This window comes from Vipera berus (assembly GCF_964194415.1).
Source record: "Vipera berus genome assembly, chromosome: 8".
NCBI classification, from domain to species: Eukaryota; Metazoa; Chordata; class Lepidosauria; order Squamata; family Viperidae; genus Vipera; species Vipera berus.
This window is the reverse complement of record NC_138211.1, coordinates 11,352,825-11,497,003: the sequence shown is the minus strand read 5'-3', so window position 1 is coordinate 11,497,003 and position 144,179 is coordinate 11,352,825. Positions and strand designations below refer to the sequence as shown.

Here is a 144,179-nt window from a genome sequence, read left to right as displayed (position 1 = left end):
AAGCTGATAACTGGCTTAACTCTGCCTCCCCCAGCTCTTCCTGCTCTTTCCTATAGCTTAAGGCTGAACGAGATTTCACAAGTCTCCAAGTTTCTAGCCTGGAGCCTTTAACCACTATGCCAAACTGATTCTGAAAATTATTGAGAGTTGAATTTAACATTCCATTCGGGGTTCAGACTCTTAAACATTCCTCTGGCCACTCATTGCCCAAATGCAGAAGTCTAGATTTAGCTAGTTTTCCTTGCCAATGAGCAGTGTGATTCCCCTCAAAAGAGGCATATCAAGAACAGTTAATCCCTATCATTTTGATGCTAATTTCCTGTTGGCAAATATAGAGTGGTTGGGCAATATTTCCAAAATATACACCAGCCAGTAGATATTTCTGTTTTGGTGCAATCTAATCAACCAGAACAAACAAACCACCCTGGTGATGCCCTCTCAGATGCCCAGCGCAACCTGTCCACCACAAAATGATGCCTGTCATAGAATATATTGAAGGAGAATTAATTTTATATTTTACCCAGATACATGATGGATGCATTTGGCCTGCTTCCCTATTACATAAGCAAGCAAATGCTGTCCTTGATTCTAATTCAGGATGAAAACTGCAGAGCCCATTTAGAACTTATACATGATATTTATAGGCCATTAGTGGAGGTGGTACTGTAGACAGGAGGTTAACTGGCATTGTAAGCTAATTCCATATTTAACGGTAAATGGTTTACAGGGTACTGCTGGAATTAACCTTCTCAGTGAATGTTCTTCTGTCATGGGGCACTTCTGAATTTCACAATAATTGTTCACTTTAGTAGGCAATTGAAAAGAGAAGATGCACATCGCTTAATAGACCAAGCTAGCAGGGAAAAATAATGGAAGTCTCAAGTAATTCTGGGAGGAAAAATCATTCCATTGTTATCTTGAGTTCCGTAGAAACAATAGTTCCAGAGGAAGAAGTAATTGATCTCATATTAACAGATGCCAGGTTATTAATAGACTTGAAGTAGTTGCTAACTGTTTTCCAAGCGCAATTAAGGAAACTAGTTTTAACTTATCAAACCCACAATGCCTATTTATGGCATCTCTTAATGCATCATGATAGCAAGGCATTAAAAGTCCAGAGTCAGGGTAGAGCTAGGCAGTCTATAAATAATGTAATTGATTTCTTAGTTTATGAATTAATAAGCTCTGCTAGAGTGGCTGTTTCAAAGCCAAAGATCCAAAGCATGCCCCATCAACATACAGCTGAAGGATTTGCCTTCTGTGGCCATCAGTCTATAGTGGGGTTAAAGAAGAGCATTCTATAGCCCAAGGGTAGTATCAAATTTTGGCAACTTTAGGATTTGTGGACTTCAGCTCCCAGAATTCCCCAGCCAGCATGACTGCCTAGGAATTCTAGAAGTTGAAGTCTTCCGGTCTTATAGTTGCCAAGATTGGACACCCCTGCTACAGCTTGAAAGTCATGGAGAACAAGACCTTAGGCTGTGTGTACACCAGGGGATCTCACTTTCTTGTATATCTTGATTTTCTATCCCAAGGGAATGCTATCTAGATTTGCTTCCTGTTCCCTTTCCACATATTCTCTGTTGCCATCTAAGCTTGTTCAGAAATTCCCACTTTGAGTGCCAGCTGCTCTGATACTAGAGGTCTGTAGAGAAGACTCCTGTAATGCCAAGAGTGTTTAAAGATGGGATATCAGAAGCTGTTCTCCAGCCAAGATTTTGGAAATGACCCTGTTGTAATGCTTTGGAATGCATAGTTTGCACACCATGTAAGTGGGAGAGGAAACAGTGCTTGTAGCAAGTTGAATGAAGGAAGACACCTGAACGAAAAGATACACTTTTCACAGACATCTAAAAACAACATTGTTTGCACTATCAAAAATGGGGCTACCACTAAGAAGGCTTCATCAGACTAAAGGAAGATACATAGTGGTTCACATGCTGTGCTGAAACATAGCTTATGTTAACCGTGAGTGAATAAGCTACATTGACTGGGTTCAATAGCATACTAAACCCAAATCAAACAAGCCACACACATAGCTGTGTGCATCCAGTCACAATCACCTGTCCACATCCCATATGACAAAGGAGGGGTGTACCATCTCTACGCCAGCGTGACCTTCGTTGGATAATAGAGATACAGCGATTTTTCCAATGGGAAGAGTAGAACATGTGAATAGTGACAAGGAATCCCAATTGGATTGTGGGAAGATTCCTCCATGGACTGATTCCATGGTCTGAATGTGTTTTACAGCTCAAGGCCTGTCTCCCTATTGTAGAAAGGTGGTTGTCAAATTACTTTGAGGTGGAAAGGGAGAGCTTGCAAAGAGGACCTAGTTTCCATGGCAACCTGGCTCAGCTACTAATTTCTCAAATCTAAAATTAAAAGGCTCTTTCTCCCTGCCCACCTACCCCTTTTATACTTCAAGTGGGTAATTTGCAGTAATGACAGGGGTGGTGGAGAATGGGCCATTGGGCTCCCTGGGAGCCAGTGGCCCAGAAAACCTAAATGCAGGATTTGCTGTAGAATTCCTCCATTTAAAAGAGTGTTAGATGCCACTTGCTTAGTTGGAAAAAGAAGTCAAATTCAAAGCAGCAGCTTCTGGTCCCTCCTTTCTCCAAGAAAGATTCTCTCTTCCCACCCCATCAACTGCATCTGGCCCTCAAAGAGATTATGACATGGCAACCCAGCATGTGAAGTTCAAGATCTCTAGACGCGAGGAAGACCCATAAGATACAAAGGGGAAATAAGGGCCACAGAGAATAGGGCCACATCTCACGTGAAGAGAGGGCTGAGATTTCCCCCCCTCCCTTTTTAAAAATCATTGTTTTGATGAGACAAGTATTTTCTGCGTTGTTTTTTTAAAGGCAAACCATCCTAGAACTTTTACTTTCGTGTATTTTAAGAGTCCAATTGATTGTGGCTGGATGTAAATGCAATGAATTACAAGTGACATCCTTCATGATCCAGAAGGGTGCGGAGGGCAAAGGACAGAGGGACTTTGGGGCCTTACGCTGTTTGAGGTTGCAGAGTGTTTTCTCTACTTCTATAACAGGAAAAGAACACAGAGCAAGTGCCAATTTAGTTGTAGCATCAGTTGGTACACTGGCTGGAACAGGGCAAGGCTCCCTGTAATTAAGTGGATGGAAAAACAGCTCCTTTCTCTGAAGCATTTAATTTTGTCTCCCAGACACCCTTTTTTTCTGCTGCGTAGCTAATGCAGCTGATGGAAGTGGGTATAATGCTTTGGGGATAAATTAGCGACCAAGCTGAGATTTAATGCACCTCTGAACTCTAAACAGGGATAAGAAGAGGGGGGGGAGCATCCCTTGCAGTTGGATTTAATGGGAGTATATTTCCCTTGAGAGCACTGCATCCATCCAGCCGTCCACACGGATTTCTTTCACTTCTGTTTCCAACTGTGGGCAGCTTCTCTGATACCCACAGTGAGGGCTGTGCAAGTCCCAGCTTAATTTCCTTGTCCCATACTTTCGTAACTAAGATTGGTCAAGTAATCCGCAAACGGCTGGGTTTGCAGAACAGATCCATAAAAGGCAGACAGAAAGCTCCTTGTGGGCTGGATTTGCAAAGATGCTGAGTCAGAACTAAGGAAGCAACATTGTGGCTTGTGGTAATGGGGGAATCGAGGCATTGTTGGACCCCAGGAGAACATTGTGCACTGATGCTGAAAGACGCAGGGCATCACCGCACAATGCTACAGGTACAAAGTTCACCGTGGCTGTGATTGCACATGGGATAATTTGAACTATTGTCATGATGAAATCTCTTTCCATTACTTGGGATTCTCCTTTCCCTGTGGAAGCAATGCAGTTTCCCATCTCCTTCCCAGGGTGTTTGAGATTTGTTTGTTTATTTATTTATTAAAAAAAGCTTACATTATTAGTGTTTTGAACTTAGTTGGAAGTGGTAGGAGGGACTTTGACACTGTTGTGTCCTGGTCCTAATTCTCTTCAGTGCTCACAGTTGAGTGAATGTGAAGTACAGTGAACTTCCAGCTGTTAAGATATAATCATGTCTTAAGTGTTCTTTGTAATGCCACAATTGAGTGTTCTTTCCCCCCACACTCAAGATCATCCTAGAAGTTGTCAGCTCAATGAATGGAGATGATGATTAGAATGAATGAGGTCTTGTGTAATGAAGATCTTTGTCCATGTGGAGAAACAATTGAGCCTCTGCCCTTTCAATGGGAGCCTGGCTCTATATTTTTCTCATCAACGCCCCACCAGAAGAAAATGAGAGAAGAGGGGACAGCAATTGCCAAGATGAAGTCTCTGCTTTGGCTCTGATTTCTTATCATCACTTTGATGAAATTGCTTGGCATCCCTTAGTACGGATACACAAATGTTCTCTCTCAAGTAAAATGAATCTTGCAACGTGATACTTGGCAAAGTGATTGTGACATCTTGAAAGCTTCCTTCCTTTTTTCTTTTTTCTTTTTTTTTTCTTTTCATGGCCTGCACAGAGATTTCAGGCACATTTAATGCATATTTGCATTAAAGCAAATAATAATGGAGGAAGCACACCAAGGACTGAACAAAACTATTTATCAAGAAAATTTATATGGCCTCCCAACTCATTCACGGTGACTCCAGCTGGTTTACAGAAATAAAACTCCCAATACAAAACCCAAGAAAGTCACACCTCTGGTGACAACAATCAAACCAACCACTTTATGGGCTTCATATCACTTTGGACTCCCAGGCCCGTTGGCAAAATTATGTCTTCAGGGTGGCAAAATTATGTCTTGAGGGTCTTTTGAAAGCATATCAAAGTGGGTGCCAATCTTATTTCTGCAGGGATGATGTCCCACGGGGAAAGCGCCACCACAGAAAAGCCCCTTCTTGGTCCCACCAGATCCACTTTAAGAGAGGGGACTCCTAACATACCCCATCTCCCTGCTCTGTTGGGTCAGGTAAGTATAAATGGGATAAGATAGTCCTTCAAAGAATCTGGCCACAGGCGATGCATCCATTTATCTAAACAAATGTATTCTTCAAAGAAGAAAAAGATTTTATTAAAACCTCTTATGTTTCAGAAGCTTTAGGTTCAAAGGAGGATTGTCCTGAGTAATAAAAATAAATTCTTCTTCCTTAGGTAAAGTTTGAACCATAGGGACTTCACGGACATATCCCTTAACAATATGAAGATGGTTTGTCACTTCCTTTTTCTGAGATTTGTTTTTTTTATTTCCCTGTATTGCCTACAATCCTAGGAGTTTTACTGGTCTTCCATCCAAAAACTAACCAGATCTGCCTAGGTTTCTGAAATTAGGCAAGATATGTAAATACTTGCAATAATAAAGAGTTGGGTCAAAAGATAGATAAAATACAATGGGCATGGGCGGTGCTACTTATCTGCCAACAGTGGCCATTTACAAAACAGTTGTCTGGCTGCCACACAGGCACTCTTGCCCTGGTTAGCTATTTAGCTCATATGGTACGATACAAGCTCCCTTTCGTTTTGTCTGATCCTACTTAGTTTTCTGAATGGCATCCTTTGTCATTCTTTTCCAGGCATAGTCATTTGAGGTGAGTTATTAAGTACCCAAAGGAGTTCAAGCATTCCCCTGCTATTTTTGGTTACTGCCAGCTCTGATGTCAAATGTATTCCCATTTAGTCTGTTACATGAAGATTGACCAGACTACCTTAGGTATAAGGTAATGATGGCATGGATCATATTGGAAAATGATCCTGTCCACTGGTATTATGGGAAGGTTTACCAAGTCCTGTAAGATACAGAAACAGTGCTGGTTTCTGGATCCATCATGGGCTTTGTTTACTGTTGGAATAGAATTAGAATTAGAATTAGAATTAGATGAATAGAATAGAATAGAATAGAATAGAATAGAATAGAATAGAATAGAATAGAATAGAATAGAATAGAATAGAATAGAATAGAATATAGTAGTAGCTAGAATAGAATAGAATAGAATAGAGCAGAACTTAGAATAGAATAGGAATAGAATAGAATAGAATAGAATAGAATAGAATAGAATATAGTAGTAGCTAGAATAGAATAGAATAGAATAGAATAGAGCAGAACTAAGAATAGAATAGAATAGAATAGGAATAGGAATAGAATAGAATAGAATAGAATATAGTAGTAGCTAGAATAGAATAGAATAGAATAGAATAGAATAGAATAGAATAGAATAGAATAGAATAGAATAGAATAGAATAGAGCAGAACTAAGAATAGAATAGAATAGGAATAGAATAGAATAGAATAGAATAGAATAGAATAGAATAGAATATAGTAGTAGCTAGAATAGAATAGAATAGAATAGAATAGAGCAGAACTAAGAATAGAATAGGAATAGAATAGAATAGAATAGAATAGAATAGAATAGAATAGAATATAGTAGTAGCTAGAATAGAATAGAATAGAGCAGAACTAAGAATAGATTAGAATAGGAATAGAATAGAATAGAATAGAATAGAATAGAATAGAATAGAATAGAATAGAATATAGTAGTAGCTAGAATAGAATAGAATAGAGCAGAACTAAGACTAGATTAGAATAGGAATAGAATAGAATAGAATAGAATAGAATAGAATAGAATAGAATAGAATATAGTAGTAGCTAGAATAGAATAGAATAGAGCAGAACTAAGAATTGAATAGAATAGGAATAGAATAGAATATAGTAGTAGCTAGAATAGAATAGAATAGAATAGAGCAGAACTAAGAATAGAATAGAATAGGAATAGAATAGAATAGAATAGAATAGAATAGAATAGAATAGAATAGAATATAGTAGTAGCTAGAATAGAATAGAATAGAATAGAATAGAGCAGAACTAAGAATGGAATAGGAATAGGAATAGGAATAGAATAGAATAGAATAGAATAGAATAGAATAGAATAGAATAGAATAGAATAGAATAGAATAGAGCTGGAAGGGAGCTTGGAGGTCTTCTAGTCCAGCCCCCAACTCAAGCAGGAGAATCTATACCATTTCAGACAAATGACTGTCTACTCTCTTCTTAAAAATCTCCAGGGATGGAGCGCCCACAATTTCTGAAGGCAAGCTGTTCCACTGTCCTCACTATTAGGAAGTTTCTCCTGAATTCCAGTTGCTTCTCTCTTTGGTCAGTTTCCAACCATTGTTTCTTTTCTTACCCTCTGGTGCTTTGGAGAATAGTTTGACGCCCTCTTCTTTGTGGCAGCCCCTCAAATACTGGAATACTGCGATCATGTCGCCTCTATTTCTTCACGGTGATATGCATGGTATATAAACACTGAGCAAGCATAGGACCAATCTGGTGGCAATGTAGCCCGCTTAATTTTGACAAGGGTTTACCGAATGAGGTAATTTTTTTTAATCCCATTTATATCCCACCCTTCTCCGAAGACTCAGGGCGGCTTACAATCTAAGCACAAATCAATGTGCTTAGCAATAGCTTTCATTCTATGTATATGCCTGCTTATTAGGGCTTTCGCCCCCCCCCCCAGCGGCATTATTACAAAGTCAGCTTATTGCCCCCAACAATCTGGGTCCTCATTTTACCTACCTCGGAAGGATGGAAGGCTGAGTCAACCTTGAGCCTGGTGGGACTCGAACCTGCAATAATTGCAGGCAGCTGGTGTTACTTAAGGAGGCATTAGCCCACTGCGCCACCAAGGCTCTTTGAATAGGTGTGTTGAAGTGCCCCTGGAAATAAGGAATAAGGGAAAAGCTTTTTTTTCTAGATACAGGTAGTCCTCGAGTTATGATCACAGTTGAGCCCAAAATTGAAGTTGCTAACTGAAACGTTTGTTCAGTGAGTTTGTCCCATTTTAAGACTTTTCTCACCACCGTTGTTAAGTGAATCTGGCTTCCTTCCCCATTGACTTTGCTTGTCAGAAGGTTGCAAAAGGGGATCACATAACCCTGGGACCCGGTAACAGTTATAAATATAGATCAGTTGCCAAGCATTCAAATTTTGATCATGTGATCCCGGGGATGCGGCAACGGTCGTAAGTGTGAAAAATGGTCATTGGTTGCTTTTTTCAATGTTGGTCACTAAATGAACTGTGTTAAGTCGAGAACTACATATACCATACAGGCAACCTTGAAGTGCCCAGGATGAGGATCTGATTCATAGTTTTCCTCGATCTTAATTCAGTAGCTGAAGCAACACATAGTCAAAGCCATGAAAACACCACGAAGATCGTGGTGTCCACAGCATCACAACTTTTCTGAGTCTTCAAGCCCACTAGAAATTTCTTGCTCTGAGAAGAGGTCCCCAACTCTTGACTCTCTTTATCTCTTTGTTGTTTCTTTCTGTTTTCCCCCTTTCTTGGTCCTTGAGCAACAGCAGTAACCTTGAGAGAGAGAAAATGCCAGCCTGAAACTGACTTTGCCTGTTTTCTGGACAAAGGCGAGCACACTGGACAGAAAGAGAGAGGGAGAGATTGGCAGGAAAGGCTTCCGTCGGGGGCAAAAATTGAGTTCTTTCACTGGACAGAAGGAGGGCGCACTGGACAGAGGGAGCTTTCTGGACAGAAGGAAAGATATACTGGCAGGAAGAGATCGGTTGGAAACAAAAATGGGTCCTTTTATTTTGAAGCCTTCTAAGCCCACTCATTACCCCGTTGCTGGAGCCAGAGGGAAAATGAACTCTCTTCGAAATGTTCCCACTCAGTCATCTACCTTTAATAGCTTGCATTTCGTGGTTTTGCATCTTCTCCCTTTGAGATGCTAATGGGTGTTACTTCATTAACTTCAAAATGTGATATAAGCTGATTCTCCAAGCGAGCTGAATCCTCTGAGTCATTCTGCTGAGTGGGACCCAGGACATCTGCCCTGAAATTCTAGCCTAGATGTGCCACTCCCCCCTCCCTCCCCGCCGCCCTTATAAATGGGTCCCAGCATCCAGTCGTGAAGTGATCGGCATTCTGGCATTCGTGATGCTGCACAAAAATGAGCAGCGGGGCTTCCAGGGACCTTTTAACAAGCCCCTGGTATGTCCCCATTATCCTCTTCCCCTCCAACTTTGATTAATTTAGTTAACAGGCTCTTGAGTATCTCGTTAAGGCCCCTCCAGCTGGAGGCAAAGGCAGTTCTCGCCTTGAAACCCAGAGAATGGGAACCCGGCTTTGCCCTTTTGTAATAACTGGCTCGCTCCACTGCCAGGTGCTTTCCTGGTATTAATGCCTCTCGAGTTGCAGGAATCCCATATGCTAACAGCTAGCCTGTGTTTGCCTGCCGGGCAAGGGAAAAACGCTTGCAAATCTGGGCGTTGTTTGTCCCCCTGGGGCAGGCGTTTTCCCCCTTTTGCATTCTAATAACTGGGCTGCGTCCCACTTCCTTTACCCTTTATCCTTCTTGAGATTCTGGACCACTCTTGAAGGTCAGTATTCCACCAACACCACCTGGAGATTGGCCAGTCCCCCCTCAAGCAGATGGCACAAAACAACCAGCCACTTGCTTCCCACTCCGGTTAATTGAATTTAATCCCGCCAGTTGGGCCAAGCCATGTTGTGTAATGTTTAAAATCCACGACTATGAAAAAAATAAGACTAGAGGGAAAAGAACCATATCTGTTCTGGAGTAGAAAGACTACATGGTCATCGTGGCACAGTGGGTAGAAGGCAGTATTGCAGGCTAACTGCCAACTGCCAGCAGTTCGATTCTCACCGGCTCAAGGTTATCTCAGCCTTCCAGCCTTCCGAGGTCAGTAAAAAGAGGAGCCAGATGGTTGGGGGTGGGTGGGAATAGGCTGACTCTGTAAACTGCTTAGAGAGGGCTTTAAAGCACTGTGAAGCGGTATATAAGTCTAAGTGCTATTGCTATAGTTGAGTGGAGAATTGTATGTAGTTGAGAGAATTGATTTAAAAAAAGTTCACACTTTGGCATCTCTAGCTTAAAAGATCAGAAAGCTCAGGGTCTGGCAGATTACACCAAGGTTATATGTGTTATTCTGCTTAGAGAGGGCTGTAAAACACTATGAAGTGGTATATAAGTGTAAGTGCTATTGCTGTGGTTTGTGGAACCAGCATAGACCATTTCCATGGTAGGAAAGATAAAACTGCATATGGGGAGGGTGGGGTGTCTTTTGAAAGGCAGCACATGTTGAATAGTAGTCCTTGAATTTCAACCATTTGTTTAGCAAACATTCAAAGTTAACAATGGCATTGAAAAAGTAAGTTGCAACCAGTCCTCACATTTACAACCGTCGCAGCCTGCACGTGGTCATGTGGTCAAAATTAGGACATTTGGCAACTGGCATGCATTTTTATGAGGGTTGCATCCTCCCAGGGTCATGTGATTGGCGTTTGCAGTTTTCCCAGCCAGCTTCTGACAAGCAAAGTCAAAGGGGGTGGGAGGTGGGCGGAGGCTGGATTTGCATAATAGCTGCGTGATTCACCTGACAATTGCAGTGATTCACCAACAGACATGACAAAGGTGGTTGTAAAATTGGCCATGATTCACTTAGCAACTGCCTTACTTAAGCAATGGAAATCCTCATCCCAATTGTGGTCATAAATAAAGGACTCCCTTTACACCACGCTGCATTTTGCTCATTTTGTATGTAGGCATCTCTGTTTCATTTCTATGCTGGGCTTCTTTGAAAAGCATAAAATCTTAAGATCTATTCACGCAGTTTAAGAAACAAAATGTAAAACACCTCCAAATAAAAGGAAGCCTATCAACCTTGAAAGCCGATAGCCAGTATTATTATGAGATGCCAGGTGTTGAGATAAAGACACAAATGCTTTCAGCCTAACTGAAGCGGCCTCTTAATGGAGCGATGCATAAATCTTGTATAAATATTGCTAGGTGTGCATTTTGATGCAATGAAGCATTTATAAAAGTTTGGTGTACTAAAACGTCTATAAATGGATGGCTGACTAAATTTCCATTGCTTTTTCAACATCCCCAAAGGAAGAATTACCCAGTCCAACATTCCAGCTGAATTTCCTTCTCCGTCCAGCTCAAAAATATGTCCATCCATTCCAAATTCCCTCCATGCTTTTATTCAGCTGAAACCCCAACAGATCTAGCCTTCCTTTCTTGATCTTGCAATCGTGGTGAGGTCTCATTCAGGAATGGAGAGAGAAGCCCAGTGGGTGCTTGCTAGACCAGCGGCCCCCAACCCCCAGTCCATGGACCGGTACTGGACCACAGCATGCCAGCAACCAGACCGCACAATCAAGCAAAGCTCCATCCACAGGATGCAGGCAACACACAAAACCACACATTCCGGTCCACAGAAAAAGGTCTCTCCACAGAACCGGTCCCTGGTGCCCAAAAGGTTGGGGACCTCTCTTCTAGGCCATTCATTGCCTGCATGTATTTGTAGTCTTCATAGAGCATTTGGTGGCTTGGAAGATTAAAGGGAACTATCTGTTAGAATCCTCTAATGGGAAGCAGGGAAAAGCAGAACAGAGGCTTGGGTTGGGTTGGAAGCTGAAAATCTGTCTTCACAAGTGGGCGAGCAGAATCTGTGCCCTACCATTTCCTCTACACACTGTTATTTCTGCCATCAGTCGCAGCCACCCTTTTCCTTCAAGTCTCCGTGCAATCTTTGTTCTCTCCCACGCAGACCTCTGCAGCTGCTTGGCTGGAAAATGTTTGTTTTCAAACTGGGGGTGGATGAAGGCATGGAAGAGGAGGAGGAGGCGGCAGCTCAAATTTTCTACCTGCACTTATCTCATTGGAACTTGAATGTTGCTTCTGTGGAGTAAGCAGGTCAAGCATCCACTAGGAATATAGGACCCCCAGCCTCTCCATCTCCATCTCCATGGCCAGCAAAAACCAAGGAACTTAAATTGTTGGTTTTACCGGCCCATTAGTGATCCATCGCCCTGTAACGGTAACATCAGTTCCACATTTCTAAGTATGCATCAGGAAAAGTATGTTCCTCTATTTCTAGGCCAAGACACATTGGAATTGGAAGGAACACTTTATCTTTCTCACTCCAAGGAAATAAGATTACCTGCTCTTCAAGCATTTTCTGAGCTATGATGATGATAATAATAACATACTGTGTGCATTCCATACCACTTATGTTCGAGACTGCTACTCCAGACCTTGTTTCTAATTAGGTCCCACTTCAGTAGCTCTGTTGAGATAGGTCAAAAAAGTGCAGGAAAATACAGGGGAGGCAAGGGGATTGTTAACTTGGGTCAGCCCAGCTTATGAGATCTACTGAAACCAAAAATTCAGCTGGGGAAAATTGTTTTTGCCGGAGGGAAAGGGTTCAACACCCCATCACCCACTGACAACTACCTGATCATTATCAGCCCCACCCAATAGCTGATGTTTGCATTTTTAAAAAATTGCATGTTAATTGCAAAATAGGTTAATGTTGTATCTACCTGATCCTTGGGTTGACACCCCTCCCCCCCGCCTTCATCTAGTCTGTCAGTATCATGAGTTATCTGCCTTGCATAACTTTTGCATCCTATGTCGTGTGAACTCACAAATCTGCCTCATGATCAGTGCCAGCCCCACACACAGTTTACTGTGTAGATTGAAGGATATATTGCCCATCACCAGCTCATTGCATTTATAGAGGCCATGTGAATCCTTCATATGCAGCATCCTTGGTCACGCTGAAGGATGGAAGTGTAGTTTGAGTGGCAGAAAGGAATGGCCAAGGGTGGCTATCTGTGGTGGAATCTCCAGCTAGACTGGAGGGGGGAGGCTATTACTACTATTACTACTGCTGCTGCTATTATTATTATTATTATTATTATTATTATTATTATTATTATTATTTCTTTTATTCATGAAACATGAAATTCAGTCAAGTGAACACTCAAATCCTGTTGGACAGCAATTTGTCTGATATGGTACAGGGTTTCCTGCCTGAGCAGGGGTTGGACTAGATGACCTCCAAGGTCCTTTCCAACATCATCATCATCATCATCATCATCATCATCATCATGATGTAACTTTTATTCATTAAACATGAAACTCAGTCAACTGAACACTCAAATTGATTGGCACTAATGGTTGACGCGGGTTGCTGCCAGCATCCTAGGTATCAACCAGGTATCTCCTTAAAATGTAAGATGTTCTGAGTACCACAGTTTTTTGTAGCTTTGCTGGAGTTATTGCAGGAAGTTGCAATTTCTTGATGTATTTTGCAAAGTTTTTGGACATAGTTCCCAGTGCCCCGATGACAATGGGTATCACTGTTACACGTTTCATCCGTAATCGCGCAGTTTCGATGGCCAGGTTGCAGTATTTTGTAATTTTTTCCATCATCATCATCATCATCATCATTATTATTATTATTATTATTATTATTATTATTATTATTATTATTATTATCTGTCTTTCATTTATTCTCATGTTCTTCTTCTCATCCGCTCAGGGTTGCTGCTTTTCAGCACAGTAAGGCTTTGGCTATGACCACACCACCCTTGCCTCCCAGCAGTCTGGACAGCCTGGTGGAAAACAGTCCTTGGGTGGTCTTTCTTGGACACTCCCTCTACTTCTCCATTCAAGGATATCATCATGGGAAGTGTCAGTAGCCTCATCTCCGGACACAGCTTCCACAGTAAACATTGTCGGGCCTCTCAGTACAAGCTGCGTAAGTCATCCCAACTGAAGAAGCTGAACAGGTACTCCGATGGTCTGCTGAAGTTCAGCTTCTCCCAAGAAGCTGGCCACAACAAGTCCAGCTCCAAGGGCAACAAGAACGAGGACTTCTTTTACATCAAAGTGAACCAGAAGGCACACCGAACAGACTATGCTCCCCTCTCGGGTGGCGAGCTGGAAGGTCAGGCTGGGACAAGCAGCGTGGATTATGGTACCCCAACACCCCCCAAACTGAAGCCAGGCTCCAACCAACTGGAACTAGTGAGTTGAGCTAAACTTGGCTATTAGAGTTCAGGGGTAGGAGAAGGGTAGCCCCAGACTTAACCTAGAATTCTTGGGTCCCCACTTCTGTAGACTTCAGAGTCCTTGTTAATCAGGATGGTTGAAAACCGAAAAGCCAATTTCTAACTATTTTGACGTAAGGCCATATGGAAACTGTATAACCTAAAGTGGCCATATCAACATTTAAAAAAACCAAGAAAACCACCCAAATTTTGCAGACCTTATTCTCCAAACTATATTAAGGGCAGCCTCTGTGTAGAAGAACTCTTTGGGGTTTTTGGAATCAAATGAATAAGTAATGTGGAATATACTCAGATTTATCCTGTGGGTCGGTCAGTCATTCAGACAACACAAGCTGACTTATTGGATTAGCCAATTTTCTGGATTTGCACAGCGTGTTGTGTAAATACAACGGCTTCATTTGGGAAGCCTACAAACAGGATTGTAAATATAAAGAGGGGGGGGACTTCCAAAAATGTAAGGGTGAAAAAATTAAAAACGAAAACATCAATGTCTCCCCATCCTCATTCAATTAAAATCAAGTGCCTGCCCATCATGGTCATAATTCGTGATGGCCATAAATCAGATCACCCATGTGACCCAACCTAATTTTAGGACCTTTTTTGTGACAGCTGATAAAGCAAACACCATTGAGTGAACTAATGGTTCACTATAGGCTGGTTTTTTTCCCAAACGTGGTCATAAATGCAGTCCAGTTGACCAACACCCAACATTTTTTTTTATTTTAATTCCATTTACATCCCGCCCTTCTCCGAAGACTCAGGGCGGCTTACAAGCTTAGCAGTAGCCTTCATTCAATGTATATGCCTGCTTATTAGGGCTTTCACACACACCCCAGTGGCATTATTACAAAGTCAGCTTAATTGCCCCCAACAATCTGGGTCCTCATTTTACCTACCTCGGAAGGATGGAAGGCTGAGTCAACCTTGAGCCTGGTGGGACTCGAACCTGCACTAATTGCAGGCAGCTGGTGTTACTTAAGGAGGCATTAGCCCACTGCTCCACCAAGGCTTCTATGCAGTTATGTGACTCTGGGGTGGGCAGGGCTGACAATTGTAGCTTCAAAATTGGGTCACAAGTACTTTTAGGAAAGGCCATTGTAACTTCAAATAATTGCTAAACGACTGCTCATAAGCGGAGGACTATCCCTAGCTATAGAGGGAACCGCATTAACTAATCTTTCCTTCTCCCCAGGCTACAGAGAAGACTGTGGCAAGGCCCACTGCTTTTAAACCAGTTCTCCCTCGCTCAAACACGGTTCTCCATTCTTCTCCTGATCACGGCAATGCTGCTCAACAGCTCCCATCCCAAGACAAAGCCAAGGATCTGGAGAGCAAGCCCGGTCTTTGTTCTGGAGGACTTTCAGATTCAGGGAGAAACTCTATGTCCAGCCTGCCCACTCACAGTACAGCCAGCAGCTACCAGCTGGACCCCTTGATCACTCCTGTTGGCCCCATCAGCCGATTTGGAGGCTCTGCTCACAACATCACCCAGTGTGCCATCCTGCAGGAGAGTAACATGATGAGCTTGAAAGCTCTGTCTTTCTCCGATGGGGGCACCAAGATCCTCAACCCGGGCAAGTCTTCCACTCATCCCCATATGACTGAGAACAGTGTTTGTGTTCGCTCACCCATCTCCATGGAGGAGTCCGCCATTCAGGAGCTGGAGCAGAAGCTGATGGAGCGGGAGAGTGAGCTGCAGGAGCTCCAGTGCAGCTTTGAAGAGAAAGAGATCGCCTCCTGCCAAAACTACGAGGAGAAGCAACGGCGTTGCCGGGAGGAGATGGAAGGGTTGAAGCAGAAATGCAACAACAAACTGAAGCAGACCTCGCAGAAGAACCAGCGGACGCAACAACTCTTGCAACTGCAGGTGTTCCAGCTGCAGCAGGAGAAGAAGCAGCTGCGGGAGGAGCTGTCCAACTTGATGAAGGAGCAGGACCTTCTGGAGAACAAGCTGAGGACCTACGAGAAAGAGAAAACCACCTTTGCTCCTGCTCTAGAAGAAACACAGTGGGAGGTAAGACTACTCCACCTTTGTATGAATGAATGAACCTTTATTGTCAAAGTACAACCATGTATACATTGAGATTGGCTGAGCCAATCTCAAAGGGGAAAGGGGAAACTTCTTCAGTCTTCTGTATTGCCTGGTCAAAATTAAAGGTAAAAGTAAAGATTTCCCCTGTCCGGTTGTGTCCAACTCCAGGGGGTGGTGCTCATCTCAGTTTCTTAGCCGAGGGAGCCAGCATTGTCCAAAGACATTTCCGTGGTCATGTGATCAACATGGCTGCCAAGGTATATATAGTATATGGAACACTGTTACCTTCCCACCAAAGTTGTAGCTATTTATCTACTCGCATTTGCATGCTTTCTAACTGCTAGATGGGCAGGAGCTGGAGCAAGGAACAGGAACTCACTCCGTCATGCAGCATTCAGGTCTCAAACCCAGGCTGTCAGCTTTAACCTCTGAGCTATCATGCTTCCTTAATCAAAAGTAACACTGGTCTAAAAATGTTTTTAGTACAAAGCCAGGAGATATGATGATGATGATGATGATGATGCTAAATGGAATTCCCAAAGCAGAGCTGTCACAGCCTGCTAATTAGCATACATTCCCTGCAATGGTATTTTAGATAAAAATGAAAGTTCCCTTTGGATGATTTTGTCCAGCATGAGCAATCTATGCTCGTCTCTCTGATTTTAGAGACCTTCTCAAGCAATGAACTTGTTCACCAGCTCCCTGCAAAGAGAGAAAAGGGGCTTTTATCTTTCACTGGGGCTCTGCCTTCTTCTTCTAGCTTCACCTTCATAGCTGATCCCTGAAGAGATGCAATCTTTGACCTGAAATAAAGCTACTCCATACTTAGCACCACCCATTTTCCTGGAGTGCTGCAGACTGAATTGCAATACAATCTAGATTTCTGGAGGTGGCCCTGATTCTGATATTATGTGTTCCTACAGGTTTGTCAGAAATCTGGTGAGATCTCTCTCCTGAAACAGCAACTGAAAGAATCCCAGACAGAGCTCAACAGCAAGGCCAACGAGGTCCTCAATCTGAAGGCTCAGCTGAAGGACGTCCGGGCCAAGATGGAACTGTTGGAGATGAAAATCCAGGATTTGGAAGATTCGTTGCGTGCCAAAGCCATGGAACTAGAGGTATGTGAGAATGAACTCCAGCGCAAGAAGAACGAGTCAGAACTACTAAGGGAGAAAGTGAACTTGCTGGAGCAGGAGATTGCAGAGTTGAGAACTGAACTGACCATCCTCCGGGAGGAGATGAAATGTGGGGTGGCTTCCATGGGTCTTGAGGAAAGCATGGTGGAGGATGCCCAAGCCCTGTGGAGGGAAATAGAGAAGCTAAAGAAAGAACTGCAAGAGGAACAGGACAGCAACAAGCAGATCACGGTCAGCTTTCAGCAGGAGCGGCAAATCTGGAAGGAGGAGAAAGAGAAAGTGATCCAGTACCAGAAGCAGCTGCAGCAAAGCTACCTTCACATGTACAAAAGAAACCAAAACCTGGAGCAGATGCTTCAGCAGCTGGCTGCTGGCGAGGATGGTAAAGACCCCATAGATCTTGATCTCCATGGAACCGATGTCCCTTATGAGGACATAATTGCCACTGAAATCTGAATCTGAAGGGTGCCTGTGTTTTCCTGCCCACTGGAGAAAGATCTCACTTGGGGTCGTATGTAAAATTTCACAGAGCACTTTTAACGGAGGTCTTTTGTCTTGGCCAAAACAAGTCACCATCCGTTGTCCGTGCATCCGCCTACCCCACCCCCAAACTTCTTTATTCGGATGTATCTGACTGCTCTTGCAGGGCATCCCACTGAGAAAAGGGAAGGGAAGAATTCCCAACCGACTTTTTCTGTCCACGGCATGATCCAACCTAGGAGCAGCTTTTACAAGAACCTCTGAGCCATAAGTAATATGAGATAAGACTTGCTTGTACTCTAAAGACCTTCTGAATTCCCCTGTGAGAGGACTTGGGGTGGGGGGAAGCACACCCATTGAACTTAAGGAAGAGGGACTTGCACATCCGGCAAGAGTTGGTTAAGGATAACCAGTCATTCCATCTTTGCAGAACATGGTGCATTCTCCTGGAATATATAAGCAGCGCATGGAACAGATAGTAGCATTGTTCCATAATTACGGTCTGTGAAGGACCTGCCTCCTTCAGAAATGAGGGGCTAATATTCTAGAATCCCGGAAGCCATAATTTGTCAGTCTGCCACTGGATCTTCCTCATCCTTTACTCTTCTTTTAGCATTTGCCTCCTTTCTGAACCAACTGAAGTTTGGGAGGCGCGTATTTTTTATTTATTGTGTGAGTGCATGTGTCTGTAATTGAGATGGAAATTGGATGCCCTCGTGTTCTTGAACAGGAATGTTCAGAGTTGTTTATTTAAAATGTGAATATTTGTATGTACTGTATGCATTATTATTTTGCCAATACCTGGCATTTATTTTTCCACATTTCCTATTTTGGCCTGGAGGAAAGGCATCTTTGGGTCTTCTGAGCCCAGTGCGTCTATAGATAAAAAGGTAAAGGTTCCCCCACACATGCGTGCTAGTCGTTTCCAACTCTAGGGGCCGGTGCTCATCTCCGTTTCAAAGCTGAAGAGCCAGCGCTTGTCCGAGGACGTCTCCGCGGTCATGTGGCCGGCATGGCTAGACGCCAAAGGCGCACGGAACGCTGTTACCTTCCCACCGTAGTGGTCCCTATTTTTCTACTTGCATTTTTACGTGCTTTCCAACTGCTAGGTTGGCAGAAGCTGGGACGAGTAACAGATATGACTGGAAATATAGGTTTGCCTAAAAGCGATGCCTTCCTTAAGAAAAACATGCTAGCTTCCATTCCATGTTTTAAAAATTAAAAGCTTTAAGGAAGTAAAGGAGGTCAAGCAAAGAGCTTGGAGGGAACCAAGGGATATACTGTTTTGACAGGCATATAACATTATTTACTTAAAACATACATCTTTCAAAAAAAAAAACACCAACACCAGTTCAAAGCAGCCAACAACAACAGTAAAACCATTAATAAACAATTTTTACATATTAATTCCTACTATATTAAGGAATTAAGAGAACTGTAGAGAAATGATTAAAAGAAGAAACATCAATAAAAATCGTTATAATAACAGTAAAACAATAATACATGAATAGACTGCCTTACTAAAAAAAAAGGTTTCTTTCTTACTTCCAGAAGTTTTAAAGAGGGGACAAGGAACAAGGTCCTGTTCCCTATCAATTTTGAGACTGCCACCATACATGGTAAACCATAATAAACAAGTATTTATTTGATTCTGTGTTCAGTATTTTTGGATCCATAAACTTCCTCCTTCGCTTCCGGCACCAAAACAAAATAGCCCGGAAGAGAATATTGATAAATAATTTTCTTGACACTTGATTTCTGTTTAAGTAGTTTTGACTTTCTCCTTCCCACCGAAGAGAAATGTTCCTTGTAGAGTTAAGTATTTGGTCTGAAAGAGATTGAAAACATGGCTGCCATCATGTGCCTTGCCAATGACAGCTTAAGAAAGCAGAACAGCAAAGCACTCCTGTCAAAGTAGCCACTAAAGGGCAGCCAAATTATTTTGCCACCTGAGACAAAAAAAAGAACCTTCTTAGTATTATACTAATAATACAAAGAAACCCAAAGTGTAACCATTTTAGATGCCTAGTGTGACGTCAGAAATGGAGCGCCACAATACCACGTCATGCTGTTCCACAACCGCATTCCTCGTGACCTTTAGTGCAACCTGCCGTGAAGCATCGTGTACAATAAAATGCCACATCAAAAAATAGAAATGCAAAAAAGGGGAAAGAAAAATCTGGCTTCAAACCAAGAGAAATTAATACGAGTTTCGAAGCTTTTTGAACTTAGCAATTGCCTTTTACTGCCACCTGAAAGGATGTGTATTGAAGTTCTTGGATTCAGAAAAATTCTCAATTTCAAAGGTTATAATTCATTGGCAAGAACAGATGCTTTTCCTGCAGAAGAGTTTCAAACTTCAAATTCGGTCCCTGGTATCTTACGGTAGGACTTAAAAGACATCTCTTTGAAATGCGGTCCTTGAGAGAAATGCTGAATTTTGTGGGGCACTGGGTTAGCTTGGTGCATCTAACGTGCTATGTCTGTATAGTGAGGAAATCCAATAAGCGTCCTTTTGTAGTGATTTCAAAACATTGGTTCCGTATCTACTTCTTTTCTACTGTTCCTGTGAAATAGGAGAACTTTATGTGACGCAAGCAGCAGCACCCAAATCCTATCCATACTCAGGAGATCCTCACATTCTCAAAATCTTGCCTTAACTAACATTGTATTGGGTGAACAAGGCCTAAAGCATTGGCCCTCGACACCATTTGGACTTTTAAGATGCTCTTAACTGCCATGTGAGAATTCCAGGATATAAAATAAACTTTGAGCCAACGTGTTCAACTAACTTGACATCAGCCTGAGGCTAAATCCAGGGGATGCAAGCTGTTGTCCACTACATTTTCTCTGCTAGATATTTGCACTGAGTAATAAATTTCCTGAAGAGATTTAATATTCTTCATTTAAAGATTGTTGGGGAAGGAGATAGCTTAGTCTGCTCCTAGAAAAATCAACTTCCAAAATGTCAGAATGTATGACTTTCTTCCATTCAAAGAGAATACATCTCCTCCTCCTCCTCCTCCTCCTCCTCCTCCTCCTCCTCTTTTGCAAATCTATATGCAACCAGCAGTGACTAAGAATCCTGTTTCCCTATGTAGTTACAAACAGCAAAGCGCTCTTGTGTCACTGCATATCAAGTCTACTAGCATTTGCCACCCCCCCCCACCCACCCACCCCCGCCTGCCAATCAGCTAATTGGGTTGGTGCACATATGCTTCTGATTAGCAAAATTTGCATTGTTAATTGCAGTTAAACACCAGCCCGTTCCCTAGCGAAACAACCTATGGTGGCCAGGGAGTTAATTATCTGAATGGGAGGGACTCTGGATCGCAGCGGTTGTTTTCCTGCTGAGCTGATGAAAGTTCCTCTCCTCCATTCTGTTTGCTCTTCCACTCATTTTGCGTTTGGGGCAAGGATCCCAGCTGTTGGCAGGCACAATTGAAACGGAGTTGTTGTGTTTCCCAAAAATAATCTATTGGGTGAAAGGTTTTTTGCCTCCTGTGGTGAATTGTTTGGGGGCAGTGAAGAAAAATTGGATATCACTTTTAATTGTAAGAAGGAGTACCCTGGTGCCCCGCCCACCGTTAACTGTCTGATTTTGTCAGTCAACATATATAAAAGCCCTTAGCACAGATCCACATTTTAGAAAACCTTCATGTAGCCAATAAAATTCACTCCCTTGTCTGTCTTCCAATTCTGTCAACAAGCACAAGTCTGCTTCTCCAGAACCCCAGTCAAACCCCAAGAAATCTCGGCCAACCTGGTACCAAGATTCATTGGAATCTTCTATTGGGGGATCATATTGTCTCTCTTGTTAAGTTGTAAGGCAGGTTATCCATCTTTATTAAGGAAGGGAGTGGGTTATTAAGTGTGTTTGGCAAGAAAAAGGAGTGGTGTGGACTACAGCTATCAACATTTCTATGGTGAATTTTCCTTCTTGTGCAGAATTACTTATCTCTAAACAAGATAGACCTTAATATGTCAGTTTGTATGACCCAATAAATAGTATATATTTGCCTGTCCCATTTTATCCTAGCCTGGTATGTAGACCTAGGCAGTGTCATTATTCACTATAGCAGATTGTGTATTTTCAGTAAATTGGGACAATGGCTTATTTTTGGATTGCTCTTGGGAAGCATTTTAGAGCAGTGTACAAGTTCCACCCAACTCCTTTAAAACAGTTTCAATCTAACACCACTATCAATACATCTAAGACAAAACAAAACAAAACTTGAAACAAGATTCATATGTTCTAAACTGAATAGACAGACCTATAGTTGAGCAATTGTGACCTATAATTCCTTAGGCATGTCTTCAATTCTCATTAGAGAAGATGGGACCAGCCATACATTTTCAGGACTGAGGTCTATCAGAAGAGGTCACCTCTGGCCATCCCGCTACAAACCAATGTTATAAGCAGAACTTCTTCAGCTGGTCTTACTGCATGATGTGGAGGAGTACTTGAGGTCCAAGACAATAAACCATGGATTACCATAGACAAACATGTTAGGCAAATATAACTGATAAGCCTTAGAGCAGGGGTCTTCAAGCTTGGCCCTTTTATGACTTGTGAACTTCAACTCCCAGAATTCCTTAGCCAACGTTGCTGGCTGAGGAATTCTGGGAGTTGTCCACAAGTCATAAAAGGGCCAGGTTTGAAGACCCCTGCCTTAAGAGTATAGACCAGGCATATTAAACTGCCGGCCCGTGGGCTGGATGCATCATACTGAAACCACACCCACCCCATTGCCGGCAATGGGGAAAAAGTCGTGATACGTCACGCGACACCATGTGACATTGCGAGTTTGACATGCCTGGTATAGACATTCAGTTGTCTGGATGATGCACTGGCCCAAAATAAAGTAGGGCCAACCAAACTGTGAGAAATCACACTTATGTTTCCCATCACTGACATGAAATTAGGTCTGTACACCAGACCAGGCAACTGTGTGTATTTTTTCTGCATCAGTTATCATTTTTCTCTAGGAAAAAATCTGGTTCATTAGGTCAGAGCAGTTGTCTCCTCACCTCTTAAATTCTGTAGACTGCTACAAAACAGATGTGTGAACTTACCTTGAGTTTGAAGCATTCTATAATAGCAGGCCATATCTGTGCTAGTTCTCATAGCACAGTAGACACGATTACTGAATTAATCAGTTTACTGGGTTTGTACCATAGATTGGATCATAGCCAAACCAACCAGAAGATTTTAACCGGATTGGGTAAAGATTTAATAGCTGTATTTGCACAGCACAGTATACTGGCTTTAATTTTAAGCCTGGTTTCATGTGTGTGGTGATGGCTTAGCAAACTGAATTTGTCAAATATGATGCCATGAACTGTGCAAAACCTTGAGATATAATGCAACCTGGATTTTGAAAACAGTATCTTAGCAAACCTCGACCTTGAAAGTGGAAAAGAGGGTGCTAATAGACAGCAAAAGGTGACAAGTGAATGAGAATTTCAAGAATTAATGTCTGGTAGAGATTCTAGATTTCTGTATTTCATGGTGCTAATATGGGATGGGAGAATATATAGAATAATATGTACAATCAGCCCCTAAAGACAGATGGACACATTCATGATCTTTTCTTGGCATGATATAGAAGTGATTGGCCAAGTAGAGTAGAATTGCCTTTCAACTTTACTCCATGCCTTTGAGATTTCCATATGACCTCCTAATTCTGATAGGTACTACCTGCTGAGGCCACTTCAAGGAGAACTGAACCCTTTCCTTATTCTCCAATACTCTAAAAATCCCATTCTCTAGTTTCTTTCCATTATTCTTTTCCCATATCTCACACTGGAATTTTGATATTTTTCCACATTTGCATTAGCTTGGCAGATACTAAAACAGATCCACAAACTTGCTGTCAACATGGCAGCAGAGAGAGGCCAAAAAAAGGAGGTAAATCTCTACCTATCCATTGGCTTCTTCCTCTGGATGCATAATGAATAATTACTTAGACAAACATCATCTAGCATATGTTCTGTATCATCCAGTCTTGAAAGGAATAGAATAGAATAGAATACAGCTGGAAGGGACCTTGGAGGTCTTCTAGTCCAGCCCCCTGCTCAGGTAGGAGAACTTATAACATCTCAGACAAGTGACTTCTAGCCTCTTCTTAAAAATCTCCATTGATGGAGCGCCCACGATTTCTGGAGGCAAGCTGTTCCACTAGTTAATTGTCCTCACTGTCAGGAAGTTTCTCCTTAATTCCAGATTGGTTCTCTCTTTGATCAGTTTCCAACCATTGTTTCTTGTCCTGCCCTCTGGTTCTTTGGAGAATAAATAATGTGACCCCCTCTTCTTTGTGGCAGCCCCGCAAATACTGGAATACTGCTATCATGTCTCCCCTATTTCTTCTTTTCTGTAGACTAGCCAAACCCAAGTCCCGCAGCCGTTCTTCATATGTTTTAGTCTCCAGGCCTTTGATCATCTTAGTTGCTCTTCTCTGAATTTTTTCCAAACTGTCAACATCTTTTTTGTGATATGGTTACCAAAATTGGCTGCAATATTCTAGTGGTCTCACTAGGGTTTTATAAAGTGGTAGTAATACTTCTCGTAATCTTGGAGTCAATCAGTTGAGCCTCTTCCTTTGGACATCATATAATGATGTCCGAATCTGGTCAGCAAACCAGTGATCTCATCTCATTACTCCCTTAATTCGATGAAGTGTGAATTTGTACCTTGAACAACTTTTCCTGCTCCACAAATGACAGTATATTAGCTTTGGGACCTATGGATTCGCCTTCAAACATATGAATCTGGATTATTGATTCCTGGCAGTGGAGTAACTTCCGTGTTGCTGTTGTTTTATTTTGGAATCCACATTCCATTCCAGCACTTCTCCTATGAACCACAGTTTCTCTTTCTCTCTTTCTTTAATCTTATCCATCTATTGTCTTTCTATTGTCCCTAACCCTAACTCTGTCTTTCTCAGTCACAAAATAAGCTCCCTGGCTGGATTTCTTCTTATATTTATCCATCTAATCAATTCATTGGCCAAGCTCACACAATTTTGCTAAACCATAATTTATTTTAAACATGCTTTGTTGACTGTCACAAGAGCTGGGTCATATAACACCCTAAGACTAGGATTTGTTGTGTAACCACAGTACTTGGACTTCTGCAATGCAAACAGCGGCTGGATTCATACAACCTATTTGCAAAAAATGGACAAGCCTTGTTGTGGCTTGCTGTGGTCTAGTTCATCTAATTTAGTCAGACTGCTCTGTTTTCAACATGGAAGATGTCAGGAATTGGATCCAACGTTTGCTGGTGAAGCTTATGCTCTTATCTCGGGGGGGGGGTTTGTGTGGTTCTAAGTGGTTCTCCGAAATCTGAGTGTACCTACCTCCCCTTCATCTTCCTTAATTTTACTGTGCCTAGTTGCTTGTTTCTGGCAAGTGGGCAATTCTGACCAATAGGATGGCCAGAAAGCTCCAAAACTGGCCATGGTCCTCCCATAGATCATGGGCTTCATGGGTGTCCAAAGACATTTCCATCTACCCGTACGTTTGCTTCCTTACATGGGAGTTACAGGCTACTAAAAGGCAAATAATTCACCATAATGGTTCTCAAGGAAGCCACTCAGCTTGATGACTTTGTTCCAATCCTCTAAAGCATTAAGGGGCCCATTTCATGAGCCATGTGGCCCCCTCCCCATTTAATGTGACCATGACTGCTGCCTCTGCACAAATATTGTGTTTGATCCGTGAGAGTATGTATCGCCAGCATGTCACTTGCTTGCCTTGTCCCATCGTGTGTGGGAAAAGTCACCATTTCGGCTATACACATTACTGTTCTTCTCATCACACTGTCTTTTCTTCAATATAGCTCTTGCTGGGTTTTCATGTATTAAAGTGTAATTTCTGGTCAGCAATGTAAACGGACTCTTTTATGTTTTTTAATGTAGAAATAAATTTATAAAAATCAGAGTCGGAAAGGTCTTGTGTTCCATCCCCTGAATTGGAATGGACCCCGTGCTTATATGCCAGGATAATCTCTTCCTAATGATCTCATCTACCACGTGACAGCCTGAAGGACAAGGAAGCCATGAAGAAACAGGAACTAATACATTGAGTGTGATCTCCCATGGGAAAGGAAGCCAAACAAGACTTTGGCAAGGGAAAGTACAGTATGAGACTAGCAAATTGTTATAATAAAGCTGAAAGTGACAAGAGCTTTAGATATCTCCTCCTCCTCCTCCTCCTCCTCTTCCTCCTCCTCCTCCTCCTCCTCCTCCCTCTCCCATTCCCTACCCCATCCCATACTTCAGTTGTTCAGATTCCTGATTTATGGCAGATGCTGCCTTGTGCCTACACACACATGGAGACGGCTCCTCCATCTAATTCTTTCTGCCCTGCAGAAACTATCACTCAGCACAAAAAGGAACTTCACACTAAATAAAACCAGAAGCAGCCCATCTGCTACCTGTGAAGTCCTTGTGGGATAGACAAGAGCAAACTCTTGTTTCAAGCATGTTGGAAAACCTTTGCATAAAGATTACTTGCTACCGCATTGGGCTATTACTGCCTTGACCAGGGGTCGGCAACCTCGGCTCTTTTATGACTCGTGGACTTCAACTCCCAGAATTCCTGAGCCAGCATAGCTGGCTCAGGAATCCTGGGAGTTGAAGTCCACGAGTCATAAAAGAGCCGAGGTTGCCGACCCCTGGCCTTGACGATAAGATGAAGGGGGGAAAGCCTGATTTCTTGATTTTTTTGTTTTGTTTTGTTTTGTTTTTCGAAACCAGACTGAAGAATCCTTGGATAAAAGAGGGAACAACAGTATCTGACCTCTGGCCAGTTTACTGGGAAATAAGTCCTGGATGAACCAGAATAATTTCATTATTTAAACAAACCAAACAAACAGAAACCCCAGTATCTCATTAAGGGATCCCATTCAATATCTAAATGGAGATGTGACTCAGATCAATTTCATCCTATTGCTCTTCAGTGTGTTGGAGTTCAGTTCTCACTATTTCTAACCAACATGGCTAAGAAACCAAGCCTTGGGTTTCTTTTCATTGGTGACTAAACACCTAATTTCTTAAGCTACATTTTAATTCATCTGAGTATCAGCCCTTGAGCATCACTAAGTGACTCTAGAATATGGGCGTCAAACTCGCGACTCTTTTTGCACTGCCGGCAATGGGGTGGGCCCAGTTTTGGTATCATGAAACCGGCCCATGGGCCAGCAGTTTGACGCCCCTGCTCTAGAACAAGCAAGAGCTAGAGAAGCTTCTTGGATGAGAAGCAAAAGAAGCTTCAAAGAAAATCAAGAAAGTCCAGTTGCCTCTTGAAAAAGTACCTTTGGGACAGCCATGACCTGGATGACTGAGAATCTCCATAGACATTTAGAACAAGCAAGGCATTATTGCTCTCTCACTAAAGCAGGAGCATGACCTGCATTTACTCCTCCCATTTGGTGGCTGGTGGTTTTTGTTTGGTAGTTTTTTGACATTCATCTTGCACGAGCATAAATGCACCATGTGCCACAGCTGCCTGTCTCTCACACTTGCACGGTGCTCAGCCTCTACTATTCTCTTTCTCCTCAGTCTTAATTACAGGCATCCAATTATTTAGCAGCCTTTATAGAAGTGAGAGGTAAGCCAATTAGACTAGTGGGATCAAAAATAACAGGCCCAGTTTCCTACTGTGAGAGCTCTCTGGTTAGCACTGATTTCTAAATGATGACTTCCGTACTGTAGCCTAGGAGGTGATATAGAAGTGGAGAGGGAGGACAGATCTATACTGTTCTAAAGAAAATCCAGATTCTTGAAAAGCAGCAGTTCCTTTTCCCTCCAATGGCATCATTTCAGCAGACAATAAATCAGGGGTCTTCAAACTTGGCCCTTTTATGACTTGTGGACTTCAACTCCCAGAATTCCTCAGCCAGTCCACAAGTCTTAAAGCTGCCAAGGTTGAGGACCCCTGACTTAACCTATGTCTCAGAAGGCTTGCCTTTACCGCATTTATACTTTCATGGCTTGTCAGTTTCAGAGACAGCAATTGCCTTGAACTGGAAGTTCCATATCCATGGAAACATGACTCTATCAAAGATTGTTCACTTGGAATTTCCTGGTCTTACTAGTTGATAAGCACAGGGCAAAAATCAGGACTTCCCTTGTGCACAGTGCAAAATACTTTTAAGATCGATGCTAGTTTTTTTTTTCTAGCACTGTTTGGAAGGTTTGTTCTCCATCCAGGGTTAAAGCTTTTGCTGACATTGGAGTGATGAGATAAAGGTAACATTGTATGAATTAGCTTAATTGCTTACCCTCTGCTCTTACTGCTGGACTGTAAAAAGGTTAGAAACATGTCCTTCTTTAATTAACAGCCCACAAGGCCAAAAGAGTCCCAAAACAAAGCAACGTTTGGAGAGAGCTAAAAAAGAAAGAAAGAAAAAAAATGTAGCCCCAAGTGATGCCATCCGTGTCAGCTTTTTCTGATGAATCCACAAAAGCAAGCCTTCAGCAAATCCCCAGCTGAATGTAGCATGCACGAAGGCTTACAAATCAGGAAAGGGGGAACTCAGTTATCGCACACTTGCTTGGCATAGTCTTTGCGTGACCATGCAACACTGGAGCGGAATGGGCCATTTCGATCCATTTGTCCTGCACCAATCCAGCTGGAAGCATTCTTTTGCTGGGGAATATGTTGCGAGAGACATAGAATTTTGTCTATCTGGAAAAGAGTCTTCTTCACTGCCCCATCTCAGTGGACCGGGAGACGTCATTTGAGTCCCCAGAAAACCTGGTAGCTTTGCAGGAGCCTGAACTGCCATCCCTAATCCCAAGAAAGCCCCAAGGCTGCTATAGAAAGTGAGCACAAAGGGAGGTCATCCTGATCAGAGGAAAGGGGATGTAACTCTCCTCTTCTACAAATTCCTCTTTGACATGCAAATCCGCCGCTGTCCATCTCCTCCCTCGGCACACTTCTTCCAACAGTGTTCCCTGCCTTGCATCTGCCAGCTCGGCCCCATCGGCCCCCTTGGGGAAGGTGTGGGGCAAGAATAAATGTTTGTTCTGCTCTGTCCCTTTAATGAAGAGCCAGCTGCTCTTCGCCTCTCCAGGGGACTGACATCAGATGGCGGCAGGGCAAACCCGGTGGGCAGTCTTCATTAATTGGTACTTTGGCAAAAAAAAAATAAGACTTAAAGTGGGGAAATGTACCAGGGCAGCAGCTGGGAGGGTTGTGGGTCCCATTTAATGTGTTACCTGCTGCCTCGCCTGGCTGATGTGATAGATTAGGTTGTTTGTTTAACATCCAGCTAAGTGCCCCGTGCATGATGTGCATGTCCATTGAGGCAATCAAAAACATGACGGAACAGGCTCGGACTATTCTGCTTAAGTTTTAGACAGAGGAAAAAGAGAAAGTCTCTGTTTACCCTGGAATGCAATAGTGGCGAATATCTGTAGCTCGGGTGTAGGAACAGGATGAAGGTTTGTTCTCCGAGCTTGTGGGTTGGTTTCCGAACATTTCGTTACCAGGATAGGTAACATCTTCGGTTACTTTTTGTAACGGTTACTTGTAATTGTTACTTATTTGCTTTAAGTCTATTTTACTACATCTTCACATGTAGTAAGAGACGCGGTGGCTCAGTGGGTTAGGACGCTGAGCTTGTCGATCAGAAGGTCGGCAGTTTGGCAGGTCGAATCCCGAGTGCCGCGTAACAGAGTGAGCGCCTGTTACTCGTTCCAGCTTCTGTCAACCTAGCAGTTCAAAAGCACGTAAAAATGCAAGTAGAAAAATAGGGACCACTACGGTGGGAAGGTAACAGCGTTCCGTGAGCCTTTGGCATCTAGTCATGCCGGCCACATGACCACGGAGACGTCCTCGGACAAGCGCTGGCTCTTCGGCTTTGAAACGGAGATGAGCACCGGCCCCTAGAGTTGGAAACAACTAGCATGCATGTGCGAGGAAACCTTTACCTTTACCTTTAACATGTAGTAAAAGAGGACGTTTCGTAGGTCAATGGAATACCTGACTCACATTTAAGTGATTGTCCACTAGGACTCCCAAGATCCCCCTCGCAGTTACTACTAGTGAGCGATTTCAATAGAAAATGTTTTGTCTTCTTGTTATAACCATTTTTCACCTTCTGTTCATTTGTGTCTGATTCTCAGAGTCTGCCTGGATATGTTCCTGCAGTTTTCTTGCAACATTTTCCAGAAATGGTTTGCCATTGCATCCATCTTAGGGCTAAGAGAAACTGAATGGCCCAAGGTCACCCAGCTGGCTATGTGGCTAAGGTGGGACTAGAACCCGGTGTCTCTCAGCCGTTTCTACACTATACCAAACTGGCTCTCAGTTAATACTATACTCTTGAGTAGATAGTTAAACAACACCTCCACTCTGTGGAATAAAAAAGAAATTTCTTCTCTATAATTAAATCTTCAGTCTATTGAAAATCATGTACCGAACTGTATCTGACATGAAATGCACTGTCTAAAGTTCCATATTTTTGTCTCACACACAGTTGCAATTTCTTCACCACATTGTGGGTTAGCAGACTAAGCTTTAGTAAGCTTGGTAAGTGAGTTACCTTTGCCACTATCAAATTCCTTCATTTTAAAAGAAGAAGCTGCTGACTTCTATTTGGCCAAATCTGCCATCAGTTTATTGAGAGATACATAAAGAGCATATGTTAACTTTAAGGGCAGCTCAATTTTTTTAATCTTGGCTATAAAGAAAAAGAAATTAATACAGATCCAAAAACCAGAATGCTCTGACTTCTATTATAAATTTACCATTCCTCCCCACAACCTTTTTTCTTATTATCATATTTAACAATGCCTGGTTATTATGTTGGCTTGCTTTATTTATTTATTTATTTATTTATTTATTTATTTATTTATTTATTTATTTATTTATTTATTTATTTATTTATTTATTTATTTATTTATTTATTTCTAGCAGATCGTGAGTTTTTATTTTTATTTTTTTATTATATTTATATCCTGCCCTTCTCCGAAGACTCAGGGCGGCTTACAAGCTTAGCAGTAGCCTTCATTCTATGTATATGCCTGCTTATTAGGGCTTTCACACACACCCCAAGCGGCATTATTACAAAGTCAGCTTAATTGCCCCCAACAATCTGGGTCCTCATTTTACCTACCTCGGAAGGATGGAAGGCTGAGTCAACCTTGAGCCTGGTGGGATGCAGGCAGCTGGTGTTACTTAAGGAGGCATCAGCCCACTGCTCCACCAAGGCTCTTGGCATGGAGCCAAGAGTTGGCATGAAGCTGGGAATAAAAGACGTATTGCTTTTATCATTCCTCAATTGAATAGACAGGTGAGCTTTGTTGTTTTATACTATTTCAAATATCTATTTATCTGCAGCTAGGTTCATAATAAGAGCCAGTTTGGTATGGTAGTTAAAGCAATGTTTCTCAACCTTGGCAACTTTAAAATGCATGGACTTCAACTCTCAAAATTTCCCAGCCAGCATAAAAAATTGAATAGAATTCAGTGGGCATGAAAATTCTGAAAGTTTAAACCCACATTTTTTTAAGTTGCCAAGGTAGAGAGAAAAAAACGAGGTTAAGGCATCATTCTAGAAAGCAGAAGCCCATTAGCTGCCATCCTTCCTAAGCACAAAGCCAGCTAGGTGACCTTGGACTCATCCAGGCCGTCTCTGAGAAGCCACATGACTGAACAGAAGAAAGAACAATGATTATCAGTGGTTTGTCTATTATTTTTTATGATTTCAGGTTTGGATAAATGTATTATAGAAGATATTTACTTTCTATAACTTCCTGTTGTTTTTAATATTTTAATTTCCCCATTAAGCCAAGAAAAACACCTTGCATTTTGAAGGCTGATCGTAAGGCTGAAACATTGCTGTAATATAAGCTTTATAAAACAATGAAGGAACTATAAAGAGATTAAATGATTTATTATAGGTCTCCAATAGTATTGGTGCCAGTAAGTCTATAGACGTTCTATAACGTTTAATGGGAAATTCATCCAGTTCAAAGAGTTTGCTTGATTTTATTGACTGCAGTGTCGCTGTGATTTCTTGTCATGTCATTGTTTGTATCCATATTTTTTTCTATTCTTAAGCAGTCTACTATATTTCCTGTTCCAGGAAATTAAAATTGTGCGTCTAGTTATGGAAATCTCTAATTGACATAACTGAGTACAAAAATCAAAAAACCTTTGATTAATGGATTCTGTTTCAGTAAATGTGTCCATCATTAGTCTGAATTCTAGATATATAATTTTATGATTTCTGTTTCTTTGAATGGTGGGCCAGTAAATTCTCAGTTTGCCTTCCTGATTCCCAGTGTTTTTGGTTAATATTTTGATTAAAAGTTAATACTTTTCCAAGATATTTAAACTGTCCTGACTGTAAAATCTTCAATATAAACTTTGCTGCTGTAAATACTTCCACCAGATTTCTCTGCGGGATTTCTGACATATAACAAAAGTCAGTCTTAACCAACTGTTCCAGCTTTATAAAATTGGAGTCCCTAAGTCTCTTTTATGCTAAGTCGAAAGCATAAAAAGATCCCTTAATGGATGTTTTAAATGCATTTCAGAGAGTTAATGTGTTAGCTGAACCCTAATTAATTTCTAAAAAAGAAACCAATTTATTTCTCAATACATTCCACACACAAAAAAAGAGTTTAAGGAGAGAAACATTCAAGTACCATCTGGGCTTAGCTGATGTATAGGGTTATATTAGTGCTACATATCAAATGTTTCTTGTTGTTCGTTGTTGCAACTATAGTTGATTGTAAACAAATTACACTTGGCTCAGTTTGCACAATATGTTAAATCATAAGCTATGATTTACAAATTACAGTCAGTAGATCCATACAACCCACTAAATCAAAACCAATCCAACAAGATCGCTTTACTATGACAGGTGAACACTTGTCCTTGTTATCTGATTAGACTTCACCCCAGACCCAAACTCAGAATCTGAAGAACAGATTCAAAGCCTAGATAGAAAGATAGATAGACAGACAGACAGACAGACAGACAGACAGATATAGAGATGATGGATAAATGATAGATAGATAGATAGACAGACAGACAGACAGACAGACAGACAGAGAGAGATAGAGAGATAGAGATAATGGATAGATAGATAGATAGATAGATAGATAGATAGATAGATAGATAGATAGATAGATAGATAGATAGATAGATAGATAGATAGATAGATAGGCAGGCAGGCAGGCAGGCAGGCAGGCAGGCAGGCAGGCAGGCAGGCAGACAAACAGATGGATATGTATACATATACATACACATACTTACAAAAACACAGAGAGAGAGGGAAGGAAGGAGGGATTAGGCTTGAGGTTCAGAATAAAAGAATAAAAGAGTTGGAAGGAACTTTATAGACCCTATTTGATTTCAGACAAATGATCGTCCAGTCTCTTCTTAAAAACCTTCAGTGATGGAGCATCCACAACTTCTGGAGGCAAGCCCTTCCACTGATTAATTGTTCTCACTATCAGGAATTTTCTCCTTAGTTCTAGGTTGCTTCTCTCCTTGATTAGTTTCCATCCGTTGCTTCTTGTCCTGCCTTCTGGTGCTTTGGACAATAGGTTGATCCCGTGTGTGTGTGTGTGTGTGTGTGTGTGCGTGTGTGTGTGTGTCAGCCCCTTCGATATTGCAACCCTGCTGTCATGTCACCTGTAGTCCTTCTTTTCATTAAACTAGACATTTTCAAATTTTATATCTCTTCTTCCCTCCATTGTGTCATCACTGACTAAGAGCCATTCATTTTCCAGAGTGGAATGTGGTTATACTTGCCTGGTCTTACATTGCTTCTGAGGTTGCTAGCTTTTGTTAGATCCCTCCCTTTAGCTCTGGAAGTCCCAGGACTTTTTTTATTCTCTCTTTCCTTATACACCCATCTGAGAAACTCAGATAATCAGCGATCAGATAAGATATCTACTTATTTGTGTTGCTGCTGCTAAGCAACTCTCCTCAAACCAGAACTCCAACCTCAGGTACAGTCAAGGAGGTCAGAAAGAAGAAACCACCATCTCTTCCTGGTCAAACACAGAACAGGTAGTCCTCAACTTACAACAGTTTGTTTAGTGACCATTCAAAGTTACAATGGCACCGGAAAAAAGTGAGTTAGGACCATTTTTCACACGTCTGCCTGTTGTAGCTTCCACGGGTTCACCTGATTTCCATTTGGATGCTTGACAACTGGCTCGCATTTAGGACGGTTTTATTTTATTTATTTTTTTATTTTAATTGCATTTATATCCCGCCCTTCTCCGAAGACTCAGGGCGGCTTACAAGCTTAGCAATAGCCTTCATTCTATGCATATGCCTGCTTATTAGGGCTTTTGCCTCCCCCCAAGCGGCATTATTACAAAGTCAGCTTATTGCCCCCAACAATCTGGGTCCTCATTTTACCTACCTCGGAAGGATGGAAGGCTGAGTCAACCTTGAGCCTGGTGGGACTCGAACCTGCACTAATTGCAGGCAGCTGGTGTTACTTAAGGAGGCATTAGCCCACTGCTCCACCAAGGCGGAGCAGTTGAATCCATTAACAGCGGGGCTCTCATTTCCCCCCAAATTCAGTTTATTCTAACCCTTCGCTAGATCATTATTTATTTTTATTTATTATTTATTATTTTATTTTAATTCCATTTATATCCCGCCCTTCTCCGAAGACTCAGGGCGGCTTACAAGCTTAGCAGTAGCCTTCATTCTATGCATATGCCTGCTTATTAGGGCTTTCGCCCCCCCCAAGCGGCATTATTACAAAGTCAGCTTAATTGCCCCCAACAATCTGGGTCCTCATTTTACCCACCTCGGAAGGATGGAAGGCTGAGTCAACCTTGAGCCTGGTGGGACTCGAACCTGCACTAATTGCAGGCAGCTGGTGTTACTTAAGGAGGCATTAGCCCACTGCTCCACCAAGGCTTGTTTTAATGTCCCGGGGTCATGTGATTCCCCTTTTGTGACCTTCTGACAAGCAAAGTTGATGGGGAAGCCAGATTCGCTTAACAGCCGTATTGCTAATTTAACAACTGCAGCGATTGGCTTCACAAATAGGGCAAGAAAAGTTGTAAAATGGGGGACAAAACTCACTTAACAAATTCCTCACTTAGTAATATAAAGCAACATAAATTCCCGGCTAACTTGTAGTCGTAAGTCAAGGACTACCTGTATACAGGAGCAGAGGTGGAACTCTATCATTTCCACATCTTTGTTAGCTACTCTTCCCACGCCTAAATTACCCTCATCCCTTTCAATTAGAGCAGCATTTTTGAACCTTGGTGACTTGGAGATGGGTGGACTTCAACTCCCAGAATCCCCCAGCCGGCTATGGTGGCTGGGTGATTCTGAGAGTTAAAGTCCACCCTTCTTTAAGTGTTCTGAACCAGCCCTCTTCTGGCCTTGTAATGAGGCAAACCCCTATTCAGAAAGAAGAAACTGGAGAGCGTCCAAGGCTAAAAGGCATCTGCCAAGATTTATTACGCAGTTAACAAAAACACTAGAGCTTGTCTTCTCAAGCGGAAAAGTTGCTTTCAGCAACCAGCCCCTCCCCAAACACTCCTTTTATAGAGAGCTCAGGGCGTGGTCTCCCTGTGCCTCCTCCCGAGGAGTCCCGCAGTCTTTCTTTGTTTGTTCCTGCTCGACTGCCTCCTGCGTCGGGCGTCCTTGAACAGGGCCAGCTGTGGGTCATCTTCCTCCGCACTCTCGGGCTCACGCAGCTGAGAAGAGGTCCCCGGCTGAGGGCTCTGCAAAGCCTCCAAACCATCATCAGCCGGTTCGTTTCCCTCCTCCCCCTCATCTGAGTCATCCGATACATCGGAGCCGGCTGTCGGACCCACAGGCTGGCCCTGAGTCACAACATTAAGTTGCCAAGGTTGAGAAACACCGATTAGAGAGTTCCCCTTCTCTCTTTGGTGTGCTGGATTTGCGTCCTCTTATCCCTGCTTTTCTGGTTAGAGCCCATTATTGCTGCATTGGTTTCAGCTGTCACATGTCCTGGCATCCATGTCTCAAACAGTACAGGCATGAGTGAAACGTGTTAGGGAATCAACTCCACACTAAATGAGGATCGTTCGCTCCAACAGGAAATTATTAGCAAGATAAAGAACCAAGCATACTTGTGAATCGTATTTTTATTAATACGTTAAAATACGTTAAGAAATGCCAGTAGCCCCATGTACAAAATGTGAGTCCAAAGAAATGCAAAAAATTAATTCACTGGTTAATGCAAATTCTCACCCACAAGCTGGAAAACGGTATTGGTTGCAAAGGATATTTTGTGGGTGCTAGTTTTTACAAATCCCTAGATCAAAGATGAAAAATATTAGTTAACAAGAATCTGCTTAATTAACAGTCAGCATTAAATTGGTGCTAGACAAAATGGAAATCAAGAGGGGGTGGACTTGGATCAATTGTGATTCTAAGCTGGATCCTTTCTTGACTCCAGCTTCTTCCTTTGCTTCTTCTGCACCAAAATAACTATCTTCTCCATCTATAAATTTGATTTAAGATATCTTCGTAAAATAAAACAAGATGTTTTCAGGTCCTCCTTTTTGACTTAAACGAATAGGCTTGTTTGACTCTGATGAAGTGCTTACGAACCAATCTGCGAACTCTGCAGATTCAAAAGTGCAAATCTCTGGCCTGCCATCACTTTTGCTGTAGAAAGTGAAATTCTTGAAATTTTCTGGTGTTCTATACAAGTTCATAATATTTTCCTCCTAAAAAAAAGGAAGCCTTCTTTAGCAAAACAAAGTATATTATACCACATGACATCGTGGCTACAAGATTAATGGAGAATGGCTTTGCAGAAGACTTCTTCCCACTTAAGGAGTATCACTGTTTCTGATTTAGAACTTGCAACCACGGGAAGCTTTTAATTACACATGTAGTAGACTCAGCAGTACTCTTTGCTTTTCCATACTGAGAAGTCCAGAACTACAATTTAATTTATTTGTGAAAAGTAAAACACAAAAAAACCCTGTCACTAATTATGTCAGGGGAAACAATGATGGAGAAAGGTAGCATTTATTATAATCTGGCACATGCTTATTTACGAGCAGATTGTGAGTCCTCTTATTTCACAGAGTAGACACAATCCTAATCCTAGTGAAAAAGGAGAACCAGCTATTTTTCTAGGAAAAAGAATTGAGTACAAATGAAATACTCACCATGAGCTTTAATTGAAGCTGTCCATCACCAGACTTTATACAGGACAGAACACGATTATTAGCACCTATAAAGATTGGATTCCTTTTTGAATCTAAGGAGGTATTAGGAACTACATCAAAAGAACTCTCTGGGGGAAAATAATATGAAAGAAACAGAGTCATGCATTTGTGGCAAAACGAAATGGTTTCATTGATTTGGAAATGTTGACTGAGAAACACTGACTGAAGGTTAATAATATGCTTTACCAAAATAAATAGCAGATAATTGTAACTAAGGTGGAGTAGAAGAAGATGGACATGACACAAAGAATCATTGGGAATTCCAAATTATTTAGATCAGTGTAGACTTAGTGGAAATGTTCAGATAATTCTTGCCCCACCCTCTGTTTTTGTGTGTGTGTGTGTGTGTGTGTGTGTGTGTGTGCTGCAATCGGCTGGAAGGCCGATCACAAGAAAACATCAACAAATAGGAATTAGACAGCAGTTAAATTATATGAAAGCAATAAATCTACCACCAGACATTTACAAACATAATGAAAGTAATACTGAAAACTTATGAAAACCTTAAGCTTTTTGGAAAAAATCTGTTCATTTTCTTTTGTTGACAGAGAATGGACCATTCAGAGGTTGTCTTTAAACTATGGTTTTCAGTTTTTTGTAACTCACTGTTGGATAACAAATCCTGATAGCTCCATCATTGTTGTGATGGATCAGTCCGAATCTTGGTGACTATAATAATTACTAACATCAAAGATGTCCCGTCAATAATTTGGCTAATACTAGGACTAAAATATTCCAGCAAAATATAAGAGATTTTATTGTTACCTGGTGAATTTGAATTTTGTGGACTTGCTATCAGCTCGTTGTTCACCACACTGAGAAACTGATTGCTAATATCCCAAAATTTAAACTGCCAGGGTTGTTTCACCTTTTGTGCAGAAGATCCTGAAGAATCTACAGGAATATGCACATATGCATATCAACATATAAAACACAAGCAAAGAGAATGTTCCAAATGCTGAATATTCCAATGAACATTCCAGTGAAAATATTGGAATGTAATACCTTTAAAGTTGCTAATGTCACTGAAAGTTTGGGATCAGCACTGTTTCTTAAGATATAGATGAAGAATCTTGAGATGTTGCAGAAAGAAACAATGGGGAATTTTAAAAAGAAGTAAAAAATAAATTCCATTCCTCTCCTTCTCTTTATTCCTTGGACAACTACAGATTTATGTATTCATAAACCAACTTCCAACAAGATATTCCCAAATATGTGCAAGAATGCACACTTCCTCTATTGCTATGTTTGGCCTCTTTCTCTGTAAAATCTAATGCCTTGAACTGGCTTCCTTACAAAGAGATGAACGAATCCATTTTAAGCAATGTACATTAACAGTAGATGGCTTAAAACTGATTCCAAAGAACTGTATGAACCATCACTCAGTTACAGTCAAGATTACAAATGGGAAAAAATAGATGGTTAATCTGATATCAGAATGTATCCATGCATCATATGGCATCAGTTCTGCACAGGAAGTTTTTGGAATAATTTAGCATCAACCTTCTGTAATCCCTAACCTTAGCTCAGAGTCACCGGAACCCCGAGATGGGTGGCAAATATATTTGATAAATTAAATAAATAAGCATGTCTCATAAAACAGGAAAATACACTTCATTTCTGTATTGACTAAATGATTAAGGATGTAGTCATGGTTTGGAAATATCTCAAGGACAAGAGAAATGAAAAAAAATCACCTGGTGGCTTGAATGCGTTGAATAAATCTTCCATTTGCTTCTCCCATGATATTTTATGTGATTTATTTACCATGTCTCTTCTCTTTTCAAACTGTTTAAATTTCTTTAAGTTTCCTTTATCTTCAGGTTGTGCCACTGTTTTGTTCTTAACAAAGGTAGACATGGAAAGAGCTGCTTGGGGGGGGGGAAAGGATTCCTTTAGCCTTGCTTTTGGGCAAAATGAAAAGTGAAAGCATCAAACATACTCTAAATAACAATTTATTTTTTTATTGTTAACGTTTTAAAAATGTGTTAAAATAGTTAATTTAAAAAGTCACTTTGCAGAGTGAGAGGGTGGCATAGGCAGTAAATTGAATGAATGAAAAAATGAAATAAAATGAAATGAAAACAAAATTCTCACTATGATATTTGGAAAAGAAGGAAAGGTCTCTAAAGAGGATTTGTGCTTTCTGAAGTGATCACATTTATAAAACATGACACACTGGATGGATGGATTGAGTTTTAAACAAATTGCCCATTTAACCTGTGGAACCCTGGGCAACCAAGATAAAAACATAACATATTGTTTTAGATAAATTTTTATTACGAGTTTTGAAAAGAAGATAAAAATTAACAAAGAACTAATATAAACTAAAGAGAAAAAAGGGAAAAAGACAAAGACAAAAAGTACAAAAAGAAGAAAAAATTAAAAGAATTAAAAGAAGTAGCTTCCAATTTTCTTTGCAAAATTACCTCTTACTCTATGATTACAAAAAGAAAAGCTCTCCATTTTCTATTATCTACTTCTTCTAATCCTCAGAGCCAAAAACCATAAGATCTGTTTATACAATAAGTTTATGAGGGGTTTCTAATTAGCAATAAACATATAAAGGGTAAAGGTAAAGGTTCCTCCACACATGCGTGCTACTCGTTTCCAACTCTAGGGGCCGGTGCTCATCTCCGTTTCAAAGCCGAAGAACCAGCGCTTGTCCGAGGACGTCTCCGTGGTCATGTGGCCGGCATGACTAGACGCCAAAGGCGCACGGAGCACTGTTACCTTCCCACCGTCTTGGTCCCTATTTTTTTACTTGCATTTTTACGTGCTTTCCAACTGCTAGGTTGGCAGAAGCTGGGACAAGTAACAGGCGCTCACTCTGTTACGCGGCACTCAGGATTCGACCCGCCAAACTGCTGACCTTCTGATTGACAAGCTCAGCATCCTAGCCCACTGAGCCACCACGTCCCTTCAATAAACATATACATTACCTCTTTTTTTAATCAAGGAGGTCAGTTTGGCCATCTCTGCAAATTCTATCATTTCCACCCACCATTCCTCCATTGTGGCTAGTACCAAATCCTCCAATTTTGAGATAGAATAATCTCACACCACTTATCACACATAACAACAAAATTTCATAGTTCTTTTCCTAGCTGTCTATCCACTAATCCCCAAAAAGAAAAGCCTCTGGTTCCAATTGTATATTACTTTTTACTAATTTTGGATTAGTGTATGTATTTGCCTCCAAATTTTTCTCGCCTTTTTACTACTAAACATGATTTTGTAAAAATTCTCTTTAAGTTTGTAATATGAGGTAAATTTCAACCCTTTCAACCACATATTTATCTCATTGTTCCGTTGTATATTGTAACCAATCTAAAAGCATAATGATAAAAATTAATTAAAAAGAAAAAAATTACAAATTCTTCCAACTTCTTAAGACTTAGTCTATTGTCTATGGAGATTCCCAGTCATCGAGGTCATAGTTGCCCCAAAGATGCTTTCTAATGAGGCAACTGGACTTTCTTGTTTTTCTTTGAAGAAGTTTTGCTTCTCATCTAATAAGCTTTTCAGCTTAATCACCTCTTCACTATGAGTCAGCAAAGTTTGCAGAAACTCAGTTACATGCACTGGGAGTTTTAATCACGTACAGAACGCTTGTGTCTCTAGCAAGCCAAAATGGAGGCATTCTTTTCCATTGTAAGTCATCTTCACTCAAAATGTGGACATTGCCTCAGAGACAACATAGAACAACATCCACTTGCCAAAACTTTTCCCACCTAATTTGTTTATTTATTAAATCTTCCACTTATTATTTGCTCAGATACCAGCACAACAGGTGCAGCATGCAGTTTTAAAAGCCTGTTAACCAGAAGTATTTTCCAGGAAAAGGGACCAAAACATTTTTTTTCCCATTTGGTATGACTGGCTAGGGCTTCATCAGCATGTTCAATTATTCTCAATTTCTGATGCTTAAATATCTCTTGCTACAAGGACACAGAGAGAGAGGACACAGAGAGAGATCACGCTTAAGAGGCAGATTGGCAGAAGAAAGGTTGTATTTTGAAAGACATCTTAATATGAAATTAAAATTACAAAAAAATTGAAGCACACATTTTAATTAATACATTTACTTAAAGATTTTAAAAAATTCAATTTCAATCAAATTCTGACTCCTGAAGTGCTGTTATTGCATGATGAAAGGGGAAAGACAGTTGATTTTTTTTAAAAAAAATTACATGGAAAGGAATACTGTACAGCAGGGGTGTCAAACTGCCAGCCCACGGGCCAGATGCGTCATAGCAAAACTGCACCCAGCCCATTGCCAGCAATGGGGGAAAAAGTCACAATACATTGTGACACGAGTTTGACACCCCTGCTGTACAGTTTCTTGAGTATTTTTCTCTTCTATGAAGCTAACACCAGCCTTCAGGGAATGGGAAATGGGATTTATTTAAAAATTTAGATCCCTTCATGGATAAAAACTCACCTGTTTCTTTCCTGGTGAGATTATCCTTCAACTTGGAGAACAAAGTCGCAGGTATAAATGGCTGTTTTAATGCTCCATGTATCACCAGCAAGATACAAGAAGAAATCAGCTACAAATAGGACTAAACCCAGATATTATCTCAGTAATCTGGCCCTGGAAGAAAATAATTTGTCACAATAAGTCTTCAAAGATACATCAGGAAACAGTACCTCGGTTCTTTGCCTTGGTCTGAAGGCTCATTTCCTGTCATCTCCTCAGAAGATGGTGCGTTTTGTAGCGGCTGAGGAATTCTTGATTGAGACATGTTTTCGTGGAATTTTATCATTGGTTGGTTTCCTGCCTGTTATCTTCTCTCCATCTCAAGCCAATAACAGCTTGCAATGAACCAATCAAGTCTTAGGATGTAGCCACAAGTCTGGGCACCACAACTCTTGTGTTTGTTAGAGATCCCACACAAACACGAAACTAGAATAAAATAAAAGCTGAAGACATCTGTGAGTTAGTCATGGATTCTTCCTCTTGAGTAAGGCTTCATCTGGAAAGGATGAGGCTCTGTCACTTCTTTTCTGCATGATATTATCACAGGTTCGTTTATTTTTCCAACACTGAAGAGTTGCCAAGTTGTCATTCACCATTACGCAAGTGAAGCTTATGTAATGGGTGCCTCAATGGACTTTATTTGATATTAAGAAAAACTCGCTCTGAAAAATGCAGGAGGTGGACCTGAATTAAGTACTGTATCTTCTCATTTGTTATAAAGTTAACACAAATGAAATATGGTTAACATGATTAGTCTCTGTGGGAGTTATTTCTCTTACTAAGCAAAGTTGCAGCAGTTCTGATAACAAGGAACAGAAGGAGCCTTCACAAGAGACTTTCTGCATTGAAAGAGAATATGGAGATTGGCAAGTTTGGCTGCCCTAAATTGTCTCATTATAGGTCCATGAAACATGTAAGGATGAGGGTGAAGGTTCGTTCTTGTGGGTTGGTTTCTGAACATTTCATTACCAGGCTAGGTAACATCTTCAGGAGAGTTTAAGGGATGTCATTATAAGTGTCTCATCTGAAACTAGGGCACTTGCCAGAATTCTTATGTAACATTTCTTCATAATAAATACTCAACAACGAATCTCTTTGATTCTTATTCCTTGGATTAAATGATTACAATCCCGATTATGAGGAAGGACGTATAGCGCTTTCCAGCTAGGTGTTTCCTAATTGCTCCACTGTATTGCAACCCTTGGAATGAAGTCTGCGTTTAAAATAACAGCAACAGAGTAGCTTCCGGCATGTGCAATGTGTGAAATATATTTTCTTCTATCAAATGTATTGTGATTTTCATTCATATATTTTAAGGAGGCTTGGGGAGTTTTCTCTCTTTTTTGCACTGTTAGCTTTTCCTTTAACACTGATCCTTTCTCTCCCTTTTTGATACAATTGTTGTTCTGATGATGCTACAATCAAAGGAACAGGAAATCCTCTGTAAGTCCATGCAATGTCTATAGCAGGGAAAATTAATGGGATGGGATGGGATGGGACGGGGTGGGGTGGGGTGGGATGGGATGGGATGGGATGGGATGGGATGGGATAGGATAGGATAGGATAGGATAGGATAGGATAGGATAGGATAGGATAGGATAGGATAGGATAGGACAAGAGAAGAGAAGAGAAGAGAAGACGAGACGAGACGAGACGAGACATAAAGGGGAAGAAATCTTTACAGGACTATGGATAGGCAAGGAAGCAATAGGGAGCATGCTTTACCCATCTTGGTCGGAAACAGAAAGGGGATACATCATCAGTAAGCGTCATTGATTTAATAGGTGGATCAACTGCAAAATTGCTATAACAGAAAGTAGCAGCTGTCACCCAGCAGAGACTGTCGCAGTATAAAATGGCTGCACAGGACAGGAACCATCTAATAAGGGGAGAGTGAGTGCAGACCCTGCAATCAATCAGAGGTTGTGGCTGCTGCCAGACAAGATCAAAGGCCTGGAGACCATCAGCCCATAAAGGATTGAAGGCACTTCAAGCCAGAAAGCAGCAGTTTTGAATTGAAAAACACTGGCATGGGATGTATTTGCAGTGGGCTGGGCGTGGGAGGAAAAAGGTACCGTCCGTTCTTGCCCTCAGGTAACAATAAATCACACTCTCAGCGATGGGCCAAGGAGAAAGTGGAGAAATGTCCTCCATTTCATCACGCTACAACGGAAGAATAACTAGCAGGTAGTTTAATGATAATGATGGTGATGGTGATGAAGATGGAGACTTTTTCATCAGGAGTACATCAAGCCAAAACTCAATGGGAGTCCTAAGGAATAATTTTTTTCAGGATTTGACCAGAGCATGGAGCAGATTAACCTTCCTCTGTCTTTGTACTGCAGCATCTGTGTTTTGGAGTTGGCTCTCCTGTTAAACTAAATTAAGCTTCCTGAGGATCCATTTGCAATATCTGAATATTGCAAAATAGCTCTCATTATACAATTTATCAAGCACCCTTTCCCACTATGAAAGTCTGGGTCCTCTGCAAATCTTCCATTCACTGAAGAACACGAGTTGTTCTTCTTAAACAATGAAACAGATGGCTGTGGAGAGGATGGATTCTCATAACAGTGTGGAATAACACAGATGTGCCCAACCTTTAAGACTTGTCTGGCTGATTGGCTGAGGAATTCTGGGAGCTGAATAATAATAAAAGGTAAAGGTAAAGGTTCCCCCGCACATGCGTGCTAGTCGTTTCCGACTCTAGGGGCCGGTGCTCATCTCCGTTTCAAAGCCGAAGAGCCAGCGCTTGTCCGAGGACGTCTCCGTGGTCATGTGGCCGGCATGACTAGACGCCAAAGGCGCACGGAACGCTGTTACCTTCCCACCGTAGTGGTCCCTATTTATCTACTTGCATTTTTACGTGCTTTCGAACTGCTAGGTTGGCAGAAGCTGGGACGAGTAACAGGCGCTCACTCTGTTACGCGGCACTCGGGATTCGACCCGCCAAACTGCCGACCTTCTGATCAACAAGCTCAGCGTCCTAACCCACTGAGCCACCGCGTCCCTTGAATAATAATAATAAACCTTTATTGTCAAAGTACAACATGTGTACATTGAGATTAGCTCTCTCCCCCCCAACACACAGTGACAACAAACCCTCCATCCTACCACACCATGTGAACCAACTACATCACACACCGGCCTCCCAAGTCAATTCTGCATAAGATTATGTCCCATTTAAAAGCCTAACAGCCCACAGATAAAAGCTATTTTTCAGCCTGTTGGTACGGCTGGCTATACTCCTATATCTCCTACCGGATGGTAGGAGAGTAGAGAGATACCATCCAGGGTGTGAGTCATCCCTGAGAATTTTCCTCACTCTTCCAAGGCAACGAGCCCTGGCGATGTCATCCAGTGGTGTCAGGGAACAGCCCACAATGTCTTCTGCTGTGCTCACTACCCTCTGTAATACTTTCACAGGTCTTAAAGTTGCCAAGTTTGGGCATCCCTGGAATAACATAAAGTACTGTAACTCTGCCCACAGCCAGAGGTTGCATCCAGATAGAGTGGCAGCAGAAGCCTCTCGACCAAAACCCCTGAGAGGGCTGCACATGGGCAATTGGGTTTGGGCCAGGAACTATGGTCATGAGAATCTGGGGGTTCCTGGTCAAATTACCAAGGCATCCGAACCCCTGTCTTATGAAGTGGGGTTGGAGAGAGGGCGAGTTGTCAGGTGACACATTGATCAGTTCAGGAAACGGTTTCCAGAATGGCCACTAAGTGAGGACTGCGTCATAAGTCCCTCCCAGCCCTCACATGGACTCTCTGGACTTTTCCTTCATAACTGAGGTGGAACCAGAGGGAGAAGTGGGGAGTCCTGGAATGCAACATGGATCCCCTGAAGGAGCAAGCCATCCAAACTTCAGCAACCGCTGCGCCTACTCTGCTGATCAGTGTGACTCTGGGGTGGGCCAACCTGGAGAGGCCAGCCAGAGAGCATCTAATCCCCTTGACTCAGGAGCACAAAGGGACACAAGTCTACCCAGCCCACTGGGTAAGCTGGTAGACCACTAAGTGATTGGAACTCCAAGACATTCCACTAGGGCACACAAGCCTCCTTCATATCTCGCTGATTACATTGTAAAATAAAGAGCTATAATATTGTTGTATTGCTGTTTGCCACTATACTACAGAAATTAGTGCTATGTTGTAACTGTCTAAATTTGCTATCCATGAAGCCTATTCATTCAGACGTTGTTTAATAACATTGTAACCTATATGGGTTGGGTTTCTTCTATTACTTTTATTTTTAGGGTGTTTTGATAATGAGTCTTGATAATTGCATTGAGAATAACTTGTGTTAATATTGTCTGATCTAAGAGGGGAGGGATGTTATGTACTAGTTTCACAGTAATACCACGTGGGTTGCTGGAGCAGCTAACGGCTCTCCAGCAACCCAGACTACAAGTCTCCAGTGCTATAATTGGCTATCCCTAGGCGGCAATGCTTGTTTCAAACCTATTGGCTGCCGCCTAGGGGCTAGACTATATATTGCGGATAGTTGCAGCCATTCGCCAGCACAGTTTCTACACGAAATAAACTATGAGTTTCCCTGTACTCAGTTACCTCATCTTCATTCCTGCGCCAAAGAACCCACAGAGAAGAAGCAGACAGTTCCCATAACAAAGTGAAATTGTTTACATGAGAGGGTGGGGGTTGGGCCAGAGAAATTATGCTTAATTCTATGAACTGGTGTCTGGGAACCTCAGAGTTAGTATTGCCTCAACATTACCATGCCGTGTATTCAATAAACAGGAAGAGTTTGGGGAATGGAATGAACCTGGATTTTTTATTTGGATCCGCGAGCTGGATGTTGACAATTTTGTTCTACAGAAATAAAGACCATACAATCAAGTCCATATCATCCATGAACCTGTATGGTACCTTCCCCCCAAAATACGACATAGTTCTCCTCCCAAAGTTTTTTGATTGCAGAAAGAATACTATCTAAGTCTACTCATCGGCCTAATCGTGCATTCTGGCTCCATTCCAATTCGTATATCCAAGGTCTATCATTGTTTAAGAAGAACAGTATTTCTGGCTCATGATTTTCTTTCAAAATGAAACAGGACATTATGAGGTCCTCCTTTTTGACTCAAGCCAATGGGCTGTTTTGCTTCTGAAGAAGTGCTGAGGAACCAACCCGGGAACTCTGCAGATTCAAAGGAGCAGGTATAAGCGTTGCCATCACTCTTACTATAAAAAGTGAACGCTTTGGCGTTTTTTGGATCCAAGTAAAGTTCCCTAATAGCTTTCTCCTAGGGAAAAAAAGACAGCGACCATGAGAAAAACGTTACGTAGGAACACTAGGACAACCTGGTTGCAAGTTGCACAAACCATTATTAACAGTGCCTTAGAAGATTTCTACGGTCTATCGAGATGGAATTCACATTTTCCCTTTTTACAGAAAGTTTTATAAATCAACACAAGTCAGCCAGTCACGTTTATTTAATGTCTAAGTGTCCAGAAAGAGATTCTATCCAATCAAGTTAAATAAGTAGGCATCGGCTAAAGCTTCTAGAAGTCTTCCTTATATACAGTAATAGTACAGAATATATCACTGAGAATAAAAGGATAAATAAAAAGGACGATTTTCCTAGAGAAAGCAAAATGTGTTTGTAATGCAAGTCAAACACTCACTTTTAACTCTAGCTGATATTGACCATTCCCAGACTTTACACAAGACAAGCAGCTCTTCTTATTTTCAGGGCCCATAAATATGGGTCGTTTTGTATCATCTAGATCTCTATTAGGAAGCACGACCATAAACTGCTCTGGAAAGAATGAAAAACAAGAAATAAGATCAAGGAGTTAAGAAAGAATGGAAAAGGTTTTTTTTACCTGTTGATGGAGATGTTTGGGATGAGGAACCATTTGTATCTGGCTAACAATATGATTTAAAAAGCAAAAGGCCTCTGGGAAAAATATAAGTGGGTTATTGTTTTTTTATTTTTTAATTGTTTTTTTTATTTTCTTTATACTGTGTTTTTATTGTTCATCAGCTGCCTAGACTCACTGCGAGAGAATAGGAGGCTACAGTATATAAATTTTCTAAACAAACAAACAAATAAATAATGGTGTTAAAGGTGATCATCAGCCACAGTGAGTCCTGATATATCCGCCATCAGCTTTTCATCACTCCAAGTAGCCCATCAATAATTTTGACCAAGAGAAGGGCTGCAATTTTCAAGCACAAGATAAGAAGCTTAGTTTGTACCTGGTGAATTAGAAGTTCTCACATCTGCCACTAACATGTTCTTCACCAAAAACAAGTATTTCTGATTAATATCCCAAAATTTATACAATCGAGGATCGGGTTCATGGAAATGGGTCATTTCTGCATCTATGGAAGGAATAGGGATATGCATTAAATACTTCCTATATGCAGTGCTTTTTTTGTAACAGAAAAAGGTGCCGGAACTCACACATGGCATACAAGCCACCTTGCCTACCCTACAAGGTTCCATCCAAAAAAGGTGCCGGAACTCCATTCTGAGCGTTCTATGAGGAAAAAATCCCTGCCTATATGTGTAAACAAAGAGAACATTCTAAAGAAGCAACAATCAGAGAAGATTAGAATGATATATATGTCCCTGAAAAATGAATTACAAATAATTTGCCCCTCTTTCAAGTGATTTGCACAGATCTACCAGTGTCTCTCAAAAGCTGTTGGGTCTTGGTGGATATCATACCAAGAGGCAGGGGAGAATCCTGGATATGACCTTATGGAATGTAAACATGAAAGCAACTGAGATGATACTAAGGGACCCAGGAAGAGACAGGGTGGAGAGTTACAAGTGGATGAGTTTTGGATGAAAAAGCCTAAAATATGGTTAGCAAGCAGTCATATGACCGCCTGTAATTAATGTCAAATATAGGCAAGATGAAAGCAATTATAGCCTAGAGAGTCACCATTAATTCAATCTGTCCTTGCTTCTTCCTTTTTCCTATCTTTCTTCTTCCACATTGTCCTCTTTCCCTTTTATTTCTCTCTCCATTCCTCCTTCCCCTTTTGTGTTCACCTTGCTGATATTCAGTCAATCAGCCAATCAAATCTGGATTTTGATTCAATTATAAACTGGCCTAATGCTGCAATTCAATTTTGAAAGGGAAGGTCTTTTATTTTATTTTTTTTAGAAAAGTCTTTAAAAATAGGATTGTATGTAATTAATGTTTTTTGAGAGGCACTGTAGTAGACCTGAGCAACCTTGGGCTGTAATTGGAGTTTTAAGAAGATCACCATCAATGAAAGCTTAAAAACAGTTTCTTTTAATGGAGAACTTTATGTGTGTGTATGTGTATGTGTGTGAGACAGGGGGGGTTAGAAACCAAATTTGGGGTGACAATGGAAGATATAGAAGACTTTGTAAAGCATAGAAATGGGACAAGGTTGATATATGGCCATTCTCATGTCTAAAATTAACTCTGTGCAAAATAAGATCAGAGTACACAAATGTTATAATCCATGGAACATCTACTTGATATATCAGCTAATGAATAAGATGAACATTTACTGGACAGCTCTATTGCTATGTACACAACACATTTGTTCTGCTATAGGGTAGCTTCCTCCAGACAGTAATATGCAGGGCTTTTTTTGTCATAGAACGCTCAGAACGGAGTTCCGGCACCTTTTTTGGATGGAACCTTGTATGGTAGGCAAGGCGGGTTGTATGACATGTGTGAGTTCCGGCACCTTTTTCTTTTACAAATAAAGCACTGGTAATATGAAGAAAGTCTTGACTGTGAAAAAATTGAAGATTGTATTTTTGTAGGATTGAAAAAAATGAAGCTCGTTTTTACAATGGCCAAATAATTATGGATACGTCCATGACTGGGGCAATGTTTCCAAAGCAGCAAATGAAGAGAACAAGAACTTTCTCACCTGGTGTACGATCAGGAAATAGATCTGCTATTTCTTCATCCCAAGTCTTCTTATGAGGATGACTTGCCATCTCCCCAACCTTTCTACTTATTCAGATTTCTCTGGGATCTTCAGAAGAAGGGAATAGTTTAAATTAAGAATCCTGGAAAACAAAAGGTGGAAAATATCAAAAACATTCTGAACAATGTTGGTTGCCTGATTTTCTCAAATGCAGTGTAATGTAAACCAATGTTGGAGCATCCACAACTTCTGGAGACAAGTCGTTCCACTGATTAGGGAACAGAAGATATCTATCGGTGATCAAGATGGAGATGTGCAGGAATTTAGGAGAAATGTATAGCATTCTTATGGCATTCCAAGCCTACTGAAAAGGACCTACATTTTCTTCAAAATTCCAAATTATCTAGTGCTACAATCTCCCCTCTTGTGAAAGGGGAAAAAAAACAGCCATCACCAACATCCAAACTAGCTATCAAGCAAGAACATCTTGACATGTCCTTGCATGACACTAGCATTATTAATTATTGCTCATTATTTTTTCTTTATAGTATGCTTACAGCAAATGTTTCAGAGTAGTGAATGAGATTGTATTAAGATATAAGCATGACACAGAAAACCTCTAATCCCCGTGACCGAATCAGGTTTGGTGGCTGCAACATTATCCTGGGACAGGTATATTCACCTTCATTCATCATTTTAATAAGTTGCATCCCTGCTTTAATTAAAAAAAAAAACTATTGAACCATAAGAAAAGAAATTAGAATCAGAACAAATACAAACAAGCCCTACAGATGTTTTTTAAAAGTACTAAATAGAAAAGCAAGCTAAATATAGTTAAACCAGTAAATACAAGGGCTTCTCCAAAGTAATTTTCTTAAAAGATCTAGCTGCTATCATCTAGTCCCAAAGTACCGTAAGATCAATGACCTTTGGACAGAAAATGAAAGTGCCTCTGCCCTATGGATAGTTGGCCATGCTGGCTCAGGAATTCTGGGAGTTGAAGTCCACACATCATAAAAGAGCCAAGGTTCCCCACCCCTGTCCTAGGTAGCCTAATCTGATAAATCAGGTGACAATACCTGTGGAGATGTTCCTTCTTGGGCTGAAGATTCCTTCTGTTTGATCATCACAGATTTTATATCTATCAGAGGGAGTTAACTGACATGCCCATCGATGATTTGAGAAATCACCCTCATGACTACTGTAAGAGATATTTTGTCACTACATCCAGCTGTCCAAAACTCCCCATCTCTACAGTATTGCTTATTCACAAAGACTGATGCCTTCTAATCAGGGTTAACGCCCTGACATTGCTTCAACTCATGCATGATGTCACATCCGTCCTGCTCAAATTACTCACAAGAGTTGAGTAAACAACTCAGTGTCTGCTGTACTGCATTTCAAACTGTAATTTGAACATCTTCTGAACAATGGAAGTCCCTTTTGTCCCTTCAGGAGATCAGGAAGGGTCAAGAGTCACAATCCCACCCCCCACCCCCACAAGTTTGATATAATTCAGTTTAGCTCTTATTGTCCAGAAACAATCTTTCATTTTGCACAGAAAGCCTTCATAGAAGGTTTTCCTGTTGTTTGGTTACAAACAATAAATCTGAACAATAATTTGCATGAAGGGTTTAAATAGGATTGAAACTTAGTCTAGAACGGATTAATGTGATGAAAGCATTCAGTCCAAAAGCAATTATTTAATTATAAGTTATACCTACATACCAATGCCTCACTTAGATTATTATAGGACACACAAGGAGTGTATCTTATTATTGTTTTCCATATTTAGGAGTGATTTGAGGGGAAATATTAAGTTTCTCCTTAAAGGACTAAAGCATGGAGCATTGCAAGTTCCATGTGAACTGAACATGATATTCCCTAAAATAAAATGATCCACAAATAAGTAGAAGTCTTCCAGCTGCATTCCTTAATTCATTGACTTTGAGTTTACTGGCCTGAGATCTGTTTTCTTGAGGACTTCAATTTGTGCATGAGATTTTCATCTTAATCTTCTTGTTCATAAATGTCCCTAAATTTCCCCCCTCACTTCAGTTACTAGCAAATCACTCTTTTTTCCTGCCTGCTTTCTGCTTCCATGTGTCCTTATCCTAATAAATCAAACACCTCAAGTGTACTGGAGCAAACCATATCAAGATTCTTAATGGAGAATATCTCCCATGCAAATAGGAAAGTGATGCTTCATATCTGTTCGAGCATCATCCTACAAATTCTGCCAGGTTTTCTCCAAGCTAAAGTTTCATGCCACTCATGGAAAATGCTGCATCTACTCCAGAATATTCTTGCCTTCCTTTCATACTTCCAATGACAATCTAGCAATTAGATGTTCAAGTTAGCCAAGACATGCAAATCAAAGTCAAGTTGGGCATGCCCATTTTTCCTGGTGCTGCAGCCATCGATGGCATGTCTCTTTCAGATGTGTTAGCCAACCACACCTTCTTCCTTCTCCTCCCCAGGTCCTGCTTCTCACCTTGGAGAAGAGAAAGTGGGTGGGGTGCAGCCTAACCAGATCAACAAACCGCACCCATCTTTCCCACAAAGCCTGGTTGTTTTCTCCTTCTTTCACACAAACGCATCTCCAGTAGTGGGAGAATACAGGGATCTGTTGAGGCCACTTGGGAATTGAGCAGGAGAGGATAAAATGGGGAAAAGTCCTAATGGCACTAACATGATGGCAATGAGATGTGAGGGTGGTGCATCCATTCTTGCTCTACTTGATTTCGCAGTGGCTTTTGATTCCATCAGTTATGACATCCTTCCGGAATGGCTTCTGGGATCAGGGACCAAGGGCACTGTGTTGTCCTGGTGCATTTCTTCCTTGAGGCCATTCTCAGTCAATATTGATCAGGGAAGAGAGATCTGACCCCTGGCCTTTGCTTCTTTCTCTGCTACTGTTTAACACCTACATGAAACTGCTGGGGGAGGTCATCCGTTGCCAGGGGGTGAGATATCATCAGTATGTTGATGATACTCAGCTGAACCTCTCTGCTCATGATGAGTTAAGTAATGCTGTGGTTTGCCTTTTCCCAGTGCCTGGAATGCAGTTGAGATCTGGAGGGGGAGCATTATTTTAAAACTGACCCCTGCCAATACAGAGTGGCTCTGCATTAGGGGCTCCTTGGCCCTTGGAGAATTACCATATTTGGGGCATACTGCTCAAAACTGACAGTCTGGAGGCCGATTAACTGTCCTGTCACTTTGTACTGCAACATCTGTGATGGGTTCTCTAAATTAGGCTTCCTAAGGATCCATTTGCAATATCTGAAGTTGTTAAATATCTCTCATTATGCAATTTATTAAGCACCCTTTCCCATTGTGAAAGTCTGGGTCCTCTGCAAAAGCTTCCCTTCACTGCAGAACACAAGTTGTTCTTCTTAAACAATGAACCAGATTGCTGTGGAGAGAACCGATTCTTGTAACAGTGTGGGGTAACACAGTGGTCCCCAACCCTGCAAACTTTAAGTTTTGTCTGGCTGATTGGCTGAGGAATTCTGGGAGTAGAAGTCCACAGGTTTTTAATTTGCCAAGTTTGGACACCTCTGGAATAACATCTTAAAGTACTCTGACTCTGCCCACAGCCAGGAGTTCGATCCTGACAAGCTGAAGCTTGACTCATCCTTCCCTCCTTTTGATGTCAATAAACTGATGAACCAGATTGTTGGGGACAATATGCTGAGTTGGTAAACAACACCCCAAATGTTGTAAAGCGCTATGGGGCAGTAGATACTATATATCTAAGTGCTACTGCTACCAAAAGATCACTCTGCTTACTCTCAGCCAACCAACTTAATTCACATGTGCAAACCTATTATTCAAAAGCATATTTGTCAAGAACGTAACTTTAGCAGCTACGTGCCACTTCGTTTCAACTTGCCATTAGAGTAAGGGGGGAGGTTTTGCTTTAGAATTGGGTAAGATGGAGAAATGAAACTTCTATGGTTCTGCTGAAGACCATGAGAGCCTGAAACCATTCCAAGGACACTGTCAACACTGCTAACATCGAATGTTCTTGCTTGACAAGAGATGAAGAAGCAGCTATTTCATATGTTAAACTTGTGTATTGCTTTAAGAGATTGGATTAAGGTTGGGAGTGGGGAAGAGGAGGATTGTAGCTCAAGGCCATCTGAAATTAAAGAAGATAAGAACTTGGCCGGTTTTCTAATGGAAGGGAAACTGATTCTTTAAATTAATTGGAGAATATGATTAATCACAAAATTAGAAAGGTGGAGAATTGTGCTTTAATATATTGTGCAAGGGGGTGGAGATTTCAGATTCCAGTTTCCTTCGAGCAAGCATTGCCAGTGTATTAGGCTAAATAAAGGACTTTCAAGGTAAACAATGCCTCAGAGTCACTTGAAAAGCCCATATGTTGGAAACTTGACAGACACTGTGGCAGGTGTGGAGAAGAAGCAGACAGTTCCCATAACAAAGTGAAATTGTTTACATGGGCTACGTGAGAGGGTGGGGGTTGGGCCAGAGAAATTATGCTTAATTCTATGAACTGGTGTCTGGGAACCTCAGAGTTAGTATTGCCTCAACATTACCATGCCGTGTATTCAATAAACAGGAAGAGTTTGGGGAATGGAATGAACCTGGATTTTTTATTTGGATCTGCGAGCTGGATGTTGACAATTTTGTTCTACAGAAATAAAGACCATACAATCAAGTCCATATCATCCATGAACCTGTATGGTACCTTCCCCCCCAAAATACGACATAGGTAGTTCTCCTCCCAAAGTTTTTGGATTGGAGAAAGAATACTATCTAAGTCTACTCATCGGCCTAATCGTGCATTCTGGCTCCATTCCAATTCGTATATCCAAGGTCCATCATTGTTTAAGAAGAACAGTATTCCTGGCTCATGATTTTCTTTCAAAATGAAACAGGACATTATGAGGTCCTCCTTTTTGACTCAAGCCAATGGGCTTTTTTGCTTCTGAAGAAGTGCTGAGGAACCAACCCGGGAACTCTGCAGATTCAAAGGAGCAGGTATCAGCGTTGCCATCACTCTTACTATAAAAAGTGAACGCTTTGGCGTTTTTTGGATCCCAGTAAAGATCCGCAATATCTTTCTCCTAGGGGGAAAAAAAGAGAGAGACCATGAGAAAGAAGTTACATAGGAACACTAGGACAACCTGGTTGCAAGTTGCATAAACCATCATTAGCAGCCCCTTAGAAGATTTCTACGGTCTATCTTGATGGAATTCACGTATTTCCCTTTTTGCAGAAAGTTTTTTTAAATTAACACAAGTCAGCCAATGAAGTTTATTTAATGTCTAAGTGTCCAGAAAGAGATTCTATCCAATCAGGTTAACTAAACAGCCATAAAACAGATAGAACACTGGAAGGAAAGGAAAAAACAGCTGCCTCAATACTCTTTGGAGTTTTCATACCAAAGAGAGCAGCACTCAAGTTACATTCTCTTGCAAAACCAAAAATGAACAATGCTTTCATCAATCCTGTCAAGAGAAACCATATATCAAGAAATATATAAGATGTGATCAATCAATAAGTGTGTCGTTAGGATTCTCTATAAAAAGGTAAGCCAATGAAAGGGGACCTGCTGCCGGCGTCAACTTCCCTCCGCCCTGTGCGTTCCCACAGAGAGGGCCTCCTCAGGGTGCCTCCGGTCAGAGAATGTCAGCTGGTGGCCCCCAGGGCGAGGGCCTTCTCTGTGGGTGCTCCGGCTTTATGGAATCAGCTGCCGGTTGAGCTCCGGATGGCATCGGACCTTCGCTCCTTCCGACGCGGTCTGAAGACCCATTTATTTGCACAAGCCGGCCTGGCCTGATGGGGGATATGTTGGGGTTTTAATGGGGATTTTTATATTGTTATTGATTGTTTTAGCTGGGCTACTATTTAATTCTTTTTTAATTTTTGTATTTTGTATTTTTTATATGTGCCCTGTTCACCGCCCTGAGTCCTTCGGGAGAAGGGCGGTATATAAATATAATAAAACTAAACTAAACTAAACCATTGCCAGGTAAATGGTGGCCCCATCTTAGCTTTGTTATTTCACTCCATCAGCTAAAGTCTTCCTTATATACAATAATAGTACAGTATGGAGTAAATTGACATCTCTTAAAATAGAACCCAGACTCCTGGCTTTGATTAAAGCCCTTTACACAAGTACCTGTTTGAGGGTGCGGTATGGGGTAAATGGGGCCCTAACTAACAGGATTCACACAAATAAAGGGATGAGACAAGGGTGTATCCTGGCCCCATTATTAATTAATTTATACATCAATGACTTGCCAGGGTTAATGAAGGATACCATGGTACACATGCCGATGATCCTAAATACTTACTGTAACAGCTTGCTTTATGCTGATGATACGATTTTATCATCATACTCACAAGTAGGATTACGTAGGCTATTAAGAAGATTCAGCTATTATTGCCAGGATAACTCCCTAATCATTAGCAAATCTAAATCAAAAATAATGGTGTTTGGAAGAAACCATCAGAGACATAAGTGGCAATTAGATGGTGAACCAATTGAACAGGTTAACACCTTTGTATATTTGGGCGTAACTTTTTCCAAGACTAGATCTTGGGCCTGTCATCATCAACGGAGTACATTTAGAGCAAAAGCCCATTTGAATTTATTGCTCAAACTAAAGAACCATAGTTACCCAGGGTCCCTAGCCCCATTAATCAAGGTTTATAAGGCTAAGGTTACCACAATGCTCTTGTATGGAGCAGAAATTTGGGGTCTTTACTCAACCACAGTTTTAGAACAAACACAGCCCCAGCATCTGAGATGTATTTTGGGTGTAGATCCAAGAACATCTGCTGCAGCAGTTAGAGATGAATTGGGAATTCATACAATTCAGGCATTATCTAAAATTAGAGCCTATAACTACTGGTGCAAAGTTAATGAAATGGAGACTGATAGACTCCCCAAATTATGCCTACTAGAGCAAATAAAACTACAATCACAAATCTCCTGGATCACCAAACTAACAAATTTTGTAAGAAGCTGTGGCCTTCCTGTCTCTAGTGTAACAGGAGAACAATCTAAAAAAAGAGTTGCCCAAAGAATTAAGGATATAGAAGCACAAACTGATATAGCTATGCTTAGTAAGGTGGGTAACTTGAAATGGCTGAGTAAATACAAATGTACTTTTCAAGTAGACAGTTATTTGAAGTTACAACTCCCAAAACATCTTAGGGAGATATTTACGAGAGTGAGATTCGAACAGCTTGACACAATGGTCAGATATGGGAGATTTCATGCTATACCGTACAATGAGCGTCTCTGCATTTGCGGAGCGGCAGAGGTAGAGGACCTGGCTCACATCCTATTTTACTGTTGTCTGTATAACAGGGTGAGAGACAGGTATCTTGGTCTATATACCAAACGAATGACCCATTGGGATCCCCACATCAAAATAACTTACCTTATGTCCGGCTAGAACTTGAAAATAACATTTAATGTAGCACAGTACTTAAACACAGGGCTTTTTTTCTCATAGAACGCTCAGAACGGAGTTCCGGCACCTTTTTTGGATGGAACCTTGTAGCATAGGCAAGGCGGGTTGTATGACATGTGTGAGTTCCGGCGAAGGTCGGGGGCCATCCGGAGCTCAACCGGCAAGCGGTTCCATAGGTCTGGCGCGCCCACAGAGAACGCCCTTAACAACTGCCATGATTCACTTAACAATGGTGGCCAGAAAGATTGTAAAATTGGGCAAAATTCACTTAAATGTTTTGCTTAGCAACAAAAATGTTAGGCTTAATTGTGGTTGTAGGTCGAGGACTACCTGTATATGTTGTTACTGCAGCTCCCTCTTTCATTCTTTCCTTTCTTCTTCTTTCTTTTCTTCCTTTTATACACACACACACACACACACACACACACAAACACACATACACATCCAAAAAGTTTTAATGTTGGGGTGCACTCAAAAGAGGGTTCCTAACAAATAACAAACATAAGCCCAGGATATCATTCTATTTTTATTGATTAGCAAAGAGTAATATTGATAATAAATCAAATGAAGCAGGCATTGTTTAAGTGCTTTATGATCTGAAAAATTCCAATTTTGCTCAGTCTGCTTAAAAACATCCTCAATTGTGTAAAACTGAAAGTTCTACTTCCTAACAAACTTATACTTCTCACAAAATCTGAAATAGGCATTCGCCTTAAATAATTCTGGTGGTGACTAGTTCCCCTCTTCTCTTCCTCTCCTTGTTTCAAAATAAAAAAGTGTAATATCAGGGCCTCCTCTTTGACCAAGACTGATGGGTTTGTTGGGTTCAAAAGAAGTACTTATGAACCAACCAGGGAACTGGGCAGATTCAAAAGAGCATGTTTCTAAGCTGCCATCCGTCTTGCTGTAGAAACTGAAGTCCAAAAACTTCTGATTTTGATTGTATAGCTCCATAATGTTTCTCTTCTAAGAAAACAGGGAGGGGGGAAAGGTGTTAGAAGCAATATCGGTAAAGGAGAATATTTGTAGCTCAGAGTTGAAATGAGGGGTCCATGGTGCTGTCTGAGCTTGGTTGCTTTCTTGCAAGATGTTTCATTACCCAAACTAGGTAACATCCTTACCAAGTTGACAGAATAGCTGGAAGTCAGTGCAATTAAATCATTGGGCACAGTCTTTACCGGAGAGATAATGGAAATGGATACAGGGAAAAGATGTGAACTTAGCAGTATCTGAATGGGAGTGCAGTAAAAAGGGCAGATATAAGAAGTGAGTGAGGTTCCTAATATTTCTGGCAAAAAGAAAAACTTTATGCCATAAAACAAGGTATCCTGTGCCTAAAGTAGGTCCTCTGCCCCCATTTAAACTTCTATTGCCGCAGTGCATTGTAAGTGCATATATGTGTCAAGTTTCCGACATATAAATGGAATAAAAATAAAAATAAAATAAATAAATAAATAAATATGGGCTTTTCAAGTGACTCTGAGACATTGTTTACCTTAAAAGTCCTTTATTAGCCTAATACACCGAGCAAGCGAAGGAATCTGGAATCTGAAATCTTTGCCCCTTGCACAATATAATTAAACACAATTCTCCACCTTTCTAATTTTGTCATTAATCATATTCTCCAATTAATTTAAAGAATCAGCTTCCCTTCCGTTAGAACCACCAAAGTCTTATCTTCTTTAGAGAGACAAATGGCCTTGAAAGTGCATTCCTCCTCTTCCCTCCCACCAATTTTAAACTAAAACAATACACAAGTCTTAAAGCAATACACAAGTTTAACATATGAAATAGCTACTTCTTCATCTCATGTCAAGCAATAACATTCAATGTTAGCAGCGTTGACAGTATGTATGTGTACATATACATACATGCATGCATATATACATACACATACATACATTATACATATACACAAAGACACACAGACACATACACATATATATATATATATGCATTTTCTTTATATAAAAGAAGATAATTACCTCCAAGATTATTGAAAAATATTACTTGATCCCTACAGGTATTTTTTTTACTTGCATTAGTGCATGACGTTACCTAGTCTGGGTAATGAAACATCTGCAAGAAAACAACCAAGCTCGGAGGACATCAAGGACCCCTCAGAAATAATATTTCAACAATAGATTGGTTGGAATTGACTGCAGGGTTTGAAGTCCTAAGAAAAATAGCCTGGAAGCTAGACCTTTTCCTATCAACATGTCTACTTCCTCCTTGTTCTTCTTGGGATAACAAAAGTCCAAGGAAAGCTGGCCAATTCAGTGTAGTGTTTTCTTTTTCATTTCCTACCACGTTCCAGTGAGAAACTAAAGTTTATGATTAATTACAACGCAGGACTTTTTTTGTCACAGAACGCTCAGAACGGAGTTCCGGCACCTTTTTTGGGTGGAACCTTGTAGGGTAAGCAAGGCGGGTTGTATGACATGTGTGAGTTCTGGCACCTTTTACTTTTACAAAAAAAAAAGGCAATGATTACAAAGGTGGCCAAAGGATCCAGCCTCACAGCAAGTGGTTTGAGACCATGAGGGCTTCAGATTGTGCAGAGCCAGTGGTGGGATTCGAATATGTGAACAACCGGTTCTCTGTATGGATGCAGCTTCCGGAAGTCCATTCTGGGCCTGGGCAAAAAAAAATTAGCTACCAGTTCTACCGAACTGGTGCGAACTGGCTGAATCCTACCACTGTGCATAGCCCATCTTGTCACAAAGAGTCAGGCATAAGGAAGAAGGAACTAAAAAAGTGAACCGGAGCAGGCATCATCTGAAACTCCTACCAGAGAGAAGTCACCCAAGATTACCATAGATTCTTGACTGTGACAACAAAAAGAATTAGCTGGTGAATGGCCTTTCAGAAATCAGTTCTTCCCCAATGGAGATTAAATGAGAACAAACATCTTTAAGAAACATCTTTAAAAAAAAGTCCAGTTGCCTTTTGTAAAAAAGCACCTTTGGGAGAACTAATAAGTATAATCTCTCAAAATGAGAAGCAGATGGATTCAGGAACTGTTCATAACAAATATCTCCACAATAGTAATTTAACATATTGCACTTTCCAACAATAAGGAATATGTAATTAGTGACAGAGTAGCCCTGAAACCAGGTTTTGGGTTTCAATGCTGGACGGCTTAATGCTGTAAGTGGATTCTGTTAAAAACAAAACAAAACAAAAGCATGGAAGGACAATATAAAGAACATAATGTGGTTACCATGTAATCAGATATCCCCCGTTGTGACATTTCCAGAGCTCCACTTTGCTGGGAAGACCAGCCATAATGTATGACAAGAGTTTATGCTGTCTGCTTCTTCTGGGTCTTTCAAATTTAAAGAAAGCCAAACCCACATTTAAGACTTCACAGTAGCCTTCAAAGCTCATTCTATAAGCATATTTTTCAAAAATTAAAATCAAAGAAAAGCTTTCTCCCTAGCTAGCACACTTCAGAAAGGCAAAAGTTTGCCCAATTTCAGCATGTAGGAATCAGTGTTGTGAAAGGGGAGAACAATGTTCCCAAGAAACATTCAGCTTTACAAGCTTCTCCATCTCTTCGAGTCCAGCTTTTCCACTTAGCCACTTCACTTTGTGCAAATATTAGATTTTGTTGATTTAAGGTTAGATTTTTCTGAGGGCTTAACATGCCGAGTGAGCCCAGCCCATTTGATAATTACTTGGCTCGTTACATTGGGAAAACTCTAAACATGACTTAATATAATAAGCAAGTTACTGTATGTGTGTTGCATAAATGCTGCCATTGTACAGAAGAAAAAATGCTGAATTAGGATTACAACTCACCACTAAGTGTAGCTGGGGCTGACCTTCGTTGGACAACGTGCAAGACAGAGTAAGAGATCCATCCCTGAGGCCCATAAAGATGGGTTGGTGTCTTGGATCTAAGGCATTATTGGGGAGCACAGCCATCCACACTGCTGGTGAGGAATGGTGGACAAAAGCTAGGATTAAAGTCAAACCACCTCTTCTGCTGGTCCAGAAAATTGGATGAAAAATCCACTATCCACTAACATAAGGGTCTCACACACACACACACACACACACACACACACACACACACACACACGTGTGTGTGTATATACATACATATACATATATACATATATACACACACACACACATATATATATATATATGTATATGTGTGTGTATATGTGTATAAATAATATGTTAGTTTTTTATAATCACAAGAGCTTAATATATTGTCAGCAACATATTGTCTGGATTTCAATACCTAGTTTACTAATACAGATTAAGTTCCTTTCTCTCTACCTCGTTTTTCTGGCCAATGATAAAAAGTTTCCCATGTTCTAAAATAAACTGAATCTTCTTTCTCTTTCATTTTCAGTGTCAATCTATCCATTTCTGCACACTCTAAGATTTTTTTTAATTAACACTTCCTCCACTGGTAGATCTTTCATTTTTCCAATATTGAGCGAATACAGTTCTTGCTGCAGTTAATATACTGTATGTATATACACTCTTTCTCATAATTTCCTGCAATTATGCCTAACAAAAATAATTCTGGCTTAAACTCTATATGTCTTTTCGTCATTTTCTCTAACCATGTATGTATTCTTAACCAAAATCTTTTAGCTTTCAAGCATGTCCATCAAAGGTGGTAATAAGTGCCTGGTTTCCAAGCATCTGAATTTTGATCACATGACCACGGTGATCCTGCAATGGTCGTAAGTGTGTGAGAAACTTACAACAGTTAATTTAATGACCATTCAGAGTTACAACAGCACTGAAAAAGTGACTTTTGACTGTTTTTCACACTTATGACCAATGCAGCATCCTCTGATCACATGAGGAAATTTTGGATGCTTAGCAACCGACTCATATTCATGACGGTTGCAGTGTCCCAGGGTCATGTGATCACCTTTTGCGGCCTGACAAGCAAACTCAATGGGGTAGCAAGATTCACCTAACTGTGTTGCTAACTGCAGTGATACGCTTAACAACTGTTTCCAGAAAGGTTGTAAGATGGGGCCAAATTCACTTAACACAGGGGTCCTCAACGTTGGCCACTTTAAGACTGGTGGACTTCAGCTCCCAGAATTCCTCAGCCAGTCCACAAGTCTTAAAGTGGCCAAGGTTGAGGACCCCTGGCTTAACCTATGTCTCTCTTAGCAACCTAAATTTCAAGTTCCATTGCGGTCATAAGGACCACCTGTAGTAAGATAATACAGCAGTAACTACATACAAGATCCTAATCCTTGACCCTTCATTAGCCACCATTTAAAAATGTGTCCTTGGACAGCTAATGTTTGCCATGTCTTGTTACCATCCCGTCATGCAGCCACCCAGAAACCCAGACAGATGTTGACTGGGAAGCAGAAAATGAGACCAAGAGCTATTTTCATCTCCACTGGAAGATTTCTTCATAGGAGAAGGAAGAAGAATGCTGCTGAACTGGCACAGGTGTAGTCTTTAAAAAGGGACTTCTGGGAAGAAGGTGAGGCTTTTAGAAGGCAAGGCAGAGGTGCAATGAGCACTGATGAGGTTATCTAGTTTGGGTAATGGAACGTCTGCAGGAGAACGGCCAAGCTCAGAGATCACCAGGAACCCCTCCTTTCAACCCTGAGCTCCAAATATTCTCCTTTATTGGAGGTGTCATGACTGACAACCAAAAGTGTGTCATTCTAGACCAGGGGGTCTTCAACTTGGCCCTTTTATGATTTGTGGACTTCAATTCCCAGAATTCCTCAGCCAGGACATTCAATGTATCATAACTGCAATGGGCTATACCAGGGGTAGGCAACCTCGGCTCTTTTATGACTCATGGACTTCAACTCCCAGAATTCCTGAGCAGGAATTCTGGGAGTTGAAGTCCACGAGACATAAAAGGGCCAAGTTGGAAGACCCCTGTTCTAGACAGCATTGGAAGAGTTTTAGCAAGGAGGAACTGTTGGCTGAAGATTCTGAATTGGACTGAACAGTGATACACTACTGCGAAGAGAGTGGGACAAAACTCTCAGAAGCAGAGCAGGCAGGACACAGAGAGGAGTGCTGGGGGGAGAGAGGAAAATTACGTATATTTTTTCCAATGAAGGAGAGGGAAGGAGAGAGAATGCTTGAGACCTTATCTTAATTCCAAATAAAGGTAGGCAGAGTTTGTTGAAATAGACCAGTATGCATGCATGTTAAATCAATATTAAAGAGTAGATAAAGGAGCCATTTCGAGAATATTTAAGTTGCATAATGTTTGGTAGAGGAAAAGTAAAAGTTCCTTCTACAATTTAATTTTAAAGCCATGGCTTTATTCCTTCCCTTCTGATTATCAGTAAAATGGAACAGCAAAAGCAGGACAATCCAGACTTGGCTTATTTAACTTGCAAACTCTTGCTAAGGGATCAAAAGTAAATCCTCCATCTCCTCCTCCTCCTCTTACCACCACCCCCCCCTCACCAACACAATAGGTATTTTGCCCATCAAATCCCAAGAACTAACAAAAAGCTGATATATATTCTTCCATCAACCATACCGGGACAAGATAACATAAACCCTATCAGGATTTGGTACCTGGTGAATTGAAATCCAGAGGGCTTGCTATGAGCATGCTGTTGACAATAAAGAAGAATTTCTGGCTAATATCCCAAATTCTGAACAAGCGAGGTTCAGGTAATCTTAGAAGCACAGTAGTTTGGTAAGGGTGTTTCAGATGTGACATGTTCAGATCTGGAGAATATGTTATGGAAAAGACAAACTTATGTTTACATAGAGGTTCATTTTGCTTAAAACCACGCAAGCAATAAAAAAAAAAGTATGGCCAGTTGGTTTGTTTTCAACCCTGCATTTAGGAAACGAATCATTTGTCAACTGGCCCATTTAATTCGAGGGTTACAGCTCAATGATGCAAGGCAAGAGTGAGTAGACCCTGAACGTCACTGCTTGACGTGGTCAAAATACACAATGCGGAATGAATGACTGCTTGGAATTGACCTGGTTGTCATATTTATGTGTGTATTATGTATGAATTTATTTTGTTCATTCAAAACTCCTCCCGAAACTCTTTTTTTATTTCTGGCCTAAGGTACCCACCTTCCATTCAAGAGAAGATCAAGAGCCAAAGGAATGCTAGATTCCATACCAAATCACCTAATGTAGAACTCATGTATATAGTAATTAACTTAATTGGATAATTAAATGCAATATTTGTTTTTATTTTCTTGATTACATTGGATAATGATTAAGGCACCAGACTAGAAAGTGGGAAGCCATAAATTCTAGTCCTGCCCTAGGCATAGAAGTCAGATGGGTAATTTGGGGCAAGTCACCAGGAGTTCTAATCCTGCCTTAAGCATAAAAGCCAGATGGGTGACCTTGGGCCAGTCACTCTTGCTCAGCCCAACTCATCTTACAGTACTGCTGTTGTTGGATATGTTTGCCACCTTGAGTTATTTGTAAAAAGAATAAAGAGGGATGCAAAATAAATAAAATGCATAGTATAGATCAGGGGTCTGCAACCTTGACAACTTTAAGACTTGTGGACTTCAGCTCTCAGAATTCCTCAGCCAGCTGGCTGAGGAATTCTGGGAGCTGAAGTTCACAAGTCTTAAAGTTGACAAGGTTGAAGACCCCTGGTATAGACTGTATCGTTTAGACCACGGGTAGGCAACCTTGGCTCTTTTATGACTCGTGGACTTCAACTCCCAGAATTCCTGAGCCAGTCATGCTGGCTCAGGAATTGTGGGAGTTGAAGTCCACGAGTCATAAAAGAGCCAAGGTTGCCTACCCCTGGTTTAGATGAATAATGGGGATGAAAGAGCTATGTCTTTGTCCGCCATTGTATTGATGTGGCAACTGAAAGATTTCTCATTCTAAATCTGATCTTAAAAGTTGAAACTGTCCCCACGTTTGCTGTCTTCAAGACTTTTATTTGGGGTCCATTTGCTTTGGATGTCACACACATACACACACACGCGCGCACACACACTTTCATCCTCTTCCTTTCTTCAGCTTTTTGCTTCCCACAATTTGCTGCCCTGCCCTTGGTAGGGAAGCTGGCAAGGTCAAGCTTGAACTGAACTCCACTGCTGTTGAATTTGTTTGGTTTCAGTCAATTTGACCCAGCTTGCAAAACTGGTTTTTCTAAGAGCCACAGTTGGAGGTCACTTCTCTCCTTGCCTGTAGAGTAAAGGCAACTGTCTTACAGTAATAATCCTGTTTGTGCATACGGAGAAAAAAAATGCTTAAGTCAAGGTTGATTCCTAGTGATTTAGAGGCATATTCTTGTAGTTTTCTTGGCAACGGTATAGAAGCGATCTGCAACTGCTGAGATTTTAATTGATTGATCCCATTTTATTTTATTTTTTTATAAACAAGTCAAGAGGGCAAACATTCCTAAGACTCCTTCCTCCTTCTTCCTCCTCAACCGTGTGAGGGTTGAGAGAGAATGTCACCAGCCTAAGGTGGGACAAGAGCTCCCAGTGGCAGATTTTTTTTAGCTTAGCGCCTTCACACTACACCAAGCTGGCTTTGGATTTCCCAATCTGGCCAACAGTACTGCTATTTCCTGATGGTTCCCATCCAAATACTAACCAAGTCTAATCTACTTAGCATTTCCAGATCAGTCAAGTTCAGCTAGGTGCATATCTGCCACTGGATTTATTGGGAATTTCTTTAGTTTGTGCTATCAGTTAAGATATCAAGTTGGGAGACTGTAAATTTCAGTCCTGCCTTAGGCTCAAAACCAGCTCGGTGACCTTGAGCCAGTTCCTCTGTCTCAACTCTAGAAAGAAAGTAATGGCAAACCACTTCTGAAAAACCTTGCTAAAATAACTGCAGGGACTTGTCCAGGCAGTCTCTGAGAATGAGACATCATTAAGCAGAAGAAAAATGCCTGTTTCATCTTTTCTCTAATTACATCTGATATATTCAATTTTGAGACTATCAGGGGGGAAAGATGTGTGATCACTCTAATTCTTGAAGCCCAACATCAGTACATCAACTACCTTAATCTTATGGTAACATATAGATTTCATAAGTCCATTCTCTTAGTTCTTGGTTTATGGATCATAATTCCGTAAGTATTTAATGATAAATATACTTTACATTATTAAGTTGGAAATATCTCTAGAAAAAACCAACAAACAGAAAAATGAGTCATCTTCACCCTGCTGTCGTCCCAACTCTTGGAATAATTCCTTCATTTCCCCATCCCAGCTCTTCTTCTGGCTTTCATTCTTCTGGGTCTCCATTTCTATTATTTTTCCCAGTTATTCCAGGTTGGTTGCTGCTTTGTGTTCTTGGGGAGCTTTTCCACACTTGATACTGTACTACTGTCCTAAGAGAGCTGTTGGCAAGAAGCAATGGATGGAAACTGATCAAGGAGAGAAGCAATCTAGAACTAAACAGAAATTTGCTGACAATTGTAACAATCAGTGGAACGACTTGCTTCCAGAAGTTGTGGATGCTCTAACACTGGAGGTTTTAAAGAAGAGATTGGACAACCATTTGTCTGAAATGGTATAGGGCAAGGTAGGCAACCTCCATGAGTCATAAAAGAGCCAAGGTTGCCTACCCTTGGTATAGGGTTTCCTGCTTGAGCAGGAGGTTGGACAAGAAGACCTCCAAGATAGCTTCCAAATCTGTTATTCTGCTAGTTGGCTTCATAAAGTGTGGTTCCAGAGGGAAGAGAATGGAGACACCATTCAGTGCATTCTGAACACTCACCAAATAGAAATATCTATGAGGATTCTCAGTCATCCACGTCACTGTTGTCCTAAAGGTGCTTTTTTCAAGAGGCAACTGGACATTTTTTTGTTTTTCTTTGAAGATGTTTCACTTCTCATCCAAGAAGCTTCTGAAAAACTGAAAACCCTCTTGAAAAAAAGCACCTCTAGGACACCAAATAGAAAGAGATTTCTTCTGCTAGAAAGAGAAATGTTGGTGTTTCCAGGCACTAAATAAGCTTTGACGTTTGTGTATCATAATTTTCCCATACTCCCGTGAAATCTCTGCTGCCACGTGTCATGAAAGCCTTAGGTGCCCTTCACATCAAATCTATTCTTCTTGAATCTCTTAAACTCAGATCTTTTCTATCCTTATCATTCATATTATAGTACTTCTAAATCTTCTATTATCTATTGTATTATAGATTACTCTATAATCTCCACAGATTCATCCCCATCTCATCTGATGTTTCTTCATAATGGTTAGAGCAAGAATTCCCTTCTTGATGCAATCTATTATTTTATTGACTGTGAAAAATGTAACAAGTATATTTTCCCCACTTTTGCTGGCTTTTGGTGGCAAAGAACTTTCTTTAGTTTAATTAACCTATTTGATTCATTTGTTAGGAGGGCTTGTTGGGGAAGAATTTGGATGCCATATTCCATACTTCTCACACACTGAAATTGCCTATACCAGTATCTGTCTCTCTTATGCTCTAAAATAAGGAAGACTTATTTTAGAGATTCAAGAGCCACTGTTAGCTGAAGCAGCAATACAGAATGATTGGGTTAGCATCACACACCATGGATCCGTAGGGTGGGATTCTCCAACCAAAAGGCTGGGACTTTTTACAGGGGGCGGGCAGGAAGAAATTTTGGAATTTATTTATTTAAACCATGTTAAATCTCTTGAAGGGCTTTTAATGTTGCTCCCAATTTTCCCCCGCTTCAAAGAAAGGTAAAAGTTTAGTAGCACAGAGAGATGCACAGTTTTTATAATCTGAACAGAAAGCAGAATATCTTATACCAAGATAGGCTTATTCTGAAAAGGAACTGAAGAAAACCAGCTAATAAAGCAAATTGTAAAAAGTAGAGCAAAGATGCATTACTCAATTCTTGAAAAGATAAAGCATCTGAGATTGCATTCCAATTTTGTTCAGAGGGAGAGAAAATATTTAACTCTTTAAGTCTTGATGCAATCAGGGTCTTCTCCTTCTCCTCCTCTTCCTCCTCCTCCCATTTGGGAGATGTGTAAAAATTTCCATATCATTTCCATATCATTTGGGAGACTGTAAGAATTTATACTGTATAATAGGGCTTAATCCACTTCCCCCAAATCCTGCCATCACCCATTCAAGTTTTATTTTTCTATTTTCTAATGAAAGTGGGGAAAGTGAAATTTATTTCCAGAGTAAAACAAATAGTCTTGTAGTGTATTATAGCATTGAGTTTTGTTACAATCTATTTTTCTTTGGGGTTTAATGGAAAAAGATTTGGGGGGGGGATTTGGAACTTTGATGCTCTATATATTGACAGCAGCAAGATTATTTTATGCACAAAAATGGAAGGACACTTCAATTCTCACAATGGGCGAACGGCTGTAGAAATTGATGGAGTTAGCAGAGATAGCTAAACTGACTGCTTGGATTAAAGGAAAAAACACACAATTACTTTAGTTTCTACTTGGACATTGTGCTTGAAGTGAAGCACAAAATCAAATGAAACTTTGATTTTGGGTTTTACCAATTATATAAGTTTGTTGTTATAAAAATGGCTAGTTTATATTATTTTGTAAAAGTAAAAAGCTGAGGTTTAATGTTATTCTACTGCACCAAAGGGAATCAGACGTCAATGCCTTTTCTCTCTTTTTCCCCTTCCCCCCCCCCACACTTTTCCCTCCCCTATCTTATTTTCTTTTATATTTTTTTATCTTATAGTATTGATATGTAAATAAACTAAATTTATTAGAGTTTTGTCATGATCACCTTCATAAATTGATTAGTCTCCTCTGCAAAGGACACCAACTGAGAGCCAGACATACACACAGAGAGGTTTAATAGTAAATTCAATCAAGACCAAACTGACTAAAATCAAGCAGCAGGGTGCAGATTTGATTTGATTTTATTTAAAAAGCAACTCACAAAAGCCACATGAACCCAGTTATTAAAAGCTCAAAAAAACAAATTCATATTCTATTCTAGTCCTCAGATGATCACATTAATAGATGCCAAAATTGGTCAAGAAAGAAGTTAGCACTATGGAATTACTTAGCCCTAGAAACAGACATGGAAGGAATGTCCAAAACTATAATTAAGAAGTTTGTACCTGTCCTGGTGTAACTATTTTTCTTTAGCTGAAGGATCTTTCTCTGTGCCCACCTCCGAGATTTTACGCCATTTATAGTCACTCAGTGACACTGGTGGGTGTGCCTTCTATAGGTGAGTGCAAAATGGGAAATGATCCCACAAACAGTTGGGTGTTAAGCTTTTTCTTCTTTAAAGAATGAATTAGACAATGCAAAATATTTGTTTTGCAAGAATTTCCTCATCTGAAAGCATTAAAGAGTGCTTGACTGTATTTCCTCTTATCGTTTTGGAGAGGAATTGTCATTAGGAGCACTTCAAGCAAAAATAACTGTGTGTTTGTGTCCGTGCATGCATTTCAAGTATGTAGACTCCTAGTTGTGGAAGAACGGGTCTTACAATGGTCAGATTCCACAAATTGTGTGGTTTCTGATATAGACAGCAAAGTCTGCCTTATATCTCTCTGTGCATGACAAAAGTGTTTGAGAGAGAAAATGGATCAGCCCCCTTTCCTGGGAACTATCTCTAGTTGTAATATCACTTGGTTGGTAACAGGTTTGCTGTAAGCTTATTGTACTGTATGAAAAGAATTCGCTTAGAGACAATTTATAAAATTGAAGGCTTTCTCCATTTTCTTTTTCTCCAAGAAAGAAAAATATCAGTCAGGCACTTCACCGTGACAAGGGGTACTCTGTACCTTATTGTTTTGCTCAAAATATTTCTTTCCTAAAAGGTAAAGGTTCCCCCGCACATGCGTGCTAGTCGTTTCCGACTCTAGAGGCCGGTGCTCATCTCCGTTTCAAAACCAAAGAGCCAGCACTTGTCCGAGGATGAATCCGTGGTCATGTGGCTGGCACGACTAGACGCCAAAGGCGCACGGAACGCTGTTTCTTTCCTACTAGGTGCCAATTAAGTATGGGAAGAACAGCCTCGATGCAGCCTTCTGCTTCTTACATGTTTTTTACCTGAATCCAGTGCTTTTTAAAAAAAGAAAAGAAAAAGAAAAGGTGCCAGAACTCACAAACGTCATCCAACCAGCCTTGCCTACCCTACCCTACAAGGTACCATCCAAAAAAGGTGCCAGAACTCCATTCTGGGCGTTCTATGACAAAAAAAAACCCTGCCTGAATCTAAGAGAAGATCTAAGGATAGGTCCCCGCCCCTAGTGACATGGTTGAAACTTGACAACAAAATGCTGAACCTGGTTTTTTATTTCAGGTTTTTATTTTCATTTCTGTTCTTACTGAATCAAAACTAAATGCATCCAGGTTGTGTTACAGACAAAGAATCAGCTTTGGCTCCGCCTCTTCCATCAGCATTGCCATGTTACGTCTTCCATAGCCCTTGGAGGCCAGAAATAAAACAATACTAAGAGGCAATCCGGAATTCACTCACAATTCGATGTTCCATTGCCATTCCTTATTTCATCCTTGCTAAAGCTTTAGAGTGGAAAGAACGTTTTTGAAATAAAACGTAACGATCTTAGGGCCTCCTCGTTTACAAAGACCAAGAGGCTTGTTTGGTTGAATTGAGGTACTCAAGAACCAACCAGGGAAGGCTGCAGATTCAAAGCAGCAATTCATTTTACTGCCATTAGTCTCCACATAGAAAGAATAATCCTTGAATAACCCATTGCTTCTGTAAAGATCCATGATGTTGCTTTCCTGAAAATAAAATAAAATACAAGGCTTGGTTAGGAAAGCCGCAGGATTAGCTACTTCTGTTTTAATCCATACATTAATTTTTCAAAAATATTGAACTGCAAAGAAGTTTTTTAAAAGCATGATGAAACAAACCTTCTACAGGTGTATTTCAGTTTAAAAGAAGCACTGTAAAAAAAGAACATGGAAATTTAAAGTAATATATATATCCTGCCCACTATAGTTGTTATTAGGGACGCGGTGGCTCAGTGGGTTAGGACGCTGAGCTTGTCGATCAGAAGGTCGGCAGTTTGGCGGGTCGAATCCCAAGTGCCACATAACAGAGTGAGTGCCTGTTACTTGTCCCAGCTTCTGCCAACCTAGCAGTTCGAAAGCACGTAAAAATGCAAGTAGAAAAATAGGGACCACTACGGTGGGAAGGTAACAGCGTTCCGTGCGCCTTTGGCATCTAGTCATGCTGGCCAACATGACCACAGAGACGTCCTTGGACAAGCGCTGGCTCTTTGGCTTTGAAACGGAGATGAGCACTGGCCCCTAGAGTCGGAAACGACTAGCATGCATGTGCAGGAGAACCACCTTTATAGTTGTTATTATTACTATCGATCACGCAGTCAGCTATATATTTACACTGGACTTGTCATTTTTGTTCACCTATCAAGTCTTTCCTAAGGACGTGGGATAGGCAGATGTTGTTCTTTATCGGTGTCAAAGGTATCATGGCAGGATGTAAGCTGTTCCATGTAAAGCTAGTGGCACTGCAGATGTTTTGGGATTGCACCCAAGGCACCTATGATTATTGGTACTACCTTTGTTTTCTTTTGCCATAATCAATCAACCTTTCTGTTGGTTTGTTTAATTTAACATGCCACCCATCTCATCAATTTGGCAATGAATACAATTCCATTTGTATTATAACTGCTGGGCACAGTTTGCATATTTGAACTTGGTATCAAACTTTAGTCATTGCTGTTAATTTCTATTTGAGTCCTAAAAGAACACATTCCAGATGTCTAATTCTGCCTTGCTGTGTGATATAATGTATAAGCAGGAACCATTCTTACTTCAATTCAGTTAAAATTCTATTCTGAAAATTTCCCATTGTAGCTTATTCTCCAATTTTACCCTCCCAAGTAGGATTAGCTAAAGCAGTTTACAACAAGCTTATACAGTACTGTTTCCATATTATTTCCTTCTGATGTTAAGAAGGAATTCATTGCTAAATCACTTTGCCAAGGTAAACTAGCCATAACAGAAGCTGAACAAATCAGAAACACTTCATTAAAAAGATATTATAAGAGCCATGGTAGCGCAGTGGTTAGAATAAAGTATTGTAGGCTAATTCTGCCGACTGCCAGTAGTTCAATTCTCACAAGCTCAAGGTTGATTCAGCCTTTCATCCTTCCAAGGTCGGTGAAATGAGGACTCAGACTGTTGGGGGCAATAGGCTGACTCTGTAAACTGCTTAGAGAGGATTGTAAAGCACTGTGAAGCGGTATATAATATAAGTGCTATTGCTATTATCTTCACCACAAACCATTTTTTCATCAGACAGCTAAAGCTACAGCTGCATTTTATTGTGGTAAATATATCCCAATAAACGGGGGGGGGGGAGGTATTGGTTTGATTGGAACAGGCTTATTCTTCCAAAGAAAGGGGTTTATGAGTGCACCATATACTGTAGTAGTTTTAAATGCAGTGTATAGATACGGTACATTAATTATAATAAAATAAGTAGGCAATTCAGAATAAAAGAATAAGAGAGTTGGAAAAGACCTTGGAGGTCATCTAGTCCAACCCCCTGCTTAGGCAGGAAACCCTCTACCAGGGGTGTCAAACTCAATTTCATTGAGGGCTGCATCAGCATTGTGGTTGCCCTCAGGGGGCCGGGTGCGTATGGCCTGGGTGGGGGTGGCCTACTGGGTGGGCGTGGCTAGAGTGCATATGGCCTACTGGGTGGGCGTGGTCAGCTCTACATCATTCGCATCAAGGGTGCCTATGGGTGCCTGGGCAGGAGTGGGACAGATCTGAGGGTCTCTGGCAGAAGGAGGGTCTCAGGGCCAGGGCCAAGGCAGTGGGGGCCGTTCCCTCACTGTTTCCAGGATGGCTTCACGGGCCACATGAAACCACTTTGCGGGCCAGATCCGGCCCCCGGGCCTTGTGTTTGACATGTCTGCCCTATACCATTTCAGACAAAAGGCTGTCCAGTCTCTTCTTAAAAACTTCCAGTGTTGGAGAATCCACAATTTCTGGAGGCGGAAATTGTCATTCCACTGATTAATCGTTCTGACTGTCAGGAAATTTCTCCCTAGTTCTAGGTTGCTTCTCTCCTTGTTTAGTTTCCATCCATTGCTTCTTGGCCTGCCTTCAGGTGCTTTGGAGAATAGATTGACTCCCCTCTTCTTTGTGACTCCTCTCTTTCTTCAGGACTTAAAATATGAAACTCACCAATATCTGTAGTTGAGGTTCACCATTAACTGACAACAGGCAGTTCAAGGCCAGGCATTTACCAGTGAGTCCCAAAAAGATGGGGTATTTTTTGTAGTCTAAGTTGTTGTTGGGGACCACAGCCATCAACTGTTCTGCAGAATAATAACAATATAGATGAGTCAACAAAAACAGAGAAAAGCATCTTTATTTGGAAGTAGAGTTTTGAATGAGAAGCTGTTGGTGGAAAGATGTCAATAACATTTTTTTAAAGGTATTGAAATAAACCATAAAGCAAGTATCAGTTAAGGTATTCATTAGGTCCTGAGTTATTCTATATCCACACAGATTAATTTTCAAATCATGTGGTAGCTTGCAGCTTGCACCCATTACTACATCTATATTACATGTAATTCTTGACTTATGACCACAATGGAGCTCAAAATTTATGTTGCTAAGTGAGAAATTTATTAAGTGAATTTTGCCCCATTTTGGCCACATTTGTTAATTGAATCACTGCAGTTTTTAAGTTAGTCACATGGCTGTTAAATGAATCTGCCTCCCCCATTAACTTTGCTCGTCAGAAGGTCACAAACGGGGATCACGTACCCCGGAACACTGCATAACCATCATAAATGTGAGTCAATTATCAAGTATCCAAATATAAATCATGTGACCATGGGGGATGATGCAACAGTGTGTGAAAAATGTGAAAAATGGTGCCACTAAATGACTACCTGTACTAATGACATGTAAATAACAAGATCTTTATTGATCATAAGAAGCATTGATCCTTCTGCACTGGAGATCTTTCTCCTTGGATCATTCATCTGAAACTATGTAATTCCTCTCCCCAAAGAGATGTGGGACTTAGATTATAGTGACCAGGAAGATAAAGTAACATTTTTCAATGCACCAGTCATTTGGTCTAATTCCTACTTCCCTAAACAGTCAAACAACAGGTTGTTGGGTTTTTGTTGTTGTTGTTTGCACAGTGAGATTTCCAGCATGACTATTTGGATTAGATTTGAAAATCTCATCCAGTCTCCAGGGTTGGAATAACTTGCCTGTATTTTAATTGCTCTCTGTAGTTCTGGACTCAGAGTTTCTTGCAATATATACCAGTAATATTATTTTGGACTTTGGTTATTTAGCATTTAGGCTTATAGAGAATACATTACAGCTCTCTCTAGGTAGTTTACAAGATAGAAGCATTATCTGCATATTGCTCTCAACACTCTGGGTCCTCATTTTACCGACCTTGGAAGGATGGAAGGATGAGTCAGCCTTGAGCCCCGTCAGGATCAAACTCTAGGCTGTAGGCCAAGTTTGCCTGCAATACCACATTTTAACCACTGCGCCACCAGGATTCTTCTCAACCCTTATCAGAATTTCAAGTTGACTTACAATTATTTGGCTTATTTATGTGTCAAGGCATCCAACACTTCCATTTTCCTTTCTCCCCCCCCCCTTGATTGGGGAATGCATGCACCCAAGCAACTTCTAAAGCCACATGTACCTTTATATGGAAATGTCAGGAGAAGAACAAACAGAAGTATCTAGATGAGCAAACTGGGCAAATCCCCTTCCGAGACAAGAATGTGGTGCAGAGGCAACTGAAAGAATCAGTCGCTCCATGGTTCTCCATAACAAGAGCAAGTCATCAGCCCTTGGTTATGTAACTACAGAATTGAGATATCTACGGAGGTTTCCAATTATCCCAGTCATGGTGGTCCCAAAAGTGCTTTTCCAAAAGGTAATTGGACTTTTTTTTTCTTTGAAACTGAACTGAAAAAGCTTCTTAGGTGAGAAGCAAAAATGTTTTCAAAGAAAGAAAAAACTAAGGAAGTCCAATTGCCTATTGGAAAAAGACACCTTTGGGACATCCAGAATTTACTGTTGTGATCAAAGTTGGCCTGCTCTCTTCTGGCCAATAGCATAAAGAAAAATTTGAGAATTACTAAAGTACTAATGTTGTACCTGATAATCTAGACTCCAGCGGGGCTGCTATCAGCTGATTTTTCTCAAAGAACAAATATTTCTGTTCGATATCCCACATTTGGAAGTTCCAGGGTTCAGTCACAATTTCTTTATCTGGAAGACATGGCTATGAGTGAGTAAAGAGATTTAAAATGATGAAAACATGTCAGATACTAGCATAGGAAGCAGGAGTCAGTAGAAGAACATTACAGGTAGTCCTTGACATACAACAGTTTGTTTAGTGGCTGTTTGAATTGACAGTGGTGCAGAAAAAAGTGACTTATCACTGCTTTTCACACTTATGACCATTTTCAGTATCCCCCGTGGTCACGTGAACAAAATTTTAGACGCTTGGCAACTGGCATGTACTTATGACGGTTGCAGTGTCCCGGGGTCATGTGATCCCCTTTTGCGACCTTCCAACAAGCAAAGTCAATGAGGAGGCCAGATTCACTTAACAACCGGGTTACTAGCTTAGCAACTTTGGTGATTCCCTTAACAACTGCAGCAAGAAGAGTCATAAAATGAGACAAAACTCACTTAAAAACTGTCTCGCTTAGCAACATAAATTTTGAGCTCAATTGCAGTCCTAAGTCGAGGACTACCTGTATATACAGGTGAAACTCAAAAAATTAGAATATCGTGCAAAAGTTCAGTTATTTCAGTAATGCAACTTAAAAGGGGAAACTAATATATGAGATAGACTCATTACATGCAAAGCAAGATAGTTCAAGCCATGATTTGTCATAATTGTGATGATTATGGCATACAGCTCATGAAAACCCCAAATCCACAATCTCAGAAAATTAGAATATTGTGAAAAGGTGCAATATTCTAGGCTCAAAGTATCCCACTCTAATGAGCTAATTAAGCCATCACACCTGCAAAGGGTTCCTGAGCCTTTAAATGGTCTCTCAGTCTGGTTCAGTAGGAATCACAGTCATGGGGAAGACTGCTGACCTGACAGTTGTGCAGAAAACCATCATTGACACCCTCCATAAGGAGGGAAAGCCTCAAAAGGTAATTGCAAAAGAAGTTGGATGTTCCCAAAGTGCTGTATCAAAGCACATTAATAGAAAGTTATGTGGAAGGGAAAAGTGTGGAAGAAAAAGGTGCATAAGCAGCATGGATGACCGCAGCCTGGAGAGAATTGTCAGGAAAAGGCCATTCAAAAGTGTTGGGGACTTTCACAAGGAGTGGACTGAGGCTGGAGTCAGTGCATCAAGAGCCACCACACACAGACGGGTCCTGGACATGGGCTTCAAATGTCGTATTCCTCTTGTCAAGCCGCTCCTGAACAACAAACAACGTCAGAAGCGTCTTACCTGGGCTAAATAAAAACAGGCCTGGTCTGTTGCTCAGTGGTCCAAAGTCCTCTTTTCTGATGAGAGCAACTTTTGCATCTCATTTGGAAACCAAGGACCCAGAGTCTGGAGGAAGATTGGAGAGGCATACACTGCAAGATGCTTGAAGTCCAGTGTGAAGTTTCCACAGTCTGTGTTGATTTGGGGAGCCATGTCATCTGCTGGTGTTGGTCCACTGTGCTTCATTAAGTCCAGAGTCAACGCAGCCGTCTACCAGGAGATTTTGGAGCACTTCATGCTTCCTTCCGCAGACGAGCTTTATAGGGATGCTGACTTCATTTTCCAGCAGGACTTGGCACCTGCCCACACTGCCAAAAGCACCAAAACCTGGTTCAATGACCGTGGGATTACTGTGCTTGATTGGCCAGCAAACTCACCTGACCTGAACCCCATAGAGAATCTATGGGGCATTGCCAAGAGAAAGATGAGAGACATGAGACCAAACAATGCAGAAGAGCTGAAGGCTGCTAATGAAGCATCCTGGTCTTCCATAACACCTCAGCAGTCCCACAAGCTGATAGCTTCCATGCCACGCAGCATTGAGGCAGTAATTGCTGCAAAAGGGGCCCAAACCAAGTACTGAGTACATATGCATGCTTATACTTTTCAGAGATCCGATATTGTTCTATGTACACTCCTTGTTTTATTGATTGCATGTAATATTCTAATTTTCTGAGATTGTGGATTTGGGGTTTTCATGAGCTGTATGCCATAATCATCACAATTATGACAAATCATGGCTTGAACTATCTTGCTTTGCATGTAATGAGCCTATCTCATATATTAGTTTCCCCTTTTAAGTTGCATTACTGAAATAAATGAACTTTTGCACGATATTCTAATTTTTCGAGTTTCACCTGTAATTTAATGAGGTTTCCCCTTCCCACTTCTGGACATTCCTCACTCTGCTGTTATACAAAGGAGCCAGGGAAACCTGCTCTTCAACCAGGCCTTTGATGAGAAGAGAGAGACCCCGCATGTCATAATGCTTGCCATCTCTTATCTTTATTTCTTATGTTCTATTGAATTGAACACAACAGGCTGGATTGTTGTGAGTCACCCAGTCGGTGGGAGTCAACAGCATGCAGGTTTTAATAAATTATGGTTGGTCACAACGTCAACCAGATGTTTAGGCTGGATTTGACATTGTTGTTCACCTATCGAGTCCTTTCCAAGGACCAGTACTATTATTGTGGTTAGTCACATAATCAGCTAGACGTTTGGCATTTTTATCGACCTGCCAAGTCCCTCCCAAGGACCTGGGATAGGCAGGTGTGATGGTGTGATGGGGTTAAAGGTATTGTTGCAGGAGGTAACCTGTTCCAAGGAAAGCTGCCTTTTGCAATTGACCGAAGGTGATTTTGTCAGTTCTGATGGTTATTATTATGCACCGTCTTGCAAACATTATTTCACATTCATGGCTCAAATCAAGGTGGCAAATGGCAAAGACACTGACTATAATTACAAATATATGTGTTGCTATTTCCCATGACCCATTTTGTTCAGTTCTGGAGATGAGTCTAAATTTCTCCATTGTTAAGAAACTGTGTAATGTAGCAATTGAACAAGTTCCCCCTTCTAATATGTTCATCTTGCAATGAGACGGTGGGCACGCACAGCCAAAGAATGTTTTAGATTGCAATCCTAAAGTTGCTATTCACCTTTAAATGCATGGAATAAATCTTTCAATTCCTCATCCACGGTTTTCTTCTGAGGTTCCATCTCAACAGTTACTGAGTAACTTACTCAATTACTGCTTGTACCTTTCAGGCTATTAAATGCCTCTTTCGCAGCTATAGTTACAATCCTGGAAGAAGCAATTGAAAGAGATTAGCATTATATACCACAATTCATGATAAGAAGAAGATTAGAGTCCACACTCATTCTAAGCAAGAAATGACAAAAGATCAAGCTCTTTGCTGCCTATGGATACCGTTAAAAAACAGAGCCAAGAAGACTGGATTATCTCAAGAGAATGAAAGGAATACACTGTTTTATTGTTCTTGTTATGTATGTAGGCACCTGCATAGCAACAGCCACCAGGGGGCGTTGGCCTGAACGGTTTTGGCGGGAAACCCAGTTTCGGCGGGAAACCTAGGGCCAACCCCATTGGCTGTCCGCTTACCTGGCTAGGTATTTAAGGAGGCCAGGTAACCCTCATTCCTCAGTACGCTACCCCCTTCCAGTAAAGAGCTGAACACGTACTCCGGCTGGCGTCTCTTCCTTGCGTCGGACCCACTACACTACAGTTCTCATAGGATTGATTGGATTTGTATTTCTTACTATGGTTTTGCAGCCTTTTTGCTAAACGACAAGTAGTGTTCAAATGCTTTAGATAAAGAAGGGAAAGGGAAAGGAAAGGAGAGAGAAAAAGAAAGGAGAGAAAAGAGGAAAAAGAGGGGAGAGAGAGAGAAGATAAAAAAGAAAAAAGAGCCCAATTCAAAAAAGCTACAGGGCAAGGAAGCAGCTTACTATCTAGGTTTGTGGACATGCCTAAAGTCAACTGAAAAAAAATCTTGCCTTCATTGTAAAAACCAGTCAAACTAGCTTCCTGGCCTATCTAAAGAACTTTTGACCTTCATATTTCCAAGAGCAGGATTCATGCATGAAAACGATTCTGCTAATTTAAGTTCTCCCATTGCACAACATGAGTAGATTTGTCTTCTTTGGTTACGTGAGCTAGCAATGGTCCTATTCTGGAATTTCCCTCCAATCAAATCTAACCCAACATTGCTTTGCAGCAAGACTGGCCAATTAGCGCTGTGTGTCTTGAAAGTGAATAGCAAACTTCAAAATTTGGTAGGCGTTTGAGGCTTTTTTTTTTTTTACTGAAATAAGAAACAAAATGGGTAAACCCAGTCTTGATTGTTATGTTTTTAAAAATCCATTTAAACATTCCCCAAACTAAGAGATCAAACAAAACTGCCATTTTTCCTGGGCATTTTAGAAACTGGGGGAAGAGGAAAATTTGCTTCGTTTGCAACTGAACGTCTTGTAATACTCAGAATCAAGAAGTTAGCCTCTTCCTAATCTCCCCTTGAATTTTTTTCCTTCAAGCATGTCTTTGAAAAGAAAGGCATGTTTGGTGGCCTATGCTTATGCACAGTTTTGCGTGGGACCCTAGAAAAAGTCATTCTTTAGCGGCATTTTTTTTTTAGTAGAGTTCTGAAACTCTAACCAAAATTCCTAAAAACCTTACACCTTCAAGGTGATTTCTCCTGCATTAAAGTCAAAAGAGGGTGGGTCAGCAATTTGATAATCTTTTACAAGGCTCAGCTGCGGAAACAGCTCTCGTTCACAATATTTCTACCTCCGGAACCAAGCAGTTCTCCTTCTTGTGCGGTTTTTAGACACACAGAAATTTATTGGGTGAAGCATTTGGCAACTGTTTTCAAAGCACTATGTTCAAAGACAGCTAATTTGGTAGGAGATATGCCAATCTGCTACAAAAAGCCCCATCTTCATCACTAGGGAATAAAATGAGTTTTCTTTTCAGACACTTCCACAGGTGACAGCCTTGCTTATGCATTTATATGAGATATTTGTAGTCCAGTAACTAGATTATAAGGGCTAGAGCAAACCAGGGAGGTTTAATTGAGTGCATTGAAGAAGAGGTATTATCTCTCACCTAACATATCTTAGAATATAGTTAACAGGATGAAATGGAGGGGGCTAGGCACATTAATCATTTATCCCTAGTAGCTGATACTATGGCATCAATATCTAACAATCAAAGTGCCAAAATACGAGATATGCCGTATAATATAAAATAAAATGAGGTCACTGTAACTTCAGTGATAGAAGGGTGATGCTGTGAAGATGTTGTACATTCCTAAAGAGGAACTGTTCTTTATTAAGAAATCCATTCCCACAATAATATTGGCTCCAGACTAAAAATCCAAAGAAATTTATTTATTTATTTTATTTTAATTCCATTTATATCCCGCCCTTCTCCGAAGACTCAGGGCGGCTTACAAGCTTAGCAGTAGCCTTCATTCTATGTATATGCCTGCTTGTTAGGGCTTTCACACACACCCCAAGCGGCATTATTACAAAGTCAGCTTAATTGCCCCCAACAATCTGGGTCCTCATCTTACCTACCTCGGAAGGATGGAAGGCTGAGTCAACCTTGAGCCTGGTGGGATGCGAACCTGCACTAATTGCAGGCAGCTGGTGTTACTTAAGGAGGCATTAGCCCACTGCTCCACCAATGTCCAAATGAGGAACTGAATAGATAAAGCCAAGCCAGTTTTCCAATTTGCTTCTCAAATCTTTCCCAAACTTTACAAAATAGAGTTCATTCAATTTGGCTGTCCCGCATGAGATGCTTAGCAGCATCAAGGTGGGCTGGAGAGAGATTGATTAGAAAGTGGTGCCGATCAGGAAGGGAGATCTAGAAAGCTCTTTCTGTTCTATTTTTTTCCCCAATTCTATGGCATCCTTTTAAAGAGACCCAGTTTGGTATAGCGGTTAAGGCATTGAAACCAGGCATCCTGAGTTCAAGTTCCGCTTTAGGCACAGAAGTTAGTTTGGTGACCAGTCCCTCTCTCTCTCAGCCTTAGAAACAAGGCAGTGGCAGACCACTTCCGAAATCTTGCCAAGAAAACTCCAAAGGCTTAGTCCAAGAGTTACCAGGAGTCAAAACTGATTCAAAAGCACCCACATAAGCATCCTTTAATCTGGCCTGGGATATTTGCTCCACAGGACAGGGCGCTGAATCCTCTGTCAGACCGTCCATCTAATTTAAACCCTCTGTATTTCCTATTCGAGATATTTAGACTGGGGAAAAATTAGACTTTGAGGACTCTGATTCTCTGTCTGACAACCCAAATGATTGCACAAACGGGAAAGAGAGATCTGAACATAAAAAGAAAAAATAATAATGGGAAAGATAATGGGATCTAAAAATTAATAGTACCTGAAGAGAGAGATCTGATCATTACAAAAAGGAAGAAAATAAAGAAAGATAATAGGAACTAAAGCAATTAGTACCTGAGCTGATCGAATGAGTCCTGTTCCCGTCTGTGCTTTCTTTCACTTTGGGTTTTGCCGTGATTTTGTGTAAGGTTTTAACAGCTTCCCAGCACATAAACTTCATTAATAAGTAGCAGTTTCAGAGATAGGCGTAGTATAAATGTAGCAGGAAGTTGCCTTCCCCTAAAAGAAGCTCAGTGTAGTTTCCGCAAAACTTTATTGTTTAACTTAACATGACTTTTAGTAAACTCTTTTATAAGGAGAGGAAGCTAACCTGGCCTGTTGTGTGGAGTGATTTTTCACAGGCTTTGTACGATTCTTCCAGGCTGAAAAGCTATAACTAGCATGTGGTGATCAAGAGTAGCAGGAAAAATTTTAAAAAAAGTGGTTGTCTGAATTAGCTTTTGTTAGATTTTTTTTAATTCCACCTTTATTTTTGGTCATCCCAGCATATTATTCCCAATATTCCCACTTCCTAGAGCAGGGGTAGGCAACCTTGGCTCTTTTATGACTCGTGGACTTCAACTCCCAGAATTCCTGAGCCAGCCACGAGTCATAAAAGAGCCAAGGTTGCCTACCCCTGTCCTAGAGTCAAATGAAAGAAAACACCAATTCCATATTATTGCTGTAACTACTCTGATATTAGAGAGGCTCATTTTATTGATTAGGCTTTGCTGTACCCTGGACTTCTCCTGCTATTGTGAGACTTTATTGCTAAAAATCTGACAACTCATTTTCAAGGAATCTGGCTTCCACGATACAGATCACAACAATTTAGGTTTCTGTATTGTCAAGTACAAATTCCTATATCTGGTTCAGTCAACATTTAAAGTAATGCCACCCCTAAAAGACTTTCTGAAAAGCAATACCTCAACAACTAGAATCTAAAGTTGATCCTAATCTTCAATTAATCACAAACTGCAGGTTAAGTAACCTTTACGGCATCCTAATTTATTTATTAAACAAATTATATAAAGATAGGGCAATTTGCCATGGTGTGCTTGTAAACCTTGACTGCTTCCCCAATGGTTATGCTTCAAGTTGTGATGAGTAGAACATCAGTCTTCACACACTGACTATGTCCTTGTGAAATGGCTGTGACACACCAAATAAAATATATTTTATTCATCCACACTCATGTACCATTACAAAAATAACATAAAAGCAATGCTATAAAACCATTAGACAATTACAAATTGATAACTGACTGATTGAGTAAGTGAGTGAGTGAATGAATGAATGAATGACAACACCATTTGGAGTTAGCTTCAAACAAAACTCCTCAGTAGAGTAGGCTAGTAATAGAAGGTGATAGGATATCAAGAGTACAACAGAATAACAAAGTTAGAAGGGACCTTGGAGGTCTTCTAGTCTAACCCCCTGCTCAGGCAGGAAAGCCTATATACCATTTCAGACAAATAGTTGTCCAATCTCTTCTTTAAAACCTCCAGTGTTGCAGCACCCACAACCTTTGGAGGCGAGTTGTTCTATTGATTAATTGTTCTCACTGTCAGGAAATTTCTCCATAGTTCTAGATTGCTTCTCTCCTTTATTAGTTACTATCCATTGCTTCTTGTCCTCCATTCAGGCGCTTTGAAGAATAGGATTTCTTCTTTGTAGGGGCGATAGTAGGCTGTGATCCCAATGAATTCTCCCGACCAACCCCTTTCATTGGTATGAAATAAGTAAAATGATGTAGGAGATGACCAGACTGAACTGGGGGAGAGAGGGGGCTAACATATCATCAGTCTTCAGTCCCTTCATGCCCACAAGAGATTTAAGTCCAGCCCACCTTGACTCTTAAGTGCTACCAATTTGCTTTGACAGTTAGCAGTTCAGATTCTTGCAGACAGCATTATCTTACAACAAACATATATTCATAGTCCACTGCCTGGGCTCCCGATTTCCCACACTTGACAAATTCATCTTAATAATGACCTTCGCTGTTGTCTTTTTTAGTCAAAGGTCTACTTGCAACTAAGGACAAAACACCCTATGGACAACGTTCCTCCAGGCCTTCCTGTCCTCTACCATCTTCTGGAGTCCATTTAAGCTCACACCTACTGCTTCAGTGATTCCATCCAGCCACCTCATTCTCTGTCATCCCCTTCTTCTATTGCCCTCAATCTTTCCCAGCATTAGGCTCTTCTCCAGTGAGTCCTTCCTTCTCATTAGGTAGCCAAAGTATTTGAGTTTTAGCTTCAGGATCTGGCCTTCTAAAGAGCAGTCAGGGTTGATCTCCTCTAGGACTGACCGGTTTGATCGCCTTGCAGTCCAAGGAACTCGCAGGAGTCTTCTCCAGCACCATAGTTCAAAGGCCTCAATTCTTTGGCGCTCGGCCTTTCTTATGGTCCAACTTTCACTGCCATACATTGCAACTGGGAAGACCATAGCCTTGACTATGTGCACTTTTGTTGACAGGGTGATGTCTCTGCTTTTTAGTGTGCTGTCTAGATTATTGAAGAGTTTAATGATACTAAAAGAATATAAACTAAAATCAGAAAGAAAGAAAAATAGAAAGCAAATGCAAAGTGCAAAAAAGGAAAGAAAAATACAAAAGAAAGGAAATAAAAAAGATCTAAGAAAAAAGAATATCCAAGAAGCGACTCCCAATGTTCTTTGCAACGTGCAGGCAAATATAATTTTTCCCATAATATCCCCCCCTTCTTATCCATTCACAAATCCAAAAATCATTCATTTCTGTCCAAGCACTGGCAGAAAGTTCATAAAGGGTTTTCAGAATTTTATAGAAGTATTTACTTTAACCTTGGTCAAACAAGTCAACTTTATATTCCGTTCTTTTGGTTCTGACAATCTTGATCTTTTTAAGTCATCAAACTGCTGTTCTGGGATAGAATTTCATGCACTTTTTCCCTTCTTTTTGAAATATTTCTTCAAGGTTTTAGAAACCATTTGCAAATCCAACATTAAATCCATGCAAGAACCTTCGAACACATGACCATGTTTTATAATAGTTTGGCTGAAAATCAGCATTTATTTTCAGTTTTGGGCAAAACTGACCGACAGTGAGCTACTGGCCCACTTAACAACTGTGATGGTCACATAACGACTGTGGCAAAAAATGGTTATGAAATCAGGTTGGTCAATTTATAACTGTCACAAGTTACAAAGGTGATGGGCTAGCATCATTATAGTCATAACCTGAAGTCTATCTTGTAGAGTTTGCCAACCTGGTTTCCAAACAACTTGTCCAACAGACATTCAGATGGTATCAGGTTTTGCAAAACTACCTTAGAACATCCTAAAAAATACGGTTCGAAGAATCTTGCCTTCCCCCTACCCACTGGAAATTTATGGAAAGAAACCATGATAAGGTCCCAGAACCAAGCATACAAGCCATCTTCTTATTTCTGACCCAGTCAGACTTGGGGGTAAGTCAGGAACCATTCTGAAATAAAACTACGAAGCCTAATACCAAGAAAAACCTCTTGGTTTTCATATTATGAAGAAATAGTCTTCTTAAAACTATTTGGAGGCGGGTGTTGAGTCCTTGTGACTTGTGGTGAACAGATTGTCCTCTGGCTCCCCCTCATGAATCAAGGTGAAAATAAAAGACATTTACAAGACTGCTTTTATTTTCACTTTGATTCACTCTTTTCAAGAGATTGTAGCAAATACATAAGACTACCAGATGTGGGTTGCAAAACTCAAGTTAGCAAATGTGGCTCTGATGCCATGAACAGGTCACCCAGATTTTTAAGCCCAGATCTGCTGGCCCTACATAAAAGTAAGGCTTTTTTATCATGGTTCCTTTGAATAAATTTTTGTCTAGTCGATACGCTAGCCACAAGCAAGGGAAAAAATGGAGAAGAGTATCTGTAGTTCAGAGTTGAACTGTGGGGTCCTTGGTGCTCTCTGAGCTTGGTTGTTTTCTTGCAGGCATTTCATTACCCAACTAGGTAACATCATCAGTGTTAGAAGGGAGTGGGGTTTGTGAGGAGGAGGAGGAGGCGGAAGAGGACTGCGGGGTCCTTGGTGCTCTCCGAGCAAGATTATTTTCTTGCAGAAATTTCAATACCCAAACGAGTAACATACCGGTAATCTGATGCATCAGTTCTCCTTCAACTCCCTAAAAAAGGCCTCAAGAATTTCCTTTCTATATTGGAACACACCTATTATCACCTGGAGGACTGACGGGAAGTTTATTCAGAGATGTCGACGGCACGGAGTAGGTTTAATCTTTTTTCCTTACGGTAAGAGTAGCGATTTAAATATTAATAAATTAACCCCAAATACACGCGATACATATATTTGCATAACCGATCTCTCTTTTAAGAATATCTGTATACACGGGCCGTAAATTTTCACGAGCCCTTTCCTCTTCTGGGAAACAAAAGTCAACACCAGCTGCCTGCAATTATTGCAGGTTCGCATCCCACCAGGCTCAAGGTTGACTCAGCCTTCCATCCTTCCGAGGTAGGTAAAATGAGGACCCAGATTGTTGGGGGCAATAAGCTGACTTTGTAATAATGCCGCTTGGGGTGTGTATGAAAGCCCTAATAAGCAGGCATATACATAGAATGAAGGCTACTGCTAAGCTTGTAAGCCGCCCTGAGTCTTCGGAGAACGGCGGGATATAAATGGAATTAAAATAAAAAATAAAAAAATAATAAATAAATCGGCGGCCCAGCTATCTCAAAACGCTGAGCAAAGTTCGGCCGCGCTCAGCTCCGCTGAAGACGGAAAAGCGGCTCGCTCCGAGATGGTGGAAGCGGGCCAGCTTACCCTGGCGCGCCGCTTCGGAGCAAACAAGACCGGGCGAGGCCTCGCCCAGGGGCCGGACGGGCGTTTCCTACCCCGAAAACCGGACGAGCCCGCTGGGCAAGGACTTCCCCACGTTGCAATCGCCGCCAACACCGCCGCCGCCGCGGGCAAGGCAGGCGAGGAAACGCCGAGTCCCGCGAACTGGCCGAAGGGGGCGCTGGCGCTCCGGGTTTCTTCTCCGAAGTCCGCCGAACTTCAGTTTGGCCCGGTTGGTTTGTAGCAGGGGGTCTTCAAACTTGGCCCTTTTATGACTTGTGGACTTCAACTCCCAGAATTCCTCAGCCAGGCATGCTGGCTGAGGAATTCTGGGAGTTGAAGTCCACAAATCATAAAAGGGCCAGGTTTGAAGATCCCTGGTTTGTAGCTTCTGGGGCGTTGCCTGCCCTCGCGAACTGCGGGGCCAGCCCGGTTTGCTTTATCATTCAGCGCGGTGGGGTAAACCCAGATAGATAATGGCTGGCTGCGTTGCGTCGAATCCAAAGGCTGAACTGAACCGCTTTTTTTTTTTGGCGTTTGCACGAAACAATAAGCCATCATCAAGTCCTCCCCGGCGGGTGTGACATCTCCCCATTATTGCACGCCGCACCACCAACCTCCCCACATCTCCAAAAAAAAAAATCATAATAACCAAGATTGGAACTACTGAAGCTCCTAGGTTTCTCAATGACCCTATTAAAGGTATGGTGTGAACTCGGGTTAATTCAGTTACCAGGTTAAGTAGAAGCCCCATTTGTTGCATCGTACGTTAAAGACACGCGCTCTGCTGTAATGTGCAGTATATCCCGTATTTCAGTCTTTCCCAATCGGATTCCAGAATTCCCATTCGTAGATTGGGGATTGAGATAATTAGATATGCAGCTCCTTTGGATTTGGCAAAAAAAACCCAAAAACCCATCGTCCACTATAAACCCCTGGATTCATGAGAGCACCCAGTTCCCTTACTCAAACGCCCCCACTTTGGGGAGATCTATATTCTACTTCTGGTTTCAACTCTAGCCATCATTTGTCCCTGCGAGAGAAATTAAAGAGTCGCACAATAGACGCGAACGTCTCTCCACTTTTCATGGCGATGTTCTACTGGGGAGCCTTCGGGTCGCTAGTGTTTCCCCTGGCCTACCTCGAAGGGACGTTGTTGGGATCATAAAATGCTCGTTGCGTAAGGAAGGGGCGTAAAACCTGGCAGGACTATATTTTCAGAGGAAGTAAGCTCACTGACGCGCAGCGGAACTTCCTGGGTAAGTCAACATAAACATGCACGCTTTTCCTCTGTAAATTGGAGAAAAGGGTTCGTTCTTTCAAACGGCCTCCGCCTCTAACAGCTGTGGAATTTAGCAAAGCTGCAAACTGCCAGGGCGTGTATTTTCCTCCACGTGATCCGTCGGAAGCAGGTTTCTTCCGTAGAGCTAAACAAAAAAGGCACCTAAAGAGTGAACTTCTTCATTCATTTCCCACATTTTCATTTCGCTCCGTTTTCAAAGTTGCAAAGAAGGGAAAACTTTTTATGGAATGCAGGGAGAAAGCCAGAATGCTTTTGTGCCGATATAAGCAAATCGCTAAAAGAGAAACAGAACACAAAATGTTCTGTAAACATTTTGCATTTTCTGGACGTGATGTTTAATACTTACATTGTGGAATCTAATTCTAACAATACAGGTTCTCACAAATAAGATCTCTCGTCCATATATTGTAGGAGAGCACTGAAGAGTTTACCACATCTCTGAGGGGGGGAAAAAAATCAGGAGTCGCAGGACCTTTCCCGGCTCACCAATTTTATTGAAAAGCATGTTTTCATGACTTTACTTGGATGTACAGAAGTGAGCTATAGCTCGCGAAAGCCGATGACCTCATTACATTCGACCATAACTTATTGGAATTTCCTCTTGGTATCCCATCCAAGGGACGCGGTGGCTCAGTGGGTTAGGACGCTGAGCTTGTCGATCAGATGGTCGGCAGTTTGGCGGGTCAAATCCCGAGTGCCGCGTAGCAGAGTGAGCGCCTGTTACTCGTCCCAGCTTCTGCCAACCTAGCAGTTCGAAAGCATGTAAAAATGCAAGTAGAAAAATAGGGACCACTACGGTGGGAAGGTAACAGCGTTCCGTGCGCCTTTGGCGTCTAGTCATGCCGGCCACATGACCACGGAGACGTCCTCGGACAAGCGCTGGCTCTTCGGCTTTGAAACGGAGATGAGCACCGGCCCCTAGAGTCGGAAACGACTAGCACGCACGTGCGGGGGAACCTTTACCTTTACCTTTTATCCCATCCAAGCTTCTAACCGGTTCTGATTTCCCTTTTGTGAAAACCTTCCAGTTGATCTCAGCTCCGGGTGCCTTCACGGAGACGCCCTTTAACATTTCTCAGCCACAGCGCAGCCGTCGAGAACTTTCTCCTGACTTCCGGCCGAGCCTCTCATGCCGGGATCTCCCGGTGGTCTCCCTTCCGAGCCCCCTTCTCCTCCCTTTGCAGGATTAGGCGAGCAGGCCCCTCCCTCCGTCTCTCCCTTTCTAACTCTAGGGCCGGCCGGCCTGCGTGCGTGCGTGATGACGTAGCGAGCGGCAGAGGCGGGGCCAGTTGTTGGCGCTGTCAAGCCGAGCGCGCGGGGGGCGGCGGAAAAGACCGAAGAGGCGCTGGCAGGTAACGGGCCGTGTGGGGGAGGGGGGAGAGCGCGGCGGCGCTGGGGGCTGAGGCGCTAAGCGGGGCCCCCAAAAGCCACGGGCGAGGAGGAACTATCGGGGTGTCGACGGCCGACGCCGCCCTTCCCGGAGGCCGGGACGGTCGTCCAGGCCGGAGAGTCCTTGAAGCGACGCCGCTCGGGATGGAACGGCGGATGGGTGGGCGAGCGGGCAGTCAGTCAGACCCCGCGCGCCTTCTCGACTTACCTGCGCATGCGCTGCTCCGCTCCGCCATCCTTCCCCCCCCCCCCCCACGCCTTCCATTTGGGAGCATTGCCGGCCGGCCGGCTGGCTGACTCAAGTTGGCTTCTTCCGCCTTTGCCAGCACCGGGCCGGTCTCCTTTCCTCGGAGAAGCCTGTCGGGTGGGCCATTTTCTGGGCGGAGGAGTCGCTTAGGAACCATATGGAGCGCGAAGGGAGCCGAGAAGGCCCCCCTTGGCCGGTTCCCCTTCTTATGAATGGAAGTGGGGGAAAGGAAGCGGCCAAGCGCTAGTAATTAGACCTGTTTGAAGTCCCAGATTGATGAAACAGCAACGCTGACAGTGACTTTTGGTAGAGAGAGAAAAAACTTTACACACTGTGGCAAAGATCTGTCAGGGACTTTGGATAGAAAAAAGCTTTCTTCTACACACTTAGTTGTTCTCTTGTGTGGGCTGCAAAACGTGCGGCAAAGACTTTTCAAAACGGTGTTTCTCCAACTGGGCAACTTTTAAAGAGGGGTGTAGACTTCAACTCCCACAATCCCCCAGCTTTTACTGTCTGGGCCAGGGGTAGGCAACCTCGGCTCTTTTATGACTCATGGACTTCAACTCCCAGAATTCCTGAGCCAGCTTGGCTGGCTCAGGAATTCTGGGAGTTGAAGTCCATGAGTCATAAAAGAGCCGAGGTTGCCTACCCCTGGTCTGGGCAATTCTGGAAGTTGGAAGTCCGCACTTATTAAAGTTGCCAGGTTTGAGAAGCACTTGAGCTACAGGAAAGTCTTGTTTAACGCTTTGCTGCCTTATTGGCAGTATAAATCTGGGTAGTCCTATGCACATTTAAGCACAAACCGTGTGAGCCATGTTTGTGGTTAGTCTAGTCCACAGGTCTGCAACCCGCGGCTCCGGAGCCGCATGCGGCTCTTTCAGCCGTCTCCTGCAGCTCCCAGTCCACTGCCATGTGCAGTCCAAAAAAAAAGTGGGACTAAAAAAGTTCAACCAATCAATTCAAATATGCAGGGTAGGTGCATATCTCGCCTTGGCTCCACTCTTCAGTCAAACCCTGTTCTGTGCATGCGCGCATGTACGCGCATGTGCACACATTTTTTGCGGCTCCCAGTTTTTCCTTTTGTGAGGGAACCAGTTCCGAGTGGCTCTTTCACTGTTTCAGGTTGCTGACTGCTGGTCTAGTCCTTGATATGAACTGCTATGGATTGTCAGTCTTGGTCTTTGGCTTAGGATGTTGTGGGGATCCAGTAAGTTGTGATTTACTCAATAAATTGTGTCTAGGTGAATCCAAAGATAAATCAAACCCACATATCAAAAGCCTATTGGGTTGGGATAAGTCTGAAATATTGTAAAATAAACTATTTGACCTTCTCCTAAAGACACTGGATACATGGCTCTCTCCCTCTTTCTACTTACTTTTAATGCTCATATTTACTATACAAGTGAAGGGAGAAAAGTTCCAGTAAGATTAAAGCATATAAAATTAAGACATTTGGGACACAGTAGCAATGAAATACTATAAATAGTTATTTTTTAAAAAAAAATAAGTTTTGCTTGCCACCTAAGAACCAGTAAAGTTGGCAGTACATTTAACTTCCTGTGAAGCATATTCTATAGTGAGTAACATCATATGCAGGGAGAGAATCTTTTCTCTTTAACTAATTTCAATTTTCAAGAGCTTTTTAAAAGAGAAAGCATCCGCCAACATATTTTAGGCAAAAAAATTAGAGGAGCTGCCCTATACATGTTTGGATCTCAAACTTTTAAATGAACAGCAGCATGTTGACAGGTTAGCAAGAATCGGTGAATTCTTTAAACAAAATAAGTTCTTTAGAGACTGGCCAAATGTTACCAAAAACTACCAAATTTACATATATATATAAGAGAATCACTTTGGTGTAATGGTAAAGGCACCAGACCAGAAAGGGAAATTGTGAGTGACCTTAGGCCAGCCATTGTCTTTTAGTTCTAGGAAGGCAATGGTAAACCTCTTCTGAAAATCCTTGCCAAGAAAACGGCAGGGATTTATTCAATCCAATCCAGTCACCAGGTGTCAACATTGACTCGAAGGCACATCACACGACTATAAATTGAGTCTCCTCCATTCATGTTGGAACTTAAACATTGTACCATATAGTATTTATCATCTTGCGCATAACACATTGTGTTAAATTAAATTTAGGTTGATGGAGCCTGTACTTCAGCCTCCTGTGGGAATTTAGCCATTCTCTTTGCCAGTTGTGTGAAAGATAGCAATTGTGTTTCATAAAGATAGTTTTACAGTGTTTCATGAATTTAGCCAAAGTGTCTAAGGGCCCCTAGAACACAAGAAATGAGGTAAGGAAAATGTATTGCTTGCTGAGCCAATAGCGGATATAAGTTTTTAGGAACTTAGGCACTTACTATTTAGTACGTGTTGCAGGAGGAAGACAGACAGAGGTAACCACTGGACATTTGGTTCAATTTCAAGAGGGAGAAATGACAGAAATAGCCAGAGTGGTTACTATACCTCATGGAAAAACAAAGCTAACTCCATATATTCTTCTCCAAGGTGACTGTGTTCAGTTGATTCGCCCTCCCTTGTGTAGTTACAAGGAAGGAAATCTCAATTGAGATTTTCTCTCACTTAAAATATAAGTCTGTGTACAGTAAATTGTAAGCGCCTGTTGTTTCTGGGTATAAGGTCCTAGTTATTAAACCTTCATAAATTCTTATCAGGCTGGATGAAGTCTTGTAAATTGTGTTTCATGTTTTATATTCAGAGCTACTTTAAAAAGTTGCTCCTTCTCTTGTCCTTGTGTTGTTCGGGCAATCGCTTTACACAGTAATACTGTAGTAAAGAACCTTGCAGTGCCCTTTTAAGAAAACTTTTTTTGTGTAGTTTTTTTTTAAACAAAAAGACTTATGTAAATTGTAATGTATGCTTTGTGTTGAGGTAGTTTTTCCAAGTCTCAGCATTCTTCCTTTTGTGTATACCTGGCAAATACATGATGGTCTACCATTAAGCCAGATCATTTTGTTAGTAAAGTAATTCAGATTACTCAGGTAAAATGAATGTATCCTATTCATTTTATCAATTGAATATAATGAGATATTGAATAGCACTGTCTTAGAGGCAGTATGCTGTCTTTTTAACTCTATTCGTGATATTTAAACCAGGGCAAAATGAATGTTGGTGTTTGTGTACTATAACTAAGTAGATACAGTATCTTTGAAACAAGAGGCTTAAGGAAGTATTGTTTGTGTCTTCAAAACACATTTTAATACTAAAAAGTCATTCTACTATTGTATAAAGTGTATTAAAAGTATCTTAGGATTCTCTGTAGTATATACATAATATCAACAGAAAGGCGGTAATTCCCATTAAGCCACAAACATTCTGAATGGGAAGGAAGTCAGCAGAATGTTCCCTTTCTTTATTAAGTGATCTTGAAAAGGGGTCACCTTGCAATTATCAGCTGAGTTAGTGGAGTGAGAGCTTGTTTCCTGCACCTAGCTTTCTATCACATGTGTAAGAGAAACATTGTCTTCAAGAGTATATTATTGTGCATCTATTAAAGACCTCCATCTCAATTGGTTTCAGCTACCTAAACTGTGTTTGTGTATGTTTCCTCCAGGAAATTAGAAAGATTCATCTTCTCCAGATGAAGAAGCAAAATAGTGGTATCAGGATAAAGCAAATGCAAATGTAGCAGTCGTGTTTCATATTAATTGTATCCATTCAGATAAATTAGCCTCTCATTAATGGATGATGGCAGGGTAAATTAATTTGACAATTTAATTTGCCAAGGAACTCTCCTTTTTCTTTTTTGAAATACTGCTTTAAATAAAGGCTTCCATTTTCTAATTTCCAGAACAATCATGCTTGTTTTTTGTTGCAAAACCAACAAAATTAGGCTTCCATGTGATTGCTGAAAATAGGCATATGATTCTAAACCATGATAATTATGAGCCTGGAACAATACCTTACCTACTAAGAAGTAAGAAGATTGGGAAGCAACTTTTATTTATTTGGATTTATCTGTACTTATCAATGGGCACCAAGGAAATTAAATATTTTAAATAAACATAAAACCAGCATCTGAAAGGAGACTAAAGTGTTGGACCATTCTGTAGTTTAATAATTTTAATAGTAGCCTTGATTAGTTTAATATTTGTGAGACACTTAACAATTGAGTTAAGTAGATGCTTAAGAAATGAATAGATTCTAAAATAACTGATTTAGCTAAAGCAATAAGTTTCAAAGAATCAAAAAAAAAATTTTTATAATGAACTTCATTTTAAACTTTCCAAAGTTAAGTTAAAATCTATCAAACTATGAACTACTTTAAGCCTAATAAATACTATATATATAGTAACTAGAAACAAGTAATATTTTTGGTAGTTGTATATTTATTAGTGGTGACCAGAGTTTGGAATTTAGTTTCAAAGTGTGTTCTTTGGAGAATGCAGGAGCACAAACATAATACCTGTCTGTAACTCTTTAAAATAGTTGCAACTTTTCCCAGCATAGCGTACGGACTTCAAAACTGTTCAGATGTTTTAAATATTTTTTAAACAGGTACTATGTTCATAGTCCCAAATGCTCTGAGGCATCTTTTTTTTTAATTGAATCCACATAACTGAAATCAGGATGTTGTGATTACAGACCCTCCCTTCTAGCATAATCAGTACAAAGGTGAGTGCATAATATAATATATAATAACTGATATTTCCTCCGATGAAATGGACTGTGAGGCGTTAAAATATAGGCAATAATAAACTGAGTTATCCTTTAAGTCAGGGGTTTCCAACCCCCAGTTCGTGGACCAGCACCGGTCTGCAGCATGCCAGAAACCAGTCCATGCAAACAAGCAAAGCCCCATCCACAGGATGCAGGAAACACACGAAACCACGTGTCTTCCGGTCCACGGAAAAAACCTCTCTCCACGGAACCGGTCCCTGGTGCCCAAAAGGTTGGGAGCCGCTGCTTTAAGGAATCCTAAGACTGTTATTATTTTTGATGAAGAACTGACAACGCTATTACTCTCTTGGACATTGTTTCATGTTGGAATTCTTCAAACTGCCTTGTATTGTGTGACTTATAAACAGCTATCTCTTACTAATAATTTATTTTGAGGCCCAGTACAAAGGAATTCTTAAAGAAAATCATTTTAAACCTAATTGCAAGCAGCTGCTTTTCAGAATAATGCACTAGAGAAAATTCAGGTGTTCAAATTGTCACATTCTTCTGACTTTGTTGATGTGCAAAAAACTATGTATGAAGGGAAAGTTAGCACCGAAACAGTTATTATTTATTTAGCATATGGCAGCATTGAAACAGTGAATGGATTCATAAGAGAGTTCACGGGGAAAACCTGGGCGAGTGTGAATAGACGGTAGACAGAGACTGCTATCTGTGGAAAATATTGTTCAGTTCTGCAAGTGGAAGCTTTTGGGATAAGAGCTTGCATCATCAGCTAAATTATAGGATAGATGGAAAGTAGTAGTGCCAGTAAGAGTAGACAGCACAAGCTATATAATTCACTACCTAATATTTTTCAGTTCTTTGGTTTCTAGATCTGTAAGGGAAACAGCATGAACTGTTTCTTAGCTGGATCCACCATATCTCTTTTATTCTCGGTGTGAATAGTGAAAGACTCTAAATATAAATTGCCGTATTCTGTGTTGACTTCAGTGCACTTAACTGTTTGCTATACTGTATTTTAAATATGTATATAATGCCCATTAGCAGAGGTTCCAGGGTGATATACAAAAAGTATTCATTAAATCTGTTGCATCTACTATATTATGAGAGTTCTGTAACTAATAATGAACTCATAGTGAAGCTTGATTAATAGTCTTATGTACTTTTGTTTTAATCGCTGACTCACTTTTTATTTTTCTCCCGACAGGAACCTGTCTGTTGCTGCAGGACAAAAATGTTTCACTTAAGGACTTGTGCTAGTAAACTAAGGCCATTGACTGCCTCACAGACTGTTAAGACAGTATCTCAAAACAAACCAGCAGCAGCACCAAGGACGTTTCAACCGATCAGGTGCTACAGTGCACCTGTTGCTGCTGAGCCATTTTTGAGTGGGACTAGTTCAAATTATGTGGAGGAAATGTACTATGCTTGGTTGGAAAATCCAAAAAGTGTACATAAGGTAAGGAGTAGCCTCCCTTGAATAAAACTGCACTTTGGTACTCACGGTGGTAAGATTAAACATTTTCAGGTAAGTACAGTTGGTCATGGCAGAAACTCCATTTGAAGATGATGCTGGAACCTTTGAATTCATTCCAGTTCTACAGAAACCTGGTCAATGCAGCACAACACCAATGAAAAAGGCAACATTGGAACAAATTTGAGAAGTCTGTGATCATCTTCCCCTAAAAAATCGGTCTCCTGATTTCGTCAAGGATACAAAAAAAAGAGCTATTTCTCTTGATTATTATCTGAGGAATCACAAAGCATCTGTGGATTTTTTCTTCTGAAGTAATAGAGATGGATCACGGATTGGAGAAAAGCATTCGTACTGTTTATATGTTTATATTCTGAACTGTTTGTATTGTTGTGTAATTGGCTCTATACTGTTTTATTATTTCAAGAACGAGTGCAAGGTGCAGTTTGCAAGGGCCAAGATTGTTTTGTTTGTGCTAACATTATTTCTATATGTCACGACATACCAGAGGATAAAACTGTATGTGATGAGATGCATAACTGGTCCTATTTTTCTATTGCACTGTTTGCAAACTCTATAATAGAGGACTCATTAGTACTGGTTACTGCTTTGAGGAAGAAATCTTTTGAATTGGACTGCAAAATGTGGCCATTAGAAAGAATTGGGCTGGAACAGGACATGAAGTCCATAATGCTCAATTGGATTTAATTGATGATCATTACATATTTGAACTTTGAGTTTCTGTTCACAGCTCAAGGTAGTTGCGACACCAATACGTTTTCTAAAGTTTTCTTAGAGAAAGTAGTCCCTTCCTGATGAGATAAGACTAAATAAAAACCTGGAGACTTGTTTGAAGGTCAAAGATTTATGGCATAGTAATTAGGTCTGCTGACCTATTGTAAAACTGGCTAATTCAGGATGTAGTTTCCAAGGTAGTGACAAAGCAAAAAGGAAATATAGAATAAGTTCATGTTAGAGATAGTTCAAGGTTAAGCACTGCAATAACTTTTGCTCTGAAGCATGTAGACAATTTAAAACAAATGTAGAACTCAGACACTCAGTTGACTAATGACATTGACTGATATTTGGCCTGTTGAAATGTTTTTTTACACTGATCCAACTGCCACTGAAAAATGAAGAATCATAAAACAATACTGCTATTTATTAGGCTGGCAGAATTTGTACTGCCTTTTTTCAGAATAAATACCATTTATAAGCCCATAAAATGCTCTAGAAATTAAGGTGCCTCTATTTGGTAGCGAAATATTCTGAAAGTACAACTTGGATTCTCTCTCTGCTTTTTGGAATCTCCTATTTAAATATAAAAGTGCAGGTCCAAATGTCATTCTCTTTTGGACTCTTTATTTTCTCTACAGTGAGAAATTCTTTAAAAATTGAGTTGTTTGCAAATAAAATCTGATATACCGGTATGCATTTCTATGCTACCTATATCATAGTTTCTAGATTACTTAAAATCATAAAATCAAACCAGTATTAAAAACAGCCACTTTACGAGGGTACCCACTCAACTAACTAGGGTTCTTCTAACCCAGGGGTAGGCAACCTTGGCTCTTTTATGACTCATGGACTTCAACTCCCAGAATTCCTGAGCCAGCATGGGGGAACTATGGCCCCTTCATGACTTGTGGACTTCAACTCCCAGAATTCCTCAGCCAGAATGGTTCTTTGGTCTGAAGTGGTATGGAAACCTCTCCCTTTTCCCTCAGCATGGCTGGCTCAGGAATTCTGGGAGTTGAAGTCCACGAGTCATAAAAGAGCCAAGGTTGCCTACCCCTGTCCTAACCAAAGAGCAGAGCAACCCCCTCCCCACATTTGGGAAACCTATTGCCATCAAAACATTGCTGAATATGATTGATTCAGTACTGCCTCAAGAACATGATCAATAGTGAGGAATGCAAAAACCAAATTCTATAATTCCATTCTGAATGTTCCCTCTCACTTTTTTCAGTAATTAAACTCAATTTTCTCTATAATTTCCTTTGAATATTTCATCCAATATCTCTTTTGCAATAAAAGACTTTCTGTATTTTGCCCTTTCCCATCCTCTTGTTATTCCTTTGAAAACATTTCCACCTACTTCCTTTCCAGGCTATACATAATACATTCCTTGTTCAGTGTTATATTTGAATATTCATTTTGTTCAGTTTAGTATTCCTTTTATATCTCCACATTGCTGTAATTATTCTTCCTGTTTGCTTTTTTTTTCTTTTTAACTTTTTAGGTCTTCTGCATTTTTACATTTACATTTATTACAGTCCCTAAAATTATTAGTGGAAAATATTGTCTCTTCCTGTCAAGCACCACTGGGTAGACCAGACCAGGATTCAATTCCACAAGCAGGCTAAAGCTATTTTTATTGAGATTGGCTGTAATAAAAGAATCTTGCAAAGAATCTTGATTATTCTGTTCCACCTCATCCTTTTAGTTCAACAAATTGAGGAGACCTCTGCCTAAGCTGCTTCCAAATGCTATCTTGTTCTGAACTTTAAAACTTCTTCAGCCCCTCTCTAGGAAAGGAGATGGACGTTTGTTCCCGGGAAAGACCTTTAACCCATGGCAGAATCCCAATCGACTGTTGCAATTGATAGAACCAAGTCTAACAAAGGGATTGTAATATTTCAGACTTGGATAGGCAGAGGGTGACACGTTGCTTTCACTGTCCTTTTCCTTTGCATAAGATGCTGCTTACCTCATTCAGGGCATGCAATGTTCCTCTTCAGATCTTCTACAGGATCTCCAGATCAAATGAAATGCCAGTCTATTGTTTGTTTTTTTCACTCACAAAAGTTCTTCCGGCTCTCAAGATAGCTTGGGCAGTTTTCATTACCATCTAAGTGATTTAATACAGGCTCGGCCCATTCTGGGTCACCTAACTGAAAACCCTCGGTTTCTTTGCAACACTTAGCAGATGCTTTGTTTCCTGTCCTTAAAAAAATTGGGTAAAATGAAGACTAGAATGGCAGAGGACTTTCAACAAATCTTAGAGTAGGAGAGAGTTGCTCTGATTGTTTTTGTTTACATGTGAATATTTGGGTCCTCAGCAAAAAGATTTGCTGAATATGGGGGGCAGGGGGTGGGGTTTGCCTTGCCCCAGTCCAGCACGTCTCTGTTTTCGAGGTAGAGGCTAGGTATTCTAATCTCAGAAACATTGTTTGTAGAGATCAAGGGGAGGATGGTGGTTGAGGAAATAAGACCTACTTTATCATTGAAAGGGAACTAACTTCCCTACTGTCCTTTTGATCTTTGAATTGAACTGTGTGATTGCACCCTAACCCTAAAGTAAAAGAAGAATGTAACGTCTACATGGGGAGGAATCATGTAACCTGACTACTGGCTTAACTAATCGTTCCTTTGCTAAAATGTGATCCAATGCTAATTCCTGAAAGTGCTTTATACCTGGTGTTCCACAGATTGCTGGAGTTTATCCTCGTTGAATATTATAGGAGGAAGCAAAAACTAGCTTGACCAGGGAAATGACTTAGTATTCCTAAAGATTTTTGTAATTCAGCTGCACCTGTGGGTTTTTTGTAGGTTTAATTTGTTTCAGAAGGCAAGGAAATGTCTATAGAGGCCATATATTAATCTCCGTTCATTTTCTATTCATAGTTGCACTATGTTGCTACCCTCCACAGAATGAGAATGGGGGTAACCGGGATGGTGCTGTTGATCAAATGCAAAAGATAATCTTTTGTGTTGGACTAAGGCAGTCACAAGCTTAACAGTAAAATCTTGTGTAGTTTTAATGGCTTGAGATGTATGTCAGCATAATGATCACGTAATAGTTGTCTGACCTATGAATTATATGTTATATTGTAGGTCAGGGGTGTCAAACTCAATTTCATTGAGGGCCGCATCAGCATTGCAGTTGCCCTCGGGGCTGGGTGGGTGTGGCCTGGGTGGGCGTGGCCTACTGGGTGGGCGTGGCTAAAGTGTGTATGGCCTGCGGGGTGGGCATGGCCAGCTCTACATCGTTCGCATCAAGGGTGCCTATGGGGGCCTGGGCAGGAGTGGGACAGATCTGAGGGTCCCTGGCAGAAGGAGGGTCTCTGGGCCAGGGCCAAGGCAGTGGGGGCCGTTCCCTCACTGTTTCCAGGATGGCTTCACGGGCCGCATGAAACCACTTCACAGGCCGGATCTGGCCCCCGGGCCTTGTGTTTGACATGTCTGTTGTAGGTCTTGTGTTGCTTTCATTTCCTCTGCTTTATTAATATCCACAATATCTGAGATTACATGTGTAGCATTTAGAATCAGAAGTATTCATACAATCACCTCATTTAACAATCTAGAACTGCTTCAGTTATTGAAGAGAAATAAAGAATTGAGTATGTTCCTTTGTAGAAAAAAAATACTACATCTGTGCTTGCAGCTTAGACATTTTTTCCTCAAGTGTTTCATAAGCAAGTTAATTTTCCCTTATATTTTGAATACCTAATAGCAGCATCAGGTTATTCAAGGCTCAGGAAAAGGTGTTGTTTTTTTTTAAATCTGTGATGCTGAACATTATGCATTTCATTGTGCCGTATCTTGCATTATTTTAGGTGCCAACAGTTGAAGCGTTTACATGTTTGGAATTTAAACATGGTTTATAGTAGCTGAGTATTAATTAAAAAATAATATAGTGAAGCATTTTGTGTGCTTCTCTCCTTTGCCCTGTTTATTGCTACTGGTCTAATAGTAGAAAATACTCTATTACGTATATTGTAAGAATAATTATAAGCTTTCATATTGCTGCATCTTATCTGTTTCCTAAAGCTTTTCTTTTAAATAAAATTGTTAAATGAAATATTGGTGAAATAGAAACCATGTTGGAGAGGCTATGAAGAAATAGTGTTCTTTGTCCTAGCCAATGTTTCTCATTGTATGTTGTCACATTTTATGATGACCAGTTGAGTAATTTATTGCAATAGAGGTCAAAGTTTTATATCAGGACTTGTGAATCCTCCGTTTGATCCTTGACTGTTTTCCTATCTGGCAAAGCAATATAAGATTATAACCTTATCAAAACAACTAGCACTGAGAGCTGTTTTGTCTGGGGTTTTGAAAAGAGAATTCTTTTATGCATGACAAAGCATGGGCTAATTATTTATTAGGTTTCCTTTAATCCCACGTTATAATTTTCATAAAGTTGGCAAGCATACCTAATACTCCTCCCTCCTGTTTTCCCCACAACAAAAATGCTGGGAGGTGAATTGGGCTGAGGGAGCTTGACTGGTCCAAAGTGACTCTCTCAGCTTTCTTGCCTAAGGCGGAACTAGAACTCACAGTCTCCTGGTTTTTAGCCCGAAACCTTAACCACTATAGCAAACTGATAGTCAAGAAATGTGTCCATTGGATCCAAAGCTATGCAGCTCTTTGGAAATGATTTGGAAGAGAACTTTGATCCCAAGAAAAGGTGTAGTTGCTTTAAACCAGTGCTTCCCAAAAACCCGGGTAAAAATTGGGTAGAAGCGGTTTTACCCAAAAGAATTCCTTTGAGTAAAAACAGACAAGCCCATTAGTGGTTTAGCAGAGTAGATGATCCATGCTTAGGTCAAACAGTCAGCACAATTTTTTTTTAAGACTGCTTGGAGTTCTTCTGGTTAACATGTCCCAACGTATATATCCTGTGGTATCTGAAGAGACCACAAGGCAATTATTGCCATTTTCAAGCACCTACTTGCATGAAATAGGGCTTCCCACTCTTCCCTTCTTCATAAAGATCATAAAATGAAACTGTTTGCTGAATCTGAAAATGTTTATTAGTAATGAAAGAAAAGTTCAGAAGCGCTCCTTTAGAAAGTTGCAGATTGTTGCCATCTTTGTGTTGTTTGTGAATCAAATCTGAAGCATTCAACAATTTGTAGCCAGAGTCTGGGTATTTTTTTTCCCAAGATCCATGTTACTATGTCCTGATTTTGTCCTAAAATTCATCTTGTATAGAGTAGTTGGGTGCTATACAGTTGCATAAAAAAAATGAAGCTGAAAATAGGTGATGATGGGGACTGATACCACTGCAGTATGAAATTTACAGGAGTTTGTGAGATATCTTTTTCTCTTTTGACATCCAAGGAACCTTTTTTTTTTTAAATTCCATTTATATCCCGCCCTTCTCCGAAGACTCAGGGCGGCTTACAAGCTTAGCAGTATAGTGCATATGATTATGAGATTCCTGTATTTATTTCTTGCTCATGTTACAGGGATGTGTCGGGTAACAGTCAAAGGTTAAAAACTCAACAGAATTCAGCAATATTTAAATTTGAGGGGGGAAAATAACTTGGATGGCCTAAATTTCATTTGAGAATCTAGTCACTTTTTTAACGGGAGAGAATATGAGTAAACTATGGTATACTGGGGAATATTGTGTCTATGTCTCTTAGTGTAAAGAAGTGAGATTATTAAAATAATCTGTATATGAGTTGTTACCATCACTAACCAGGGCAAAGTCATAAATCATAGAACAGAAAATCTATTTCTTATATGTATGTAATTAACAACATTTGTAAGTGCTTTGTTGATTTCCAAGACCATAATGCTACTCCTAAGCACTGCTTTTTCATTTAACCTTTGTTCATATAAATGTGAGAAGCAGGACTGGAAAAAAATCTTAATAATCATACAGGCGTTTTAAAGTTCCTGCTGGAACCTACAAATCTTTCTTTCGTTGCTGTGCCCCATTGGCCTTCATTGAAAAGACCAATTGTTACTGTATTTTACACTTTGATCAGTGCAGCAATACTAGAGAGGCATTGAACTGTTTTGCTGTATTATTATAAACTCCTGCCCTTCAAATGGGACTAAACAAAGAGGGGGGGGATGTAACGCTTCTGATTTTGATATTTGTCTATTTCAGTCTGTTTATTTTCCAGATACTGTAGATATCTGGGGGGGGGGGTTGTTCTACAAAAATGACTACTGGGACCAGAATTTCCAATGCAAGGCGGTTATTAAATAACTCAGACCTGATTTTATGACCTTTTTTCATAGCTATAGGTGGAATAACTGCAGTAGTTTAGTGAATCTGGCAACCACAATTTATTTTGCTTGTTGGAAACTGGCTCGGATGGCCGCCAATGGCAATCATGTGACCGCAGGATACTGCAACCATTGTCAAATTTGGACGCTGAGCCCAAATTTTGCTCAGATGACTGTGGGGGTGCTGCAGTAGCTGTGAGTGGGAGGAACAATGCTAAATCACTTTTTCCAATGCTGTTGTAACATCAAACAGTCACTAAGCAGATCATCGTAAGTCAAGGACTACCTGTACGTTAGTAGGGCTAATAAAAAAAAGGCCACAGAAGATAAGGGTTATCGTTGGTATGTTCTATAAGCCTTATGGTATGAAATGAATTAAGGGGAAGCAGTTAAGACTCAGTCTCCTGAGTCTAATAACATTTGATTATCGCTAGTACTGTGTCTAATGTACGTACTACTGTGCAGAAGTTAAAGAAATTTGACTTGTCAAAATAGATAAAAGTTGTTTGAAGACGTAATTCCCTATAAAATGGACTTTTATTTTTATTTACTTTAGTCGTGGGACATATTCTTTCGCAATGCCAATGCTGGAGCTGCTCCAGGTACAGCTTACCAAAGCCCCCCTCCGTTAAATACCAGCTTATCAACCCTGGCCCATGCACAGTCACTGGTTCAAGCACAGCCAAATGTAGATAAGCTGGTGGAAGACCATCTTGCAGTCCAGTCGCTTATCAGGGCATACCAGGTAAGGGTGTGGTTTGTTTGTGTTTTTTTTTAAGGAAAAAAGTTTATTTTCTTTGTACGTGGTAATTAGTTATTGTTTCAGCTGTAAGATTTAACCTCGGTGCTTAAATAGAACAGAGCATTTTTTAAAATCAACTTTACTTTTTTATTACAATCGCTGAACCAGAACAGAGGAACAATAGATGACACAAAGCAAAACATGAGAGTTTGTAACAAGTTAACTGATGCTTGGTTATATGTCTTGTTTTACAAACGGCGTAGCAAAATTTGCACACTCCTAGAAACTGAATCATACTGACGGCTGACAATAGCATCTGTACATGGAATAATCAGAATTGCTTGAGTATTTTGTAAAATAAGAGAATTATAAGGACGGCGTCTGTATCTTTATAGAAATGCAATATAGCAGGATCTAGTCCTAGTTCATACAGGATCATTGGTAATCCATGGCCTTATTGACAGCAAATACATTTCTTACTTCATTCCAGGTAATTTTTAATAAGGTTGTGCAAATAAAATTGCTAAAATCTTATGAGATTCCTATAATATTTTTAAAAAGTGAACAGATTTCCAAGATTTGAAATTACATAATTTGTATATTATTGTATTCAAAACCTTTTCAAAGCATTTTTTTCTCCCTTGATTAAAACAGTGGTTTTTGTTACTACATTTTTCCTGCTTTATATTCTTGAGATGGATCGTAAAGCATTAATTGAAAATGTCTAAAATAGCTTCATATTTCAGAAAATTCCCTGCTTAAGAACATGATTTCTGTTGTTATATTCTTTATATTTTAAAATCAAATAGCTGCTGTGGTAAATTGCTTTCTTCACATATATGTGTTTTATTTTATATAGTAATATTCATAAAAAGATTCATTGAGTAGAAGAATGGACCTGAACTTGTGAGACTTATCACTTACAGTGCTTCAGAGAGAGAAAAAAGTCAAATGAAACAGTTTTTTCAATATGCAGCTTTATGCAATACCTTTATAAAGCATTTAATCTCTGTAATTAATGACTTGTTATGATGGGCAGGAGCAAAAAAAATGGAACTTAATAAAGTAGTGATAATCTTACTGAGTAAGTCTTCCTGCCCTTGAGACCATTTGGTATATTCTCTTAATCCTAGATGGGACATTCCATTGCTGTCAAGAAACAGGAATGTGGATCCCTGTTCCATAAGGATCTTTTAGAAACAATTTCGTGTGTGTGTGTGTGTGTGTGTGTGTGTGTGTTCAAATGTTCACATCTGTTTGGATTATGTATCTTATGTATAGAAATTAGCCACTGGACAAAGCAAATTGATTTTCCAAGTCCTTCATATTGCTAAGAGAATTGGGCTTGGAAAGATAAATTTATGGCCCCAATTACTCAGCAGTCTGAAGACCTGATGCTATTTGCAACTTACAAATGCATTGCTTCTAGCAATAGACTATATGTCGATTATTCTGATAAAATATAGTTATTATTTCATGAAACTTTTATGTAAAATTGTATATATGTGTGTATGTGTGTGTGTATGTATGTATATATTTCTGTGTGTGTGTATGTGTGTGTATCCCCTTTGGTTAGTTTTTTCTTATCTTTTTTCCCCCCAGTTTAATTAAACAAATGAAGGGAAATTTTAAAGTACTAAGTCACAAGAATGTTACTAAATACATCGCTCTTTTTTACTTCAAGGAAAAAAAATACGTTAATATATGAATGCAAGCTAGTTTTTCATACATTCTTAACTGTTGAAATACATTCAGCGTGGATTTGGATAAATTCAGTACTTGCAGAACTCCTGCAAACGGGAAGGGTGACTGTTACCCAACTTCATGACTAATTTTGTTGTTGTTTCTAGGTCAGGGGTCACCACATTGCCAAGCTTGATCCTCTCGGCATTAGTTGTGTAAATTTTGATGATTCGACAGTAACTGATTCGCCAAACATTGGTGAGAATTATTCTGCAAGTTAAATTGAATACAACGTTTAACTTTTACACTCCTTTCCTTTCCGCCCCTCTTTCCCCTCCATTTCCCTCTTTTTGGTTTCCACTATCCTTTTCATTTCCGGCCCATTTCATAGATTCGAGGGCATCATGTAGCCCAGCTCGACCCATTGGGCATCTTGGATGCTGATCTGGACTCTTCCGTTCCAGCCGATATTATCACTTCCGCAGACAAACTGGGTGAGGGCTCCAAAAAAAGCAGCTAGTGCCGCATTGCTTGGGCTCCTCTCTCACTTTCACAGCTTCTAGATAGATTGCTTCACTAAATTTGAAGGGAAAGGTCTTAAGTTTCCTTCCTAATGATCACTTTAAAAAGAAACAAACAAACGAACGAAAGGAACAGTGGCATTGTTGATCGTTTCCCTAGTCACTTACCACTGTAACAGTTGCAACTTTGACTAACGACTCCATCAGTGATCATGATAAGGAAGCTTTGGAATGCATTCCCACCTCTAATCAAAAGACTGAAATGATCCAGATCCTTGGCTGGAGAGGTGCATGTGTGATTCTTTAGGTGAGGGTGCCCTCGCTGAGCAATACTTGGAATTTGGTTTTTCCGGTAGAGCTCCTGGTGTTTTGTTTTTTTAAAAAAATTCTGGCCACTATTTTTCCCTTCAGTATAGGGCCAGTTGTGGTGGCTGAGCTCTACCGACCGCTGGTGCTTTCCACAGGTTAATCAACCTGGCTCTGCCAATGCTTCTAAGTAGCATGCTTCTAACTTAGAATAGAGTAACAATAATGACCACTAACCCCTTTCCAGACTAAACTTTGATTTAGAGTCTTTGTGCATGTAAAATAAATGATGTGAATTGACGGTGTGTACCGATTAGATGGTGTACGTGTGTATCAGCGTGTGTGTATTGGTGAGATGGAAAGCATTTAAGAAAATCAGAGTTGGTTGAAAGATGGGCTAGTGTGTAAATGTTTTTAATAAATAAAATTAAATAAAACAGCAGTGTAACTTTGGTGAATATCTAAGAACACACTAAGTGCAGTTCACTTTACTAAATCTCCACTCTGAAGTTATTGCCCCTTGTACATTAAGCTGGACTCCTAAACCCAGAAGGTTGTACCAGGCCCTCCTAGATCCCCAATATTGAGAGTGTGTGTGTTTGTGTGTGTGTGGTGTGGAATTCCTTCCACATTTCACAAAAATTAAAAGATTCACCTTAGGCAGACATAACTGTTTTAGGTTAAAGGAGTGCACTGGAATGATGGTGGCTTCTGAACTCTGTGTGTGTGTGTGTGTGTGTGTGTGTGTAATGGACATTTCAAGTGGTTTCATCTGAATTATCTTTGTCTTCTGTCAAATCTATTGAATGGTTGAAATTGTCATATGAATATTTCATTAAAATGTAGAAACACTTAGAATTTTTGTCTGAATAAAAATTAAACATTAATGTAGGAGATGATTTAAGAAATGTAAGGGTTGTATTTTATTTATTTTACCAGTGAATTCTACAAATATATTGTATAAAATGTAAATAAATAGTATGGGCTCCGTGCATAGTAATTATTGTCAGCCCTATAAGATAGACCAGCAACACCATGTTGATCAGTACTGCTTTTGTTATAACAGCTATAATAACAGGATCCTGCAAGCCTGAATATAGTTTCCCCTCCATCTTTTTATCTCCGTGTGAACCTGTTAAGGGCTTTTCTCAAGTTACTTTCTTGACCAGGCTCAGGCCCCTTTTATGTCATCATTGCCTTGAAAGCAATTCTTCATCCTGTCCTTCTAGGCCAGGGGTGTCAAACTGCCAGCCCGCCGGCTGGTTGCATCATACAGAGACCGCGCCCACCCAGCTCCAACAATGCAAAAAAAGTTGCGTGACGTGGCGAATTTGACCCCTGTGTTCTAGACCATTCTCTCTGTCCTTTACATCATTCCACTACCACATATTTATAAATTAAGGTAAACTCTTTGCTTGGAACCATATGTGCCCATTCAGAACAGGAAAATTATACAAAAGGTGGATTCATAATAGGTAGGTAGGTAAGTAGGTAGCTGATAGATATATACTGTAGTTCAGGAAGACTTAGAAAAGGGTTGCTCCTACCTCTAACTCTGAAGCAGCTGATATTGTTGATTGAAGAGATGTGCAACTTCTTTGAAACTAGCATTTTGGTCAAGCGTTTTAGAATGAAGCTAACTTTGCATTATCTGAAAGCAATGGACAAAATCATATTCATATTAAGTGTTTCACCTTTGACCCTTTTCCACACTTTATTTTCATTTTAACGTGGAAGAGCATTGTCTAGCCAGAACACCCTCCAGATATATGGATTTCCGCAACCCGGAATTCTCCAGGCAGCACAGTGATTTGTGCGGGATTCTAGGAATCAAACTCCAACCTATCTGAAGAACGCCAAATTGAGGATAAAGGAGTCCATAACTTCAGAACAAATCAGAACCTGTTAACAACAAGGTTAAATGTAATTGTCCCTGCTCTTACCATGTGTAGTGTATTCAGAGTTGAAGTGATAGTTGGGAGAAGGTGAAGAAGACATAGCCACGTAAGCAGGAAGACCCAGAGGCCTCTGAAGTTCTCTGCTTCTAAATGCAGAATTTAAGACTTCGGGCCATACCACAAAAACTAAGGTTCCAAATGTGGCGTATAATTATTTTGATGAATCATAACTTAAGGTCCTTTCACCATTTTATAAAGATTATTCTATTCCCATGATACGTGCTTTGGGAAGAGTTATTCTTAGGAAACTCCTCACTGCCCCATCTTTCAAAATCTCAGCAGTGTTAATTTAAAAGGGGTTTCAGGGCTTCAGCCTTTTTTTGCTTCTTCTGTTAGACAATGCAGAATGCATAATACGGCAAGTCATCCAGAACTTCTAGGATTCCATATACGCTTATTCAAAAACCACATAATTAACTGAATCGTTCTGTCATATCTCCAGCATAGTGGTGAAAGGACGGTGGCAGGATGAAGTATGCATTGGACAAAAGGCAACTGCTATGCACGACCATATCCTTTTCTAAAAAATGTAATAGGATCTTTGTCCTAAGCTCAAGACACACCAAGAGCAAAATAAAAGCTCATCCTAATAACTGAGATACGTTATATCTGATATTAAAGGTTACAACCCTAGTAGCTGTTGAATCTTTTCATCTATTCATTTGACCAGCACTTTTTAAATGCAGAATTTAAAATATCTTGGGGGGAGGGGAGGGAAGAATTCTACAGTTTTAACTGTGTTATTATGAAGCCCTCCCCCCCCCCCCCAAGGAGATGCAGAAAGCAGTCTATTAAATTTGCAGGCTACATCCAGTAAAGTCATTGTTGAAGATCTTGTCTGGCAGAATTGCATTCCCTCTTGTGCAGAGACAATCTGGAAGAGTAACATTTCCATATGTTTAAAGAGTCAAAGATAGAAACCTGTTCTCAGTTAAACTGTGTTTCTCACTTATATAAACAAATTATAGATAAGAATAGGAAAACTAGAATTGTCCGTGCATAGAATGTTGACTGAAGGTTCAGATACATAAACAAGATTGTAACTTTTCCTAACCTTTGTTGCTTTTCAGTTGGATCTGTAGCACAGGATACGGTAGCATAAAGTGTGTGAATCCTGTGCTATCCTATGCCTTCCAGCGCAGTGATTTATAAAATCTCAAATCACAACAGTCTCACGTAGAACGGGTACAAGATTCTGTAATACACATTCCCTTGTGATTTTTGACCAGAAACTTGTCCTAAGGGCATTTTACAACTTTAATGTTTAGGATTTTTTCCCCCATTTGCCTAAGCAATGAAGTCCCAAACGTGTAACTTAACTGCCATTGATCTGTCAGGTGTAACTGCTGTGCTTATTTTATTTTCTCTGCGGTCAATATGGCTGGTTCTGAAAGGTTCTTTAGATTTTCTCCTGGCATACAGTCATCTTCCATTCTAACCCTTTTTCTTTGGTGACTTTTTTTTTTACTGTGTTATGTGTGGATACTGTTTTTAAAAAGCTTACTTTCTCTTTTTTGCAACTACTTTCTCAGTTCTTCGGAATTTAAAAAGAGACTAACTTTGACTCAGTTTCTCTGTCTTCTCCTTTCTGCACCCAACCTTTCCCTCCCTCCCCAGATCTTGCTGTATTCAAGGAGCGGCTGAGAGTGCTAACAGTAGGAGGTATGCAAATAATGAGCATTTAACCATTCTGGAGTTTAGGACTCTCTGAATAGTTGACTCTGGGCATGTACAGCATAGGTAAAGTTACAGCTTGCCCCATTTTGCAGTAGCGTTTTTGGCCTTTTGTCTTTTTCCCCCATCAGAATCGCTTTCCGTGTTCAGTGGAGAGGTGTGTGTGGTCAAAGCGCTTCATCAGCCATGCTCCCCAATTACGTTCTCTTTCATTGAGTTCAGCGTGGTAGCTATTTTCTCTTTATTTGCTTTCTGTTTGCTTGTTTTGGAATACTTCAGAAAGCTTTGTTGCGCTTTAACATATTGGTCTCTGCTAAAATGTGATTTGTTCACGGGGTGTTCATCAGGACGCATAAAATTGGTTGAGGTTTATGTATTAGCCGAGTTGTGTGTTATTTTGTTGTGTGGTATTTCTTTTCGTTGTGCAGAAAGTTCTTTGTGGATAGTGAAATTTAGGAGGTGGATGTTCATTAACTGCATCTGCATTGCTAAAAGAAAAAAAATAAGTGCCATCTTTTTGTAAGCCTGCTCTGGGTTTTTTTCAGAATAGCTGAGCATTTTACTTGCAAACTTCTAGCTGAAAATATGTATTTTTTAATCCAATGATTGAAAGGGAACAATATCGAAAAGCAGTTCTGCAGTTTATCTGGGTATCTTCTTGCAATTGCTGTAGGCCTAACACTGTACGGGTTTGAGAAATCTCTCTATCTCTTGTGAAAATTTGATGCCTATAATAAACAACTCTTCCAATCACAATTCACAATAAACATAATTGTATTTTGGCCTAAGAATGAGAATGACTTTTGGCTTTTTCAGGCCAGTTATCTACAATATGATTATTACAGTAGACGTCTATCTCTTATTTTATTCAGGAGTCCTAAGTAGCTGAATAAAGATTTGGACCAAAAATTATTTTAAAAACCAGCCATTCTCTGCTTAAGATACTGAATTAACCAGCCAAACATTCTTTCTCTGCAGTATACCTATCACATTTGTCTCGGGGTTTTTGTTTTTTGCCATCATTCTGCATCATTGATGGCTGCTGAGGTATATAAGTGACTAAACATCGTAGCCAAACAATGTCAAAACAAGAATGGACTGTCTTTTCTTCATGTTAGCTGTATATAGAAGATCATAAAATTTATTTTTCCTGTTTCAAAGAGATCTTGTTAAAGTAAGAATGGAATCGCCTCCTACACAATATTTCTCCAAGCAGTGAGATCCATTGAATCTCTCTGCATCTGATGCATGGCTGGTAGAAATCTGGTGGGGGGGGAAGTATTCTTGATATAGCAACCAAGGTATGGAATTTGCTGCCCAGGAGTCCTGTGTCATTCCCAGCAATCCTGTAGCTTTGCTAGCCTTCTTCCGGTTGTTGCTTTTTCCCCATCAGGAATTTGGCCTTTATATGATTTTGGACTTTTATATAACCTTTTTTCTAGGTTCCTTTGTATTTTGTGATAACTTAGTTATTCTGTTAGATTTCTCCCAAATATTTTTGGGTTTAGCATTTAGTTGAAGTGAAAGGTGAGGAATAATTTCAAAACAGATATATCTTGTCTATGCTAGTTGCCTCTTTTCATTAGGATGCAGTACAGAACTGGCCCTTCTGAAAGTTTCCATTTCTATCATCTTCCCAGCTTTCAAAGCTATCGGATCATCAGCTGCAGAACTATTTTTAATTATTCCAGCAGCTGATGCAAAAATATGTTAATGTTAGTCCCGTTATAGTCTAGCTACACAATCATATATAGTAGATGGGGGAAGGAATGTTTGGTAATAGCTCTTTAAGAGAATTGTTGAGAAATGCTTTGAAGATTTCCAGAAGTCGAAACGTTTGTGGAGCTTATGGAAAGAGTTTTGCTTATACAGAGACCACCTCAGTATAAAATCCTTGTTCCTGGTGGTGAGCTATTCAGGAGAGTCCTCTGCAGATCCCTGTATCATCCTGCGGCTTTTCATACTTTTGGTTCTGGGAAATTGGTCCTTTTAACTCTTCATTTCCTGCTTCAGTTTATTTTAATTTTGAATATGTGGTGGCACTATGTGTTTGCTGTCCTTGTACCCATTATGTTCTACAAATGTATGTGTGGAGGTCTAAATTCCTTGTTAATCACTTCCCTGGGTTTAATTACCAATTTTCATGGCAAGTATATTTCTTACGTTCATATACTGTGTGACTCTTATACTTCTTTTGTTTTCACTTTATCTGCCACGTATTTTAATTCCTGCTTTTGTTGTATTCACACAAACCTCCTTCATGCTTACTTTGTGCTGCTTTTCTTGTCCCTCCCCGTCCCTACCAAAAACCTGGTTCCTGTGTCACGACTGTCTTGAACTGAACACCTTCCCCAATCCTCCTTTGCCTTCTGCTACCTATGAAAATCCTGCAGGGTTTTATGGCCTAGACGAATCCGACCTCGACAAAGTCTTTCACTTGCCAACTACGACTTTCATTGGAGGAAACGAGTCCGCTCTTCCTCTTCGAGAAATCATCCGCCGTTTGGAGGTAAGAAGGCCAGCTAAGCATTTTGGGGATCCTGTGGATGTAAACAATCCAGTAAAATAATAAGGGATCATGGAATAATAATAATAATAATAATAATAATAATAATAATAATAATAATAATAATAATAATAATAATAATAATAATAATAATAATAATAATAAAAAATAATGCAATAACTCCAGCAAAGCTACAAAAAACTGTGCTACTCGGAATGTCTTACATTTTAAGGAGATACCTGGTTGATACCTAGGATGCTGGCAGCAACCCATGTCAACCATTAGTGCCAGTCAATTTGAGTGTTCAGTTGACTGAGTTTCATGTTTTATGAATAAAAGATTTATAATAATAATAATTAAAAAAAAATTCTACTGACTAGAAAAAAAAATCAAAAGAATATGCCAACAATCTGACATAACATAGGACGAAGATTGTTCTGTAACAGGGGTCTTCAAACTTGGCAACTTTAAGACTTGTGGACTTCAACTCCCAGAATTCCTCAGCCAGCCTTGACTGGCTGAGGAATTCTGGGAGTTGAAGCCCACAAGTCTTAAAAGTTGCCAGGTTTGAAGACCGCTGTTATGTAGGGTGGACATCATCACAGAGAAGACCTGCTACAGAGAATACAAAGGTTTGATATGAATAAAAGAATCTTTTAGCTTATGAAACTTGATGGTTAATGTTTCAAAACAAGTGCTGCCATGTATAATCTTAAATCCATGAATCTAGGGAAATAAATTGTGAGGCTACTTGATATCCATTATCAAATTAGGTAGCATGTTTGTATGACATTCTGTTGCATAATTAACCATGGTTTGCCAAATGAGCCCAATTACCTGAGTTCCTAAACACTGAACTATAAATGGGCTGAACTAATTGGCTTTCCTATTATTCTGAAATACAAATAGCCAAAACGTCATTTTAGCCCTTATGTTGTGCAAGCCCAGCCACTATTTTAGAAATCTGTAAAATAAAAACTGTAATGTGACTTCCCCATACCCTCAAAAACAATCAGGAAAGAGCAAAGCTGATCTAGTGAGTTCTCTATTCTAAAAAAGGATGCCTTGTGGGGGAAAATGTGCGCATGTGAAAGTTTAAAATGGTCATTTCCAAAGGATGCACTTCCTTTTTCTGGCAGTCACACAATTTCCTTTGACAATAATGGGTGACTCTGCTAAAAAAAAAGTTGTTGCTGACTCTAAAAGAAACTGAAACGAAGGAAATGGAATTGGAAAGAAAAAAACAACACCAATTCTCGAGGTCATTGTAATTCCTATAAGGACTCTGCTGCAATTGCCTTATGTAGAAAAGAAATTTCAACCACCTCATTAGCAGAGGTTTTTCCCTGGCCCAGCTTCCCATTTATTCTGGGTTTTGGAGTTGTTCTCCTCTCCCCTGATAAGCCAGCTTCTAATTTCTATCTTTTATTAAGTAGCACTACTTTCCGATGAAGGGAATAGCTCTCTGTTCCCTGCTCATGTTCTCAGCGTCACGACTCTGGCTAAAAATAATTTCCAGCAAGGTTATTTAAATGCCATTTCTTCCCTGTTTCTCTGTAGTCCCTCTATTCCACCCCTGCCTGGCACAGTTAGTATTTTCAGTTACCTGAAGTGTAAATTCAGTTATATTCAAATTCCTGACTTTAAGAAGCACTTTGCACCTAGGTTTATCTTTCTTTGATTTTAGCTAGTAGTCAGATTGTAGAGTGCACTGGACAGCAGGACTGTGCTTGCTTTGAAAATTATTAAAAAGAGGTGCTTTGGAAAACACGGAAATACTCTGCCTTTTTAAAGCAACTACAACTTTTTTGCAGCTTCCTCATAAGCTTGAAAACAGACAAGGCCATTCTCATTAACATGCAGCTTCTTTAATAAGTCAGCCCCTTAAAGCAGCCAAGTTCTTTTCAGGCAATTTTTTGCTAGAAAAAATTAAGGGAAAAGAAACACATTTCTTTTTAAAGAAATGCCACAGTCATGCTCCCGCACATTTCAAACCATCTCTTTTTACCAGTGTCTCATGGAAACCGGACATACTCCAAAGCATATCAGTATTTCTGTGCAACAGCACTTTACATTATGTAAATCCATAGCTGACAATATTCTCCTAGGAAAATTGTCTGCTACAACTGATCTTTACACCTAATGGTCCCCTGATGTCCACTGTTAATGGAAGATTTTAGAAATAACTAACTTCATTTTATAACTAAATGTAACTTTTTGTTTTATTATTGAATAGAACTGTGCAGTCTTCAGTTGCCAAATCTCAATTGTTTACATTTTTCAGGAATAATGTAATGTCTAACTAGCGCGTTATTTGTTGGGTTTGATTTGTCAGCACTTGGACTGAAATCCTAGCGTATCTGGCTTAGACTTTCCGGATTGACTTAATCATCACAGTTATTAATTTGGTTTTTGGAAAGAGGAAAACTTTTGAATAAGATTAAGACTTAGCTCATATAAAGTAAGCTCTTAATTTGTGCTTTGAGATGACTGAATCTTCTGCTCCAACTTGCATCCTTCCTTTCTTTAACAGATGGCTTACTGTCAGCACATTGGAGTGGAATTCATGTTTATTAATGATCTTGAGCAATGTCAGTGGATAAGGCAGAAATTTGAAACGCCTGGTGTCATGCAATTCTCCAGTGAGGAAAAGCGCACCCTGCTGGCCAGACTAGTGCGTTCAACCAGGTATTTCCTTTTCATTAACTTGCATAGTTGCCATTGGTTGGAGTTACAGGTAGTAAAAGAATTATGTTCAGTTTTAAGCTTTCCTAGTTTCATATTTCATAGACACAGTCAAGGACATAATACCTTCAGTAAATTGAGATGTAAACGGTCTATCCTAGCCATATTTATAACCAGTGCTTTTTTGTAAAAGAAAAAGGTGCCGGAACTCACACATGTCATACAACCTGCCTTGCCTACCCTACCCTACAAGGTTCCATCCAAAAAAGGTGCTGGAACTCTGTTCTGAGTGTTCTATGACAAAAAAAGCCCCGTTTATAACCCCACAAAGTGTCAGTTGTGGCATTTGTGAAAGCCTGTATCTCATGGAAAATGTTCTCCATAGATGTTTAGACTGCAGCTTCCATCACTCTTGAAACAGTGGCTAACCTTTCAATTGGCAATATAGAACTGCTCTTACGTAACAAGGAAAGATGGGTAACTGTTGGGAAACTGCCAACTAGGCTGGAAGAAGGGGGTCAAGTGAGAGCCTACCTTGGGGTCACTGTGCAGCCACAAGTGCCACAAGCTTGACTTCTTCTAAGATCCATGAAGCCTATCTGGTCATTCCAGAGTAAGTCATACAGGCTGGTAAGATTCTTGTAAATGTGTGGCAAATAATAAAGTTAATGGCTTTGGCTATTCATAAGAAACCACGTTTATTTGCACCTGACAATAGCAGGATTTGTTGAAGTAGTCATCAAGACCACTGTGCATTCAGGAGAGCAAATGGTGGTTAGTTTTTCTCCTGATAGGTAACACTTGGGGCAGGAAGAGGGACAGCAGAGAATCCAATATTCCATCATCTCCATGTTTCCACATTTCATTCTATAAGGGTAGCAGCACTTCCCAGCCTGGCTCCTGAGATGCAGTAAGATAGCCATAAGAGCCATAAGATTTATATCCACGTACTCTCCTCATAAGGGGAGGAGGGATGCACATTAGCATGGCTCTGCGGAAGAGCCCAGAGACTCATACAGATTGTGTGACAGCATCTCTGTTTTACAGGTTTGAGGAGTTCCTGCACAGAAAGTGGTCTTCAGAGAAACGGTTTGGTTTGGAAGGCTGTGAGGTTCTGATTCCTGCGTTAAAGACAATAATTGACAAGTCAAGTGAGAAAGGAGTGGATTATGTTATCATGGGAATGCCTCACAGGTAAAGTTGTCCTTGGAGGAAACTGGTTGCAGAGAGTGAGGCTATCGAGAGTGTGTGCCGAATTTCAACCTGCCCTTTCGTCAAGGCATTCTGAGTTGGATTCTTCCTGCGATCCATTTTTATGATTTTGCTCTTTTTTCCAGTCCCAAAGGCTCACTTTTTTTTTCAAATGCTGATACAACATAGGGTCGCCATAAAGAGGAATGCGAAATAGTAATTGAAGCCTTGTTTAAGTCAAATTTATTTGATTTCATTCATTAATTAAAATTATTACTTCTCCTTTAGCAGACTGAATGTATTCTGTGTACTAACTGTCTCACTAAATATGATTTTGGTTTTCTAGAGGGCGTCTGAATGTCCTTGCCAATGTTATCAGAAAGGAGTTGGAGCAAATTTTCTGCCAGTTTGATTCTAAGCTAGAAGCTGCAGATGAAGTGAGTTCAATTTTTATTTGGATTATATATTTTACTTGACAGGAACTTCCTTCATATTAGTTAATAACTACTGTATTTAGTTTCGAAGACAATGGCAACATCTGTGTTTGCCACTGAAACAAGTTGGGTGTGATCGGAACAATGTGCCGTAACATTTTTTCTAGTTTCTCAGTTTTCCAGTCGTTTTCAAGGTAGATTTTGAACGCCAGGAATGAGGTTCCCGCGGCATAAAAGTGCTTTCATGTCAGCTTGAGCTTAAGGGGTGAATCTCAGGTGACTTAAAAGAAACAGCTGGGTGCAAAAAATAATGAAAATATGCAATTTCTGGCACTGGTCACTATGCCATTCACAGACTGAGTAACAGTTATTCAGTGCATCTTAATCCAGCTAGATTTATCTTGCTAAATCCTATTCATATTGTACAAAGTGAACGGCAGTATTAGGAGTTCAAAGAGCAGCCCCACTGCTGCCTTAATTCTGATTTGAATTTCGGACTCTGTTGTGAAGGGTCTGTGTTCATTCTCTTCTAAGTTCCAAAGTAGCCATCTTGAAGCTCTTAAAAATCCACTAGAAAAAGAACGCATCCCTGTAATAATATTCTCTTTCCTCAGGGCTCAGGGGATGTGAAGTACCACTTGGGAATGTATCACCGAAGGATTAACCGTGTCACTGACAGAACCATCACTCTTTCACTGGTGGCAAATCCTTCTCATTTGGAAGCCGCCGATCCCGTCGTTCAGGGCAAAACAAAGGCAGAACAATTTTACTGCGGGGACACTGAAGGAAAGAAAGTAAGCTGGCATATATAAGACAGCTTCTCCTTTGTGCTTTGCTTTGCTGTTTTGTCCATGTGGGTGTCCAAGGGAAGAGGTTCTTTTTCCTTTTGTTTTTTACATTGAGAGTGTTGCGGGTGCATTTGACACCTCATGCTCCAAAGTTATTAACACGTCTTTAATGTGTTTCTGGTCTTAAAAAGGTGATGTCAATCCTTTTGCATGGAGATGCTGCTTTTGCCGGTCAGGGAATCGTTTACGAGACTTTCCATTTGAGCGACCTGCCTTCCTATACAACCCATGGGACAGTTCACGTGGTGGTGAACAATCAGGTAAAATACCTATTCTTTTTTTGTTACCGTATCGGATTCTCTTAAGTTAAATGTTACCAAGAGCAGGCGACTGATTAGCAGCTGTTTTATTGTTTGCGTTCTTAGTTGAACTTTAAAGTTAGTGTTTGGGTTGTTAAGTTTATTTACTTTGAAGTGATAGAAGAGTTGATAGAGAATAAAAACTGAAGCAATCCCAACTCAGTTTCAAACTTGTCAGATGAAGACTGATTTGCTGATGGTTAACCAAGAATTTGGAATGTCCCACGCGCGTTTCTTGCTTTCTGATTTGACAGGGAATACCAGTGATTATGAGACTAAGGCAGACATGTCAAACACAAGGCCCGGGGGCCAGATCCGGCCCGCAAAGTGGTTTCATGTGGCCCTCGAAGCCATCCTGGAAACAGTGAGGGAACGGCCCCCACTGCCTTGGCTCTGGCCCAGAGACCCTCCTTCTGCCAGAGACCCTCAGATCTGTCCCACTCCCACCCAGGCCCCCATAGGCACCCTTGATGCAAACGATGTAGAGCTGGCCATGCCCACCCAGTAGGCCATATGCACTCTAGCCATGCCCACCCAGTAGGCCACGCCCACCCTGGCCATACCCACCCGGCCCCTTGAGGGCAACCGCAATGCTGATGCGGCCCTCAATGAAATTGAGTTTGACACCCCTGGACTAAGGGATAGATCTGTACATTATCCTGCTTTCCTGAGCGTCTGATGGTGATAAAAACCTTTGAAGGGAACAATTTAGTCTGTCGTCAGAGCAATTTGAGGATATGGAACTTAAGGAATAGGGACCCTACTACTGTATATACATTTAACAGCCACCCCTATCTGAAACTTAGATACAAAATAAAGGCCTTATGTCTTGTACTGCAAAATTCTTATTATTCCTTTTCTTGTCTTTCCTTGGTGAGGCCCTGTTGTTATTTGCATGGGACATCACTTTTGCACGGTAATTCTTGAGAAACTTCCCTTCAGTTCTATCTTGAAGCTCTATTTATTCTTCTACGTCAGTGGTGTCAAACTGCCGGCCCGCGGGCTGGACGCGTCATCCAGAAGCCACTCCCACCCCATTGCCGACAATGGCAAAATAGTCCCGATATGTCTCGCGACGTCACGTGACATCGCGGGTTTGACATGTCTGCTCTACATGAAGGAGCCCTTTTGGAGCAGGAAAGTAGTGGCCTCGGGCTTCTCTCTTTTAACCTACAGCTTCTCTGAGTATATTATAGGGAAAAACAGCTTTAGGGTTTGGGGACATTCATGACTGTTTGAATCAGAATGAAGTTGCCCAAACAGACGTGTGGATGTCAAATTGCTAGTCTTGGGAGACTGCAAGTGTAGAACTAGCGACAAATGAAACAAAAAATAGAATACTGCTTGATTAGCTTTGACTCACTAAAACAGAAAAGGATCCTGGATATTGTTAGGAGAGTGATTTTTGTTCAGAAGTCCTTGACCTTAGCTCATTATCTTTTCAAAACTTTTGACTGGTTTGGAAGTAACCAGAAGAACTGATAATACAAGTGACGGACCAGGTATCAGCTAGAAATAAGCTTGTCACATCTAGCTAGTCTGCAGTGCACACCAATGTAATTATGGCTACTTTAATATTTTTTTTCCTTTTCCAGAAAGAATGGTTAACTTTTTTTTTTAGAATTGCCAGCAAAATTAGACTTTACATAGAATACGTCTCTTGACTCCTGTGACTCAGCCTAAGTGCTGTTTTAATCTTCTGACTATTCTTGGCAGAACCAGCGCCTATGGAGATTCTCAGTCATCCAGGTCATGATTGCCCAAAAATGCTTTTTCAGGAGGCAACTGGACTTTCTTGTTTTTCTTCAAAGACGTTTCGCTTCTCATCCAAGAAGATTCTTCAGCTCTGACTGGACGGTGGGCAACGGAAGGATTTACATTCCTTGCAGACTACAGGAACCATTTCTGCTTCAGTTTAAGATGCAAACAAGACAGATTCTTCCCCAACAGACTGCGCCTGTCTTCAACAGTGAAGGGACACAGGGCAGAAAACATCCTGCATCCAAGAAGGCTCCACACCCATTTCCACCACTCAGGTGACCCTGACGACACAGGTAAACGTCCAAATGGCCTCAACGACTCTCTAAAAGAAGGAAAATGACCAGCTGTCTGCAGGAATATAAATCCTTCCATTCCCCACCATCCAGTCGGAGCTGACGAAACTTCTTGGATGAGAAGCGAAACATCTTCAAAGAAAAACAAGAAAGTCCAGTTGCCTCCTGAAAAAAGCACCTTTGGGTTTGGCAGAACCAAGATTGGAGAAATTATCTTTTCAAACCCATGCCTCATATTACAATCTTAGTATTTTTATATATACCCATCATCCTTAGGAAGGACTATTCCACAAAAGTCATTTGGAAACACCTTACTGACTCCTTCAGTATTTAGCTAACTTTTCCATTTATCACCTAAAGAATTTTGAGGTAGTGATGATGTATTAAGTCCTCATACGGTCTATATTACCTTTATCGTTATTTTTTTAAAAATGGCTTCTGTTGTCATCTCAGATTGGATTCACAACCGATCCTCGTATGGCCCGTTCTTCCCCATACCCAACAGATGTGGCTCGTGTGGTTAACGCACCCATTTTCCATGTCAATGCTGATGATCCAGAGGCTGTGGTATATGTGTGCAATGTGGCAGCTGAATGGAGAAGTACTTTCCATAAAGATGTAGTTGTGGATCTGGTAGGTAGTACTGATTCTTCTGACATACTGATAAATTTAGTTGGAACTGTATAATAGGTTATTTAAGGAATTTACAAAAAAAATTATGGTATACAGAATAACAGAATTGGAAGAGATTTTGGAGGTCTTCTTGCTCCAGCAGGAAACCCTATACCATTTATACAAGCAAGAAATTCTATATCATAATGTAAATTATCATTTATACCCTATACATGCTGAACATTCATAAGTAAATGATAATAAATGTTCCTTTGTTGTTTTAACTTCTTTGATTAAGGAATGCTTTGATTGATAGAGATGTGTAAGTGATAAAAAAACACGAATAACTCGGTGAATTTGTGTGCCTTGATAATATGTTGGCTAAAGATTGGAGATGACTGAAGAAAGTTTAACATGAGCAAATGCTAGCAGAAAGATGGTGGATAATATTTTCCTAAAAGCAGAAAAATAGATATGTACGGGCTTCTGTGGACTTTATTATATAGAAATGGTGGCTGTCAAGAGGCATGTCGAGAGAAATTGAACGTGCGTTGAATAGAGTGGAAATGGAGGACCCGAGAAATGTTTGTGGCAAAACCAGAAGAGATAGACTCTAGAATAAATTATCTCTAAATGGATGCATCAGTTAAAAAGAATTATGCTAAAATGGGTTGGTCACATAGAATTCATGAAGGCTGAACTGCAGAACAGATATACAGTGGAAGAATTAATGGGTTGAGAGGAATGCTAAGAAAGTTGTGACTGGATGCAGTTCATTAGAGGAAGTGATTAAGTTTATAAAGCCAAAATCAGAATGTGAAATGGTATATCGATATGTTGAAAACAAGGGTAGTTTAGAGCTGGAACTTTGCATAAGTATTTATATAAGTAAATAAATAATAGCTTGCCCTATTCAGCCATATCCACCACTCCTTTGAGAATCATTTTTGAAGGGCTTTGTGGAATGATGGAAAGAGAAGATTGTGGAGAATGTAAAATTTTCCAGATTTTACTCTCTTATTTCTGCTCATTTGCCTTCACTTTACACCCATGCTTGTCCTCAATCAAGCATTTCCTTCTCGTTACTGAGTTTGAAAACTTTTAATTTGGGAAGATGAATTGTTTAGGTCAAGAATAAATATACAGGCTTGTTTTCCTTTTCACACATGCTAGGTGTGCTACAGACGAAATGGGCACAATGAGATGGATGAGCCAATGTTCACTCAGCCATTGATGTACAAGCAGATCCGAAAACAGAAGGCTGTGCTACAGAAGTATGCTGAGACCCTGATTTCACAAGGAGTAGTCAATCAACCAGAATACGAGGTACTTTATGACTTAACAATCATTCTGTAGATCAGCCATGCTTAATCTTGATACTCCTCATCCCATTGTGGTACCAAGCATTTCATAATTTCAGAGGCTTTTGGCATTTTATAAATATTATAATACACGACACCATGTATTATAATACAGGAACATTCAGAACACATCCGGGATTAGTCAAATAGTCTCATTTTCCTATGGCAACTGATAACATTTCTCTGTTATCGCGTATCTTATTGAAACTTGTTTAATCTGATATGTGCAATTATGTATGGCATATATGAACTGGCTTGTTATACAATTGTCTCTTTCAGAAAACCAACTGTACTGGCTTTGAAAACAATTTTTCATAAATAGGGACATGTTTGCCTCAGCAGAATCTCTGACTTTATTATAGACAAAATAAAACCTGATACTCCCAGCCCAGTAGATAAATTACAGTGATTTGCTACTACCAGTTTTGTTTGAGAAATGTGTTATAATTCTAAGAAGGTATTTGTTTAGACTGAAGTGTTGGTAACAATTGTTCTTGGGCTCACCTCTACATTCCTTTTGTATTCCAGGAGGAAATTTCCAAGTATGACAAAATCTGTGAAGAGGCTCATGCAAGGTCCAAGGATGAAAAAATCCTTCATATCAAGCATTGGTTAGACTCTCCATGGCCTGGTAAGTTACTGTCTGCTTGCTAATGGCCATGGATTAAAAAAAAAGTTCTTGGCCAATAGATTGCACTTGCAATTTCTGGCACAAAGATGAGTTTTCCTTGCCTAGAACTCCTAGTTCTGAAAATTCTGTACAAGGATCATAGGAGGTAGCATTATTAATAAACAAAATGTGCTTGCATTAAACTAAGAGACACTTGATGAAGAACTTCTGTTCTTCTCCTGGATGCTCTGGCAGGATGATCCAGTAGTTTAATTGGACAGAGTTTATTTGCCAAATACCTTCTCAAAACAAATTGGGCAGTGAGGAACATCTTTTTAAAGGAACTGTTTTATTAGCCGGAGCTTGCTCCTCCTGTGAATGTCTTCCTTGCCTCTTTTTATGTCCTCTTCTTAAATGTCCAGGTTTCTTCACCCTGGATGGCCAACCTCGAAGCATGACTTGTCCTTCTACCGGCTTGACTGAAGAAGATTTGGGTCATATAGGAAAAGTGGCCAGCTCAGTTCCTGTTGAAAATTTTACCATTCATGGGGGTATGGTTTTCTATTCCCCTTGAATTTTTACTTTTTTAATAATTTCAGCAGAAAATGCAACGTCTTACTTGCATGGTGGGGTCTTTTGCAGAGTTTCCTTGAAGACTCTCTTAAATAGGTGTTCAGAATCGATGGAGCAATCAGTACTTTGCTTCTGTTTTGCATGTTCTAGTGATATCTAACAGGATTCCATGTATTGTATGTATCCTAGTTAGCACATTTGGGCCTATCTCATAGCCAATCCAAGCTGTCAGCAAATTAAGATGAAAATAGATTCTGCTTCAGAGCTTAATCGTTAAGTCTTAGTCTTTGCTCTTTTTCTCCATTTTATGTTTGTGCTTTCATTTATAGCAGCCTTACCTGAGCACCCTCCAGACATGTGCATTCCAAATCCTAGAATTCCAAGGCCAGCATGGCTACTGCTGAGGATCCTGGAATTGTAGTACATACATCTGAAGGGTACTCCGGTTACAGAAATGATCTGCAATGCAATATCCTTCACTGTGTGTGTGAAGAACAGACTTTCAAAGCATCTGTAAATGCATCTCTACATTTTGGGAAATGCTGCCATAAAGCAGATTGAAGATTATTATTTTTCTCTAAAGGTTTAAGCAGGATTCTAAAAACACGAGGAGAGATGGTTGCCAATAGGACTGTAGACTGGGCCTTAGCAGAGTATATGGCATTTGGTTCGCTTCTTAAAGAAGGAATCCATATTCGGCTGAGTGGACAAGATGTTGAAAGAGGAACATTCAGGTAAATTGGGTTGACTGTAGATGGGCGGTCTTTCTTTAACCAATACAGGACTTTAGTGAAAGTCCATAATATTTGGGGGCAAATGCAAGATGTCAAGATAGCTTTATCCCCAGCCTAGGCCATAATAGTGAGCAGACGGAGGTGTACCTTTATATTTCTCTTCTGGGACCTGTAGTAGGACCAAATCAAGCTAGTGCAAGTGTCCTCCTATATAGGAAACTAAATTTGATTTAGGTATCTAGCAGATCTAAGAAGAGTAAGCAAATTGGTCAGGAACATATCTTTGAAGAAACATGATGGGATCTAAGTGGATATTGGTATCCAGATAAACCAAGGAAAGGAAAATGCAAAAGCATCATTTTTTTCTCATTGCTTTAGGAATGATAAAAAGTTGCCAAGTAAGAATTACAGTTACCAAACCTGCAAGAGTAAAGTATAGTTTGATTTAATACGTGTACACTTGGTATATAACCAAGTAGTAATCTCAATCCTCACTGCACGCAAACGTGTTTGAGACCCAGCAGGGGACTTGAAATATGTTCCTAAGAAATTGGCGTAGAACTCTTTCTAGAGGATCAGTGGAATTGCATATTTAACTGAGTACACTTGCATGCGGCTGGGATGAATCAAGCCCCTTTAGCATAGACAATGATTGCACAGTGAATGTGGCTGGGCATTTTGTACTTGTTGTGATTCAGGGCCAGCCTGTGGGTCCGGCAGCCGGCTCGGATGTCTCGGATGACTCAGACGAGGGGGAGGAGGAGGGTGTTGAAGACGAACGTGCTGATGATGGCTTGGAGGCTTCGCAGAGCCCCCAGCCAGGGCCCTCTTCTCAGCTGCGCGAGCCCGACAGTGCGGATGATGATGACCCACAGCTGGCCCTGTTCAAGGACGCCCGACGCAGGAGGCAGTCAAGCAGGAACAAGCAGAGAAAGGCTGTGGGACTCCTCGGAAGGAGGCACAGGGAGGCCACGCCCTGAACTCTAATAAAGGGAGTGTTTGGGGAAGGGCTGGTTGCTGAAAGCAACCGCTCCGTTTGAGGATCACAGTTCCAGTGTTTTGTTTCTTGTTCTGTTGTTTGTGTAATATATCTTGGCAGACGCCTTCCAGCTTCAGACGCTCTCCAGCCTCTGCCGTTTGTACAGGGGTTGCCTTTCTGCAAGGCCGGTAGCAGGCTGGTTCAGAACAGTACTACATATTCTCTGTGTGTTGTGCTTGAGATTGTGGCATGGAAAACTATGCCTACATATTTAAACAATTTACTCTGCTCGATGGAATTATTATGTAGAGTCCAGATACGATGGAATTTCACAAAGACCATCACTTTTTGTAGCTCATTTCCAGAATTTCAGAAATGCAATAATTGGCCAAAACTTGGAGCAACCATCATAGGCCTGTCAGGGAAATTAATGCTACATTATCCGCATATAATAAATAACAGAATAACAGAGTTGGAAGGGACCTTGGAGGTCTTCTAGTCCAACCCCCTGCTCAAGCAGGAGACCCTATACCATTTCAAACAAGTGACTGTCGAGTCTCTTCTTAAAAACCTCCAGTAGAATTGAAATATGTTTCTTGGGTACTTTTCATGAGTGATGAGAGAAGTCATTGATCATAGCAACTAGTGCATTAATATAATAATTAAACAACAGTGGAACAAGAATACAGTCTTGTCTGAATCCCCCATTAACAGGGGTCTCACTGGTATAGTGTTCTTTATCTAACTTTTGTGGGGGTTTGATTATAGAGTTTACAGTATGATTACTAGTCACAGCCTTCTGTTTACAGAAGACTTTTGCAATTTGCACTACAGATTGGGCCTAGAAATCAGATTCAAAGCTGCTTTGAAGTCTTATAACAGCTGTATAAAGCAGGGGTCTTCAAACGTGGCCCTTTTATGACTTGTGGACTTCAACTGGCTGAAGAATTGTGGGAGTTGAAGTCCACAAGTCATAAAAGGGCCAAGTTTGAAGACCCCTGGTATAGAGTGAGGCCCATGGTTTGGAGGGGTACTTTTCAGCTAAGAATTTGAGTAAGATCTTCACCTGTGTTTTTCTCCAGCCACCGGCACCATATCTTGCATGACCAGAATGTTGACAAGAGAACCTGTATTCCTATGAATCACCTGTGGCCAAATCAAGCTCCTTACACTGTCTGCAATAGTTCTCTCTCAGAATATGGAGTCCTTGGTATGTCCTCTCCCTATTAAAACTTAAGGGAGTTGTGTAAAACTGTTGGATTTTTAAGTCTATCCCTCACTGATAATCTTCCTCCCCCAAAACAAGCTTTCCATTTCTATCAATGCAGGATTTGAGCTGGGCTTTGCTATGGCTAGTCCCAATGCTTTGGTGGTTTGGGAAGCCCAATTTGGCGACTTCCACAATACAGCTCAGTGTATAATCGACCAGTTCATCTGCTCTGGGCAGGCCAAGTGGGTGAGGCAGAACGGCATCGTACTTCTTCTTCCCCATGGCATGGAGGGCATGGTAAGGAAGCATGTGTGTTGTTTTCTAAAAGGTCTCCTTTTAGATGCCTTAGAGGTGGATTTAGACTTGGAATATCTATACTTAGACTGTGTTAAATTAGATCCTACATATTGGCCATTTCCCTGCATTGAAAATTCTTGCATAGGTTGAGGTATTCAAATGCATTAAAGGTTGTGTCTGTATAACAAGATTGAAAATAAGAAGTAATATTAACTTGTGTTCCGATATCGTGCTCTAACGGAACATTGGAAAAATGCCCACTAGTGTATATTAGAATTTTGGATTTGGTTTTTATTTCTTTATTATTTTTTTTACACCTACTTTTCCTCTGAGTATCTCTAGGCATCATACCTTTGCTGATTCCTCATTTACCTGCAGCAACGTAGAGCAAGCTAAGGGAAAATAACTGGTCCAAAGTCATCCCCCTAATTCCATTATCAAGAGAGGACTTGGACGTGATTCTCCCTGCTTCCTCTCCGCTTACTTTAACCATTGTTCTACAGTATAGCAACTCTCTTTCTAGAAGACATGCTTAGTTTTGCCAAATGCCTCAATGCCCTGTTTAGCCAAGGAAAATCCATTACTCAAGAAAGTAATGATGATGATGATGTTGGAAGGGACCTTGGAGGTCATCTAGTCCAACCCCCTGCTCAGGCAGGAAACCCTATACCATTTCGGACAAATAGCTGTCCAGTCTCTTCTTAAAAACTTCCAGTGTTGGAGCATTCACAACTTCTGGAGGCAGGTTGTTCCACTGGTTAATTGTTCTAACAGTCAGGAAGTTTCACCTTAGTTCTAGGTTGCTTCTCTCCTTGATTAGTTTCCATCTGTTGCGTCTTATCCTGCCTTCAGGTGCTTTGGAGACTAGCTTGACTCCCTCTTCTTTGGGGCAGCCCCTGAGATATTGGAACACTGCTATCATGTCACCCCTCGTCCTTCTCTTCATTCAACTAGACATACCCAATTCCAGCAACCGTTCCTTATATGTTTTAGCCTCCAGTCCCCTAATCATCCCCATATCTGTTTGCAGGGCCCTGAGCATTCTTCTGCTCGACCAGAACGATTCTTACAAATGTGCAATGACGATCCAGATGTCTTCCCGGTGAGTTGACTGTGAGTCCATGTTGGCCACACTTTTGTTCTGCCCGCCTGTTCCCTTAGCTGCATCTCTAAGAATGCCGAGAAGAATTTCTCGGAAGAGCTGTCCATTCTCGGCTTGTTGTAAAACCGGATGGCTCGCCCATGTGTCCCTGAACACTCCGTAATCACCTCAGTGCTTTACTTCAGGGTAGGCAATCGGAGATAGCAATAATAGAGAGCCCCCTCTCCCCCCTCCCCCCAAATCCAACCTCTTTCACAGTGTCGCAGGTTGCTCGCAGTTTGAGACGGGCAATGCAAGAATTGCAAAACGTCATGCTCAGGAAGAAAGAAAAAAATTCCTCCTCTAAGTGTCTGGCCTGTCCAGATTCTGCTCTCACTCCACCCTGTTTCAGCTGGCTCTTGCTTCCTCTCACCTTTTAGGGGAACCCCCTTCCCTAGTGCCAGAGATGTGTTCCACAAGTTGTTTGTTTTTCAGGGTCCTTCGAAGACGGCATGGGTGATGCATGCAATTCTGCTCCCTTTCTGAACTCTCTGTCATTATTTCCCTACAGAAACTAGACGACTTTGATGTGCGCCAGCTGTACGACTGCAATTGGATTGTCGTAAACTGCTCCACCCCAGCAAACTTTTTCCACGTTACACGGAGACAGATACTTCTCCCCTTCCGGAAACCAGTCAGTATGAAGAATGACTTCCTTACTACAAAGAGGGACATGTGTTCTCCCTCCCCCCCCCCACCCCCATGGAGCCTCCTAGCTTTAATTAGACCCTGAAGTCAAGTAGAAAGCAGCTCGTGATAAATTGCGAAACAATTCCCAACGTATAACTAGTCAAAGAAAAACTCTCTGCTGGATGGGGGAACTGTAAACTTAAGATTAATTTGCAAAGAGCCTCTTTTGCTTGGTGGATTTTGACTTTCCCGCCGGTTCTGTTCCTTGGCAGTTTTTCCAGCACCCTGCTCACCAGTCCGGAGTTCTCTTTCCAATAAAAGCCAGTGGGCAAATGTTTTCACTCCCTGATCGAACTTCATGCCACATACATATTCATGCCTTGAAAAGGCTGATGCGCTTTACTGAATATTAATATCTTGTTTTCAGGCTTACGATTTTAAATTGTATCTTGCAACCCAGTGATCCAGGAGCCCTTGTTTTTCTGGCTTATGAAAAAATCCTTCTTTTTTTTTCCCCCCCAGAGCAATTGAACTGAGTGGTAGATAATGAAGGAAGTATCAAATACAGGTAGTCCTCGCTTAACAGCCCCCATTGGGATCCGAATTTCTGTTATTAAGAGATGTGATCATTAGGTGAAACATCAAGACTGCATTGCTGGGAGATGGTAATTTTAATGGTTCCAGTTGCAGTTGTTAGGCCAGGACCTCACATTTCTCCTGCCCTGCCCTGCCGTTCTCATTCCACTTCAACTCTTCCCACTGTCCATCTGTCCATCTCCCATCCTGCCCTCTTGTCATCTCTGCCCCCCCACCTAGCTGTCCCTCTTTCCTGCGTTCCGCTGCCCCTGCTGCTCCTGTTCCCTCTGCTGCTCCTGCCATCCTACACTCCCACCACTCCTGCCAGCCTGACTGGCATTTCCCTTGCCCCAGCTGACTTTCACCATTTTCTTCCTCCTGCTGCTGCTGAGGCATGCCAGCGGCTGCCTGCAGCTGCTTCAGGAAGGGCCAATCTCGGTGCACCTCGTTGAGGAAGAAGATGCAAGATCAGCTGTGGGCAGCAAGGGCCGCGGGGGTGCAGGGCAGCAAGGGCAGTCAAAAGAGCAGATGGGGAGGAGGGATAGGCAGGTGGGTGGAGTCGGAAGTGCCCCTTGTCACTGTAAATCTGGACAGGCTGCCAAGAGTTCAAATTTTGATCACTTGACTGCAGGGCCATTGCAACAGTCCTAATGTCACAACTTTGAAAGATCACCGAATGAACAGTTGTTAATCAAGATCTATACAGTGTTAGCAGACTGGAACAGCTAGAATGGATCCAATCCAGCATCCTGATTCCAGTAGCCTTTAACTCAGTGCTTTTGGAAAGCAACGAAACCCAGACTTAAAACTATGGCCCTCCCTCATAGCTACCCCTCCCCCATCTTTGGCACCCAGGTTTACAGCTTCTGAAGATGGGAAGCCTGCATAGCCACCACAGATGAATGGCAGATGAATCCTCCCTAACTGTATTTTAAAGCCATGTCAGCCAGATTCCTTCACTCACCTGGATCCATGAAATGTGCTGGCATTCCTTCTGTTCCTACTTTCTCAAGGCTTCCTTACTTCAGAGCATTATCTTTACTTTGATCATCCAAAGATACTACTATCCCAAAAGCTAAACCAGACATCCAAAATACCATAGGTTCTCCATAGCATCCCAGCAAGTGTAGATTTTGGATTTCACTCTTACCGCCATTTGAGTCTTATTCCAGAAATGACTGAAATCAGGACATTTCAGAGGATCTCTAAAGATATTGTTGCCGAAGAGAGCACTTTTGTTGTTTTGCATTCCTGCTAAATATCTTGCTGACAAGTATGAAAAATTACTTGATCCTGGTAGATAGCATCATCTGACTGGGTGCCTGGCATTTCTCTTTGGTCAGTGCTCTCCTAGTAACTCTGGGTGCAGTTCTGATGATGTTCTAAAACAGAACCTCTGAATAACTAACTTTGGATTATTGTTCTTTACTTAAATTCTGAACGCTTCAGTTCTTACACCTCAGTATTAATTTGGGTTGTGTTCCCCTGGCCCTCTGTCTCCCTGCCTCCCTCCCACTCTCTTTTTTTTTAGCTGATAGTCTTCACTCCAAAGTCCTTGTTGCGTCACCCTGAAGCTCGGTCCAGCTTTGATGAAATGCTGGAAGGTACAGTAGACTTGGGATCAGGGCTAGGGAGGGATGCCTTCTTTGGTAGGAGGGAAGATGTGACTGAACAGTCGGGCAAGGAAACTCTGAAAGTTCGACACAAGGCCACAGTAGCAACTCTGCCTTTAGCCTTCCTAAAGATCTGCTAACCTTCATAGGAGCAGAGTCAGTTTGGGATGTTCTGTGCTAGTTCTGGTTCTGTGCTAGAAAAAATCATCACCATCACTAAATGATACCCAGGGAACGAGCTTATGTGTAGCAAAATAGTTGGAGCTCTCATTTGCTTCTGACTCAGATTTTGAGACCTCGGTTTAAGGTCACCTCTTTTGTGATTTTGCTCCTCCCAGGGGCAGCGCAGCACTTTGCTTTTTACTTGGAGTTTCCTGTGAAGAAAGACAGGAGCAGGAATTAGTGCTCTGTTGCTGCTTGTACTTAACAAAAGCTTTGAACTGCATGAGATCAAAGAACAGTGTGGTTTCTGACAACCAAATCGGGTCTTTATGGAAAAGATACTCTGCCATTAATTCTGTCCTTTGTAATCTTCCTCATATTTGTCGCCTTCCTCTTTTTTGTAAACTTTTGGTTTATAAACTCCTCGGAGCAGACTTTGCTACGCGCCCTGATGTATAACGAAAAGTAATAACCTCCACTGCTTTCCAGGCACCCATTTCCAGCGTGTCATCGCAGACACTAGTCTGGCAGCCCAGAATCCAGAACAGGTTAAACGAGTTCTCTTCTGCACTGGTAAAGTTTATTATGAACTTATTCGAGAGCGGAAGACCCGGAATATGGAAGCAGTTGTGGCCATCACCAGAGTAGAGCAGGTGGGGCTTTTGTGGGAATTGTATGTTGGCTTACAAAAGTAGGACTCCTATGTGCTTTTTGAGCTCTGAACAATAAGTATTTCAAAACTGAGTAGAATTTTAGAAACAGGAAGCAAAAGAATTCCAAACTGCTACTCCAAATGGCTAAGTCTTACACTGGCAAAAGTAAAATTTAACTATCAGGCATATTCTAGTCATCTAGTTTTGTTTGGTGGAATATAGTTCTGAAGTAGAGTCAGGCTTTTTTGCAATATTTTGCAGGTTTCTGACAGACATTTGGTTCTGAAATGAACGCTAAAATATTTGTGCAGCAAATGTCTTAGTAGGCCTTACGAATTTTCTCTGCACTCCTCCTAGCATATGAGCCCAGATGGAGGTTAAAGTATGAGTGATCTGACTTTGCCTGCAGAATATTTGGATTAGGCCCAAATTATTGCTAAATGAAAGTCCTTTCTTGGCCTTAACAACTTCTTAAATTTCTGATATATTACTCAGCCCCCTTTCCCCCCCCCTTTTTAACCAAATAAGTCTCTTGCGGATTAAATGCTTGTTTTTCCATTTTCCCACGGGGCTTGTGAACCAGACTGATCTTTTTTTTTTCAATTTTCCTACTGCAATTTGTTTATAAAGCTGAAAATCGCTCATAATAAACCCGAGGCCTTTTCTTTCTAGCTGTCGCCGTTCCCTTTTGACCTCCTGCTGAAGGAATTCCACAAATACCCCAATGCAGACCTAGTTTGGTGTCAAGAAGAGCACAAAAACCAAGGATATTATGATTACGTGAAGCCTAGACTCCGCACAACCATTGACCGTGCAAAGCCAGTGTGGTAAGGGGCTTCTTCGGCTGCTCTGACAGAGGGACAGGTTTATACAGTTGCTCTGGCAGAATCGGTCCAACCCCAGTGAGAGCACAGGAGGTGGTCTGTTCTAAGAAATAAGGAAAGGGGGCAACCTGCTGACACACGAGGATCTCAGTAGCCCAGACTTTATTTTTGGGGCACCAACAGCCCCTCAAATACCGTTCGTGCCAGTCAGATTTAACAATGTAAGCGTGGTTTAACATTAATTCCCAATAGAAAGTCAAATGGGTTGCTGAACACCCAGACATAAGACAAATAGCCCCACCAAAAAAAAAAGGAAGGAAGGCAGGCAGGCAGGCCGGCAGGCCGGACTTTGTTAGATTTGCCCCGTGTTTGGGGCCTAGCAAGGTATTCTAAAATACTTAACAAACATTTAACACATATCTCCCTTGCCTCTCAGCTAACAAAGCGAGAAAGAGCCTGTGGCCTAAAGGTTAGAACAATTGCCTAATGTGCAGTCGGCCCAGGTTCGAATCTCAGAAGGGTATGGCTGACTGATGAGAACAAATGAGTTTGAAATGGCCATATTAGTCTCCCTTTAATTCTTTGTTAGCAATCCAAAAAATTTACACAAATATGAGCTGTCACTGTTGTGACTACAGCCTGTGGATGGCCTTGGGTTAGGCTGAAGCAGGCAATAAGATTTGCCCCGTGTTTGGGGCCCAGCAAGGTATTCTAAAATACTTAACACTTAACGTACGTGTGTGTGTATGTGTGTGTGTGTGTGGAGAGAGAGAGAGAGAATAAATAAATAAATAAAGAGCATGAGGGGCAGTTGCAAGTAAGCAATTGTGCTTCTGCTTTTCTCCCTCCAGGTACGCTGGCCGAGAACCAGCTGCTGCCCCGGCAACAGGCAACAAAAAGAACCACTTGACCGAACTGCAGCGCTTCCTGGACACCGCCTTCAACCTCGACTCTTTCAAGGGCTTGTCTTAGATAACACCTGGACCTCGTTCTGTCCCAGCGTCCTGTGTTTGTGGTGTTTCTATCTATCACTTCCTTTCTGTGTCCTTAACTACTAGACCTTGTAAACTAACTTAAGGAGCCTGTTATTAACCTCTTCCTGCTGTTAAAACAAGTGCCCCATCAACAATCCCTGTCTGAATATTTGTGTTAAGGTTTCTGAGCATTGCTGCAGCTCAGGTCTTCTGGAGCAGTGTGGGTTCACTCCTGCACAAACCCCCGGGGCTTACCTTGCTCCACTGCTCCAGGAGGAGAGCTTCAAAGGGACTAATATTGGCCTTCTGTGGTGGAAGGTATGGTGGCTTCTAGTTAATGCCTGATTCTTGACTTTAATCCCAACATTAATCTGGAGCTGGAGCTGCTTTGCGACAAATTATGATTTTCATCCCCCGTTGTACTCAAGGTGCGTGTGATCTGGTATAGCCCTTGCTTTCGGTGACGGTATCTCCTTTCAACTATATCCCACGTCTCTGACACTGAAAATCCTGGGCTCACACTGTTTTACTGCTGTTATTTAACAATTAGCATTGTCTTCCACTAGACGTAACTCTTTGAGGATATTTTATGGAAACCTTGTTTCTTTTCACGAAGGAAGCCGAATAATCTGCAAGGCACAGACTCAGATGCTTGCTTTACCAAATTGTAACTCTCACTAATTCAAATCACATCCTAGAGGAGGGCCTGTTTGAATATTGGCATCTAACACACTTTTTTTTTATATGCCCACCATGGCCATAACTACATGGGCCTTCAGCATCACCCAGCTTTTCGCTCTGACTCTGTATCTAGAAAAGAACACACTAAAAGTTCTGAAAATTCATTGGGTTCTCATGTCCCTGCTAAGAAACTGTATAGATGCTTAGCTCTCTTTTTGCTTTGTAATTCTATACACCGGTAAAAGTTGCTTCATTAGATATTCTGTTCTATCTCTTGAGCAGAAATCTTTTTTTCCCCCTCTATATTCAGAATACCTATTTCCCCACAAATTTTAGGCAGAAGCGTGTAACCTTTGTTTTACACTCATTTAATTTAGAAGATATAATTCTTTCACAGCATTTACCTAGGGGCTTAACAATATTTTAAGAAGTACTTGTGTATATGGGAGTGACAGATTTTTAAAAAGTCTGAAAGTCCACTTTTGGCCTGTGTAATACTTTAATTTGAAGAAAGTTGGATCATAACTTGTGTTATGCCATTGACATATAGTCACAAGCAAAGTTTTCAGCCATGGTTTCTATTATGCACAAGGTTTTCTGTGCATATGGATACATAGATGAATACACATACACATTATTTGCTGAAATACTTATACTTAAGATACTTTATGTATTACGGGCATAAATTGTAAGCAGAGGTTAGATTGTGTGCCCTTCTGATTGGGGAAACAACTCACATTGTCTTTTTACTGTACACTGCATGTCACGGCATTGCCATATCATTTCTGATGGGTGAAATCAGTTACAGTTGATGGCTTAAATCAAAAAAGTTGGGAAGTAGTTCCCAACACCCATTCTGGGAATGTCCTCGATTGGTTCCTGTCTTGTGCCTTTTAGAGGTTTCCCAGGAGCTGAGTTTCCTTGGCTTTTCAAGGAAAACAAGATTCAATCTAAAACAAGATTTCAATCTAAAACAAGATTCTTAAGGTAGTGGCATTCTAAAAGCACTGAAGAGATTCTGCCTAAACATGAAAATTTCTGCTTCTTAATTGAAGCACACAGTGGAAAATTTAGATTGGCTTTTCTTGTGCCAGCGTTCCCTCTCATCCACCTGAAGTCCAGAGCTCAAGAACCATCACTGAGCAATGCAAGCTCACATATCCTTTGAAGCAGGGACAGCTGCTGCTGTTAAGCTCCTTTTACCCATTCAAGAACTGGTAGTGGCTTCCAGGTAACGGTTGTTGCCTGCCTACAGTAAGATGTAGCTCACTGCTTTGACCCAAGCCAACAGCAGAAGACCTTTCTAGCCAAAGGTGTTCAAGATGCTCTCCTGCATTCAGTGGGCATGACTCTTTGCTTTTGCTTTTTTTCATTCTGCATTCTGCTTTGATCTCCTGAGCTTCTAAATGGCGCACTCTATGCCACATCAGCAGTCCGTAACTCCAAAAATACACACACATACACCAAGACTGTGCATGTCTTGAAAATCATTTGCAAGAAATGCTTCAGAACTTGCACAAGGACAGTGTCTTGCTGCTGTTCGTTAAACCTTCATGTCTTTTTCAAGCTTCCACATACAAGCTTGAGACAAAGATGTGACTTCTTTAAGAGGAGTATTATCCTCAGTGAGTTGGATGCCCATTTTTTTTAAACTTTCATAGGCCCCTGGGGGGGAAAAGGTGAGTTTAACACCAGAGAAGAGCTGTGTTCTTGCCAGTTCCAGAGCACGTCCAAATCATTTTCAGACCGTGCACAGCCCTCAGTGCGATATGTTCAATACGGGCTCTATCTGGCTAAATTCTGGGCATGGCCCAAAAGGGCAGCTTCTGTCATGCCACCTCTTGTGTGGGCTGTCAGCCACAGAGAGACAGTAAGCTACCTGATGAATAAAGTCTTTATGTATCTGTGTTGCTTTGCTAGTGCAAACAGCACATTCCAAGCAGTTCCTATCATTGAGACACTAGGCTTTCAAAGCTGTGGTTGTATGGTTTCTGCAAGCAATGGTGCAGTGTGTGCTCTTTTAGCTCTGCAAAAGGAGAAAGGAAATAAAAATGCTGGTGTACCTAGCCTTTGCCAAAACTTAGACTGGTGAGGGAGGAGGTTTGCCTTTTCTGGGCCAAGCTCCGTTCTGGATCTCCCTGTCACCTCCCAGCCTGATTTATTTATTTTGGTTTTAAAATAAAATCAAACTGAGATGTGTCTGGCTTATATACAATAAAGCCTGATCTTCTGGCTTAAAGTGTGTCCACTTGGCTTAGTCGTCTGATTTACTCAGATCAGGACAGCCTGATCCACCTTTCTGGCCAAGGAGAATGAACCTCGGTAAGGGGCTGTTCGGACCACGAATTTGCAGGCTCAGTGCTGTGAGCAGGGCAGGCAGTATGGTAGGCTAGTGACATGACCCAGCTGGTGTATAAAGCACCCTCTTGATTCTGCATTGGAAATTGCTCATCTCCAAACAACGTGGCTGAAAGCACTTGCGGCATCCTGAAGGTGTCCTTGTACATAAGGACAGTATTTTAATGGCTCAAAGAAGCAGACTTGCTACCCATTCAGTATGGATGTTGAATTGTGCTTCTCTTCAAGCTAGTGTGCCTCTTTTTAAAAAGTCCAGAAATGTCACTCAAGAGTCTGTAATCCTTAACCAGAACTATTGTAAAAAGCTAGAAGTGCACAACAAATTATCCCATGAATTGTCATCAAAAGAATTGTAGCTAGTTGTAACCATTAAGCAGAGGAACTGTGTCTCAAGGCAGCTATTTTATCCATGGAAGACTTGTGTTGCGAAAGAGGCTCATTTACCTACCTCCTTTAATGGAGTCAGAGCCTTTAATGGGATGAGTTTCAGGTTTCTGCAAATCCAATATTCTGCCTTTCTGTAATGCTCTATAGCTACCAAGCACAGAAAATTACTTAAGAAAGAAAATTCATAATAGGCATGAATTTTGTCTATAATTGTGTAAATTGGCACTAATACATTATGACACAGTTTGATGCAAACTAGCACTACAATAATTGATGCTACTGTTGATAACTTGTCCTCAGTATTGAAAAACATTTTAACACAGGCTTATAAATATGCTAGTTTTGACAACAAAACTAATTTAATTGGCATTTTTTCCCTTTCCCATGTCAGGAAATTTAAGGTTGTGCTTCTTATGATCATGTACAAGTATGAGCAAATAGATCATAATCTTCAGCTTCTGAAAATCACCAGTTTGTTTAATCTTTTGGCAAAACATATTACTGTAATCTGTTAAGATGAAAATTGCTGGAGAAAGGATTTCTGCAGCTGCTTGAGCAAAATGGCTTGGATACTTCCAGCAAGATTATTTTTTCTTGGAATGCAGCACAGGAAGAAGATGAACACTTTATCTTTGCTTTGATACTCATCCCACCCCTCAGGAGACTGCACAATTACTAAGTAAAGCAAAAATACATTTAAACAAATGTGTGGGCTGACCCTCCAGGGGGGTTTGCAGATTGGAAAAAAAATCGAAAATGTGTTCCCTTTGCAAATAGAGAATGGTTCAGTTTGTCCTTGGCTGAGATGCAGGAGCAGTGGTAAGTTGTATATTGATCTTCAAAGATTCTTGACCTTTTATTTGCATGCAGGTTCTTGGATTATATTGTGTTTGATGTGACAGGAGAAGCCAAGAACACTTCACATTTCTTCTTCACGTGATCGCCTTAATCATTCCAATGCGTTCGTGTTAAAGTCCAGTCCAGACTTAATGCTGCATTTGCGCTACTGGGTTCTCTGAAAGTGAGAAGCTTGGAAAAATCTGCACTTTTAAGTCTTGCCTCACTTGGGGATTTCCTATATGGGTCACTTTCTTAGCATCTTTTTTTCCCCTTCTCCATTTGAAGGCATCTTTACCAACCTGCCAAGTGAGTTTGCGAAGATTACAAATGCATTTTTTAAAGTCTTAATCCAGCAAGGACAAAGAACAAAGCAACAGTGTCAAGCTGTGCTGTGTGCATGCAGGATAGCTTATGAGGGCAGAATTTGAGAAGTGCCACCGTTATCACACCATGAAATAGCATATGCACCTCGTAAGCGATGACCTTGAAATGACATCTCGGTAGGTTGTCTTATGTAACTAAGAATAAAGGACTGCACTCAGTTCCCTGTGGATTTTTTCAGTGTGTCCCTTGTCAACAGCTGTCTTGAACATGTAGATCTGGAGCGATTTTATGTTGCAGAAAGAGAATTATGGTACCCAAAAATCATAAGTATCTTTTCAGACTAACAAAATAGTCTGCTATCTGTCGAAGTAAGCTACAATTCAGGAAGACATGCTTTTTAATAATATACCTTTATTCTGGAAAGATGCTACCAGATGATTTTCTGATTTTTCCTCTACCACTGCCCTCAAGGGAACATAGGGATGGATAGCCAGCATGGTCAGCAGCTAAGAATTCTGGAAGCTTGTAGTCCAACATCTGGAGAACTTGCAGACTAAAGAGGACTGACTTAGTGATATTATGTAATATAATGTACCCATGTTTTTGTATTTTGTATCTTGTCAGTTGCATCAAAGCAGTATAATGGTCCTCTATCTCTGGAGAAGTTGGGTTTTATTGCCAGGAGCTCCCGGCGGACATGTTCCATTTATTTACCAGTTTCCATGAGTCCAGCCTTTCCCAAAATAGGGGTCTTTGGAAGGTTTGGTCTATATCAGGGGTTCCCAATTCTCGGCCCAGGGCTCAGTACTGGGCAATGGTCTGTTGGGAACCAGGCCACGCAAGCAATGGTTGAGTGAGCATGCATGCAACTGCATTTTCATGAGTGGCAGGCACTCCTTCCTATCATCCTCACGTTTTCCAAAAGCTGGAACTAATGGAAAGTCTGCCTCAAATGTTCTGAAGGCATCTGGTTTAGAGAAAACCTGGTTTCCCCCCCCCCCCTTGCAAGAATAATGCATTAAAGGTAAAGGTTCCCCCGCACATGCGTGCTAGTCATTTCCAACTCTAGGGGCCGGTGCTCATCTCCATTTCAAAGCCAAAGAGCCAGCGCTTGTCCGAGGATGTCTCCGTGGTCATGTGGCTGGCATGACTAGACACCAAAGGTGCATGGAACGCTGTTACCTTCCCACCGTAGTGGTCCCTATTTTTCTACTTGCATTTTTACGTACTTTCGAACTGCTAGGTTGGCAGAAGCTGGGACAAGTAACAGGCGCTCACTCTGTTACGTGGCACTCGGGATTTGACCCACCAAACTGCCGACCTTCTGATTGACAAGCTCAGCGTCCTAACCCACTGAGCCACCGCGTCCCTATAATAATGCATTAACTTGGGCTAAAGCACCCAAATTAATGGGTACTTAACTTTTGGGAAACCTGGAAGGATATCTTCTCTCTGTCAAGTGGTTAGCCCAAAAGCCTTTTTAAAGAAGTGCTAAAGTATTCTATTGAAGCAGACCAGATCCTCAGATAATTATATGTATTCAGTTTTAATGATGCACTAGATGGCAGCAGATTCCTAGCACAGATGAAAGACTATATCTTTTATGGGACCAAACATTACTTTATAATGTATTGCATTAAATAATTTTAGTTCTACAGGGGACTTCAACCAAAACAAATGCTCAGAGCACAGCAAGTGTTGTTACCTCTCATGGAAAAAATCAAAATGTTCTAGGACAGAAAAAGCTGCAGCTAACACTGACATTTGTCTCACTAATTGCTATGGAAGAAATTACATAACTTTTCTATTTATTACGAACAGGAGGATAACTTACAATAACTACCAAATCCTAACTACTGAAAAAGTTAGGATTTTTTATAAAGTACCGTATAGCTGCTGGCTATTAACTATAAGAAACCAGATTATTGTTTTTTGATGAAGAAATTTTTAAAAATGACAGCTAGATAGTATAAGGAACAAGTTTAGTCTTGAAAATATTTGGGCTCTTACGTTTGTTCCAAAAGGTAACACAATTAGTCTGAGTTAAATAGGCATGAAGAATTACACTCTTTTAAAGGACAATCCCAGGACTTGTAAGATACATGACAATCTGATTTTAACTGATGCTTATATATGTACAGCCAGAAGAAAAGTGTTCTTTCTGGATTGTACATATTTGGAGTTTAACCAGCCTCGGTGCCTTTGCACAGTGCTCACAAAGCAGCAATTATACAATACAGGATGTAGACTAAATTGAGTGGATGGAGTCTTCTCTGACTGCAGTAGGACACCAAATTCTTTCAGTCTAGCCAGTCTGGGCAGTAGGGAAAGGATGACAGGCAGCAGTCCAAAATCTCCAGTGAGATTGACTCAGGCTGTTCTGCAATGCCTCTCTTGGGGCAACATCTGCCTGTGAGGGTTTGCATCAGTGGCATATCAGAAAGCTTGCAGAGGTCACAGAAAAGGCCCGTCTCTTCCCTTGATGGGCTGTTCTCTTTCTTTCTCTCTTGAAAGTGACTTTATTGGATTTTCCAAATAGATAAAAACTAACAAAAGCTAATAATTTGGATAGAAAAGACAGATTGAAAAGCTGGAGGCCAATTCAAGAAGCAACTCTAAGACAGTGGAGGCAGTGCCGTGGAGCAAAAGAAACCCCACAGCCAGGATGCCCTCCGCGAGAAGCCATGATCTCTGGTGATCCTTCAAGTTGACACAAGCACATGTCTCAACTTTGCCAACAGATCAGCTTCTTCTTTTATCACTGACCCATCTGGAGCCATCCCCTCAAGTTTATCGCCCGTGTACAATGTGGGCAATGTGACAGCTGGGACATGATTCTGAGGTGCAAAAAGGCAAGAGACAGCTTCCCAAGTAGAGAAGGACAAGGTGTAAGATCTTTCCCTACTACATGTAGTCAGACGCTTCGTAACTGGTTCAGACTTATGACCGTTGCCATGTCCCAGGGCCATGTGATCCCCTTTTGTGACCTTCTGACTAGCAAAGTCAACGGAGAAGCCAGATTCACTTAACCACCAGGTTATTAGCCTATCAGCTGCAGTGATTCACTTAACAACGGTGGCCAGAAAGGTCATAAAATGGGGGCAAAAGCCACTTAACAAATGTCTCAACAACATAAATTTTGGATTCAATTGTGGCAGTAAGTTGAGGACTACCTGTATTTCACAGCCATCAGGATCTTCGCCAGCTGCACCAGCTGTGTGGAGGAGCTGGCTGCATCAGGAGGAGCAAGCCAGGGATTCGACATCCGTAAAGCTGTCAGTTTGGGAATCCGGCACATCCAAGGATAAGAAAAGGTGGTGCAGTAACCCTGCGGTTGCCACAGCAACAGCTCTCCAGCCTGCCTGCCAGAAAGGAAGCAGCCAGCTTGAGGTCCCAAGGACAGCATTCCTCTCGACTCCAAAACTAGAAAGAGAACTGATTCTTCTGCTGTTTCTGGGGACCCAGGGTTTGTGATCAGTTACCCCAGTGACCATAATCCACCTCCCAAGGCCTGCTCAAGCTCATGAGATAGTTGTAGTTTTTGACCCATAGATAGAAGTAGCCATCTGTTCTCTAGCAGCTTCCAGCAGAGCTGGAAAACTATCGTTGACAGCCACTCTGGAGATTGGTGACCAGCTGGTTTGAATTAAATGGGAAGAACAGTTTGGGCTTGCTTGGATACAGGCATTGCCCTGGTTCAGTTAAGGGGTTGTGCAAAGCAGTCAAGGGTGATTTAGCCCAACTTAACCTACTTAAGGTCACTTAGGAGTCGTGGTGGCACAGTGATTAGATGGCAGTATTGCAGGCTGACTCTGCAGTCCCACTGCCAGGAGTTCGATCCTGAGGGGCTCAAGGCTGACTCAGCTTTTCATCCTTCCGAGGTCAGGCAAGTGGTAAGGACCCAGGGTGTTGTGTGCAATAGGCTGACTCTGTAAACCACGTAGAGAGTGCGATAAAGAACTATGGAGTGGTATATAAGTCCAAGTGCTGTTGCTATTAACCAATCCAAGCTTTCTGCAGGAATATCGAAAATTAGGGAGGGTCAGGAAAGGTGAAAGACCTTTAATGGTCCTTCTGGTGCCTTCAGTGCTTGCACAACTTAACAACCCCGTTTTTCTGGGGCCAAAAGGTTTGTATATTTTTGCTCCCACCTACTTGGGAAGCACAAAAAAGTAGGCTGGCAAATCATACCTGTTGGCATTTCTGGCCCACTACAACGTATGAAGCAAGTCATTATGTTCCTGTGCTGCTTCTATGTTAGTTTACAAATATGTTCCTTTTTCCATAGCAAGGATCACAGTGGCTCACAGCCAACTAATCCTCTTCATTGTTTTCAAGAGGAGAGGGATGATGCTTAAAAAAATCCAGCTGTATTCCAAGTTGGGCTTATCTGATACAGAAGATGTGGGGGAAATCTCTGTCTCCGCTTTTTAGATGCATTTTTATACCAACTTGAGTTGCTTAGACAAAGCAAGTTTTTGTGCTTGCTCAAAAGCTTTGGGTTTTCTTTCTTCATAGATACCCTGAGAATGTAATGGGAAGTATTTCAGAAGAACAGGATACATAGCTAACAACTGGGAGCAATTGTTTAGAAAGAGGCAACTTCTGTTCATCATGGGCTGCAATGCAAAGTAGCCACGTGGTAGCTACTTGTGATTCCTTTTGTCCAATGTGTTGGAGAAGGCTCTTCTTTTCAAGTTAATCTTGACGAAAAAGGATTTGCCACAGCACTTATGGAAAAAGCAAAGGTAAGCCAATTCCTATCCATTTCTAAGCTTAAAGCAGGGGTGTCCTACCGTGGCAACTTTAAGACTTGTGGAATTCAACTCCTAGAATGGCCGGCTGGGGAATCTTGGGAGTTGAAGACCACAAGTCTTAATGTTTGCCAAGGTAGGACACCCCTGGCTTAGAGCACCTCACCTCTTGAATCTTCCACCAGCACCATACTGTCAAGCCCTACCTATCTGTTGAGGAAAAAGCTTTTCCTGACTTGATGAACGCCAGATATGGTGGACTTTGGTTCCCATTATCCCCGGTCAGCCCAGGCAGATAGTGTTCCTCACTTGCACCAGCATGGTTTAGGTGTTGGATTTCACTCTGGAAAATCAAGGTGAAGTCCCTAGTAGACTGTATATTATAGATGACTATGTAGGCTGGAGTCAGCCTCTCTCGGTCAAACCCAACTCCCAACATTGCCTCTATGGAACTACACTGAATAGAGAATCTTCCCACTGAGAGAGAATGCATATTTGTGTGTCTGTGCGTACACACATCGTGAATAAAAAAATAAGGACAGGGTAAGGACCCTGAGGATCTCTGCAGGTAGCTTGGCATCTCCCAGCATTTTTCATCACTTATTCTACAAGCTGAGGCTACTGCAGATTGTAATGCAGCAACTTCTAGAAGGCAATGAGCCCACCATTCTTGCTTGAATACGCAGCTAAAATTCAGAAAGAATCTGGAAGCTCCTTTTTTTTGATCGACAAATATTATTGCAAGGGACAAACTTGTGTTTTTCATAAAACAAATGAGAACAAAGACTGGACTTTATCATAGACTACACGACTCTCCTCCTACAACAATAGTAAGCTACTATTCTTACTTCAAACAGCACTAAGAGTTGGAGTATATGCACATTATTAAATGGAGTTCTCTGAGGAATTGGGGCATCTGTGAAAAAGGACAAGGTTGGCGTCCAATTTCTGATGCTGGCAAGCAGATCCCTCTCAGAAGCTGCCGAACAAAACAGGAAGCTAAAGCTTTTCTTTCCATTTCGGAGAAATTGGTGTTTTTTTAGAAGCTCCTAGAGATCCTACATGGCTGTGATAATTGCAACCCACTAAGAGATCCCTCCTCCTTCTCTTCCTCCATTAAATATGTCTCCTTCTTTCAAGAAGCCAAAGCTAGCAGCTCTCATTTCTTGTGGGCTAGTGACTTGGCACCAGATGGACCCAGCTGAGTTCCTGCTGTCACTCCTGGAGGCAGCTAAAGCAGCCGTCAGCATATGGGGGAAGAAGCTTTGGAAGGCTGTTCCTTCAGAAGGTAACTTCAAGATGACTAAGAGCCCTTGCCTTTGCCTACACGGGGGCTAGGCTTTGATTCAGCCCCTCAGAGTGGAATTTCTCCCCCCCCCCACTTTCTCAAGTGGAACAAGTTAACGCAGAGCTGTAGGAGGTGAGAAGAATCAGGGGTGGCAATTAAGACCCATTGCTTGTATAACTAATGGCCTCTCTTGCTTCCCACCTCCGGGGGAATGTGACTTGCTTTCACTGCAGAAGGGATTCCTCCTACCAACTACAAGAGCAGCCGTGTTAACAAGTGGTGTATCCCCCAGGTCAACCTACTGTGGAAAAGGTGGCTTTAGTAAGCATGGGAAGTGGAGAATTTTAAATCACTTCTGGCCAAGAAGTTATCACGTGCTGGACGATTAAGCAAGCTGGAGAGTCCTGTATCACCACAGTAAAGGGAATGGGCATCACTTAATAACAAACCAATAAAGAATAATGGACACTTGAGATACGGTCCTATTAGCGGGAAGAACCACATTCAAGGCCACCCTCAGCCGTGGGCACTCCTCAGGGAGCAATCTCACTCCCACCTATCCCATCAGTTGCCACATTGGGATAACCAGTAGAGAGCAAGCTTTGGGGACTCTATCCAACCCATTTACTAGCAGCGGCACCTACATCTTCTTCAGAGTAATATTTGTAGCAGCAATGGCATGTATATTTTCCTTCAAAGTAACATATGCAGCAGTGGCATCTATATTTTCTTCAGAGTAACAAATATGTTGCAGTGGCATCTATATTTGCTTCAGCATATCTGTTGCAGTGGCATTTATATTTTCATCAGTGTAACAAATATGTTGCAGTGTCTTCTCTATTTTCTTCAGGACAACAAATAGTAACACTATCTAGGCATGTTTCTGCTTTCCATATTGTCTCTATGTATGCTTGTTGGCTTGGTCTACACGCTGGCTGAGGAATTCTGGGAGTTGAAGTCCACAAGTCATAAAAGGGCCAAGTTTGAAGAGCCCTGGTCTACATCCTGGGATATAGGACTAAGGGTAGGCGGGATCTCACTAGACAACTGGCAACCTCTGAGTAACTATCCAGCTGCCTCTTCCAGCTGGGATAATACATTGAGGAAACTGAGGGAGATTAGTTTTCCTCCACAACCCTCAGCCAGATCTGGTCTATTTTTAAACTTAACTGCCTTTTTCTTCCTCTCCATAGATTTAAATTGGTCTTGTTCAGTTCATATTTATAGGGTTATTATGCTGATAGATAGAATCCTGAACCTTTTATGTAACTTAATCTATGGTTCTATTGGGCTGGAAAGTATAAAAATGAAGGGAGGAAGTTCCACCCGGATAAATTACCTTGAATTCCTGGAGGACATGCAATAAATAAGCCTATCAACCCAATGAAAAATATCTGGAGAACGTCAGGTGGGGGCTCAAAGGCGCTTCTTCAAAAGCACTTGGACTTTGTTTTTCTTTGAAGACATCTCACTTCTCATCCAAGAAGCTTCTTCTGAAGGACTGAAGGAGCTTCTTGGATGAGAAGCGAGACAAAGAAAGGAAAAACCAAGGAAGTCCAGTTGTCTTTTGGGGGGAAAAAAAACAAAACACCTTTGGGACATCCATGACCTGGATGACTGAGAATCTCCATAGGCGTACAGGTTGCGGCCATTTCAGATACTGGCAAGTACTTTCGAAACACTCTTAATAGGGGCTATTACTTTCCTTGCCACTTAAAAAAAATTCCCTGGGAACTCAAAAGAGAGAAATCTCAGAAGAGCAGCTGCGTTTGTACAATATACTTACCCATGCTTAACTTAATTATGGTTTACTCACTTAATATAATTATCAGGGTTTCATCTAAGATAGTGAACCCATAATCCCATCCTGCACATGAGATTTGCACAATGTACTAATCTAAAATGAGGCTGCCTAGCTTTGTTAAATAAGAGAGCCAGTT

The 144,179-nt window shown here is 41.0% G+C and overlaps 4 protein-coding genes and 1 long non-coding RNA gene across 9 annotated transcripts; 2 read left to right on the top strand and 3 right to left on the bottom strand.

Annotated features, from left to right (window-relative positions):
- Positions 1-13,472: 13,472 nt before the first annotated feature.
- On the top strand, positions 13,473-17,502 carry LZTS1 (leucine zipper tumor suppressor 1; the record flags this gene model as incomplete). Its single annotated transcript, XM_081333389.1, has 3 exons — positions 13,473-13,817; positions 15,054-15,875; positions 16,817-17,502. The coding sequence occupies 3 exons, from the start codon at positions 13,473-13,475 to the stop codon at positions 17,483-17,485; spliced, it is 1,836 nt and encodes a 611-aa protein (XP_081189515.1). The 3' UTR covers positions 17,486-17,502.
- Positions 17,503-35,610: 18,108 nt separating this feature from the next.
- LOC308671378 lies at positions 35,611-41,643 on the bottom strand. 3 transcript variants are annotated; one of them, XR_014027186.1, is made up of 6 exons: positions 41,380-41,643; positions 41,171-41,291; positions 38,424-38,594; positions 37,492-37,620; positions 36,667-36,794; positions 35,611-36,216 (listed from the first exon to the last, which is right to left on the bottom strand). It is a non-coding gene; the product is annotated as an uncharacterized lncRNA (long non-coding RNA). The 3 variants fall into 3 exon arrangements; XR_014027187.1 differs by having other exon boundaries at positions 41,171-41,640; XR_014027188.1 differs by lacking the exons at positions 38,424-38,594; positions 41,171-41,291; positions 41,380-41,643 and having other exon boundaries at positions 37,492-38,375.
- A 15,649-nt stretch (positions 41,644-57,292) lies between these two features.
- On the bottom strand, positions 57,293-60,490 carry LOC308671306 (interleukin-36 receptor antagonist protein-like; the record flags this gene model as incomplete). The annotated part of the gene is made up of 2 exons (XM_081333412.1): positions 57,293-57,526; positions 60,365-60,490. 2 exons carry the CDS (start codon positions 60,488-60,490, stop codon positions 57,293-57,295), a joined length of 360 nt encoding a protein of 119 aa, XP_081189538.1.
- Positions 60,491-69,719: 9,229 nt separating this feature from the next.
- LOC308671551 (interleukin-1 family member 10-like) lies at positions 69,720-81,280 on the bottom strand. The gene is made up of 5 exons (XM_081333798.1): positions 80,983-81,280; positions 77,652-77,797; positions 74,627-74,740; positions 72,668-72,801; positions 69,720-70,225 (listed from the first exon to the last, which is right to left on the bottom strand). Exons 2-5 carry the CDS (start codon positions 77,710-77,712, stop codon positions 69,995-69,997), a joined length of 540 nt encoding a protein of 179 aa, XP_081189924.1. The 5' UTR covers positions 77,713-77,797; positions 80,983-81,280; the 3' UTR covers positions 69,720-69,994.
- A 6,997-nt stretch (positions 81,281-88,277) lies between these two features.
- On the top strand, positions 88,278-136,852 carry OGDH (oxoglutarate dehydrogenase). Of its 3 annotated transcripts, XM_081333909.1 has the most exons (24): positions 88,279-88,380; positions 94,519-94,770; positions 102,314-102,502; positions 104,574-104,676; positions 108,585-108,629; positions 111,035-111,150; positions 113,681-113,835; positions 114,880-115,026; positions 115,370-115,460; positions 116,072-116,251; positions 116,437-116,565; positions 119,112-119,291; positions 120,444-120,596; positions 121,160-121,262; positions 121,664-121,792; positions 122,398-122,548; positions 124,610-124,737; positions 124,856-125,034; positions 126,065-126,136; positions 126,687-126,809; positions 128,913-128,985; positions 129,646-129,809; positions 130,482-130,636; positions 131,485-136,852. In XM_081333909.1, the coding sequence occupies exons 2-24, from the start codon at positions 94,546-94,548 to the stop codon at positions 131,603-131,605; spliced, it is 3,111 nt and encodes a 1,036-aa protein (XP_081190035.1). In that variant the 5' UTR covers positions 88,279-88,380; positions 94,519-94,545; the 3' UTR covers positions 131,606-136,852. The 3 variants fall into 3 exon arrangements, 2 of the variants coding, with proteins under 2 accessions (XP_081190035.1, XP_081190036.1); XR_014027246.1 differs by lacking the exon at positions 129,646-129,809 and having other exon boundaries at positions 88,278-88,380; XM_081333910.1 differs by lacking the exon at positions 108,585-108,629.
- The last annotated feature ends 7,327 nt before the right edge of the window (positions 136,853-144,179 follow it).

What these genes read in the sequence shown, in the direction of transcription:
- LOC308671551 (XM_081333798.1), bottom strand. Translation starts at nt 77,712, where the DNA reads ATGGAACCTCAGAAGAAAACCGTGGATGAGGAATTGAAAGATTTATTC. An exon ending in GCTGGAGTCTAGATTATCAG is followed by an intron (nt 72,802 to 74,626) that starts GTACAACATTAG and finishes ATTATTCTGCAG; the next exon opens with AACAGTTGATGGCTGTGGTC. An exon ending in AACCTCAACTACAGATATTG is followed by an intron (nt 70,226 to 72,667) that starts GTGAGTTTCATA and finishes TTTTATTTTCAG; the next exon opens with GAAAGCAACATCATGGATCT.
- OGDH (XM_081333909.1), top strand. Translation starts at nt 94,546, where the DNA reads ATGTTTCACTTAAGGACTTGTGCTAGTAAACTAAGGCCATTGACTGCC. An exon ending in CGCTTATCAGGGCATACCAG is followed by an intron (nt 102,503 to 104,573) that starts GTAAGGGTGTGG and finishes CCCATTTCATAG; the next exon opens with ATTCGAGGGCATCATGTAGC. An exon ending in GACCGTGCAAAGCCAGTGTG is followed by an intron (nt 130,637 to 131,484) that starts GTAAGGGGCTTC and finishes TTCTCCCTCCAG; the next exon opens with GTACGCTGGCCGAGAACCAG.